Raw genomic sequence first — 144,179 nt, 5'->3', positions numbered from 1 at the left:
ATTTTCTTCTAAGGTAAAGGTGACACTACCTTGTTATCAGAGATGAATAGTCTTGGGTAGAGGAAAGGTGAAGCATTCATATAAAACGTTGTATACATGGAAAATAGAGAGAGGTTTCTAATTCTATAGTAATGACTAACCAGAAGGTACAGCATGAATATATTTATAGCGGCACTCCCATCTTAACAAGTTATCCCCAATCCATAGGATTACCTGCAGATCAATGAATGTCCAACTGCTCAGATCCCCACAAATCAGCAGAACGGGGAGTTTTGACCCCTTTTAATGGAGTAGTTGTTGGACACCAATCTATTCATTGCATTGGGAATTGTCTTCGGTAGCTGAAGTATATCATTCCCCTTTGATATGAAAGACCACCACTCCAAAAGACCAGCGATGGACCAGCACTGAGGGACAATACTGGCACTGGATCTGTCAGAGGATGGCTGACCTACGGCTGAAATGATCCTCAAACACCATTCCTGAGAATACAATTCTGAATTAAGGAGAACCTGTCACCAACAACTCCAACTTTTTGAGTCCCTCAGTAGGTGTCACTCCACTGATTTTGGTACAGTTGGAATTTTTATACAGCCTAAAGCAACCATTTCAGAATCAGTGGAACTACATTTAAGTGAAGGATCCAGAGTATAATAAGGGAAGGGAGGAAACATAATAAGCCCTGATATCCACCGTCCCGTATCTTCCTGGGGCTCCATCATAGTGTCTGGTGCTCTCTCAGGATCCTCTTTGTTCATCTTCTGGCCTCTTGGGTGATAACATAGAACCACTGAGGCCTGTGAAAAGTACATGGTGGTTATGTGGGGTGTCAACATCCTAACGCCTTAATACAAATGTCATGACAATGACGTGCCACACGTGACTGCTGAAATGTAATCATAGGCCTAAATGGTCACATGGAGCCACTAACCTTACTCAGTAGGCTGTGTTTTGGTTTCATCAAAGAACTAGTGGTTTTATCAAATTGCTGCAGGAGGTACAGATGTGTTATTCTTTGCCTGTCCTCATGACTGGATATGACAACATATTTGTTTCAGAAGTTAATGCCCTTTTACATGGCTTGACATAGCTGGCACTAGCACACACCTTCCCTACCTTCTCTTGGTCCTCCTTGTGTCCTCTTTGGTTATCTTCTGGTCCATTACAGCTTTGTGGGTGAAGTCATCGGCCATGGACTACCATTGAGGCCTATGATTGAGTCTCGGAAGTCACTTGGAGTGTTGTTGACGTCATCACGCTTGAGTTAAAGTGTTTTAATGCTGGCACACCACAACAAACACCTGAAGCCCAAAAATAGCCTCAGCAGTCCACCGACATCTATTACATCACCGAGGAGGCCAGGAGAGGCCAGAAGATAACTGAAGAGGACCCTAAGGGAGTGTCTCATGCTTATTACATTTTTGCACTTCCCTTGGGTCTGAGGAAATGCCAGATTATGATTTCAGAGAAAACTAATAGGTAGATGAACCTCGGCAATACTTGCAAAACAAATCTATCCAGGTTTGACCATCTCTAGTGGGGACACATCTGAGTTTTCAAAAAGTTAGAAGATGAAGACGCCTCTAAGAACTGCTTGAAACAAGGGCCATTTGCATGTGTTAAAAACAGTGTGTGTGTCTTGTGCTTTCTGCCAGCCCAGCAAGCCAGTACAACTGCCAAGTGACAGCTCAGCAACAATATGGTAGCGCCAAGCAACAGAGAGAGGAATGGAGACTTGTGTGATGAGGTTGGCCAGTGTCCAGAAGATTAAGTAATACATAGTAATAGACAGATAAAGGGTGAGCCAGGCTTATCTTCTAAGGGAAAGGTAACGTGATAACTACCAGGTCATAACAGCCTTGAGTAGAGGAAAGGTGAAGCATTCTTACCTTGTTTACATAGAAAGAAAATAGCGGTTTCCATTTGTCATAGTAATGACCAGAAAGAGGAAGCGTTGAGTTGCGCGAAACTGCCATTGCTCATATTCTACAGGTGTCTCCATTGCTGCTGTTTTATACCCTCTTTGGACTAAAGGTGACCACTCTTCTTTATGTTTAGATGGACGGATGGATAGTTTATAAAAGAACATTCCACTCTGCCAAGACAGAACTGTCTCTACCAAGTGCCGGGCCTGAGGGGCAGCAACCCGATCTTTCCTAGGAGAATTTAAAAAAAGACCAAACTGCACACCCTCAGACCTTGGACTAAACATAGCTTGATATATAAGTGTATCCCATGCCCACTTTGTGGTAAAAACTGCTGTGTGGACATGCTGCTATTTCCGAAACCTGCGCAGTATTGGAAATTGCAATATGTCAATTTTATCTACGGCAACCCCGGCGGTTTCCCCATACAGTAGATATAATTGTAACAGAAATTCTGCGGTGGAAAACTCTGCAAACTTTCTGTCTAAAACACTGCGGGAAGAGCCACGATGTGTTGCTGCCACGTTTTTTCCTGAAGCGCTTTTTGGCTACGGGACATCCCGTGGAGCGTTAACCTCAAGCCTTGTTCACATCTGCGTCGGTAATCCATTCGGTGGAGTCCCCCCCCCCCCCCCCCGAACGGACTACCAAACGCATTTGCAAGCGATGTGCAGTGAAAGCACACGGACCCCATAGACTATAATCCATGTGATTGCCGTGAGATCTCCGCAGGGAACATGCTGACAGGAATCTTCACAATCTACTTTCCTGTCCGTTCCATGCGGAGATCTGGCGGCAAGCACATGGACTCCATTATAGTCTATGGGGATCGGTGTGCTTTCACTGCACACCGCTTGCTGTTGCGTTCCGTAGTCCGTTCGGGGGGTCCCCATGCCGACTCCCCGAATGGATTACCAAACGCAGATGTGAACCAAGGGTAAGGCTGAAGCCTCACATTGTGAAAACATTGCGCTTTTGCTGCTGTGGCAAAAAACACTGTGGTTTACAGTACCTGCAAAGTGAATGAGATTTTGGTTATTCTCATCTACACGTTGCAGAAAAAAAAAAAAAAAAATATCAGCATTGGAAAAGCTGCATTTTCACAAACGCCTGTGTTTTTGAAAATTGCAGCATGTCATTATACCTGCGGAAATGCTATAATAAGTAACGATGAGTGAACACTATTTGAAACGGCCATTTTGAATAGCACGCACCCATAGGAATGAAGAAAAGTGGTCGGCCGCTTAACCCCCTGTTTGCCAGGCTGCGTCCATTCATTCCTATGGGTGCGTGCTATTCGAAACGGCCGTTTCGAATAGTGTTCACTCATCTCTAATAATAAAGTATAAGCTCAAAAAGTCTGCATAGGCATACTCTGTGAAAGCGCAATAAATAAGAAAAAAAAAATTCTATTTTTTCTGCAGCATTTTCTTTACCATATACGGCTATAGCCTAAAAATAAATAACTAGTTATAATGTAAAAAAGAAAAGTAGAAGAAAAAAGAAAAAAAAAAAGTCCATTATTTTCAATTTACATTAATTAATTAATTAATTAAAGGGATCATGGGAGGAATATGCAAATGTCTCCCAAGATGTAAATAGGTAAACAAAAAACAGAGGCAGCACCGAGCTGCACATAGTGAGGTACCGTTAGGTATACGGAAATGTGCGTGATAGGAGAGCTTCTCACCTTGAGCGGTTGTATATAACAACCAATTAATAGGCTTGTAAACCACTTAGGGAGGGGGGGGGGGGGGTTATTCCCCAGGTGATGAGACGGCGGGGTCTGTATCACTCTTGGTGTCAGCAAAATTGGATGGGGACCGAAAATCAATAAGGACCACCGCGCTCGACCAATTATTCAAACAGTGCTTTAATTCCGAAAGTAGAACACAACGCGTTTCGGGCCTATGCCCTTTTTCAAGTGCAACAACTGTACAAAAATACTTTTACGTAATGTAAAAACTTTGTGCACTGGTTTCGTATTTCTTCAGCCTCATTGTGAATGTTATTTACCTGTCCAAAGTCAAATGAAATGGGCTGTGTTAAGCCTTCAAGTGCATCTATTTTTTTGCCTGAGCAATCGAAACAAGAGGTTGGTTGATTCTATAAGGGCAGTTTCAGTCACCCACTTAAAGCCAAAAATCTCTACTGTGTCAGTCTCATAGTCAGTCGGCGATGGATCAAGCTTCAACAAGAGCCTTTTTAAGCTCCCAGTTGTTAAGCCCGAATCAAAAGAAAATATTTTCCCGCCATCTTTGCAGCTGTCCTGGGCACAGGTAAAGCGCTTTACCTGTGCCCAGGACAGCTGCAAAGATGGCGGGAAAATATTTTCTTTTGATTCGGGCTTAACAACTGGGAGCTTAAAAAGGCTCTTGTTGAAGCTTGATCCATCGCCGACTGACTATGAGACTGACACAGTAGAGATTTTTGGCTTTAAGTGGGTGACTGAAACTGCCCTTATAGAATCAACCAACCTCTTGTTTCGATTGCTCAGGCAAAAAAATAGATGCACTTGAAGGCTTAACACAGCCCATTTCATTTGACTTTGGACAGGTAAATAACATTCACAATGAGGCTGAAGAAATACGAAACCAGTGCACAAAGTTTTTACATTACGTAAAAGTATTTTTGTACAGTTGTTGCACTTGAAAAAGGGCATAGGCCCGAAACGCGTTGTGTTCTACTTTCGGAATTAAAGCACTGTTTGAATAATTGGTCGAGTGCGGTGGTCCTTATTGATTTTCGGTCCCCATCCAAAGATGTAAATAGGGAGACAGTGCCTCTGTTATGCTGCTCTCTATAGGAAGCACCCTGAACATCATGCCCGACTTTCCCAGAAGCCTTTACTGCATAATGTGGGATTTTTACTAAGTCAATTTCTCAGCTACGCACGGCCGTTTCAGTCTGGTTGGACCTCATCAGCGCGGCATAGAGAGAACTGACTTGGTAAAAATCCCACATTATGCAGTAAAGGCTTCTGAGAAAGTTGGGCATGATGTTCAGGGTGCTTCCTATAGAGGGCAGCATAACAGAGGCACTTCCTCAATTAATTAATTAATTAATTAAATTAATTAACTCCATCTTTATTAAAAAATACAGCTATATGACAAACATTTAAAAAAAAAAAAAAAAGATAAAAAACAATTCTTCACACATGTACATGAAACATGAATGGAAAAAAATTCAACAGAAAAGTCGAGCCCATGAAGGGTTAATCACTAGAGTAAAACATTACTGCAGGTCACTGACACATTTCCTCTCTTGTCTCCTGGACTTTGTTGTGGGGTGGAGTAACTTCTCCAGGAGTAAGGTTTCAGGGCCTGTTGTGATCACATGGGTTTACACATTCTTGAAATTACTTAAAAGCCGGAACATTGAGGACAGCAGGAGAGAAGACCAGAGGCTGGCAAGGTGGACGCTAACTGCAGAAGACTTCCAGCTGCAACAAGTAAGACCTAAAGGAAAAAATGTATCGAGCTAAAATTCTGGTATCAAAAAGTCACTTAGTACAAATTTAGCAAATTTATTTTACGTTTTTACAAAATTTGGGGTTGTGGTTAGCCTCTTATACACATGTACTGATCTTCTCATTGACATCTCGGAGTTGGAACGATTTAGACTATAAAGATATATCCACATGACGGTGAGTAACAGACACGTTTTGTAGTAGACGCCACAAGGCAGCATTAGCTTCAATACAAGTGAATGAAGGGAAACTATTTGTGCAACCGATATTTTAACGGATCGTTGTCAAAATATGGATCATGCTTTATTTTTGTCTGTTTTTATGGACCCCTCTATGCGCTCAAATGCATGGGGGATCCATGAAAATAGGTGCTCCTCGGTGCAAGATGGAGGCGAAAAAAATACTGTTACTTACCTCTTCTGTACTACGGCCTATTTGGTGACGTCCCAGACATCACGTGCTTCAGGCCAGTGTCATTATGCATCGTGATGACGGCCTGGGTCAGGTGGCATCTGGTCCAACATTGAAGAGATCTGTGGAGAGTGTGCCGGAGTCCGGGAGAGGTAATGTTTGTATCCTCCCCTGGGACTCTGATACTTATACTCTGGGGTCTAAAAAGATCTCAGAGTATAATAATACTCAAATAATAATAATAATAATAATAATAATAATAATAATAATAATAATAATAATAATACTGTGTCCAGGGGCCACTAAGGGGCATAATACTGTGTGCAGGGGTCACTATGAGGTATAATACTGTGTGCAGGGGCCACTATGGGGGATAATACTGTGTGCAGGGGCCACTATGGGGCATAATACTGTGTGCAGGGGGCACTATGGGGGATAATACTGTGTGCAGGGGCCACTATGGGGGATAATACTGTGTGCAGGGGCCACTATGGGACATAATACTGTGTGCAGGGGACACTATGGGGGATAATACTGTGTGCAGGGGCCACTATGGGGCATAATACTGTGTGCAGGGGCCACTATGGGACATAATACTGTGTGCAGGGGACACTATGGGGTATACTACTGTGTGCAGGGGCCACTATGGGGCATAATACTGTGTGCATGGGCCACTAGGAGGCATAATAGTGTATGAAGGGGCCACTATGGACATAATACTGTGTGCAGGGGTCACTATGGGGCATAATACTCTGTGCAGAGGCCACTATGGGGCATAATACTGTGTGCAGGGACCACTATGGGGTATTATACTGTGTGCAGGGGCCACTAGGAGGCATAATAGTGTGCACAGGGGCCACTATGGGGTATAATACTGTGTGCAGGAGCCACTATGGGACATAATACTGTGTGCAGGGGCCATTATGGGACATAATACTGTGTGCAGGGGCCATTATGGGACATAATACTGTGTGCAGGGGTCACTACGGGACATAATACTGTGTGCAGGGGCCATTATGGGGCATAATACTGTGTGCAGGGGTCACTATGGGACATAATACTGTGTGCAGGGGCCACTATGGGACATAATACTGTGTGCAGGGGCCACTAAGGGGCATAATACTGCGTGCAGGGGCCACTATGGGGCATAATACTGTGTGCAGGGGCCACTATGGGGCATAATACTGTGTGCAGGGGTCACTATGGGGCATAATACTGTGTGCAGGGGCCACTATGGGGGATAATACTGTGTGCAGGGGCCACTATGGGGCATAATACTGTGTGCAGGGGTCAGCATGGGGCATAATACAGGGGCCACTATTGTGTATAATAGTGTGTGTGTGTAGGGGTCACTATAGGGCATAATACTGTGTGCAGGGGCCACCATTGTGTATAATAGTGTGTGTTTGTAGGGGCATAATAGTGTGCAGGAATGTGGCTTGTGTGGTGGGAGGGATCCGGGGGCTGGGGGGACCATGTCAAATGTTCGTCTTGGGGCCCTGCCATTCCTAGTTACACCACTGCCCTTAAAGATTTATTATATACCGCCGTTCATCATCCCGCAATTGCACATTTTTCATGCTAACTAGAAATAAGAGATAAGAGAACCGGTTTGTAATAAACTGAATTTTTTTTTACATTTTTTGGAGTAAGGCAAATTTAGCAAGGAGTTGACATCTGACATCTGCTATGTGATTTTTGTACATGACTCTAACAAACAGACCGCTGACCACAACTTCTCTTAAAACTGCCCCCCGTCAATTTACTGTTCCCTGTGTACAAACAAAGAATTATAAAAATAACTTCTGCAATTTTTTTTTAAGTCATAGAAACTAGAAGAATAAACCTGAATGATTTACTGTCTTTTAGTCCCAATGTAACTACATATAAAGCAAAGCTTAACTTGATATTTTGCTGTGCTGCATCTCTGCCTAATGCTCATTGGTTGCAGAAGGTGTCCGGGGAATGGTGAGGGCGCCCCAAATGGAAACCCAAATACTGATGTGAATGGGGCCTTAGTCACATCCTCCCTGTGTGCTGCTGCTTGCGTTGTTTGGGTGGCTAGCACATGCAAACTCCATTAAGATGAAAGGAACTGAATTTTAGTCAAAGCGATGTCTTCAACAAAATGTACGTCATGCCCTAAAAACTAGAGATGAGCGAACACTAAAATGTTCGAGGTTCGAAATTCGATTCGAACAGCCGCTCACTGTTCGAGTGTTCGATTGGGTTTCGAACCCCATTATAGTCTATGGGGAACATAAACTCGTTAAGGGGGAAACCCAAATTCGTGTCTGGAGGGTCACCAAGTCCACTATCACACCCCAGGAAATGATACCAACACCCTGGAATGACACTGGGACAGCAGGGGAAGCATGTCTGGGGGCATAAAAGTCACTTTATTTCATGGAAATCCCTGTCAGTTTGCGATTTTCGCAAGCTAACTTTTCCCCATAGAAATGCATTGGCCAGTGCTGATTGGCCAGAGTACGGAACTCGACCAATCAGCGCTGGCTCTGCTGGAGGAGGTGGAGTCTAAGATCGCTCCACACCAGTCTCCATTCAGGTCCGACCTTAGACTCCGCCTCCTCCGGCAGAGCCAGCGCTGATTGGCCGAAGGCTGGCCAATGCATTCCTATGCGAATGCAGAGACTTAGCAGTGCTGAGTCAGTTTTGCTCAACTACACATCTGATGCACACTCGGCACTGCTACATCAGATGTAGCAATCTGATGTAGCAGAGCCGAGGGTGCACTAGAACCCCTGTGCAAGCTCAGTTCACGCTAATAGAATGCATTGGCCAGCGCTGATTGGCCAGAGTACGGAATTCGGCCAATCAGCGCTGGCTCTGCTGGAGGAGGCGGAGTCTAAGGTCGGACCTGAATGGAGACTGGTGTGGAGCGATCTTAGACTCCGCCTCCTCCAGCAGAGCCAGCGCTGATTGGCCGAATTCCGTACTCTGGCCAATCAGCGCTGGCCAATGCATTCTATTAGCTTGATGAAGCAGAGTGTGCACAAGGGTTCAAGCGTACCCTCGGCTCTGATGTAGCAGAGCCGAGGGTGCACAAGGGTTCAAGTGCACCCTCGGCTCTCCTACATCAGAGCCGAGGGTGCGCTTGAACCCTTGTGCAGCCTCGGCTCTCCTACATCAGAGCCGAGGGTGCGCTTGAACCCTTGTGCACACTCTGCTTCATCAAGCTAATAGAATGCATTGGCCAGCACTGATTGGCCAGAGTACGGAATTCGGCCAATCAGCGCTGGCCAATGCATCCCTATGGGAAAAAGTTTATCTCACAAAAATCACAATTACACACCCGATAGAGCCCCAAAAAGTTATTTTTAATAACATTCCCCCCTAAATAAAGGTTATCCCTAGCTATCCCTGCCTGTACAGCTATCCTTGTCTCATAGTCACAAAGTTCACATTCTCATATGACCCGGATTTGAAATCCACTATTCGTCTAAAATGGAGGTCACCTGATTTCGGCAGCCAATGACTTTTTCCAATTTTTTTCAATGCCCCCGGTGTCGTAGTTCCTGTCCCACCTCCCCTGCGCTGTTATTGGTGCAAAAAAGGCGCCAGGGAAGGTGGGAGGGGAATCGAATTTTGGCGCACTTTACCACGCGGTGTTCGATTCGATTCGAACATGGCGAACACCCTGATATCCGATCGAACATGTGTTCGATAGAACACTGTTCGCTCATCTCTACTAAAAACCTCTACAAAAGTATAGTTCTCCTTGCCAAACCTGCGCACCGAAATCTCTTCTATCCTCTTTCCCTTTTCTTTTGCAGACCACACATTCACCATGGATCTGGTCACACTTCTCCTTTCGGTCATTGTCATCTTATTTTTGGCCAATGCTATTAAGAATCAAGGGAATTCCAAAAATTTTCCTCCTGGACCGAAGCCTTTACCGATCATTGGAAACGTTCTCATGATGGACATGTCAAAACCTTATAAAACATTTATGGAGGTAATATACTTTATGCAGACTTTATTGGTCCAAGGGCCGCAATGCCAAATTGAATCCCTTCCAAGGGCCAATTATAACTAAGGGCTCGTTCACATCTGCGTCCGGTCTCCGTTCCCGCCTCAGGTTCCAATCCAAAAAATGGGTAGCAGTCACGCACTCTGCTACGGATTAGGCCCAAATGAATGGTCCTAGTCGGGAGGGAGTGTCTTCAGGAGGGAGGCATCTTTTTGGTCAGGATTTTGAGGTGGATACGGCCTCAAAATCCTGACCAAAAAACCCAGTGTGAACTTACCCTAAGGGTCAGTGCACAAAGAGTTTTTTGGCGAGAATTTTGATGCTGAATCCACCTCAAAATCAGCCTCCAAAAAAAAGCTTTACAATTGAACTCTATTGGGAGACATTTTTTTGGAGGCTGGTTTTGAGGTGGATTAAGGGTGAGTTCACATGGGGTTCTTTGGATTGGAACCTGAGGTGGAGGCCGCCTCAAGTTATGATCCAAAAACTGGGTAGCCGCGACTGAAAGTCGGTGCACTGCTCCGGCATCCAGCCGCGTTCTCCACAGCCGCTTTTTTCCATGCAGTTTTTGACAAATCTGCGTCCAAATCCGCGACTTGGATTTTCTGCCTCCCATTGACTGCGTTGGTTTTTGCAACCGGAATCCACCTGAAGGAATCTTTTTTTTTTCCGCTAGCAGCCAAATTCCACGAGTGGAAAAATAAAGCGAGTGGAACACATAGAACTCTATGGGGAGGCGTTTTTTCCATGTGGATTCTGACACAGATTCAGCGTCAAAATCAGCGCCAAAAACTCAGTGTGAATGGACCTAAGTGTCAAGTTAGTGTTTGCCACATCTGTATGACGAACTGAATAATAAGGCAGTAGCGGTAATTTCCTATGCTCTTTCTATAGGGGGCCACAGTGAGCCAGAATTCCACTTTCATATATCTCGCTCTTAGGGAGTCTTCACACGGAATAAACGTTCCGCTCATTCTGAACGTAAACTCGTTCAGAATGAGCGCGTTAACACAGATCCCATTGATTTCTATGGGTGCCGACATACGCGCGCTACCCATTGAAATCAATGGGAGGCTTTTTTACCTATTGCTTGCAAAGTGATACGCGCTTATAATAGAAATCAATGGCATCTGTTTTAACGCCGCTCATTCTGAACGAGTTTACATTCAGAATGAGCGGAGCGTTTACTCCGTGTGAAGGCTCCCTTACACTGGTCGATGAGTGTTTAAGGGAAAGTCCACTTTGACATGAAGTTATTCACAATGTATCTTGTGTTCCCAGCTTTCCAAGACATACGGCCCAGTCTTCAGTGTCCATATGGGCACGATAAAGACAGTTGTCCTATGTGGGTATGATACGGTTAAGGATGCCCTCATCAACCATGCCGATGTATTCTCTGACAGACCCCATGCACCCGTGATTGCAAAATATTCAGGGAACAATGGTAAGTAATGTCATTATTTATTTCTGTAACGCTTGTTTGCCTTGGTGTCTGCTGTTTCTATTATATATACATTGGACTGAAGAACCTTACCACATAGCACCATAATATGAACCTGGGGTACAGCGCCATTGATCCTGTACACTTCAGGTAATAAGCCAGAACGTTTCCTTTCTTAACATTCCTCTTGACCTGAGATATAATAAGATGAGGGGCTCAATCACCAGGTCTAAAAAAAAACTAAATCTGCTTCATTCACAATATTCTGCAGAGGGAGGGAATTCTTGTACCACATCTTGTGATATCTCGAACCAGGATGGCAGAGCAGTGGGCTATGGGAGTAACTACCTAGTGGGTGACATAGCATCTGCTTTAGGGTCCGACAGGGAGGGGGGGGGGGGCATATCTACTGAGACCTAGTGATAACTACAGAGACTATTTGTACATACAACTTAACACACCCCTAGACTAGCAGGCTCACAAATTAAATAAAATAAAATAAACCATGGACACATAAGGTTGTGCTTAAAGCTGGGTTGGCCACAGCGATTTTATTAACAAAAACATATAAACAACCAACGGTTAATTATTATTTGAATATACAACCGTAAACCAACACGACATCTCCATGCCCCGCCCCTTGAACTACAAACTTCGACCCGGATGATAACCGCTGCGGGGCGGCGGACATGTAGGCAACTCTTCGATTTTCCTGAGGGGCATGGAACATCCGCCACGCTGTGACAACTGCAAAAGAAGAAAAAACTGCCAGCACGAAACGTCTACCGTAGACAAAACAAAACACCGCAAGGGTAGGGTGGGCGGGGGTTCCTCTCACCATAAGCACTTACAGCAGAAGGTGAGTCCCACGCCAACGTACCCCTGTTATATAATATTAGACTCCCCCTTTACTTTGCCAGACTCTGCCTCCACTTCCCCCCAGCCGAAAATTCTAGAGCAAAGGTGAAGTGGAGGTGAGGTAAATATTTTTACCAACCACCAAGCCAAACAAGAGACTGGGAGTGAGTCTGCAGAATGGCTTAGAAATTTCCGGATGCAACTGCCAAATAGTCCAAGCCCTCATCGCTAGGCGCTTCGAGGGCTACCAGGATGGCATGTGCCACATTTACTTTATTGGGATGTCATAATATCTATATGTGACATCATTATAATGACTTTATTCATATGCTCTATTATAACAGTATAAACAGTGATCTTTGTGTGTGTTCATTATCCCTGTGCTATGATGTCAGTGAGCATTATACCTATACTGTGATATCACTGTGTGTATTATCCCTGTACTGTGACATCACTGTGTGTATTATCTCTGTACTGTCACATCACTGTGTGTATTATCTCTGTACTGTGACATCACTGTGTGTATTATCCCTGTACTGTGACATCACTGTGTGTATTATCTCTGTACTGTGACATCACTGTGTGTATTATCCTGTACTGTGACATCACTGTGTGTATTATCCCTGTACTGTGACATCACTGTGTGTATTATCCCTGTACTGTGACATCACTGTGTGTATTATCCCTGTACTGTGACATCACTGTGTGTATTATCCCTGTACTGTGACATCACTGTGTGTATTATCCCTGTACTGTGACATCACTGTGTGTATTATCCTGTACTGTGACATCACTGTGTGTATTATCTCTGTACTGTGACATCACTGTGTGTATTATCTCTGTACTGTGACATCACTGTGTGTATTATCTCTGTACTGTGACATCACTGTGTGTATTATCCCTGTACTGTGACATCACTGTGTGTATTATCCTGTACTGTGACATCACTGTGTGTATTATCCCTGTACTGTGACATCACTGTGTGTATTATCCCTGTACTGTGACATCACTGTGTGTATTATCCTGTACTGTGACATCACTGTGTGTATTATCCCTGTACTGTGACATCACTGTGTGTATTATCCTGTACTGTGACATCACTGTGTGTATTATCTCTGTACTGTGACATCACTGTGTGTATTATCCCTGTACTGTGACATCACTGTGTGTATTATCCCTGTACTGTGACATCACTGTGTGTATTATCTCTTTACTGTGACATCACTGTGTGTATTATCTCTGTACTGTGACATCATTGTATTATCTCTGTACTTTGACATCACTGTGTGTATTATCCCTGTACTGTGACATCACTGTGTGTATTATCCCTGTACTGTGACATCACTGTGTGTATTATCTCTTTACTGTGACATCACTGTGTGTATTATCCTGTACTGTGACATCACTGTGTGTATTATCCCTGTACTGTGACATCACTGTGTGTATTATCCTGTACTGTGACATCACTGTGTGTATTATCCCTGTACTGTAACATCACTGTGTGTATTATCCCTGTACTGTCACATCACTGTGTGTATTATCTCTGTACTGTGACATCACTGTGTGTATTATCCTGTACTGTGACATCACTGTGTGTATTATCCCTGTACTGTGACATCACTGTGTGTATTATCCCTGTACTGTGACATCACTGTGTGTATTATCCCTGTACTGTGACATCACTGTGTGTATTATCCCTGTACTGTGACATCACTGTGTGTATTATCTCTGTACTGTGACATCACTGTGTGTATTATCTCTGTACTGTGACATCACTGTGTGTATTATCTCTGTACTGTGACATCACTGTGTGTATTATCCTGTACTGTGACATCACTGTGTGTATTATCTCTGTACTGTGACATCACTGTGTGTATTATCCCTGTACTGTGACATCACTGTGTGTATTATCCCTGTACTGTGACATCACTGTGTGTATTATCTCTGTACTGTGACATCACTGTGTATTATCTCTGTACTTTGACATCACTGTGTGTATTATCTCTGTACTGTGACATCACTGTGTGTATTATCCTGTACTGTGACATCACTGTGTGTATTATCTCTGTACTGTGACATCACTGTGTGTATTATCCTGTACTGTGACATCACAGTGTGTATTATCTCTGTACTGTGACATCACTGTGTGTATTATCCCTGTACTGTGACATCACTGTGTGTATTATCCTGTACTGTGACATCACTGTGTGTATTATCTCTGTACTGTGACATCACTGTGTGTATTATCCCTGTACTGTGACATCACTGTGTGTATTATCCCTGTACTGTGACATCACTGTGTGTATTATCTCTGTACTGTGACATCACTGTGTATTATCTCTGTACTGTGATATCACTGTGTGTATTATCTCTGTACTGTGACATCACTGTGTGTATTATCCTGTACTGTGACATCACTGTGTGTATTATCTCTGTACTGTGACATCACTGTGTGTATTATCCCTGTACTGTGACATCACTGTGTGTATTATCCTGTACTGTGACATCACTGTGTGTATTATCTCTGTACTGTGACATCACTGTGTGTATTATCCTGTACTGTGACATCACTGTGTGTATTATCTCTGTACTGTGACATCACTGTGTGTATTATCCCTGTACTGTGACATCACTGTGTGTATTATCCTGTACTGTGACATCACTGTGTGTATTATCTCTGTACTGTGACATCACTGTGTGTATTATCCCTGTACTGTGACATCACTGTGTGTATTATCCCTGTACTGTGACATCACTGTGTGTATTATCCCTGTACTGTGACATCACTGTGTGTATTATCCCTGTACTGTGACATCACTGTGTGTATTATCCCTGTACTGTGACATCACTGTGTGTATTATCTCTGTACTGTGACATCACTGTGTGTATTATCCCTGTACTGTGACATCACTGTGTGTATTATCTCTGTACTGTGACATCACTGTGTGTATTATCCCTGTACTGTGACATCACTGTGTGTATTATCTCTGTACTGTGACATCACTGTGTGTATTATCCCTGTACTGTGACATCACTGTGTGTATTATCCTGTACTGTGACATCACTGTGTGTATTATCTCTGTACTGTGACATCACTGTGTGTATTATCCCTGTACTGTGACATCACTGTGTGTATTATCCCTGTACTGTGACATCACTGTGTGTATTATCTCTGTACTGTGACATCACTGTGTATTATCTCTGTACTGTGATATCACTGTGTGTATTATCTCTGTACTGTGACATCACTGTGTGTATTATCCTGTACTGTGACATCACTGTGTGTATTATCTCTGTACTGTGACATCACTGTGTGTATTATCCCTGTACTGTGACATCACTGTGTGTATTATCCCTGTACTGTGACATCACTGTGTGTATTATCTCTGTACTGTGACATCACTGTGTGTATTATCTCTGTACTGTGACATCACTGTGTGTATTATCCTGTACTGTGACATCACTGTGTGTATTATCTCTGTACTGTGACATCACTGTGTGTATTATCCTGTACTGTGACATCACTGTGTGTATTATCTCTGTACTGTGACATCACTGTGTGTATTATCTCTGTACTGTGACATCACTGTGTGTATTATCCCTGTACTGTGACATCACTGTGTGTATTATCCCTGTACTGTGACATCACTGTGTGTATTATCCTGTACTGTGACATCACTGTGTGTATTATCTCTGTACTGTGACATCACTGTGTGTATTATCTCTGTACTGTGACATCACTGTGTGTATTATCCTGTACTGTGACATCACTGTGTGTATTATCTCTGTACTGTGACATCACTGTGTGTATTATCTCTGTACTGTGACATCACTGTGTGTATTATCCTGTACTGTGACATCACTGTGTGTATTATCTCTGTACTGTGACATCACTGTGTGTAGTATCCTGTACTGTGACATCACTGTGTGTATTATCTCTGTACTGTGACATCACTGTGTGTATTATCTCTGTACTGTGACATCACTGTGTGTATTATCCCTGTACTGTGACATCACTGTGTGTATTATCCCTGTACTGTGACATCACTGTGTGTATTATCCCTGTACTGTGACATCACTGTGTGTATTATCCCTGTACTGTGACATCACTGTGTGTATTATCTCTGTACTGTGACATCACTGTGTATTATCTCTGTACTGTGACATCACTGTGTGTATTATCTCTGTACTGTGACATCACTGTGTGTATTATCCTGTACTGTGACATCACTCTGTGTGTTTTATTTCTGTACTGTGACATCACTGTGTGTATTATCTCTGTACTGTGACATCACTGTGTGTATTATCACTGTACTGTGACATCACTGTGTGTATTATCCCTGTACTGTGACATCACTGTGTGTATTATCTCTGTACTGTGACATCACTGTGTGTATGATCCCTGTACTGTGACATCACTGTGTGTATTATCTCTGTACTGTGACATCACTGTGTGTATTATCTCTGTACTGTGACATCACTGTGTGTATTATCCTTTACTGTGACATCACTGTGTGTATTATCCCTGTACTGTGACATCACTGTGTGTATTATCTCTGTACTGTGACATCACTGTGTGTATTATCACTGTTCTGTGACATCACTGTGTGTATTATCTCTGTACTGTGACATCACTGTGTATTATCTCTGTACTGTGACATCACTGTGTGTATTATCTCTGTACTGTGACATCACTGTGTGTATTATCCTGTACTGTGACATCACTGTGTGTATTATCACTGTACTGTGACATCACTGTGTGTATTATCCCTGTACTGTGACATCACTGTGTGTATTATCTCTGTACTGTGACATCACTGTGTGTATTATCCCTGTACTGTGACATCACTGTGTGTATTATCTCTGTACTGTGACATCACTGTGTGTATTATCTCTGTACTGTGACATCACTGTGTGTATTATCCTGTACTGTGACATCACTGTGTGTATTATCCCTGTACTGTGACATCACTGTGTGTATTATCACTGTACTGTGACATCACTGTGTGTATTATCCCTGTACTGTGACATCACTGTGTGTATTATCCTGTACTGTGACATCACTGTGTGTATTATCCCTGTACTGTGACATCACTGTGTGTATTATCCCTGTTCTGTATATATTTTATTCAGGTGTCATCTTTTCCAATGGGGATAACTGGAAAGTAATGAGAAGATTTACACTCTCTACACTACGGGATTATGGAATGGGCAAAAGAACAATCGAAGACAAGATTACTGAGGAGGCCAAGTGTTTAGTAAAGAAGCTGAAATCATATGAAGGTGATTGATACTTACATATTGATCTAATATATATATATATATATATATATATATATATATATATATATATAATCTGCTTCTAGCGTCAGGGCCCCAGTTACAGAAACCCACAACTACAACATGCTAGAGTAAATTATCTTATATAGGATGGAGTCTATGCCTAAATTCTACTTCAACTCCTGTATCTTAGGCAATGTGTTAACACACCTGAATACTCCAGACCAGCAAACTACCAAAATTTACAATTAGATTAATTAAGGGCATTTGATTAGAATTACCCGCTTGCTACTCAACCTCTGAATTCCTTAATTTTTCACACACTATATTTGCATTTAAATAAGGAAACATATTGTTTTTTCATTATAAAGTTTTTCTTATTTTGTTTTTTTGTCTTTTTTTCATTTTTCAGGAAAGCCCTTTGATAATTTAACCAGCATTAACGCAGCCGTAGCCAATATCATTGTGGCCATACTGCTCAGTCATAGATTTGACTATGAGGATCCGACCATACTGAAACTTCTGGCCATAGTCAATTCCAATGTGAGACTCCTGGGAAGCCCCTGGATCCGGGTAAGAATTGTGTTTAGTATATTATTTTATTTTTTAATTCAAAAACAAACATGAATAATGGGGATTGAATACCTATGCAAGTAATTTTAAGGGAGTCCCCCCAAAAGCCACTTGTTCTCTGTCCACAGAATAATACATGATGACAGTGCTATTAATAACACTATACAATATACACAAAGTTAGGCCTAGTTCATATCTGCATCAGTAATCCATTTGGGGAAGTCCGCATGCGACCCCTTCCTCCCTGAATGGACTACCGAACGCATTGGCAACTAGTATGCAGTGAAAGCACACAGACCCCATACACTATAATGGGGTCCGTGTGCTTTCTGCACGGTCTCCGCACAAGTCATGCGGACTGGAAAGTAGATTGTGAATTACTTCTCTGTCTACGTGTTCCATGCGGAAAGCACACGGACCCCATTATAGTCTGCGAGGTCCGTGTGCTTTCACTGTACACCGCTTGCCAACACGTTTGTTAGTCCATTCGGGGCGGTCGCCATGCGGACTCCCTCAAATGGATTACCATCACAGATGTGAACCCGGCCTAACGGTAAGTTCACAGGGAGTTTTTTGGTCAGGGTTTTGAGGCCATATCCCTGATTTCAATGGGAGCTGCTCAGGTCTTTTTTCCAGGAGCCGTTTTTTCCGGCTCTCGAAAAAAAGAAGCGACATGCTCATTCTTCAGGCCGAGTCGCCTCACGATTCAGCGTGAAGACACTCCCTTCTCCGGACTAGGCCCATTCATTTGGGCCTAATCCTGAGCAGAGTGCACGGCTAGATGCCGATGTAGTGCATCGGCTTTCAATCACGGCTACCCGGTTTTTGGATCGGAACCTGAGGTGGCCTGTGCCTCAGGTTCCGATCCAAGAAACCCTGTGTGAACTTACTCTGAGACTCATGGCCATAAAGAAGACTCCACCACTATAACGCATACACACCCTGCTATACTATCTACACAGACGGTACCTGAAAGACATATGTATTTATAATTATGTGGATTAATATTAGAGATTGAATCAGATTCGACCAAAATTTTACAAAAGTTTTGTGTTTATCCAAACACAAAACTTTGGAAGTTTGTCACCCACAAACCAGAAGTGAAATTATTATACTCAGACACCAGAGCATAATAGGTGTAGACCCTGGAAAGTTGCAAAAAAAATACTCTGAATCCCATGTGACCGCTGATGTCCAATCATAGGCCTCAGCGGTGACCCTGAGCGCATGAGGCCGAGACCCAGGAGGCCGGAACGGGCCAGAAGACTGAGAGAGTGAGGAAGCCCAGAAAAAGTGAGGGAAAGTGAGTATAACTGTTTGTTATTTTTGGGCCTTCACCTATTATACTCTGGAATCTGAAGAGATCCCAGTTTATAATAATTTCACTTTAATTTCTATCTCAACAAGTTCCAAAACAAACCAAAGGGTTGACTCTTCCAAACTCGTAACGAAACAAATCTTCAGAGGTTTGCATATTTCTGATTATCTTTATCTCTTTAGTTGTATAACAGTTTTCCACTATTGATGGACTGGCTCCCTGGACCTCACAGAACTATGTTTGGGAACATCAGAGAGTTTAAAAAATTTGTGATAGCGACATTCACAAAACAGAAGAAAGAATTGGATGTAAATGACCAGAGGAATCTTATTGACGCCTTCTTAGCCAAGCAACAAGAGGTATAAATACACATTCTAACAATCAGTATTTGGGCCTCTTTTGGCCACTTCTGTGACCCTTTGAGGACTATGATTGGGCCTCAGTGATCATATAGGGGACACCGACATCATAACGTCACATCAGGGTAGACTAATAGCAATCAAATAAGTTTGGTCTGGAAGAAATCTGATGAGCAAACCTTGCAATATTAATGAAATAAATGTTGCCTATCTCCAGTCATTGGTTGTTCTACCAGATGGATTGACATGATCAGTCTCTGTCTACATGTTGGTGCATGGAAGCCCTGTTAGTTTTGATACAAATAAGGGTTATACTAGCAAAGTGGGTGGTAACACTACATGACATACAGGATACAGAGACCCCACCCCCAGAAAAATCGCAGCCTTACCGCCCACTTAGGTGTTAATTACAAGACCTACAAGACCCTATATCTTTGGAATGGCACCAAAAACACCAAAATGCTCATGGGCAGAGCGCACAAAAAACTTTTCTTTGTTTCTTCTTTGTTTTGTTTAGGGTAAGCCTGAATCCACTGAGTATTACCACAATGAAAACCTAACCGTACTGGTAGGAAACCTGTTCTCTGCGGGAATGGAGACCACATCAACCTCACTGAGATGGGGACTTCTGCTGATGATAAAATATCCAGAAATTCAACGTAAGAATTAATTGTATGGAAATTTTGGGCGACAAAAAAATGGATTGATGTGTGGAGAACATGGATGGCTCACAGATGCCTTCTACATGTCATCCAATCCATTGTTCATGGATCCCTACATGACATGCCATTGTGTTGTTGTGGCTTTAGGCCTAATGTACACGTCCATATTGACTCGTTGAAGTGCATTTTCAGTAATCATGTCATGTAATCTGGGTATGCTTCATTGCGTTCTGTATTATAGCGGTACGGTATTCTTCACTAGGATACAACCACCATACCTAGTGATCTGTAGCATGTACAACATTGTCCATGATAGAGATGCAAATAATAAGAAGGATTCCAACTGGAATATGGATTGTAGCATCAGAGAGCATTGCCCATGCCTCTGTCTGTAGCACCTGCCTCAACTTGGACTTAACCTATCCCCTAATACCCTGGTGGAACATGCAAACAATTGCAGACCAGAATGGACATCACAAAATGAACTCACCAGATCTTTGTAACATGGGAAGAATATGCAAATCTGAATTCCATCATGTAATTAGGAAGCCAGTTCCACAAGAATGCACGCCAATAGAGGGCGCTCACTGAGAATGTGCAAGTCTATTTTCCATGATGTAATTAGGAAGACAGAGTCTCAGTCAAGCAAACCAATAGAGGAGGCTCCCTTTAACATCATGCCGACCTTCTCAGAGGCCTTTGTTTGCAATGATGTTGGGATTTTACCAGGTACAGTCTCTCGGCCAAGGATAGCTGTTTCGATGTTCTTGCATCTCATCAGCTTGGTGCAGATCTTTGTATTCCACCATAGAAGTTCTGTGCACCTAACATTGTCATGTGGGGTTCATATTATGTGTAACTGGTACTTCTATATGACACCATATTAGGTATATATTCTCTCCCAGCAATTCTTAAAAAGAATACCTTCAAAAGACGACATTCAATAGAACATGTTATGATGACTGCTTGCATAAACCCATGTTTTTCTACATATTGTTTAACTACCTTTTTTTTACCAATTTTGCCCCAGTAAGTGACATCTTATCTGTTCTCTGGCAGAGAAAGTACATGACGAAATTGACAGAGTGATAGGATCGGCTCAACCTCAGATGGAGCATAGGAAGCAAATGCCATATACAGATGCCGTCATTCACGAAATTCAGCGCTTTGGGGATATCGCGCCAAATAGTGTTCCACATGCTACATCCGAAGATGTCACGTTCAGGGGATACTTTATTCCAAAGGTAAGAAACAAAGCCCAGCATCCTAGAATACCTCTAAGCATGGGAGTAACAAAAGGGTAAGTGGATCATTTGCTTTTGGTAGAGATGCGATACTTTGTGGTCTGAAAAAACCCCAGAGAATAATATTATCACTTCCAGATTGTGACAAATAGGGTTGAGCCAATCTTGAAATTTCAGGATCGTTTTTAAAATCCGATTTCTGATCATTTTCCATTCGAACCTGATCCCAATTCAGATCCCAATGCAAGTCAATGGGATTTTTTAAATAATCTGAGATGGGATTTAAAAAACGATCTTATTCACTACATAGCATGTAGTCCAAAAATTGATTCAATTTTTGGACCCCACTCTGTGTAGTGATTAACTCCCTCCCCCCCGGTGTTCGCTTACGTGCAGCTCCCAGTTCTTCTTCGTCCGGTCTGGTCCTCGGTCCTTTATGTCTTCAGAGCGCCCTGCCGCCACCCTAGACTAGTATTGTAGAGATGCAGGGAGTAGGCGGGGCTTGGTGCGGCTGGAGAGTGTGGGCAGGGAGATGTGAGTGCATCACTCATGTCTCCCCTCCCAGTACCCTCCCACACTCTCATAAGCCCCGCCTTCTCTATAATACTAGTCTATGGAGGCTGGGCGCAGGGCGCTCTGAATCCACATGAAGGACAGAGGACCGGACCAGCAGAGGGCAACGGCAGCACTTCTGAGCAGGTAAGTTGAGCTAAGTTCACGAGTAGATAGATATTACTGTACATTGACTTGTCTAGTAGATAAGTATATAGTATAGTAGACTTATAGTAGACAAGTCAATGTACAGTAGTATCTATCTACTCGTGAACTTGCCTCATTGTCCTCACAGCAGCGCAGCACAGTGATTTACCGCAGCCTGCCACTCCTCTGCTTCGTCCCTTTTTTACCGTATATTCAGATGAGTATAACAGGGACAATGCAGAAGAGTGTCAGGCTGTGGTAAATCCATAGGAATGAATGGACTCAGCTGACACGGAGGGGGTTAAGCGTCCGGCCGCTTCCATTCATTCCTATGGGTGCTAAGCTTTTCCCACAATGATTGGCCAGTAGCCAAGCATTGTGGGAAATAAGCCCTGATCTCCATCCCGTCCGAAAAGATCGTGAAATTTTCTCGATCGCCGATCGGAATCCGATCTTTTCCGATCCCGATCGCTCAACCCTAGTGACAAACTTATTCAACCAAAACAATTTTTTTTTTGCCAAACCCAAAACAAAACGAATCTACAGAGCGCCTAGTTCTCCAAGAAGTTTGGAACAACCTTTCTGCCGAGTTCCTTCAAAAACTGTCCGCAAGAGAAATTGGTAGAAGGCAAAGGGCAAAGGTCACACCAAATATTGATGGGATTTTGATTATTTATTTATTTTTTTATTCATTCACTTCATTCTGGTAATTGACAAAAAGAAAAAAAAAAATATTAACACTCTTACTTTTCTAAGCATCCTTATTTTGTAGACTTTTTCCATCCCCACCTAAAGCTTTTGCACGGTGGTGTACATGTTTTTATTAAGTAGATACATCATAACTGATTGTTTTTCCCTCCAGGGCACTATTTTGATCCCATTGCTGCACTCCATACTTAGAGATAAAGCTTACTTTGAGAAACCAGATGAATTTTATCCAGAACACTTCCTCGACTCTAAGGGAAATTTCCAAAAGAACGAAGCCTTTGTACCCTTCTCAATAGGTAATACATATAGAATTCTGCCATTTTATACCATGAAATTTCAGATGACAACATCCCATTAGCCTTATCCTCTGCATGTGCCTCCATCTGGCCAAGGTTCTTAAGTGGCAACCAGTGGTGATCTCTGTCTCACAGAAATATCTTCTGCAAATTTTGGGGGCCCAATGGTCTGTATGCTTGACCTAAGAATGAGACTGGTGTATTGATAACTTCCTACCTTCTAGAAGGTGATGATGAGGGCATACCACTCCATCTTTATGGGCTTTAATTCAGCCCAAAATGGTACAGCCCATAGTTAAAGGAACAGTGCAATATTGTAGTTTACTGTAAATCAGAATAAAACACATTGAATAAAAACCAGTCTTATGCACACCGCACATGTTGGAATAAAAAAATACTCACCTTCCATTTCTGCAATGCTTGGCATGCCCATGTCACCGCTGTGGCCCAATCCCAGACTTCAGCGGTGATCGCCTTGAGGAGTCCCGAAAGATGTAATGGTAGTTGAGTATAAATGTTTTTGTTTTTTTTTTTGCCACCTCCTCTGGGATTCCACCTATTATACCCTTGGCTCTGAAGAAGCTCTAAAGTATAATAATTTACCAGAATGCATGTCGTAGTGATCATTTTAGTTTAAAAATGCAAAAAACCTTAGTCATAAAATAGCTCACCTGTATAAATTTTCAGGAAGGTGCACGATCCGCTGCCTTTGGGACTCCAAGGCCAAGATAATGCAAATACCAATTCAAATGAAAGATGGATCTGCAACACTTCTCTTCATTAATAAAACTTCATCTTTAATTCCATTTTCAAGGACAATACAAAAACTCCATACAAAAGGTAGAAAAAACAGAAAATATAGAAAGACGCAATAAAAACCGCTGTCAGTATAACATCGCTGATGTTATACTGACAGCGGTTTTTATTGCGTCTTTCTATATTTTCTGTTTTTTCTACCTTTTGTATGGAGTTTTTGTATTGTCCTTGAAAATGGAATTAAAGATGAAGTTTTATTAATCATTTTAGTTTGTCTGAGTCCAATCCCAAATTGTTCAGTTTAATTGAAAATCAAACAATCTGGAATATTTGGCTCAAATCCAGTTTGTTGCAAACCGATTTGCCATCTACTCATCGCCCCTTATACCTACACCCCTGTTGTACCTGCAGGTATAACAATTATTTAGAAGTTCCTGGGTTCTAGACTAGGACATGACTGTACAGTAGTCTTCGGATGCCACTGGTCAGAGGACAGATTGGTGGGAATCATCTAAGTGACACTTCAAGGTTTTTTGGCCACACTAGAGGCACTATGTATTACTTCTATCTCACATTATCCATCATCTTCTATCATTGTTTTCGCTTCTTCCTTGTAGGCAAGAGAAGTTGTGCTGGGGAAACCTTGGCTAAAATGGAGTTGTTCCTGTTCTTTACAACATTATTACAAAATTTCACTTTCCACCCAGTACCTGGAGCCAAACTGGACCTTACTCCTGCATTGGGCTCGACAAACTCTCCCCAACCCTTTGAGATCTGCGCCATACCTCGCACTTAGACTACTTTGTTCAAACCCCTCCTGAAAATTGTCAAGTGGAATTGAAAGCAGGCCTTCTTAAGGGTCCCTTCACATGACGATGTATAATCTACATCAGTCCAAGCGAACATCACTCTGCACAGAAAACTAAATGATCCTGAAGTCTTCCTTCTTCCTTCTTCTCCTCCTTAGCTGCTATGGACTCCTAGTATATCTTCTCTTCTCAGCATATGTGTGTCTACTTCTGTAATATATTACTGTGTATTATCCTGTATCTGTATTACTATGCTGCTGTAACATGCTGACATTTCCCCACTGTGGGACTATTAAAGGATTATCTTATCTTATATTATCTTATCTTAAAAGACTCATAGTCCGCATTGGATTGAATTAGCTCCAAGCTGCAGCCAGAGAAGGGGCAAAAAAAAAATGCTCATATCCATTTCCGATGGGAGTCTTCATCACATTAAAATAAATAAATATGCGAATCTTGTTTGGCATGAACAACTAGGGTTATATAAATGAACTGTAAGTCTTGTATATTTTTATAATAAAAGTTTTTCAAAAACTACCAGCTCAATCCTCAATAGTAATAGTGGACCCGACAGATTTTATTGTTTCTGTGATCCTTTATCCATTTGAAAGTTTAATAACGCAAAGACAGAAAAAAATTAACGTACAGTAATCTAGACTAAAGATGAGCGAACGTCAGAAGATTGGTTTTGTCTGGTTTTCAAACGAAATCTCCAATTTGGATTGGTGTGAACTTGTTTGGATAGAACCTAAAAGGAAATGAGTAAAATAGATGGAGGCCCAGGGAAAGTGACAAAACCCCCCAAAAACTTTATATACCTCTTTTGGGCCTCCACGTGGCATTCATCAAGCTTCTGTGAAGGTCTGAGCAGCAAGAGCAGTGCTCCAAAGATCTGAAAGCCCACCCCCAGTGCACCCACTGCCTAATTTGTATCACATTTCAAAGTTGTCTTTCTCCAAATATTCTAGTGACATGAGATAGTGTTATTTATCATTGTAAAGTGCCCAATGGGCAAGCTAAATATGTTTTTTAAGAGTTGGTAGACTCCCTTTAAGAACCCACGACAGATATGCAAATGTAGCCAAGTTTAATATGTCTATAATAAATTATATAAACAGTTACAGCCACCTTCAACTTGACTGTGTGTAATAGGCCATTATCTAAGCTTGGACTAATACAAGCAAATTTTTCCATGAAAGTTTTAAAATACAAAAATGTAAAATAAATAAATAAAATAATAATAATAATAATAACAATAATAATAATAATAATAATAATAATAATAATAATAATAATAATAATAATAATAATAATAATAACAATAATAATAATGGTCTGGAACTGCTGATTGTTTTTTTGCATTTCCTCCCCTAAAAATAGTACAACGCCAACGAATAAAGTATATATACGAAAAAACGGCACTGTATATATACGAAAAATGCAACTTGTCCTACAAGCCGTATATGATTTCATGTGTGGTCTGCTCAATCACAAAATCACTCCAGCCGCCAAGTGACAGCTCAGCAATACTTGGGTTTTTCTCGTAAAAGAGAAGTGTATGGAGCCTGATGTGAAGGGTTTGGCAGGTTTACAGCAGATTGAGTAATCTAACTAGACAGGTAAAACGTGAGCCAGAGTTATCTGGTAAGGGAATGGCGACATGAGATTTATATGATCATGGAAAGCAAATAGAGTTTTCCACTTGTCATAGTAAATACAAAATGTAACATTCTTGTTTTTAACTCCTTAATTTAATTACATTTTTTTTTCATGTTTTTGTTTCCATCGATGTAACACTATAAGGGCTTGCTTTTCCCCATTTGGTGCACATTCACTGCTTAGCTGACTCAAGTGGGATAGTTGTCCAACAGGTCTCCAAGGCCAGTTGCAGATGACCATGTGCTTCCAGCTGGCCATAAATGATAGGCTTTTAGAGGTTACTTTTGGGTAGTGTACCTTTTGGTGAGAGATAGTTAAATGCTGGACATGCCTGGAAGACATTTTGCCCAGTTGACAGTCAACTAAACTGGGTGCATCAGTGGAGTAATAGAAGCAGAATGGTTCTTTCAATAAATTACCCTTCTGACCTGGCTTTTAGAAGCTGTTGAGAGCAATGGTTATAGGTTGTTTCATATGGTTACGTGGGCAGCCCAGACAAAGCATCGATAGAGAGGATTGTTTGTTCCACTAACAAGCAAGCATGAGAAGCATGAGCATCCAGGATCTTTTTGGGATCCAAAGTACTAGAGCCTCCACTGTTGCGCTAGACATGTCCAAACCTAATAAAACATTCATAGAGGTAATACAAAAATTATGTAGTAATATAATGCATGGGTGCAACTACTTTTCTGGTCCAAGGGTCCATTCACACAGAGGAAAATGGTGAGGAATTTGGTGTGGAATTTCAGCACTGAATTGTAACAACCTCACTTTTTGTCATATACAGAGTGGGCAAGAAAACACACTTTTAAGTCTCAGCAGGAACACCTATACTCTGGAACAGAAATTAATAGTATAGATCCAACAATAGGATACTTGTTAGCTCAACTTGTGCAAAGTTCATTGATTAGAACTGGGCTCTGCGCCCATTGATTTGCCAAAGTCCATCAGCAGAGAACTTGGGACTGGTGCACCGATTACCAGGCAGCTGGGAGCTAGCACTAACTGAGGTAAGTAGGGGTTTAATTCAATATGATGTAGTGCAGGAGTCAGCAACCTTGGGCACGCCAGCTGCTGTGCAATTACAACTCCAAATAGGCTGCATTCACTTCCATGGGAGTTCCAAGAACAGCAGAGCAAGTATGCATGCTGGGAGTTGGAGTGTCAAAGCTTACCTACCCCTGATGTGAAATACTGATTGGAAAAACAATACACTTGTTAGAATTGATCTTAAACTTGGCGCTGGCTTTCTGATTCATAGAGTAGCCATGCCCAATGTTAGAGCATGCCTTCCACCACAGAACATGTTCAGTTGGAACATCATCCTCCACAAATACAATGTTCATCCCCCAAAACATTCAAGGGATCTTCTCTGTCTACACAGCCCCAATTTAACAAACTATCAATAGATTTGGCTATGTAACTATATACTGCTTCTTCCTCACTCCTGCAATACTACAGTATAGAAAACCAGTGACTGTCTCTGTGATGTCTCTTATATCATGTGTCCACTTTATCTGAAACGGATTCTCTCTAAGACTGAACTACTACTGTTTCCACCATCTAATAGATCTGTCTCTGATATATCCATTGCAGTCTCAGGCCTTACTATAACTCCTAGGCAGCATGCCCACTGCCTCGAGGTCATGTTTGACGCAGACCTTTCCTTCATCCCCCATATTGAATCACTTGCACGCTCATGTCACCTCCACCTCAAAAACATCTCCAGAATACGCCCTTTCCTTACCAGAGATACACTAAAGACACTTATTGTCTCTCTGATTCATTCTCGCCTTGACTACTGTAACTCCTTACTAATCGGTCTTCCCCTCACTAAACTCTCCCCTCTACAATCTATTCTGAATGCAGCGTCCAGGCTCATCTATCAGGCTAGACGCTACAGCGATGCCTCTGGTCTGTGCCAGTCGCTACATTGGCTGCCTATTCATTATAGAATAAAATATAAAGTTATCCCCCTCATCCACAAGGCTCTCCATAATGCCGCACCTCCCTACATCTCCTCCCTCATCTCTGTCTACTGCCCAACCCGTGCTCTCCGCTCACTCAATGACCTAACACTTACCTCCTCTATTATCAGAACCTCCCACGCTCGTATACAAGACTTCTCCCGAGCTGCACCACTTCTCTGGAATGCTCTACCCCGGACAATCAGATTAACTCCCAATTTCTACAGCTTCAAACGCAAACTAAAGACACATCTTATCAGACAGGCCTATCACAATTTCTAACGTAAACCCTTCTGCTTTTAGAATCCCTAAAATAAACCCTCCTCTGTCCCCGCTCCCACATTACCCCACATGATATGATGTCATCTCAGGATAACTTTATAGGTCCAAGCTCCATCCACATGTTACAGGACACCACTAGTGATGGCTCATAAAGTTTTATGTTTGTGTAATGACAGTCACCTCTATTACAGAATTATCTGACCTCTGTATAAGCAATGCCGCTCCTGCTACCTCTCGTGTCACCCCCTCTACCTCATAGATCGTAAGCTCTTGTGAGCAGGGCCCTCAGTCCCATTGTGTGAAATGACTATTTCTTTGTAATGTATCTTTTTTGTCCTGTACAGCACTGCGGAATATGTTGGCGCTATGTAAATACAATGTATTCTTATTCTCCTTATGTAAGGACACCTCTGTGCGCCACTTCCCCATTGACGATAGATGTGCGAGCAGATGTTAAGTAGTAAAAATTTCCAATTTTATGTAATTTCTAAACAATCTGTTTTTGATTTAAGAAACGCATTTCATTTTCCTTTTACATTTTTCTTCGATATAATTTCATTTTTCTCAATAACAAATATTAACTGACAATGAAAGTAGCAAGACAAGAACGTAAGAAGATTCTGAGCTCGTGAACAGTTAATGTCCATACCTCCTTAGTGTTACCGAGCTGTACGTCATGGGTTCATGTATTTCCTGGAGATAATTGTAGAGTGGAGCAGATTGGTCTCCAGTTTCAGCTTGTGTTGTGGTTACGTGAGACCTCTCCTAGCATAAAAGCTGAGAATTCACAGCGAGAGGACAGAAGAGCAGAGACTGCAGCGCTGGATTGTATCCTCTGAGCGCTCTGCACTGCAACCAGTAAGACACAAAGTTACTGAATTTTTTACTTTAACTCAAACTTGACTTGTATTTCATTCCTGGTGTACGGACAACCATAGATACAGCCGGGGCCTGTAAGGAAGGGACTGCTGCTAACATGAAAGCAGTGCAAGCTTTGTGCTATCAGATTGTATGTACAAGACTGAGGAATGAGCTGGAAGGGGCAATATAATGTTTCCAGTGTTATACATATTTGTCTCAATCATGAAGTGTCTGCAGTTGTGGATACAATCCCTTTATTAGACTCCATGGCTTTGTATCATCTTCTTAGTATAATGCCCCATAGTGACTTCTGCACACAGTGTAATATCACATAGTGGCTGCTCCACACAATATAATATCTCATTGTGGCCGCTCCACACATAATATTGTCACATAGCAGCCGCTCCACACAGTATAATGTCCCATAGTGGCCCCTCCACACAGTATAATCTCCCATAGTGGCCGCTCCACACAGTATAATGTCCCATAGTGGCCCCTCTACACAGTATAAGGTCCCGTAGTGGCCCCTCCACACAGTATAATGCCCCATAGTGACCCCTCCACACAAAATATTGTCCCATAGTGGTCTCTCCATACAGTATCATGTCACATTAAACAGTTGCGGAATGTGATGGTGCTATACAAATAAGCAAAATAAATTGTAGTAGCACCTCCACACAGTATAATGTCCCTACATGGCCCCTGCATACAGTATAATGTCTCATAGCAGTCCCTCCACACAGTATAATGTGACATAGTGGTCCCTGTACACAGTATTATGCCCCATAACAGCCCCTGCACACAGTATTATGTCCCACAGTGGCCTGTCCACACAGTATTATGTTCCATCAAGTCCCCAACAGTGTTCATTACAAAAATTGCTAAAATTTCAGGTTCAGCAGAATCTGAAATTTTTGGGGTACACCCATACCTCCCAACCGTCCCGATTTCGCCGGGACAGTCCCGATTTGGGTGACATGTCCCGCGGTCCCGGTTGGAGGGAGGTATGTCCCGATTTCAACTCAGATCTGCGTCCAGAGGACGCAGATCTGAGTTGAACACATATGCGGCTGAAGGAAGGAGCTGACACAGGTCAGCTCCTCGCTTTGCCGCTGCCCGCCTCTCTCCCTGACACATGCGGCTGAAGCGAGGAGCTGACCTGTGTCAGCTCCTCGCTTCACTGCTGCCGCCGGCTCCTGGCTTGTAGACGCGATGTACAAGCCAGGAGCCGGCGGCAGCGGCGAAGCGAGGAGCTGACACAGGTCAGCTCCTCGCTTCAGCCGCATGTGTCAGGGAGAGAGGCGGGCAGTGGCGAAGCGAGGAGCTGACCTGTGTCAGCTCCTTCCTTCAGCCGCATGTGTCAGCGAGAGAGGCGGGCAGAGAGCGGCGAGGGAGCGGAGGAGAAGGTAAGTTTAATGTGGAGGTGGAACGTGAATCTGGGGGCAGATGAAGGAGAGGACAGCATGACACTGGGGGCAGAGATGGAGAGGACGGCATGACACTGGGGGCAGAGATGGAGAGGACATGAATCTGGGGGCAAAGATGGAGGGACATGAATCTGGGGGCAGAGATGGAGTGGACATGAAACTGGGGGCAGAGATGTGGGGACATGAATCTGGGGGCAGAGATGGAGGGACATGAATCTGGGGGCAGAGATGGAGTGGACATGAAACTGGGGGCAGAGATGGGGGACATGAATCTTGGGGCAGAGATGGAGAGGACATGAATTTGGGAGCAGAGATGGAGGGACATGAATCTGGGGCAGAGATGTGGGGCATGAATCTGGGGGCAGAGATGTGGGGACATGAATCTGGGGGCAGAGATGGAGAGGACATGAAACTGGGGGCAGAGATGGAGGGACATGAGTCTGGGGGCAGAGATGGAGGACATGAATCTGGGGGCAGAGATGTGGGGACATGAATCTGGGGGCAGAGATGTGGGGACATGAATCTGGGGGCAGAGATGGAGAGGACATGAATCTGGGGGCAGAGATGGGGGACATGAATCTGGGGGCAGAGATGGGGGACATGAATCTTGGGGCAGAGATGGAGAGGACATGAATTTGGGAGCAGAGATGGAGGGACATGAATCTGGGGCAGAGATGTGGGGCATGAATCTGGGGGCAGAGATGTGGGGACATGAATCTGGGGGCAGAGATGGAGAGGACATGAATCTGGGGGCAGAGATGGGGGACATGAATCTGGGGGCAGAGATGTGGGGACATGAATCTGGGGGCAGAGATGTGGGGACATGAATCTGGGGGCAGAGATGTGGGGACATGAATCTGGGGGCAGAGATGGAGAGGACATGAATCTGAGGGCAGAGATGGGGGACATGAATCTGGGGGCAGAGATGGGGGACTTGAATCTGGGGGCAGAGATGTGGGACATGAATCTGGGGGCAGAGATTGAGGGACATGAATCTGGGGGCAGAGATGGAGAGGACATGAAACTGGGGGCAGATGAAGGGTGTATATGAAACTGGGGGAGAGATAGAGGGGGGACATATAATTTACGGGTGACTGTAGGAGGATTATACTGTGTGCGGGCACATGAAAAATTAACGAGTGGGTGGAGTCAACACAAAAGTGGGCGGGGCTAAGTTTGCCGCGGCGCGCTACGCGCGCCGAACATTTTGTCCCTCTTTCGGTTCTTCAAAAGTTGGGAGGTATGTACACCACCCACAAACTATTATTGTGAGCAGAGGCCCAAGGGAGGTGAGAAAACATAAAAAAAACAGTGGTAATCACCTCTCATGCACTCAGGCAGGACTCCCCTGCTGTTTTCAAACCCTTTTCAATGATGTCACTACCAGGGCCCGAAGAAAGGGTAGTCGCAACAGTTCTCAGGAGAGGTGAGTAACACTGTTTTTTATGTTTGCTCATCTCCTTTGGGCCTCTGATCATTATACTCTGGGGTCTGAAGAGACCCCATAGTATAATAATAGCAGGATTTTTTTGGGTTCACCCAACAAATACTCCTGCCGTGGGCCCGCGCCCTTACTTCATGATCCTGGCTCCTGCTCATGGCTGCTTCTGCTTTCTTTTCTGACTCCACCCCACTTATCCATTTTTTAATCGATGTAAAATAGACTTCAGTTCATAATGGATCCTTAAAAACAGACAAAGACAGAGCATGTCAGTTTTTTGACAGCCTTTAAAAATCGCCCATCCAAAAAAGAAAACCAGACAAGTAAATAGACACATTGGGGGTTACTTATCATCTGCCTCTTTTTGGCCATATTTTAAGTTAGTTTTTTTTTAGGTCAGCTTTACCGTGGTGCCTATATATGATGGAGGTGCACATGTTAGACGCGCCTTTATGAGCTATGTGCACTTCGCCCCTTTTTAATGCTTTCTGACCTAATGGACTTCTTTACACTGCACAACTCATAAATACATTGTGATAAGGACTAGAGATGAGCGAGTAGTATTCGATCGAGTAGGTATTCGAACAAATACTACGGTATTTGAAATATTCGTACTCATTTGAATACTATCGCTATTTGCAGTAAAGATTCGATTCAGAACCAGCATTGATCAACACTGGTTCTGCAGCAGGCTCGTACTTGCTAGTTGGGAGAGCTGGCAGCTTGCTGTTACGAGGGAGCTTACTTTTTCTCATAGGAATGCATTGATCAGCGTTGATTGGCCAGTGTACAGCATTCGGCCAATCAATGCTGGTTCTGCCGGAGGCTCGTCTATGAGAAGGCGGAGTCTAAGATCGGACAATAGCAGTCTTCATTGTGGTCCGATCTTAGACTCCGCCTCCTCACAGCCTTTGGCAGAACCAGCGTTGATTGGCCGAATGCTGTACACTGGCCAATCAGCGCTGGTCAATGTATTCCTATGAGAAAAAGTAAGCTCCCTCATAATAGCAAGCTGCCAGATCTCCCGACTAGCAAGGACGAGCCTGCTGCAGAACTAGCGTTGATTTGCCGAATGCTATACAGTGTATAGCATTCGGCCAATCAATCCTGGTTCTGCAGGACGAGTAAGGGCCGGTTCACATTAGTGCTTGTCTCCCGTCCAGAAGGAGTCCGTAGGAGGACCCCCCGAACGGAATATCAGCACAACTGCAAGCGCTGTGCAGTTAAAGCGTACGGACCCCATAGACTATAATGGTGTCCATGCGCTTTAACTGCACAGTGCTCCTCCTAAATACTTTTCTCCTGCTACTTGTGGACATGATGACTCTCCTTTAGTCAAATAGTGGCTTCCCCTGAAACGAGCATTTTTTCCCATAGACTATAATGGGATTTGATATTCGATCGAGTAGTCGAATATTGAGGCTCTATTCGAAATGAATATCAAATCTCGAATATTTCACTACTCACTCATCTCTAATAAGGATCTCCATTTAGACCACAACTCCTTTTCCCACAAAAAAGTGGCGAGTGCAATATAACATTTGGAAAAAATGTCACAAATTCTTGTATAGTTGTATACTAGTAGGGGTAGCTATATAGCTTCTGCAGGACCTCTTTTGAAGACTAAGGCTAGGTTCACATCTGTGCACAAAGCCGGACTAGTAAAACAGTGGTTACCAGCAGAGACCCCCGGACTATAATGGGGTCCACTGGGTGTCCGTCGGCTCCTGCTTTGCAGGACCTTTCTCTCTGCCAAATCTCAGTGGCGGAGACTTACGTATAGCATACCTCCCAACTTTTGAAGAACTGAAAGAGGGACAAAATGTGCAAATTTAGCCCCACCCACTTTTGTGTTGACTCCGCCCACTCGTTAATTTTTCATGTGCCCGTACACAGTATAATCCACCTACAGTCACCCGTAAATTATTATATGTTCCCCCTCTATCTCTCCCCCAGTTTCATATACACCCTTCATCTGCCCCCAGTTTCATGTCCCCCTTCCATCTCTGCCCCCATATTCATGTCCCCCCTCCATCTCTGCCCCCAGATTCATGTCCCCCCATCTCTGCCCTCAGTTTCATGTCCCCTCCATCTCTGCCCCCAGATTCATGTCCCTCCATCTTTGCCCCCAGATTCATGTCCCCCCATCTCTGCCCCCAGATTCATGTCCCCACATCTCTGCCCCCAGTGTCATGCCGTCCTCTCCATCTCTGCCCCCAGTGTCATGCTGTCCTCTCCCCCAGATTCACGCTCCACCTCCACATTAAACTTACCTTCTCCTCCGCTCCCTCGCCGCTCTCTGCGCGCCTCTCTCACTGACACATATGCGGCTGAAGCGAGGAGTTTCTACAAGCCAGGAGCCGGCGGCAGCGGCGAAGCAAGGACCTAACACAGTTCAGCTCCTCGCTTCAGCCGCATATGTGTCAGCGAGAGAGGCGCACAGCCACATCGCGTCTACAAGCCAGGAGCCAGCGGCAGCGGCGAAGCGAGGTGCTGACACAGGTCAGCTCCTCACTTCATCTGCATATGTGTCAGCGAGAGAGGCGCGCAGCGGCGAAGCGAGCAGCTGACCTGTGTCAGCTCCTTGCTTCAGCCACATATGTGTTCAACTCAGATCTGCGTCCTCGCAGATCTGAGTTGAAATCAGGACATACCTCCCTCCAACCGGGACCGCGGGACATGTCACCCAAATCGTGAATGTCCCGCGGAAATCGGGACGGTTGGGAGGTATGGTATAGATGTGAACCTAGCCTAAGGCTGCACTGACAGCACCAAATCACCTGGGAAAACCATTCCATGCGGGACATATTTCAAGACTGTACAAGGCAGTGTGGCTTCTGACCACCCATTCCTGGCCCCCAGCAAAAATAGAGGTTAATACAATGGTGTAACATGACTGCAGGATAAGGCTTGTAGCCTGCAACAATAGAGACATGTGGGTCTGTAAAGGAGCTGCAGAGACATTCGAGAAAACTGTCTAAGGAATACTCTACAAAATTGACAAATGTTTTGTTGCATTGTACAGTGATTACAAAAATATACAAAAAATGTGGAAAATGAAAGGATTTCCTCAGTTCTTTGCATTTAAATGGTCAGTAAGTCAGTTTAGTCTATTGTATAGTGCATGTGATTCGGAATCAAAATATAATGTAACATGTAAGAATGTAGCAGGGCCACACGGTGGCTCAGTGGTTAGCATTGCAGCACTGCAGTCCTTTTGTTCAAATCCCGCCAAGGGCATAAAACCATCTGCAAGGAGTTTGTATGTTCTCCCCATTTTTGCATGGATTTCTATCCCATATTCCAAAAGACATATTGATAGGGAAAAATGTACATTGTTTCTTTTTGGAAAACCTCTGTAACGTTCCGGCCACTAGGTGTCATCCTTGTAGATAATCTACAGTTCACTCTCTGTTGCTAGCCCCAAGATTCTTCCATAGAGCAAGAAAGTCATCACAATGAGTGGAGGAGGGGACTCTTTGCTCTTTTCACTCAGTATTTAGGTGGGAGGGATTGATTCTCCTCACAGCCCCTACACACATGTGCAGTCTGTTGCTCTTTACAAAAGACTGAAACATTCTGTACATCTCATATCTTACAATGTAAGAAAAAAGTCTTGTATGTACTAGTATCTACTGTGACTACAGATGAGATATTAGTCACAGACAGCAAGTAGCTTTCCAGACTATGCTCATAGATTGCTATTTTCCTGTGTCAGGGATGTTTTAGCTGCATAATTCTTGCATATATTTGCCCTGTGTTTACAGTCCAGTGTTCCTTGATCTCCTATATTTTTTTATTACTTAGGCTTTTCTCAGCTATTTGTTTGCTATTGTACAGTTACTCCTGGCAGAATGCCAGAACAGTATGAGTAATGAATAGGGGATGGGTTACACTACTCTTCATTGTACACACCCACAGCTTCAGAGACAAATGTAAAATGTGCTGTAGCCATAATGTGATTATTGTCAGCAGAAAACTAACAGGACAGCATATATGAAGGTTTATACTGTCTAGAACACACTGCCCGGCAAGACCCTCCACATATTTCAGCTTTTCATGAAAACGCAGGTACCTTAAAGTCTCAACAAATGGACAACTCTCTTTCAAATATTTCTACTAAAGAATCACTCAATGTCTTGTCTTCCTTTTCTAGATTTTGCACAACTCACGTTCACCATGGATCTGGTCACACTTCTCCTTTTGGTCACCATCATCTTATTTTTGGCCAATGTTTTAAAGAACCAGACACAAGGAAAATACAAAAATTTCCCACCTGGACCAAAGCCTTTACCGATTATTGGGAATGTTCTTGAGCTAGACATGTCAAAACCTCATAAAACTTTCATGGAGGTAATACAACAATTCTGTAATGATACAATGCTATATATTTCCAAGGCCACATAGCATCGGTTTGGAGACCCAATGGCTCAGCCCAGAAAAATGTTGCACCCGATGGATCCCATTACTGTCAATAATCAAAGTGTTTCTGTTCTTTTTGATATTCTGTTCCTATAATGGAACATAAAATGGGAATATATAGTACAGATGAGAGCGTAGCCTATGCCACATCCCAGAAGTATAACCTCTTAGCTCTTGGGAAAATGGGGGTCAGCTGCTCCCTTTCCTGGTACAGTATGGGCATGACTATTTAAAGGTATGAGGGGGGCCTCTATGTATAAAGTAAAAGAGCTCACATTCAGTAGATGTTCGGAACGTCATGTGGAAATTAATGCAGTTGCCCATTAAAGAGGACATTTCATCAGATTGGGCACAGGCAGTACATATACTGCTGGAAAGCCGACAGTGCACTGAATTCAGCCCACTATCGACTTTCCCGATCTGTGCCCAGGGTAAAGAGATATCGGTCCCGGTACCATAGCTCTTTACAGTCAGAAGGGCGTTCCTGGCAGTCAGTCAGGAACGTCCTTCTCCGCAGCAGCGCCTACCGTGCTGTACAGTGTGAGCGGGGAGGAACGCCCCCTCCTTCTGCTCACAGTGCTCATCCATAGACGAGTATTATCAGAAGGGGAGGGGGCGTTCCTCCCCGCTCACACTGTACAGCACGATAGGCGCTGCCGTGGAGAAGGACGTTCCTGACTGACTGTCAGGAACGCCCTTCTGACTGTAAAGAGCTACGGTACCGGGACCGATAGCGCTTTTCCAGGGGAACAGATCGGGAAAGCCGACAGTGCGCTGAATTCAGATCATTGTCAGCGTTCCAGCAGTATATAGAACTGCCTACGCCCAATCTGATGAAAGGTCCTCTTTAAGGCTGAGTTCACACAGGGTATTTTGGTCAAGATTTTGAGGCTGTATCCGCCTCAAAATCCTGAATAAAAAGACAGCTCCCATTGAAATCAAAGGAAGCCAGTCAGTTCTTTTTTTTCGGTAGCAGTTTGTTCTGGCTCTTCAGGCCGAGTTGCCTCGCAATTCTGCCTGAAGACACTCCCTCCTCCTAACTAGGCCCATTCATTTGGGCGAAATCCAGAGTGGAGTGTGCAACTGGATGCTGGTGCAATGCACAGCTAGCCGTATTTTGGACCAGAACCTGAGGCAGCCTCCGTCTCAGGTTCCAGACCAAAAAACCCAGTATGAACCTGGCCTAATGGATGGATGTTTTGTGTGGTATTACAGCTTAGCCCGTTCTCTTCTATGGTGCCGAGCTGCATTACCAGATACGGACCATGGACAAGTGTGGCACTGTTTCTAGATGAAAACATTTGTTTGTTCTTATTAATCGTCACCAAATCTTGTACCAATAAATTAATAAAATGCTAAACTAGGAATACAAGAAAGGACATTCACTTAAGAAATCTTCCTGATTTGGAAAGCAGTGTGAACAAAGTGCAGAATACAAAGCAAATACAGGACTCCATCAATAACCAGTGATCGTCCTTGATATATCTTCCGGTCAGTTCCATAGAAACCAACAAAGATGTCATACAAGTATACAATCAATGAGGGTCGCAGTGGTTGGATCCCCACTGATCAGACAGTTATCCCCTATATAGCGGGGTATGAACCTAAAATTTCCAGAATACCACTTTAAATAGGAAACACACGGACCTCCTAATAGTCTATTGCAGGGGTAGGGAACGTACGGCTCTCCAGCTGTTGCAAAACTACAACTGCCAGCATGCATACTTGCTTTGCTGTTCTTAGAACTCCCATGGAAGTGAATGGAGCATGCTGGGAGTTGTAGTTTCACAGCAGCTGGAGAGCCGAAGGTTCCCTACCCTTGGTCTATTGGGTCTGTGTGGTTTCTTTGCTAACCACTTTTTAATCCATATAGGTTTCCGTTCGGACTCTGCGAACGGAATACCGAAAGCAGATGTGAACCGTGCCTAAAATTGTTCTTGTATTGGAAATGTATCTACTCACTGAATACACATGTCAGAAGTGGTAACCCATTTATAAGCTGAACGTCATGACATGTCTTGTGTTTGCAGCTTTCCAAGACATACGGCCCAGTCCTGAGCGTCCAGCTAGGCATGAGAAAGATGGTTGTGCTATGTGGTTATGAAACTATTAAGGATGCGCTCATCAACCACAGCGAAGGATTTACTGACAGACCCGTTGAACCTGTGACAGCAAAATTATTAAAGAACAATGGTAACCATTTTCTTAATGTTGGTTTAGCCCCCACTTCTATCTTTACTCCTGCCAAAAAAAGTGGTAAATAAATGAAGCAATTATGTTTCCTTTTATGTGGAATCTTCTTCCTCGAGGATCTTCCCCATAGAAAGAATTGAAAGTAAAATTTCAAGACTTGAGATCAAGCTCTTAAGCAAATCCAATCTAAGTTAAATGGGTATTCTGAGATTCCGAGACATTATCTGATGACTTATCCGTAAGAGAGGTCATCAATGGGGTTGAGCCGATCTTGACTTTTCAGGATCGATTTTGAAATCCGATTTCCGATCATTTTTCATTCGAACCCGATCTCGATCACAATTCCGATCCCAATGCAAGTCAAAGGGATTTTTTTACTAATCGGAGATCGGATTTAAGAAACAATCCTATTCACTATACAGCATGGAATCTAACAATTGGATGCTTTAATTGTTAGAATCCACGCTGTGTAGTGATTTTTTTTAAATCACTAAGTAGCCAGAGGATTTTTTTTTTTTTATCCTCTGGCTACTTAATCCCCCTGGTGTCCACTTACCTGCAGAGATGGCAGGTCCGCTGCCCGGTGTTCTCATTCTTCTTCGCCTCGCTGCGCCCTGCCTCCCAGGTTAGGAGAGTGTGGGCGGGTTAGGAGAGTGTGGGCGGGTACTGGGAGGGGAGACGTCACGTCTCCCCTCCCAGTACCTGCCCATATTCTCCTAAGCCACAAGCTCTGCCTTCTTCCTAGCTCTTTAACTCTAACCTGGGAGGCGGGGGCAACGAGGCGAAGAAGAACGAGAACACCGGGCACTGGACCAGCCATCTTTGCAGGTAAGTAGCTACTAGAGATGATAGTCTCCCATTAGAATGAATGGACGCAGCCGGCACACAGGGGTTTAAGGCTGTGTGCCGGCTGCTTCCATTCATTCCTATGGAACCGCAGAGGAGCCTTCACACGGAGTATACACTCCGCTCAGAATGAGTGGAGCATATACTCAGTGTGAAGACTAACATTGGCCAGTAGCAAAGCATTGTGGGAAATAATCACCGATCTCGATCCCACCTAAAAAGATTGTGTTCGGAATACCGAACATGATCGCTCAACCCTAGTCATGAATTAAAGATTGGCAGGTGTCCAAGGAGGAATTGCAGCCTCTTCAGTACCAACCAAGTACAGTGATACTCAAGCTCAGCCCATTTGAATAAGGCCATGTGACATGACATCACAAGGCCTGAAACGCATAGGCAGTCACTCTCGCTTCCAACAGCTGATTTATAGGGGTCCTGGATGTCAGAAAACCCCCCCCCCCCCGCCCCCGCCCCCGCCCCAATTGATCTTCAATTGATGACCTGATCCTGAGCTGATCTACTGCAAAATCTGAGATGGTGCCCCTACCTAGCTTGTGATATTTGGAATGATGTATTTTATGTAGCAGCAACTTTGGGGGCTTCCAGGGCCTGGTAGTGACTTCTACAACTGCAACCCCTGTAACTTCACCGCTGATCCAAAGGATCTACTGAAAAGTACATCTGTAGTATGGAGCCATACATATGGAACATATGGAAATAGAGGAAGTGCCTGCTGTTCCGTAGTGAGATTTATTTTCTAATCTGCTGTAGAAATATAGTCCCTGGAAACCATGACCCTCAGAAATTCAACTGATGGGTTCTCTCTCATGTAAAAAATCCTTGGCTTTCTTCTCCAAGAAGCCCACAGTCTGGCACTGCGTACAAATGAAATCGGAGAGCTGAACTGAGGACCCTTTTCACCAGGCTTAGGGACAGTGGAGTTCTTCAGCTTCTCCAACATTTACTTTGGTCCATCTAGACTTCTACTTGATGGCAGTGGTGTAAAGTATTTCAGTTTTGTACCTGCAATACATTGTGTAGACAAGGTAAGAGTTGAACCACTTAATTGAGTATTGTGGCCCCTCCAAACAGCTGGTCATTGGTACTGGGTGCTAGACCCCATTAATCTGATATTGATGGAGTTCTGTTCCTAAGAAAGTTGTTTGAGGGACTTGTTCTTTGCTAGGAGACCTCTTTGTCAGTGATGAATAATAATAATAATAATAATAATAATAATACATTTTATTTATATAGCGCCAACATATTCCGCAGCGCTGTACAATTTATAGGGTTCAGATACAGACATACATAACAAAGAACGTCATTTCACACAATGGGACTGAGGGCCCTGCTCAAAAGAGCTTACAATCTATGAGGTAGAGGGGGTGACACAAGAGGTAGCAGGGGCGGCATTGCTTATACAGTGTTCAGACAATTTTGTGCATTAGGAATTGTGATAGGCTTGTCTGAAAAGATGCGTCTTTAGTTTGTGTTTGAAACTGTAGAAATTGGGAGTTAATCTTATTGTCCGGGGTAGAGCATTCCAGAGAAGTGGTGCAGCTCGGGAAAAGTCTTGTATACGAGCGTGGGAGGTTCTGATAATAGAGGATGTAAGTGTTAGGTCATTGAGTGAGCGGAGAGCACGGGTTGGGCGGTAGACAGAGATGAGGGAGGAAATGTATGGGGGTGCGGCATTATGGAGAGCCTTGTGGATGAGAGTAATAACTTTATATTTTATTCTATAATGAATAGGCAGCCAATGTAGTGACTGGCACAGACCGGAGGCATCGCTGTAGCGTCTAGCCTGATAGATGAGCCTGGCCACTGCATTCAGAATGGATTGTAGAGGAGAGAGTTTAGTGAGGGGAAGACCGATTAGTAAGGAATTACAGTAGTCAAGGCGAGAATGAATCAGAGAGACAATAAGTGTCTTTAGTGTATCTCTGGTAAGGAAAGGGCGTATTCTGGAGATGTTTTTGAGGTGGAGGTGACATGAACGTGCGAGTGATTCAATATGAGGGGTGAAGGAAAGGTCTGCGTCAAATATGACCCCAAGGCAGCGGGCATGCTGCCTAGGAGTTATAGTAAGGCCTGAGACTGCAATGGATATATCAGGGACAGATCTGTTAGATGGTGGAAACAGTAGTAGTTCAGTCTTAGAGAGATTTAGTTTCAGATAGAGCGAGGACATGATATTAGTGACAGCAGAGAGACAGTCACTGGTGTTCTGTATGAGTGCAGGGGTGATGTCACGGGAAGATGTGTATAATTGGGTGTCATCAGCATAAAGATGGTACCTGAAGCCAAATCTGGCGATTGTTTGTCCAATGGGGGCTGTGTAGAGAGAAAAGAGCAGGGGGCCGAGGACCAAGCCCTGAGGAACCCCAACAGCAAGGGAAAGAGGGGAGGAAACAGAGCCCGCAAATGATACACTGAAAGTGCGGTCTGAGAGATAAGAGGAGAACCAGGAGAGCGCAGTGTCATTGAGGCCGACTGAGCGGAGCATAGTGAGGAGAAGTTGATGGTCAACAGTGTCAAAAGCTGCAGAGAGGTCCAGAAGAATAAGAAGAGAGAAGTCACCATTGGATTTAGCCTTTAGCCATGAATATGACATGTAGTATTTTTTTTTAGGTATCGCCTCTTCCAATGGAGAGAACTGGAAAGTGATGAGAAGATTTTCACTCTCAACACTACGAGATTATGGGATGGGAAGGAAAACCATAGAAAACAAGATCATCGAGGAGGCCGAGTGTTTAGTACAGAAGATAAAGACTTTTGAGGGTGAGTAGTAGAGAGGTCTGATAGAGGGGCGAACCTCAAAATAATTGTTTCTTCTTGTGTTCAGTTGGAGCAAACCTCCGGTTCAGTGTGGTCTGAATTTGTTTGGATAGAACTGAAAGGCCCAAGGGAGAGTACACATTCCCTTAGCACCTAGTACTCTCCAAAAGTCCCTCAGACGAAGGTCCATGGAGGACCAAAACGATCAGGCATTACTGTTGAAGAGCTATATGTGATCTACCATGCTGTGTGAATACGTATTTTATATATAGGTTGGAATAAAGTTTTTTGCAACTTAACCTTTGGAGTGCTGAAGTCCTACTTCATATAAATAGGGTATGCTCCAGACCACTGTGTCTATGACCCATGGTCCATCTCCAGGAAACAGGAAGTAAAAAACTATTTTAGGCTTAGTGGTCGCAGTTGGAACTGCAGGTCTTTTAGATATTTTTTAAAATATATATATAACTAGCAGGAGGACCCGGCTTTGCACGGGTATATTACATTTTATGTTTGTGTAGTGGCCCCATAAGAATTGTCCAGTTTTGCACTGGTGTATTTTGTATGTGGTTTGTGTGTATGTCCATAAGTGTCATGTGATTATGTGTATCTCATTTTGGATATCAGTGAAAAACCTGTGATCAGTTGTTATGGATACCTGGAGTAAAGCTGTATCTATTCCTTCCCCGTGTAGTACTGTGTTTAGACACAAGTATCTAATCCTTGTTGGTGTGGTACTGTGTGCAGATGCGCGTATCTAATCCACCCCATGTTGAACTATGTGCAGATGTGCATATCTAATCCTCCCCTGTGTGTTATTGTGTGAAGAGGTGCGTATCTAATCCTCCCCCGTGTGTTACTTTGTGCAGACACTTGTATCTAATCCTTCAGCGTGTAGAACTGTGTGAATATGTGCATATCTAACCCTCAGTCGTGTGGTACTGTGTGCAGACACACCTATCTAATCCTCCTTCGTGTGGTATTGTGTGAAGAGGCGCGTATCTAATCCTACGGCATGTGGAACTGTGTGTAGACGCGTGTATCTAATCCTCTAGCATGTGGTACTGTGTGCAGACGCGCATATCTAATCCTCTAGCATGTGGTACTGTCTGTAGATGCGCGTATCTAATCCTCCAAAGTGTGGTACTGTGTGCTGAAATGTGTATCTAATTCTCTGGCTTGTGGTACTGTGTGCATAGACAGGTATCTAATCCTCCAAAGTGTGGTACTGTGTGCAGACACACGTATCTAATCCTCTCCTGTATGGTATTGTGTGAAGAGGCACATATCTTATCCTATGGCATGTGCAACTGTGTGCAGATGTGTGTATCTAATCCTATGGCGTGTACAACTGTGTGCAGACGCACGTATTTAATCCTCTGGTGTGTGGAACTGTGTGTAGACACACGTATCTAATCCTACGGCATGTGGTACTGTGTGCAGACGTGCTTATCTTATGCTCTGGTGTGTGGAACTGTGTGCAGACGCGTGTATCTAATCCTTCGGCATGTGGAACTGTGTGCAGAAGCACGTATTTAATCCTCTGGTGTGTGGGACTGTGTGCAGACACATGTATCTAATCCTATGGCATGTGATACTGTGTGCTGATCTGTGTATGTAATCCTCTGATGCGTGTATCTCAGCTTGGATATCAGTGTTGTATTGTGCATGTGGAGTGACTGTGTGTATTGCAGTTGGAATATGAGTGAAAGACTTGCAGGTTTGTATTGGCTAAGGGGGGGGGGGCATTATGTTGGGAATGCTGTATCTCAGCAACGGTACGTCCGAGCGAGTTGGAATCTCATCTTAAACCTTCCCAGATACCTGAAATATCTCTGTACCAAATTTGGTGAAGATCGGTAGTCGTTTGGTTTGCAATAGAGAACAGACAGAAATAAATTTTTATAATATAGAGAAATAACATGGAAAAAAAAAATTATTAAATGGTTATTTTCTTATGACACATTCCCTTTTCACGTAAATACATGTTAAAGGGGCACAGAAATTTCAATATAGTCTATATTTAGTCCTTATAAAATATAACATAGCTGATCATTTGGTATAGGTCTAAAAGTAAAATTAAATAAATAATTAATTCAATTAAATAAATATGATGATAAAAAAATAAATATAATGAAAAAAACATAAAAATGAACCAAGGCACAATGAAGAATTATATCAAAAAGTATTGAAAATTTTACTATTTATGATTTTATCTAAAAATGTTATATTTCCAAATTTTTCAGGAAAACCCTTTGGTAATTTCACGAGTATTAACGCAGCCGTAGCCAATATCATTGTGGCCATACTGCTCAGTAAAAGGTTTGATTATGACGATCCGACCATACTGAAACTTATGGCCATAGTCAATTCCAATGTGAGACTCCTGGGAAGCCCCTGGATCCGGGTAGGTCAGAATTGTATTATTTTATGTTATTATATTATATTTTAATAGTGATGACTAATGAGAACTAAATAAAATTGTCATTGATTGTAATGACAGCTCTATTGCATAAGGGTATAGCAAGACACTAGAGATGAGCGAACTCTAAAATGTCCGAGGTTCGAAATCTGATTCGAACAGCCGCACACACGAACCCCATTATAGTCTATGGGGGGAAATGCTCGTTTCAAGGGTATGCAACATTCAATAAAATTATACTTACTAAGTCCACGAGTGATGGTCGGGCTGGATTCCCCTTGAAGTCGGGGAATTCTCCCGGCGCAGCATCCCCGCAGCATCTTCCGGCTGGAATTCACTCTGCCTAGGCATTGGGGCCTAGGCAGAACCAACTGCGCATGTGCGGTCGGCTCTGCCCGGCCCGACGCCTGAGCAGTGCCGACTGCGCATGCGAGGGCATGCCCGCGCATGCGCAGTCGGCTCTATCTAGGCCGGATGCCTAGGCAGAGTGAATTCCAGCTGGAAGACGCCGCAGGGAGAAGACTTCTAAAGGTAAGAGAAGAACCAGCGTTGATTGGCAATGTATAGCATTCTGCCAATCAATGCTGGTTCTGCATCGAACCTTAAACTTTGAACAGCTAGTAGTGTTCAATCGAGTACGAGTATCTCGAATACCGTAGTATTCGATCGAACACCTACTCGATCGAACACTACTCGCTCATCTCTACAAGACACAAATATACACTGTATACAGCTACTGACTCATTTCCTGGAAGAAGGGCTGCACTATATCACTTCCTGTAGACTATAAATCTATTGACTTGTTTGTCTCCAATTCCTATTTATTGCAACTACCATAAAGCACATACCCCCTACTGTACATACAACTGTCTATATAGAGTATACAGGAAAGAGATGTGTATTTCCAATATTCATCCCTATGGATTCCATATCTTGTTGCTGACAACAGAATAAAATAGTCAGTTGGTGGTGAGCCCCAAAAACTGTGGGTTGGGCAGAATGTTTGAAATATTTGCAACAAACATTGTAGGGGCCACTGTAGGACATTATACTGTATACAGGGCACTATGGGACATTATACTGGGGGCAGAAAATAAAGAGAAATCCAACCCAGATGTTCGACTCAAATTCCTCTTTACTTTCCAATGTCTGAGGGGATATCATCACTCCATAAGGAGAGAACCACCATTTAGATATGTGGAGTCTTATTAAGCCATGAGCGCTCCACTGTGCACTCCACTATATCTGGTATAATCCCAACATCATTGCAAACAAAGGCCTCTGGGAAGGTCGGGCATGATGTTAAAGGGAGCGCCCTCTGTTGGTTTGCTTGACTGAGACTCTGTCTTCCTAATTACATCATGGAAGATAGACTTGCACATTCTCAGTGAGCGCCCTCTATTGGTGTGCATGACTGAGGCACTGGCATCCTAATTACATCATGGAAGTCAGATTTGCATATTATTCCCATGTTCCTTTGCACAGTGGAGCGCTCATGGCTTAATAAGACACCACACATCTAATTGGTGGTCTCTCCCTATAGAGTGACGATATCCCCTCAACCCTGTCTAAGCCTCTCCCCTCTGCCAGGTCAGTCCTCTCTGCGCCAAGCTGATGAGATGCAACACATCGAAACAGCTGTCCTTGGCTGAGAGACTGTACCTGGTAAAATCCCAACATCATTGCAAACAAAGACCTCTGAGAAGTCCGGCATAATGTTAAAGGGAGCACCCTCTATTGGTTTGCTTGACTGAGACTTTTTCTTCCTAATTACATTATGGAAGATAGACTTGCACATTCTCAGTCAGCGCCCTCTATTGGTGTGCATTCTTGAGGCACTGGCTTCCTAATTACATCATGGAAGTCAGATTTGCATATTCTTTCGAACGTCTGGACAGGTACTTGTATGGAATGGACTGTATTACATAGCAGTAGGTCTGCCTCAGCAAAAGGCACTCAATTTTGGATGTTTGTTGCTGCGGCCTGCATGAGTTGCTCTACAAGGGGTTCAATGAGGCTCTGTCACTTAAGGACCCACCCGAACCTGGAGCCAGTCCTGTGTGCACTTTAAGCCACCAAAACACTATAAAGTCCGAGTACTAGGATTCTCAGTCTCTGTCTCCCCCTCGGTAAGTTGCTACACTGCTCGCTGTCATTCAGTACAAATCATTCACCTGGATGTACAATTTTTAAAAAAATAATCCTTTTTCAGAGCATATCCATAGAAAAATGACAGGACAGGATTTAGCTGCTGTATACAAGACATGAATGTTACTAGTACCTGATAAGGTCAAAGCCGTGTTTATGACTAATTGACCAATAATCCTGGGTAACTGTCGTCGTCCTAATTAATTATGCTGAGTGCCAGGCGGTAAAGAAGTCACACCACTCTATATGTTGGTATTAGTTCCTCTCTCAGCTAAGGAATGTGTGCTGACGCACCTTTATTGAAGACCACGGGGGTTAAATAGTAGCAGAGAAAGTAAGAAAGATAACAACAACATAAGTTTTCATATTCATTCCTGATTGGTATGATACATCTCAATCACACAGAAAAAGTTTAAGCAGTGCCATATATAGCCAGCTACTCCCGGTCCTGCGTGGTAACCTTGGGGAGCTGTCTTCAGGCAGCAAGCCAAGCATTTGTTTTTCTTGCACCCACCCTGGATGCAGGCACCATCTTATCATATAACATTATACCAGTTTCAAGTATAAGCAACTACTGTATATCTAGCATTCCGTTTTTAAGGATAACAATGTTTTTCATACATTCCATGATTATAACCTTCACACACCTCCTATAGCACTTTATAGTAATGTTGACTATTACTTTTGTATCTCTTTAGCTATATAACAGTTTTCCACTATTGATGGACTGGCTCCCTGGACCTCACCGAACTATTTTTGGGAATATCAGAGAATTTCTAGAATTCATAAAATTGACATTTACAAAACAGAAGAAAGAATTGGATGTAAATGACCAGAGGAACTTTATGGACGCCTTCCTAGCCAAGCAACAAGAGGTCTGATACATATTATAATAATTAAAATACATTTAGGTGTAATCCTATCGATTATCCAATAATCAAAAAAAATTAGATAATTTGGTATTTGTATCTATAATGTATATAGAAATGAGTGATCCCTACAACGAAGATAAAAATGGGCTCCACCCATATACGTCTCTGCCAAGGATTCTAATAGCGATGCTGAAGGGACAGAGCATTGGTGGGTTCGGTTTCTCCACATTCCTTATAATTCATGATGAATATTCTCGAGATGAATCTTGCAAGGTTCACCCATCACTATTCAGCACACTCAGAGGTTTCAAGTAATACAGTAATTATAATTGACTTTAACTCTTTGTAGACAGGTTCTGGCTGTAGGTACCACATTGTATCTCTTTAGGTGGACTCTGTACACCTAGCTCCATGTAACTACTTTGGTTTAGAGCTGGTCTCAGGGTTGGTCTTTACCTTGGCACTCCTTCTGGCTGTTTTCATCTGTGATTCTCACAGGCTTCCCATGGCAGTCCTGTTGTTGTCCTGACACCTCCAACTCTCTATCCTCACCTGGGCTCTAGGCTGTTCTAGTTTTTAGTCTACAGTGTTCAGAACTGTGGCACGACATCCAAACTGCTCAACCAAACAAGCCTGCTAGGTTTCTGCACAGAGTTGGTCCAAGCTTTACTTGGAATTGGCACCTTGGAATTTAATGCCATGTACTCTTGCAAGGTGTGAACTGTTCCACCTCCATGGGTGCTGCGGCTCCTGTGTCTTGATGAGTATGACCAATGGCCAATCAGTCTTGGATGGATCTACTCCACCTTGTCCTAAAATTCTCTGTTTATTTCATAGCCCTGGAGCTGGATTCTGAAAATTGGGTGGTTTTGATGCTGCTCATCTTCAGGTGTCTTCTTCAGGTTCTTGCAGTTTTCAGCCTTTGTGTTGCAAATGTTGAAAAACCTCTCAATCCTGGGTTTTAGTCACAGACTATAGTTGAGATTTGTTTCATTTCACTCACAGTAGGTTAGCCATCAGGGTCACTATGTTTGTCCCCAGCCAAACTCTACAATTGCTTCCACCATCCCAAAGTGGGGAACCATTTTGATACGACCGTAGTCATCTAAAAATAAAGGAAGATTCCAACTTCATATGTTGTGTCCTCTTTACAAGTGGGTCATGTCAGAACACCCCTTTAACATGATTTTCTAATTATTATGTTCTATTTAGGGTAACCCTGAATCCACTAAGTTTTTCCATAACGAAAACTTAATTGTATTGGTCGGAAATCTATTTGCTGCCGGAATGGAGACCACAGCAACCACACTGAAATGGGGATTACTGCTCATGATAAAATACCCAGAAATTCAACGTAAGCAAGACCTGTATAGGATCCAATAAATATTTCACAAAATCAAAGAATTAAATTGATATTATGGGAAAATATATTACAGATTCTAATGAAGTCTGGTCTGTAGAATTTGTTTTAATTTTATTTTTCTCTATTAATTTAATTAACTTTACAGTAACTTATTTTGTATGATACTTTATGGGGATAGGTCATCATTAGGAACAAACAATTTAGTGCCAGAAAATCCCCTTTAAGCAGTCTATTCTGCACCTTATGTTCACAGGAATACAAATCTAAAAATAAATTTTGGAAAAAAAAATGGAAAGAAATTTGAGATTTTTTTTTTTTTTGTAAATGTCTAACCTTGTATTCCTGTTCTATAAACTCTTGTCTTAGTTGGCTTTGACATCTATATAGTGACCCTCTTCATAGACCTCAATAAGAGACATTTTTTTCCTTCCTTGGCAGAGAAAGTACAAGATGAAATTGAAAGAGTGATAGGATCGGCTCAACCTCAGATGGAGCATAGGAAGCAAATGCCCTATACAGATGCCGTCATTCACGAAATTCAGCGATTTGGGGATATTGTACCGAGTAATCTTCCACGTGCAACATCTGAAGATGTCACCTTCAGAGGGTATTTGATTCCAAAGGTAAGAAACCATTCTTAGTTATAGACTGGATACCTTCAAGCAGGGAAATAACCAAGGTGATGGCTAGGGTTGAGCCGATCTTGAGATTTAAGGATCGTTTTTAAAATCCGATTTCCAATCGTTTTCCATCTGAACCCGATTGCAATCCCAATTCCGATCCTAATGCAAGTCAATAAGATTTTTTAATAATCAAAGATTGTATTTTAAAAAAAGATCCTATTCACTACACAGTGTGCAGTCCAAAAATTGAACGCTTCAATTTTTGGACTCCACGCTGTGTAGTGATTAAAAGAAAATCTGACAGCTACTTAGTCCCCCCTGATGTCCACTTACCTGCACAGATCTGCTGACACTCGCTGTTCTTCTTGCTCCTCTTCTCTCTCATTCACATGCCTTCAGAGCGCCGTGTGCACCCCCACCTCCATAGGGTAGTGTTAGAGATGCTGGGAGTAGGCGGGGCTTGATGTAGCTTAGGAGAGTGTTGGCGGGTACAATACTACCTCTTGACAGATCCCCTATATACTACACCACACAGGAGAAAGGATAGATCCTCTATATACTACACCACACAGGAGAGGGGACAGATCCTCTATATACTACACCACACAGGACAGATCCTCTATATACTACACCACACAGGAGAGAGGACAGATCCTCTATATACTACACCACACAGGAGAGAGGACAGGTCCTCTATATACTATACCACACAGGAGAGATCCTCTACATACTACACCACACAGGAGAGCTGACAGATCCTCTATATACTACACCACACAGGAGAGAGGACAGGAGGTGTCTGTGATGGGGGCCGTAGGAAGGCAACAACCCAGCAGCAGGACCGCTACCGCCGCCTTTGTGCAAGGAGGAACAGGAGGAGCACTGCCAGAGCCCTGCAAAATGACCTCCAGCAGGTCACAAATGTGCATGTGTCTGCACAAACGGTTAGTAACTGACTCCATGAGGATGGTATGAGGGCCTGATGTCCAAAGATGGGGGTTGTGCTCACAGCCCAACACCGTGCAGGACGCTTGACATTTGCCACAGAACACCAGGATTGGCAACTTCGCCACTGGCATCCTGTGCTCTTCATAGATGAAAGCAGGTTCACACTGAGCACATGTGACAGACGTGATAGAGTCTGGAGACGCCATAGAGAGTGATCTTCTGCCCGCAACATCCTTCAGCATGACTGGTTTGGCAGTGTTCAGTAATGGTGTGAGGTGGCATTTCTTTGGAGGGCTGCACAGCCCTCCAAGTGCTCGCCAGAGGTAACCTGACTGCCATTAGGTATCGAGATGAGATCCTCAGACCCCTTGTGAGACCATACATATGCTGGTGCGGTTGGCTCTGGGTTCCTTCTAATGCAGGACAATGCCAGACCTCATGTGGCTGGAGTGTGTCAGTAGTGTCTGCAAGATAAAGGCATTGAAGCTATGGGCTGGCCCGCCTGTTCCCCAGACCTGAATCCGATTGAGCACATCTGGGACATCATGTCTCACTCCATCCACCAACGTCACTTTGCCCCACAGACTGTCCAGGAGTTGGCAGATGCTTTAGTCCAGGTCTGGGAGGAGATCCCTCAAGAGACCATCCACAACCTCATCAGGCATTGTAGGGAGGTCATACAGGCACGCAGGGCCGCCATCAGGAATTTTGGGGCCCCATACAGCCTAAGTGTCTGCCCCCCCCCCCCCCGCCATTTTAAAACAACCTTATTTTGCGTCATACCAATTATGTATTACATTTCCCTTTATTTAGCAGCATTACGAGGCTTAATTAGATTCTACTTGCAGGTAAAATCTGCTACGTGTGAAGGCGCCTATAGAGAGCCAACACCATCTATAAGAGCCCTCCTAATAAATCCTCAGGGCTTATTCACATTGCGTTTTTGGCCTCCCTTGCCGGGATACGTTGGTAACCAGTCAAAATCAGCTGTCAACTTATCCCTGCACGAAGAACTGGCCATTAAAAAAAGGGGGGCCTGCAGTTCTCCATTCAGGGATAAGTGGGGAGCTGATTGTGACTGGTTACCAACGTATCCCGGCAAGGAGGCCAAAAACGCTACGTGAATACTCCTTTAAAGTGAAAGTCCCACCCCCAAACAGGCTGCGATGCTAGTAACATAGTAGCAGCCTACATCATTATTATTCTCCAGCTAAAAACTTATATATTATATATTATTGCCCCAGTTCCCTCTCCGCAGTGCCGCACACCCGATGTCCCAACAATCCCCCCCGTCCACCCTCTAACATCTTTCCATTGCCCCCTGTACCCATACCTCCCAACTTTGCGCGCCGCGGGAAATTTAGCCCCACCCACTATTATGTTGACTCCGCCCACTCATTAATTTTTCATGTGCACGTACACTGTATAATCCTCCTACAGTCACCCGTAAATTATATGTCCCCCCTCCGTCTCTCCCCCAGTTTCATATACACCCTTCATCTGCCCCCAGATTCATGTCCCCTCCATCTCTGCCCCCAGATTCATGTCCCCTCCATCTCTGCCCCCAGATTCATGTCCCCTCCATTTCTGCCCACAGATTCATGTCCCCACATCTCTGCCCCTAGATTCATGTCCCCTCCATCTTTGCCCCCAGATTCATGTCCCTCCATCTCTGCCCCCAGATTCATGTCCTCTCCATCTCTGCCCTCAGACTCATGTCCCTCCATCTCTGCCCCCAGATTCATGTCCTGCCATCTCTGCCCCCAGATTCATGTCCCCTCCATCTCTGCCCTCAGATTCATGTCCCTCCATCTCTGCCCCCAGTGTCATGCCATCCTCTCCATCTCTGCCCCCAGATTCATGTCCCTCCATCTCTGCCCCCAGTGTCATGCCGTCCTCTCCTTCATCTGCCCCCAGTTTCACGTTCCACATAATCCACATTACACTTACCCTTTCCTCGTTCCCCCGCTGCTCTCTGCGCGCCTCTCTTTCTTACTGGCGCACAGTTGTAGACGCAATGTGACATCATCACATCGCGTCTACACTGCCGGGTATCCGGCGGCAGCGGCGAAGCGAGGAGCTGACACAGGTCAGCTCCTCGCTTCAGCGGCTGAACCGAGCTGACCTGTGTCAGCTCCTCGCCGCTGCGGCCTCTCTCGCTGATACATATGCGGCTGAGCCAGCCGCATATGTGTCAGCGAGAGAGGCCGCAGCGGCGAAGCGAGGAGCTGACACAGGTCAGGTCCTCGCTTCAGCCGCATATGTGTCAGCGAGAGAGGCGCGCAGCGGCGAAGCGAGGAGCTGACCTGTGTCAGCTCCTTGCTTCAGCCACGTATGTGTTCAACTCAGATCTGCGTCCTCTGGACGCAGATCTGAGTTGAAACAAACAGGACATACAATGACTGCTGCCGGCGCCAGGGGGCCCGGCCCCCCCTATTTTTAAATTTGGCCGGGCCCCTGATGCCAGTAGCAGTAGTACTGGCCTATCGGCGGCCCTGCAGGCACGTGGAGACCACACACACTACTGAGCCTCATACTGACATGTTTTAAGGACATTACATCACAGTTGGATCAGCCTGTAGTGTTTTTTCCACTTTAATTTGGGGGGTGACTCCAAATCCAGGCCTCCATTGGTTAATAAATTTGATTTCCATTGATGATTTTTGTGAATTTGTTGTTGTCACATTCAACTTTGTACAGAGCAAAGTATTCAGTGAGAATATTTAATTCTTTCAGATCTAAGAGGTGTTATTGGAGGGTTCCCTTTATTTTTTGACGAGTGTATATTTTTATTCCATAGAATATTCTGTACTTTATAACAATTTTTTTTTCTCCAGGGCACTATTGTATTCCCTTTGCTGCACTCCGCACTCAGAGATAAAGCTTACTTTAAGAAACCGTACGAGTTTTATCCAGAACATTTTCTTGACTCTAAAGGAAATTTCAAAAAGAGTGAGGCCTTCATACCCTTCTCTATAGGTAAGATTTAGAAGTTTTGGCTTTTTCATAGGAGGAGGTCACATCCTTAATGGCCATATGATCACCTCTCATTAGCACTGTGCCTGTGTGTAGCGCAACTCACCAACGTGAAAATAACAAACGACAACTATGTTATGGATTATTGTGTTCATACATAGTCATTAGAGATGAGCGAACCAGTTTCGATCAAAAATTTTACATTCAGACAAACCCTAAATTTTAGGAGTTTGCCATCCACAAGTCATTACTATACTCTGGGACTGTTCAGACCCCAATCTCAAATAGATGGGCATTATATCATGTTGATTTCACTAAGGGGGCATTACATACAATGTATAATGTGGCATTATACAGTGTGGGAGACATAAGGGGGCATTATATTGTGTAGGGGAACTATGGGAGCATTATACAGCGTGGGGAACACTTTGGGAGAATTATACAGTGATGGCCCTTGTGGGTGAACTATGAAAGCATTAGGGCCCCTTCACACGGCATAAGCGCTCGGCTCATTCCGAGCCGTACACGCGAGCGCTTCTAAACACTTCCCATTCACTTCAATGGGAGCGCTCGTAAAGCCGGCTTTACGCGCGCTCCCATTGAAGTGAATGGGAAGTATTTAGAAGCGCTCGCGTGTACAGCTCAGAATGAGCCGAGCGCTTACGCCATGTGAAGGGGCCCTTAGACTTGTTGGAGCCATGATACTGTGACTACAGGCACTAATATAGCAAATCACAGTGTGGAGGCACTATGGCAGCATTTTATCATGTGTGGGCACTAAAGGGGCATTATTCTGCGTGGGGACAGTAATTTGGTAATATTCTGTGGGGGGAACACTAGTGGGGCATTATACAGTCTACTGTGTAGGTGATCACTGCCGAGTCCACGAGAGTTTAGGGACTGTTTATTACATTATTATTTTCTAGGACCTGAAGACACCCCAGAGTATAATGATGATTCAATAAATTTTGGGTTTAGCCAAAATTTTTGGAAAATCTTTACCAAATCCAATTTGTGCTTATCTCGAATCGCAATACAGCTAAGCCCCAATGCTTTATATTATATAATAAAAAATCTTCTAGAGTAGTAATTTGCCATTATCGGTCAGCTTCTATCAATATTTTCTGCTCTTCCTTGTAGGTAAAAGAAGTTGTGCTGGGGAAACCTTGGCTAAAATGGAGCTGTTTGTGTTTTTTACAACATTATTACAAAATTTCACTTTCCAGCCAGTACCTGGAGCCAAACTGGACCTTACTCCTTCACTGGGCTTGACAAACTCTCCCCAACCCTTTGAGATCTGCGCCATACCTCGCTCATAGACTGTTTCCTGGCATGAGACAATGTGTGTCATCTTAGTTGTCATCATGGGTCATGAAGTTATCTGGAATTTATTGCTCTCTGTTATCAGGCAGTTCAGGCTGGAGAGAGCCTATGTATTGTGTTCTTCAATACTGACACCAAGGTTTCCCGTACCTTAATGTGGAGTTAAAGGGATTTTCTTGGACTCTTTGATGACCTAGCTTGAGGTCCAACATCAGGGAGCCTCATATATTAACTGTTTGCAAGACGAACTAAATTATGATGACGGATCTGACCTGACAAAGGCCACTTATTGACCAAGCATCGTACTATGTATTATTGATCTGTATGCTCATTATGGCACTGAATCAACTTATTCACTATGATTTGTTGTGTATATTGCAATATTGTGATATACTCCAATAAATCCAGTTCAATTCAAGCATCTACAAAGGTGTGTGCCAGGGTTTCCCTAGCCGTTCACATGAATGGGCTGACCTGCGTTCCCAAGCACACAGCCATTGCACAAATGTATGATACTTAGTAAGTATTGAAGAGGCTGCAGCTTTTGAAACAACTGATCGACCAGGGGTCTGGGTATTGGGCCCCTGCCAGGGTCAGAGCTCCCACTATAGTAGCAGCTGCTATGGGACCCGCGACAGGGGCACAGTGGGTCCTCTGCTGCTTTTTATTCTTTAATAGGTCCCTATTTGTTTAGCTATCCCTGCTCCTGCCCACAGCCGCCTCTATTCCCCTTTCAGCCCTCCAAAGGTCCTATATTATGTTGCTGACACTATTCAGTATGGCGCATGGGACCTCCTGGCGGCTAAGGCCGGGTTCACACGATGTATTATGGCACGTAATGTGGTACATAGACGCCGCGGGAGGTTTTGCGGGCCGTATACGCTCCCATTGTTTTCAATGACAGCCGGTACCGTATACGCGGCGCTATTTTGCGGCCTTGATTTTGCGGCGGCCGCAAAATAGCACCGCGTATACGGTACCGGCTGTCATTGAAAACAATGGGAGCATATACGGCCCATAAAAGCTCCCACGGCGTCTACGTACCACATTACGTGCCATAATACATTGTGTGAACCTGGCCTAAAGGGGAAACACAGATGGCTGTGGGCAGGAGCGGGGAATGGTAAATAGGACACACCTCTCCTGGGATCCGAAGTAGGTCTTGGGGCCTCTTCAATGATGTCACAGAACTGCTGAGGCCACATGGGTTATGCAGGTGTTATTTTGTGTCATGACATCAGCATGTGTCAGAATCCCGTATTTTGCTAGTTTCACTAGTGGCCTCTATTCCTCCTAGTTTGAAATATTGTTGCACTTCCACTCCTCACCACTGGAGGCTGCAGTGTTCATCTTAGGGACTATCTGTACCAGTATGAAGTCATCTCGTTTTCTGTTTGGCACTATTTATCCCCATGAGGCACTACCGCCTCTGCTCGAATATTGTGACTTGTTTCCAGTCTCCTGCTCCTCAGAACTGTCTTCTGCAGACTGTCTCTACTCTATTGCTTTATTACCCTTGTGATCTACACTTCAAGCCGCACCTTGGACTACTCTTCAGTACCTATCTGCTCCTGGCTTATTTCATCTGGCCATTGGATTCCAGCCGTGTATACCAATAACGTAACCTCTGGCATTTGGACATTCTGGTGGTGCTAGAATTCCTCAGACCATTCCTATCATTATGACAACAAAGAGACCATCTTTGGTCCTGTCTGTTGATTCTGCTTTTCTCTATCACCTTCCAACATTCCTCCTTGGAGGACATTCTATTTGGACCTCCATCTTATTTTACACCATACCGATATTCAAAAGCATTTTTCTTTCTCCAGGACCTGGTGTTTCTTTTATTTCTATTTACGACCTAGAAAGTGGCAGCTCACCAGTAATGTCTGCAGCCGAGAGGAGGTGGAGACCATGTGAGGAGTTTGGCAGATTGAGTAATAGGTGACCTGACATTACCTTCTAGAGATAGGGTGACATGAGATAAGGACAGCTTTGGGTAGAGGAAAGGTGAAACATTTATTCTTGTTTACATGGAGAGCAAAATGACAGACACTCCTTTAGTGAGAGGCGCACGCTCTATGGATGATGTTATGTCTAGGGCAGGGGTAGGGAACCTTCGGCTCTCCAGCTGTTGCAAAACTACAACTCCCAGCATGCATACTTGCTCTGCTGTTCTTGGAACTCCCATGGAAGTGAATGGAGCATGCTGGGAGTTGTCGTTTCACTGCAGCTGGAGAGCCGAAGGTTCCCTACCCCCGATCTAGGGGGTGAAGGGGGTTGAAAGGGTGAAGCTTGACTGCTATTTTTAACTTTTTTGAATCTCTATCATGCTTTTTTTTAAGTCTAAAGTTTTTTTTTTATTAGGTTTTTATATTTTCAGATTCATACAAGTGCAATAAATGGAGAATGAGTACAATACTGTACATAAGATAAGAAGAGTCAAAAACAATAGGACGCCATGTTGTGCTTAAAGTGCACAGCTCAATCGATTCTCTATAAATGAGTATTATATACAGCAAAACAATGGGGAGGGTGAAATAGGAATAAACTGAAGAGGGGAGGAAAGAAGGGGAAAGGAGAGAGGGGGGAAGGAAAGGGAAAAAGAAAAATGTGCAGATATCATAAATCAGAATTCCAGGGTGACCAAATAATAATATGCAGGGTCCAGTGAATGGAAGCAGGCTTAAGTCGCAGCAGTCATACTTTTTGTGGAGGACTCGAGTAAAGAGTAAACGCAATGTCACAGGAGGTCAAACAGAAGAGGAGGACTGAGTAGCCTGACTCTTCGAATGAGTTATCCATGGCGACCAGATCTTTAGGTAACGAACGTGAGTTCTGGTTGTCCGATTGGGCTGTCTCCTGAACTTTTCTGTATCCAAAATCTAGGTATTAACAGTTTGGCTGCTGTAATGAGATGGGGTGGCCTCACGATCTTTAGAAGGTTTGTAAGTATCAGTGGAAGAAGCCAAAAATATCACCAATGCGAAAGTGAAATGTGATAGTCAAAATTTGTCTCTTGGAATCCTGTACTTCAGATTAAAAAGGTTGAATGACCAGGCAGGTCCACCAAAGGTGTAAATACGTCCCAGAGTGTGCTGCACATCACCAGTAAGTATCAGTGGAGGACAATCATCTATGATAACGTAGGTAGAGGTAGAGAACGTAGGGGGAGTGAGGAGAGGAAAAGAATCTCAAGTCATGGAACATCTTGGGGAGGCCAATAGTTATACAATGTATCAGTAAACAACATGTAGCATCTACGAGAGTAAGCAGTGAGCAATATAGTACGAACTACAGCTATAAAGGAGCTTTCAGAATGAACAGGATCGCGGAAGGAGAATACAAGAGGAGGAGGTTAGTAAGAGTACAAGTATATGGAGTTGAGCCACTAGCTAACACTTAAGTGTTATGACACAATATAACAGCAGCACCGAAAGACACTGGAAGCAAAGCAGAAACTGTGATATAAACTATGAACAGGAGCAAAACACTACACAGGTATAGGATTGCACAAGGAATATAGAAACGCAGTCCTTGCAATAGAGTAGTGTAAGGCACAGTTCGGTATCCAAGGTGCTGAAATCGGAGAGGTAAGCGGCGAAGGCTGTCTCATATTCATCTTAACAACCAACAGGTCAGAGGAGGGAGGGGGAAGGAGGCAATCCGAAACCAGGGAGGAGGGGAATTGTAAGGCAGAATCACACAACTAGAAGGCTGTGCAATATACAACAGTGGGGGGAGAATGGGGTGGGGGGATACGTTCCGCTTCTTCTCCCACAATGGTGGGAAAAAACACAAGGAGAAATAGGCCACCATCTTGGAATATAAGCTCGATAGAAATCAATGCAGTACACTTAATATTAACATCGAGGCACAATAAAGAAGTAAATAATAATAGAAAAAAGTCTCACATCTAAGAAAGGCTAAGAGAATAAGCAATATACAGGGAAAGGAGGGGTCAGTAACAGAGAACCCTTGAGAAGTGAGAGTAAAACAAATGAGAATGGACATAAATTGTAACAAAGATGGAACCACAACCAATGTGAGCTTTATGCAAGTAGAACAATCCGCTAAACCTGATCATTACTTATACCCAGTCTGTAAGAGTCAAAGTGATGACTGGGCTGTATCAGGCACCACTTAGCTAAGGTAGTACTAACATAACTTATAGGATAACATAACATATATTGCCAGAAGCTGGGACCCCCGTGGTGGTAAAAGAGAAAATGAAAAAGTCAGAGGCTCAGAAGGAACTTGTACAGGGGCGATGTTCAAGGCTTCCCAAGGTATATCCAAGTCAATGTATATGTTGATTCTGCAGTCATTTTTGAGTATTGAAATTCCAAATGGGAAAAGCCAAGCGTAGGTGAGGCCATTGGTCTTAAGTTTATCCAAAAGGGGTCTCATCAACCATCTTTTCAGTAATGTTGATGGGGCTAAATCCTGAAAACTTATATTGGGCATCCTTCATAGGAAATGTCTACACAATGTTTGGCAGCCCTCAGGAGTTTGGTGGTATGCGCTGAGGGCAGCAGAGCACACACAACATCTTTGGGAGGCTTCACCGAAGAAGGTTTAGGGTGAACTGCCCTATGGACTCGCTGAATAGATATACCAGAAGCCTTCCCCGCTCCGACTAGAGAGGTGACAATAGTGTTCAATGGTGATATTGTGTAAAGTATTAGGCGCATATCATTCCAGAAGGCCCCTGTTAGGGCTGCAGCATTTGCAGCCATGATATTAGCATCACAGCCTGTTCCGCTGTAACATTTCAGTCCGGCTTAGCAGGGGTTAAGCCCTTTTGCAGCCGAAGGGCGTGGTCAGGCCAGGGGCGAACCTGCGCCTTTTGCCGCCCGAGGCGAACTACAGAAAGCCCCCCCCCTGCCGGGAGGAGGGGTGGAGCGGAGGGGGCGTGGCGGAGCAGAGGGGGTGTGGCGAAGTGCAGGGTGGGGCTTAGCGCCGTTCGCTGGCAGAGAGCAGGCACGGAGACGACCTGCTCTCTGCCTGAGCGTGAGAGGAGGCTGCTGGAGCAGCGCTGCTCCAGTGGCCTCCCCAAACCACCGCTCGGTGCTAAGCCAGTCCAGGACAGCTTGTCTTGGACTGGCTTAGGTAACCAAAAATGCCGCCCTCCCTGAGGCACTGGCATAGTGCCACCTGAAGCGGTCGCTTCAGGTCGCCTCATGGGAGGTGCGGCGCTGGGTCAGGCTATAACTGACACTTGTGTCAACCAATGACCTCTGCCTTGGGCAGCTGGCCAGACTAAATTGGACCGCCCTTCCCTTTTTTAAGGAGGATGGTTTCTCAGCCCATTGCCCTAGTATCATTTCTCAATTGCACTGCGTGTGCTCAGGTTTAAGTTAGCTTAGTTAGAATTTGGTTAGGCAGAATTCTTAGATTGAGTTAGGAATTTATTATTGAAACTTCAGTTGATCGCTACCTGTGGTGTGGCTCAGTTGGTCACTGAGTGCACACTATGTTTTTATTTGCAGTCTAGCACAGGAGTGCTGTCTAAATTGGTTTCCTTTGAGTGGCTGCTTTGAGCTAAACAGGCCTCTGTGGTTTAACAGAGCACACCCAGTTGGTGTAGTGGGCTGGCAGTGACGCTATCTGTCAGACCTTGTTCACACCAGGGTGTTCCTGCGGTTCAGAGCCCAGTGGGCTCCGCAAGGTTTTTGCTTATTAGTTTTTTTTAATAAACCCTGCTGACCGTAACAGCCCCTCATGCAAACATTGTGGCTTTTATTGCAATTCTCTAAGTCTTCCAGTAGGAGAAGTGACTTGTTAAGGTGCTCAGTGTGGGATTCCAGTTTGCCTGACATAGCAATGGAGAGCTTCAGCACTGCTGCCTGTCCGCTCTCTACAACATCTACCCGGCGAACAGTGTTTGTAATGTCAGCTCTGAGATCCGGGAGCTCCGCAAGCACTGGTGCAACATCCTTGACTTGGCTAGGGTTGATCGATCGGCATCGGGAAAGATCGGATCCCGACTGGTGATCGAGCAAATTTCACGATTGGGATTGGCTGGAAAATGATCGGAAATCGGGTTTTAAAATCGATCCTGAAATCTCAAGAACGGCTCAACCCATTGGAGTCAGCAGCCACTTCCCCCTTACTGCTACTTTCATCTAGTGCCAGTTTTTATTATGTTCATATACGGCTTGGTAATCAGCAAAAAATAGAAAATACAAAAAGAATAGAACTGCTATTTTTTTTCACAAATAAAAAGTTAATAAATAAATTACATATATCTAAGAATGGTGTCATTTAAAAATACAACTCACCCCACCAAAAACAAGCCCTTAGACAGATACACTGACATTTGGCTATTTTAATGTGTGGATTGAAAAAATAATATTACTTGTTATCAAGTGACAAAAAGACCAAGCTAGTCAGATCCTTAAAGAGGGCAAACTGCGTATGATTTCATTGAGTAAGGTTGCCAAGCTACAGCTTAGCAATAACATTGTGGCGCCTGCAGTTGGGAGGTGGGTGGTGGCGACCCATGTCATGGGTTGGCAGGTATACAGCAGATTTAATAATACAAGTAGAAAGGTAAGATTATCAAGGGTTATCCTTAAGAAAGGTGACATGAGATATCTTTGAGGACATGACATTTTGGGTAGAAGAAAGGTGAAGCGTTCCACCAGGACTTCATGTCATAGTAGAGACCATAAAAAATGTCACTCTCTTATTTAACCCCCTTATTTCACTGCTAGTTTTATGTATTTAGTTACTTTTTGTGTTTTTAATTCCCATTTTTTCATCAAGCTGCATTGCTCTTTTCTTTTTGTGTGGGGCAAACATTTAGGCTAAGACCCCACATTGCAGAAACACAGCTTTTTCCGATGCAGATTTTGTTGCAGTTTTTTGAGCCAAAGCCAGGAATGGCTACAAAAGGAATAGGAAATCTACAAGAAGTTCTTATACTTCTCCCTTCTGCTCAATCCACTTCTAGCTTTGGCTGAAAAAAATTCAAAGGGAGCCTTTTTGTTGCAGATTTGTTGTGTAATACATTGAAAGCAATAGGGAAAAAAGTGAACCTCTCCACTAGCCACAGGTAGCCGTATTTTACTTATCAATAGCCATTACTGCTGCAATTCTGTCCTGCATCAGGGTAATGTGTTCAATTACATTCCTGCAACGAGTTTGCTCTTGTTCCCAGGTTTTCTTAACTATGTCGAGGAGACCATGTGGGTTTATACCATACATCAACTCAAATGGGGAAAAACCTGTGGAGGACTGTGGTACCTCCCGGATAGCAAACATTAAATAGAGCAGTAGGCAATCAGTTAGGGAATAGCCAGATGATAATTCCCCAGAAGCTGCTGGTGAACCCTGGAGGGAGGGGCACAAGGGACAGTGAGCCCTAAGCTGAAGCCCCCCGCTTTCCCTTCCTATTGCCAGACCCTATTCTAGGTAATAGGCGACAACCACAAAGACAATCCCTCCCTGAATACGTGAAACACAAAACGCAGACAAGACGAACAACAACAAAGGGAGGTCAGGTAGCCAGGGTTCGGTAACAAGAGAGCAATGCAGTGCCAAATCGGAGTCAAGAGAATAGTCAGTAGGAAAGCCAGAGGTCAAGGATTAGCATAGAAGTAAATAACAGCAAGCGATACCAGAAAGCAAGAGGCAATAACCGGCACCAGTGTGACTGTGAGCCAAGACTAAATAGGGAAGGAAGAACCCGCCCAGAACCTGACAGGAAGAAAAGCTGTCAATCACAGGCAACACAGATTAACCACTTAATGAACAGAGGCAACCTTGGCAGAAGACGGGTGTGGTGCAAATCCAATTAAGGACTAGAGCCATGTTCACACAGTGCAACTAAAAACCTTAAGCAAATTGTCAAACTGCACACGCCTCCAGCGCCGCAGCATGCGAGCAGAGGGTGGCGCAGAGGCCCGAACAGGCAGAGATGTTACACAATCCCAATCTTTGCTGTCCTTGCTAACCACCCTCTTCGGCATGCCCTTAAGGGACATCTGTCTAAGATGATATACAGAGGTGTTTAATTTTCAGGAGCTTACACATCTCTTTCAGTACCTTTGACATAAAAAGAGTCCTTTGGTCAGTTAGGATGTCCTTGGGTTCACCTGTCCGAGAGCTCCTTGGCAATTAACTTAGCCAAAGTATGTCTCAAGGGTACGGCCTCAGGGTACCATATAGAATAATCTAACACCACTAGTATATACTGATGCCCCCTAGCAGACTTTACCACAGGACCTACCAGCTCAATCGCCACTCTTTCAAAGGGTACATCTATGATGGTTAGGGGTGCCAATGGTCTCCTGTAGTGTGACACAGAAACGGTTAGTTGACACTGGGCAGCAGTTACAATACACTTGGATATGTTTATCAATTCCTGGCCAATAGAAACGGTGTAGAATGCGCTCTTTGGTCTTTTCGTACCCCAGGTGTCCTCTAATGAATGCTTTGATGGTGTCAGGGCACCACCAATTGCTCAACAATTTCTCCCCGTATTTGGTTAATTCTATACAGTAAGTCCTGGTTCATGGACATATAGGGGAACTGCTTATCAGCCGCTGCATACTAGGGGTCACCGTTTATTACCTTTAGGTTTCCTTTGGCATGAACCAGATTAGGATCCTAATCCAGGGCCCACTTAATGGCTAAGCACTCCCTCTCCACAATACTGTAATTTCTTTCAAGTGGTGTAAGCTTCCTACTCAGGTAGGTGACTGGGTGTTCTTCACCACCCACCATTTGGGACAGCACTGCAACTAACTCTACATCAGAGGCGTCAGTTTGTCAATTTCACCTGTTGACATTTGCATACCTCCCAATTGTGAGGGGAAAATATCTGTGTAAAGAGAGAGACTAGTATTCCGCCATCTTGTCTGGCAGTATATTGCATATTGCTGTTCTAATGTCTTGTCTATGTCATGCAGCTACTATGAGAGACTTACAATTGTGCATTCTTATCATATTTAGGAAAAAAGTTGGAATGTTTCTGAGTTTCTCATAATATCACTTAGTTTCTCATGTCCCGTAACGAGACACAGAATGTCCATTAGATATGAGAATAGTCTAAGCTAGGATCAAGGACAGACCGTCCATCTTGGAGCACTGTGCTACCATGATTAGAACTAAAATGGATGACACGGACAACCATGTGTTAACTCATGTATTGCTTATGCATGTATTGATAGTTTGTAAATGCCCATTTTGTACTCTGACCAATGATAAGTCATATTTCTATGTGATGTAGTTTGTTATGCTTAAATTAGCATATAGCCATTATTCCTCTATAAGAGCTAAGTAACATGTAATACAATTTAGAGCACTTAGATATACATCTGGCTATGTGTCGCTTTGTGTTCTCCCCGTATGCTCAACCATTTTGTTTTTAATTTGGAACCGACAGCACATGCTCCCTTGGGTGTTCCCCCAACACAACCGTCCCGGATTCTGCAGGACATTCCCAGATTCCAGTTTGTCTTGCCACCCCAGTCGGCGGGAGGAATGTCCTGGTTTAAACTCATCCGAAGGACGCAGGTGAGTTGAATATGCTGGTGAATGAAGCAGGAGCTGTCGGCAGGCAGCTCCTGCTTCACTGTAGTCCTCTGGCCACTGGAGCTGTAGGTGTGATATGATGACGTCACTCACATTGCACCTATAGGTCCGTGACTAAGATTGCACACAGAGGAGAAGTGGATTGAGGGAAGGTGAATATCAGTGAGGTTTTTTGTGTTAATTTTTTTATGTTAATTATTGAGGGGGAACTTGATGAATGGAACACATTACACTAAGGGCAGATGAAGTGGGGAGGCAGATTGAGGAGGACTTTAAACGGGTGGAGGAGATGGAGAGGGAACATAAAACTGGGGACAGATAAAGGGGGGCATGAAACTAGGGGCAGATTAAGGGGGAGCATGAAACTGGGGACAGATGAAGGGGGGTACATGAAACTGGGAGCAGAGATGGAGGGGAGAGATAAAACTGGGGCATAGATGGAGGGGGGCATGAAACGGGGTAGATGAAGGGGGCACTTAAACTGTGGGGGATATTAAGGGGGACATTAAACTGGGGACAACTGGAGGAGAACATTGAAAAATGGGGTCACTGGAGGATGACATTAAACTCTGGGAGTAGCTGGAGGGCGTCTTCTCTGCCTCTAGTTGCCCACAGTTTATTGTCACCCTCCAGTTACCCCTACGGTTTAATGTCCCCTTCCAGCTGCCCTAGTTTAATGCCCCCTCTAGTTTTCCTCAGTTTAATGTCCTGCTCCAGCTGCCATTAATTTATTACCCCCCTCCAAATACCCCTACTGTTAATGTCACCCATCAGCTGCCCTAGTTTCATGTCCAACTCTAATTTCTCCCAGTTTAAACCAGGAGAGGGACTTACTGTGGGCCTTTTTGTAAGGGAACATTATAATGTGGGGGCATATAATGTATAGGTGACTGTAGGAGTATCATACTGTCTGGGGGTACATGAAAAATGTATGAGAATGGGTGAAGTCAAGGTAAAATTGGGTGGAGCTAAACTTGCCACGGCACACATAGAAATCTGCACATTTTATTCCTCTTTCTGTTCTTTGAAAGTTGGCAGTTATGCATTTGCCTTACAGTATCTGTACAACAGATGTTGCCAAGATATTAAAGAATGATTAACTTTGTTAGTATGAAAGAGGGTCAAGGGCTGAGCTCACAGATTCAGCACGTACACAATACCACACAAACACACACAGTGCTTTAATTCCCAAGACAATGTTTAGTGAATAAAGCAATGAAGAGAGATCTGGGAAAATAGGCAACACTGTATAAACATTATTATTGCAGCAAACCAACATCATAACTCCAGTTCCCACAGTTACCTAAAGGGATTTTCCCATCTCAAGAATCCTATCTATACTGGTAGCTTATGTAAATTGAAGACTTTTCCTAAATATATTGCTTTAGAAATGCTGCTTTGTTTGCCTGCTATGCGAACTTATTCCTCCCATTGTTTACACAGCATTACCACAGCAAATGGACCTTTGAACAAGTGACATCATTTGTCTGCCGGTAGAACAATTAGCCCTAGCGAATTGTAGTTTCCTGATAAAGCTGAGTCTGTTATATCTCAATGTAAACACACAGATAACACTGAGTCCATTCTCTACAAGCATCTGCATATTATCTGATCTGCATAAGTATTGTGAAACTTCTCAGGCCTGTTCAACAGGAGGGGTGGGAAGGAGAGAAATAAATGGAAGTGAGAAGAAGAGACTGCATCAGACTGCTGAAACACTGAGATGAGAAAACCCCTTTAAACAAGTGACAGATGCAAGTCCTTTAAGAACGTGGTTTTCCTGGATCGGTTCCTTGTTGAAGTGCACCCTAAGTATTGCAATACTATTTGTAATCCTATGGTTGATTTGTAATCCACAGAAAAATGTTGTCTTCCCTTAAAAGTACAATTATAGGCCTTGCTCCAGCTCTCCACTTAACAGATAGGCCAATTTCTCTGATGATAAGGTGTCAGTGTTAGAGTCCCTTATATAACCTTATATATCACCACATGTCTATGTAGAAGTGGCCAAGCCGTACTTTCAAATTCTTGAGGCCTTTCTCTCATGTTGTATCTTTTACCTTCTGAGTGTTAGGACTGTGCAGCAGGTGCAGCCATGGTATCGGGGTCGCAGCCTCTTCCACTGTAACCGTTCAGTCCATCGTGCATGGGGTTAATGCCCTTGCAGATGATAGGCGTGGTCAGTCTGCTGACTGACACTGGTGTCAGCCTATTGGCATCTGGCTTTAGCACCTGGGCTGGCTGATCAGTCCCGCCTTCCCTCCATTTAAGAAGGCTGGTTTGGACGCCCGAGGCTCTAGCCTCAAACCTCATATGCCGTATGTGCATGTCCGTGCAAGTCATTAGTTGGCAGCAAGCTGCCTAGTCAGGCAGGTAGGGAGAATCTCCCCCTTTATGGGTTAAAATTGTGGGTACCCCTTTCCCAAGTCAGATTTGTGGAATCTCTTATCTCGCTAGTCTGGTACCTGTGGTACTCCACAGCGGGTGGCTCTGGTGTGGGTGCAGCCCAGTGAACTACTGGGAGCACACAGTCTTTTTTTGTTTTTTGTTAGTCTTGCAGTGCAGTAAATGCAAGACTTTTATAATTCATTTAAGCGGCTGCTTTGTACAGCAGTGGTAGCTGCCCTGCGAGGTAACAGGGAGCACTCAGTTGGTGGTGTAGCCCAGCAGGGAAGTTAACTGTCGGGCCTTGTTCACACCAGTGTGCCCTGCGGTTCAGAGCTCAGTGGGCTCCACACGCTTTGTTTATTTTAATTTTTTTAAAAATAAAGCCTGCAAAATCATCACACTGAGCTTCACGGATGTCCTGATGCCACCTTTTTCCAGTTAATTTCTCTGATTTTGGTGAAGGGCCTCTTAAGACAATCAGGACCTTTGATGCTGGTTGTAATCTTACGCAATTTGGCACATTTTGGAGAAAAAAGACATGGGCCATACATCTCAATATTATACATCGATCTTGTGCTTCTCAGCCAAATCTACAAAAATGAACATGAGATTCTTAGTATGCATATCAATAAAGGTATGTTAGCGCACTAGTCACTATATAGTAGGTTCCTCTACTGGGTGTGGTGTCACATGGCAAACACTATCACAGGAGAGAGCGACCCAGCATCCCAGAAATACCCCTGTTGCAAGGTTATGCCCCCTGGCTCTGAGCTACCCCTCAAGAACACCACTGCGGTGCCAGACGTGTGGGGTGAAGAAACAAGTCATGCATTAAATACAGCAATGAAGCACAATTAACTAAATAATTAAATAAATAAATAAGTAAATAAATACAAAAACAGTAAATACAATAGATAACTCCAAGGGCCATTTTGGGGTATAATAGTTGGTATAATAACTACCTAGGTTATTTTTATATATAGTAGACATTTTGGGCAGTTGAAGCTTAGACCAATCAGTTTTCGTCCCTGGGTCCCATCTTCTCATGAAAATGCGGGGTCCCCTTTACCAATCATCCAGTGCCTGAGGTCTGCTGCCATGTGGGCATAGGTCCCCCATGTCACAGCATCAAGAGGGCCCTTCTTCAAGACAAGAGCCAGACAACAGGCTATTAACAGGACCCCAGGGCAGAAACAATCAGAGGCAGAAATCTACTGCTGAAAAAAAAATATGCCGACCTTTTAAGAATTGTCAAGTAATATATACAGGTACAGTAGACCCCCATAATGAATTTTATTAGTGGTCCATAGGCAACCCAGTCTGACATTGTGGTGAGAGAAAACCAAAAATGATTGCTGAGCTTATAAAGGGTTAATCTACATATTGAAAGCCTGAAACTGTACAGGAGGTCATTCATAAAATTCCTTGTCTGTTTCCAGTAGTTTACTGTAGGGTGAAGCGAGGTTAATTTGCATTGTAGTCACATAGGTTAATCACTCTTCAAGAGCATAAAAGATGAGACTTCACATGCGAGAGCAGAAGACCAGAGACTGCTCCGGAGGATCATATATTTTGAGATCTCCAGACTCCAAAAGGTAAGGAATAGACTTTCTAAACTTTATATAAAAGGGTACCTGAGTTTCCATAAACTTGTTTTGGAAGAGTAAGGCTATATTGGCATGGCTATGTCCATATCTCAGCCTCAATAAATGAAAAAGTTGGTCCATTTTGCATCCTTTCCTTGTCCGATTTTCCATTTTTTTATGGCCAAGTGCCACCCATTGTGCATCTATTTTTAATGAACCCTAGATAAGAAAATGGATGAATATTATTGGCCAATTTTTTTTTTACCCAACCCACTGTTGTTAATGGATATCAGTCTGTTGTTATGTCCTATTGGTCCCTTTTGCATCAGTTTTTCTGTTAAAGCGGACAAATACAGATCGTATCCAATTTTTCTAACGTCCCGTTTTTATGGATGGACAAGAATACCTTCAATCACTGACATAATTCTTAAAATGGCTGTCAAACATCCAAAAACAGTGAACACTGGCCCATTGTCATGTGAACGAGGCCTTAAGGGAAGCTTAGTGTCATTGATTAGCTAATATGAATATTTTGGCAGCTGAGGTGTGTACTATGTTTTGTAGAATCAGTGGTATGTGTTATGAAATTCTTAAATGTACCATGTCAGCCTCTGCTTATTACAGTTTAGACAGAGGAAATGGGGAAAAAAACGGAATTTATACTCAGCCAAATAGCAGCATCAAATCAGTCTCCAGCACATAGTTGTTTCCACCAGATTCAGAAGCTCAGCTCCGAATGCACTCCCTCGGCTCGGAGCTTGATAATGAAAATCCAAAATAAAAGTTGATTCCAGCCAAGTTTCGTGGAAAATTGAAAAATTCTTCTTTATTGATTAAAATAGCATACGTCACAATACTTCCATCATCGTGTCAGGTAGTGTTTGTTATCGTTATTTGTCTCATACTTCGGTTTTGTTATGTAGGTCGAGCCTTTAATTAGGCATTTCTTGTTCATAATCTATGTATAATGGATTGTTGTTTTTATTGTATGTGTATCATGATCATTTTTGTGTTGTTTGTTTTTTGGTTTTAACTATGTATGTGCTCGGTGTCTCCTCTGTATTAACATATGTTGGTTGTTACATTGAGTTAAATCACCTGTGTTAGGGTGTGTTTAGACACTATATCAGGGGAGACATGGAGCGGAAGTGATCAGACTTCGACAAAGGTACTAATCCGAAACGCGTCAGTCTGACGCCCATGCTCCTGTGAGATGTTTGCTGTCATCTTTATTATGCTATTTTAATCAATAAAGAAGAATTTTTCAATTTTCCACGAAACTTGGCTGGAATCAACTTTTATTTTGGATTTTTATTACAGTTTAGGGATAAAAAAAAATTCCAGATTATAATAATGATTTGTGGATGGTGACACTTTTTGAAAGATTTTAATGAGCGGATTTTCCGATTTTACTCACATCAAGAAACTTTCATTCCCTTCCAACAACTCTTCGATTTGGAATGTTTTTGAATCAATAGTTATATTTGTACAGGAGAATCACTCATTTCTTGTCTTCCTTTGCTAGATTTTACAGAACTCTCCTTCATCATGGACCTGGTTACAATTCTCCTTTCAGTCATTGTCATCTTATTTTTGGTCAAAACTTTAAAGAGCCAGGAACAAGAAAGTTACAAAAAACTCCCACCTGGACCAAAGCCTTTGCCGATTATTGGAAATATTCTTTCGCTGGACATGTCAAACCTTCATAAAACATTCATGGAGGTAATCCAAAAATTGTGTAGTGATACAATGTAGGGGAACAACAATTTTTCGGGTTTAAGGAAACTTTAACCGGTAGTCCAGTGATATTAATGAAATCGTAGCTCCATTCCACTCTTCATTTTCTACTGGACTGTCAAAGAGACATAATCGATGTACTCGCCTATCTCTGCTAGTGCCTTCAAAGTAGATGGGGTAGTCATTAGAGATGAGCGAGTAGTATTCGATTGAGTAGATATTCGATTGAATATTATGGTATTCGAAATACTCATACTCGGCCGAATACCATGCGGTAAATGTAGTAAAATTTCAATTCCCCTCCCACCTTCCCTGGCACTTGTTTTGCACCAGTAACTAAGCGACAGGCAGTAGGACAACGTAGGAATTGAAAAAAAAATAAAAAAAATGTATACAGTCATTGGCTGGCTAAATCAGTAGCAGCAGCAGTAATAATAATAATAATAATAATAATAATAATAATAATAATAATAATAATAATAATATAATTATACTGTGACTTGGGTGTGTTAGATGCCACCAGGCATGTTTCCCCTGCTGTCAGTTACGGTTCTGTCTATATATATATATATATATATATATATATATATATATATATATATATATATAATGAAAATAATATTTTAACAATGACAGAACCGCTGGACTGCAGATACTGCAGTGAGGTCCACCAGCACCAGGAGGAGGGGCAGCCGTGTGCCTGAAAGGCTAACCACCAGTTAACTGCGCTGGCAGTGGTGTTTGTGCGGTTCTGGTGTGAATTAACTGCAAACACACTCTCACCAGTTAACCTCACTGGGAGAATGCACCTGTGCAAATCCGCGGGGTGAAGCTGAAAGAAGCCTTGCACAAGACCTCTGCTAAAACACAGCAGAGGGATAGGCACTAGTACTAGCTTCAGCCTGCTACACAGGAAAGGCTGCCAGGGGTTAATCGTCACCCCTGGTCAGTAATACAAAGGGCTCCTAAACAGCTTGGAGCAACAATATGATTGGACAGTTCCAATAGGTTTAGGGGGATTCCTACTGGCAGAGCCAAGGAGACCTAGTTTAGATCTCTGACCTGACAATCTGACATTCACAGGAACCTGACCCTAACCTCCTGTTTCAATTTTAGTCAAAGTGTGAGCACAAGGCGGGCGTCAGCTCACACTATTTAAAGGCTTGTCCCCGCCCAACAGGAGCATGGCATGACATCACCGATCATGCTCAGTATGGCTAAAATGGGACTTAGCCTCTGAGCAGCTCCAAAATGTCTCAGCATGCTCAGTGGGCCGAAAGCTGGACTTAGACCCCAGACACCTCACTGCGCAACGCCGAGGGTGAGGTTTGGATTGGCCCGCAGGTGGCGCTATGCGCTGGACGGGAAGCCTGCGGGACCCAATCCTAACACTGTCCCAGTTGCATTCCTGAGGTGTTGGCATCATTTCCTGAGGTATCATTGTAGGCTAGGTGACTCCGATTGGTCGAATTTTGGTTTCCCTTCAAACGAGCATGTTTTCCCCATAGACTATAACTACTCGATTATCTCTAGTAATGACATATCTTATATCCACAGCTTTCCGAGAAGTACGGACCAGTCTTTAGTATCCAGATAGGCCTGACAAAAACGGTCGTCCTGTGTGGGTACGAAACTGTTAAGGATGCGCTTTTCAACCACGCTGATGCATTCTCTGACAGGCCTGTTTCACCTGTGACTTCAAAATTAATAAAAGACCATGGTATTTATTTTTCATGCTTTGTCCCTCTTACCACACTTACCTCCCCCCACCCAAAAAAAAAAAAAATTATTTTAGGCTGAACATTCCTCTTGGAGGATCTTTAACTAAGTGGTTCACTCTAAATACAAGAATTAAGACTAGTGTCTAGATATGTATATGCCCAAATTTGTGTGTCATTGGATGAGCAGCTTTGTTAAACAGCATAATTTTGTGATATTATGTCACAAGATGTATATCCTATATGTGTCTATCTGTGGCCACTCGGTGGCTTTCTTGAGAATTGCAGCCTGTCCAGGTTTTTATTGGCATGTTGGAATATTGTATTGAATTAGTTTAATAAGGCCTTAACCAAATTTAAGCGCCATTAAGAATAAGGTTCCTTGAAGGAGTTCTCTCACATTTTTTCAGAGCCCTCGATTTGCCCCACTCTAGTTCTACATAAATATTTTAGAGAGGGAAGACCTACGTTCTAGGTACCCCTAGGTGGGAGGGTAAAACAGACCATCAATGCCCAATCAGTTCTTCCAACCAATGTAAACAGCATACTGCAGCCCCTTCAAGCAGCTGCTCCACATTGGTGCCCAACCAACCCAGTAAACCAACCTAATATTGACACAGTGTCTTAAGGATATTCTGGAAAACTACTTTTCTGCCAGTGGACCTGTTTCAGAACCCATATGTTATAGATGCGTATAACACGTTTTAATTTCTTTAGGTATTGTCTTTGCCAATGGAGAGAACTGGAAAGTGATGAGAAGATTTGCACTCACCACGCTACGAGATTATGGAATGGGCAAGAAAACCATCGAAAACAAGATCATTGAGGAGGCCGAGTGTTTAGTACAGAAGATCAAATCGTATAAAGGTGAGCAACTATATCGGATTTAGGTTCTTTATCACCTCTAGATAAAATGATTCAGAAGACCCACCCTCCAACAACCACAAAGAAAATAGACCATAGTGGCATTCAGATTTGGTTGTCTTCTGCTGGACCATTATTTTGTTAGAGTCCAGGTCCTCTGGAGGATCCTGTGGTACTCTGGTGGGCCAGTAAGACACTGTTGAGCTTTGAATTTCTAGAATTACGTATAGAGAAGTAGGATATACTGTATATTTGTGTGTGAGGCAAGCAGAGGAGTAACTTGAAGTTCCAGGTCCCCAAAACTGTTATAGTGACCCTCAACTATCATAAGTAGCCCCTGACATCCTTTATATAAAGCAGGAGGATCTTTTGGACACTCTCAGTCTCCAAAGCCTGATGTTGACTGCAAACCCTGCTCTTGGCACAAAACTAGTCTTGGAGTTAAATTCGACCAAGGGCACATACTTTACTTTACTTTTGGTAGAGTTGGAAGGGACCTCAAGGGCCATCGGGTCCAACCCCCTGCAAGTGCAGGTTTTCCTAAATCATCCCAGCTATATGTTTATCCAGATTCCGCTTGAAGATTTCCATTGATGGAGCGCCCACCACCTCCCGTGGCAGCCTATTCCACTCTCTCACTACCCTCACTGTCAGAAAGTTTTTCCTAATGTCTAATCTGTATCTCTTTCCCTTTAGTTTCATCCCATTGCTTCTTGTACTTCCTTGTGCTAATGAGAATAGGGTAGATCCCTCTGCACTGTGACTACCTTTCAGATATTTGTAGACTGCTATTAAATCTCCCCTCAGCCTTCTCTTCTGCAAACTAAACAATCCCAGTTCTTTTAGCCGCTCCTCATAGGACATGGTTTGCAGACCTTCCACCATTCTACATGGAGTTTGTGTTTGCTTGGCTTTCCTCTGGGTAATCCAATTTCCTCCCACATTCAAAAAATATACTAATAGGTAAAATTGTCTCCCCATAAAAACATCTGACCCTTGTGGGTGTTTAGCATGAACGTCTGTATAACCAGTAAACCACTAGCTCCCTTACTCCACAACATAACAACACTAATATTTAAAACATTTTTCAGGAAAGCCATTCGATAATTTGATCACTATTAACGCAGCAGTAACCAATATAATCGTGGCCATACTGCTCAGCAAGAGATATGACTATAAGGATCCCACCATAATGAAACTTATGGATATAGTTAGTGAAAATGCGATACTCCTGGGATGCCCATGGGTCCGGGTAAGTCACAATTGTATTATTGCTTTTATTATATTTATTATATCATTCTATTGTTATACTATATATGATGTTTATTCTATTGTTTTAATAAAAATAATGGTCCCAAAAATAATTTCAAACAATAGGAACTGAATATAATTGTCACCAATACCATGGCCACGCCTGCTGCACAGTCCTAACAGTGGTGTTGACTATTACACTTGATGGTGGTGTTGACTATTACTCTTCATGGTGGTGTTGACTATTACACTTCATGGTGGTGTTGACTATTACTCTTCATGGTGGTGTTGACTATTACTCTTCATGGTGATGTTGACTATCACTCTTCATGGTGGCGTTGACTATTACTCTTCATGGTAGTGCTAACTATTACCCTTCATGGTGGTGTTGACTATTACTCTTTATGGTGGTGTTGACTATTACATTTGATGGTGGTGTTGACTATTACTTTTCATGGTGGTGTTGACTATTACTCTTCATGGAGGTGTTGACTATTACCCTTCATGGTGGTGTTGACTATTACTCTTCATGGTGGTGTTGACTATTACCCTTCATGCTGGTGCTGACTATTACCCTTCATGGTGGTGTTGACTATTACCCTTCATGGTGGTGTTGACTATTACTCTTTATGGTGGTGTTGACTATTACATTTGATGGTGGTGTTGACTATTACTTTTCATGGTGGTGTTGACTATTACTCTTCATGGAGGTGTTGACTATTACCCTTCATGGTGGTGTTGACTATTACCCTTCATGGTGGTGTTGACTATTACACTTCATGGTGGTGTTGACTATTAATCTTCACGGTGGTGTTGACTATTACCCTTCACGGTGGTGTTGACTATTACTTTTCACGGTGGTGTTGACTATTACTCTTCATGGTGGTGTTGACTATTACTCTTCATGGTGGTGTTGACTATTACTTTTCATGGTGGTGTTGACTATTACACTTCATGGTGGTGTTGACTATTACTTTTCATGGTGGTGTTGACTATTACCCTTCATGGTGGTGTTGACTATTACTCTTCATGGTGGTGTTGACTATTACACTTCATGGTGGTGTTGACTATTACACTTCATGGTGGTGTTGACTATTACTCTTCATGGTGGTGTTGACTATTACTCTTCATGGTGATGTTGACTATCACTCTTCATGGTGGCGTTGACTATTACACTTAATGGTAGTGTTGACTATTACTTATGTATTTCTTTAGCTATATAACAGTTTTCCACTATTGATGGGCTGGCTCCCTGGAGCTCACAGAAAATTTTTTAGAAACATCAGAGAGCTTCAGAAATTCATAAGAGCAACATTTACAAAACAGAAGAAAGAATTGGACATAAATGACCCGAGGAATTTTATTGATGCCTTCCTAGCCAAGCAACAAGAGGTATGATACATATGATTACTGCGGATGAACAAACCGGTTCTTAATGGAGTCAGATTTATTATACATTTTCCAAATATTTTGGGTTTGGCCGAATGTTACGGTCAGCAGGGTTTATTAAAAAAAACTAAATAAATGAAAACCCTGTGGAGCCATCTGGGCTTCTGAACTGCAACACCTGGTGTGAACACTGTCTGACAGTTGGTGTCACTGCCAGCTAAATTAAACTACCAGGTGCGCTCTGTTACTATTCACAGAGACCAGTGCAGTTAGAGCAGCCGCTACAAATAAACAAACTGGCTAGCCAGAACTCCAGGACAAGCCAGAGACCAACTAAACCTAGTGTGTTGCTGTTCCACCCAACCACCCAGGCAACTACTACCGAGCCCACTTCCAGTAAACCCTGACTGAGAAGGGACACACAACATACATGGCAGCATGCTGCCTGACTAATAGTGACATTGCTGACTCAGGGTAATTACTAGCTAGGGCAACTAAGGTCTACAGGCTGGAACCCATATACACACACACTCACACATGTCAGGTTTGAGAATGGATCTTAGAGCGCCAGGCGATCAGGCCAGCCCCCATATATAGGCAAGGGGCGGTCACCAGCAAATAGCCCAGCTGCCCAATCCGAGCGACCATTGTTCGACACACCAGTAGATCAAAGAGTCGGCCATGCCCGGCTGTTGCAAGGCAGGTTAACCCCTGCAACCCTGGACCGTGCAGAAAAACAGGCAGCGACGCCCATCTCATGGCCGCAGCTTCTGCACAATCCTAACACCAAACCACCAATGAAGTCTCTGAAGTCTGTTGATAATCTGGCACTTGCATCTATGGCGTATACAATCAGGGATAGGCCTCCCTGTCCCCCATAGTAAATACCATAAGTATTCTGCCTTTACATTGCTCAGGCTTCTGGATTGTACTGGTTCTTATTCTGCAGTGTCTGAAACAGAGGCACACCAACTCCTGAACAAGATGTGTCCATCTGCATTGGACTGTTCTTCCTTATGCTCATGGACCTGGACAAGACACCAATTGGTACTTAACATGATTTCCTTCCTTTGTACTGTTTAGGGTAAGCCGGAATCCACTAAGTATTTCCATAATGAAAATTTAACCGTTCTGGTAGCAAACCTGTTCTCTGCTGGAATGGAGACTTCATCAACTTCGCTGAGATGGGGACTTCTGCTCATGATAAAATATCCAGAAATTCAACGTAAGAAATATATCTATAGGACTCAAGAACATGTTTTACAAAATCAAAATCATTAAAGGCACATTATGGACAAAAAATATTCCATCACACAGGTGAAGCCTGTTGTAGTACATGGAATTTTTTCTTTTTTTTTTATTGTTCATGATACTTTGTTTCTTTTTTTCTGGAGATATTCTTCAATGGTCCTGTCCCTGTTTTTTTTCATAGCAGGAAAGGAATTTTTTTTGCAGTAAGCCAGAACGTACATTACCTTGTTGGTTTAGATCTAGAAAGTCAGGACTAAGTACAATCAAACCAATTTTGATTGAACTTGAATTATCCAAAAGTTTTGGACTCGACCCAAACCCAAATATCTGGGGTTTGTCAAAAACTAAACACTATAGTTTCTCATCAGACCCCAGCATATAATAAGTGGAGAAGTGAGTAATCATACACTCACCTCTCTTAGGAAATCCTCTACCTATTAGCATATGACGGTCTGGGCTCTGGATGGATAATGACGCACATTCCAGAGTTACCACTGAGACCTGTGATTGGGCATCAGCAGTCACATGGGGCATGCCTTTTATGCCTTAGATCCTACGGCACATCTCAACAGACCTTCACTGTTCAGACACTGATTGGCCATCGCAAGCCAAAAGCCAGGAATACTAGGGACCCAAACAGAGACTCTGGTTTGGATTCCTGGCTGAAAGGAGAGGTGAGTATACCGTGTTTGTTATTTTAAGCCTCTCTAAGGGTACAAAAAGGTGTTCTGTAAATATGTATCGGCATAGGTTTAAGGACTAGAATCTCTACACCCCATAAAACAGCCCATACTGCACTTTTTTTTTACAATTTTTTTACACCTATTGTGTTTCCCTTGAACGTTCTATAATCCTTTGGTGACCATCTGTGTAGAGCTGAATAATAAGAGACATCTTATCCTTTCCTTTGCAGGGAAAGTACATGACGAAATTGACCGAGTGATCGGATCAACTCAACCTCAGATGGAGCATAGGAAGCAAATGCCATATACAGATGCCGTCATTCATGAAATTCAGCGCTTTGGGGACATTCTCCCAAATAGTGTTCCACATGCAATAGCTGAAGATGTCACATTCAGAGGGTATTTGATTCCAAAGGTAAGAAACAATTTTAAATTGGATGCCACCAATTAGAGAGTAACACAAGTGGATCATGTAACCAGATCCTCTATATACCACTCAGGAGAGATAAAAGATCCACTAGATACCACAACACACAGGAGAGCTGACAGATCCTCCTAAAGACATATCTTGACCTCTAATACAGTTGTAGGTTTTGTTCAGAAGACCAGTGGGAGTCTTTAATATATTTTTATGGGTTTTTTTAAAAAAAATTTATTTATCATATAATGTATCTTCTAACTGGTATTTTTCCCTCGAGGGCACTACTGTTATCCCTGTCCTACACTCCGCACTCAGAGATAAAGCTTACTTTGAGAAGCCAGATGAGTTTTATCCAGAACACTTTCTTGATTCTAAAGGAAATTTCAGAAAGAACGAGGCCTTCATCCCCTTCTCGATAGGTAAGATTTATAGACTGTAGCTTATTCATGGGAGAAGATCACATTCTGAAAGTCCAGATGACCATATTTCATTAGTAGGGTTGAGCGACTGGGATTGGAAAAGATTGGATCACGATTGGTGATCGAGCAAATTTCACGATCGCGATCAGGATCGGCTGGAAAATCATCGTAAATTGGATTTTGAAATCTCAAGATCGGCTCAACCCTAAAAGTGACCTTTCCCACAGAGAAGCATTGACTAGGGTTGAGCGATCGGGATAGGAAAAGATCAGATACCGATCGGCGATCGAGCAAATTTCACGATCGCGATTGGCTGGAAAATGGATCGGATTTTAAAATTGATCCTGAAATCTTAAGATCGGCTCAACCCTAGTCATTAGACTTCCACTCTGTAAAAGGCTTGTGATCTCACCATATGGTTTCAACATTGTAGCAACTTGTCACTGTTTCCCTATAAACACATTTTCCAGTTTAAGTGAGTGTTGTACGTCAGATCTATATCCATTGTTTTTTTTCTAATGCTTGGTTCACATCTGCATTGGTATTCCATCCTCGTGAGTCTGCATGAGGACCCCCGCCGAACGGAATACCAAATGCAATTGCAAGCGCTGTGCAGTGAAAGCATATGGACCCCCTAGACTATAATGGGGTGTGTGCTTGCCACGCGCTTCCCGCACGAATCATGCGGACAGGAAAGTATATTTTGAACTACTTTCCTGTCCGCATTATCCCTGCGGAGATCTGGCGGCAAGCACATGGACCCCATTATAGTCTATGGGTCCATGTACTTTCACTGGCATACCACTTGCAGTTCCGTTCGGTATTCCGTTTGGGGGTCCTCATGCGGACTCCTCCAGAAGGAATACCAACGCAAATGTGAACAAGGCTTAATATATACACCTGAAAGATGGTCTCAAGTGGCTCCAAAGAAATACTGATAGGGAATATAGATTGTAAATCCTACATGGGACAGTGACTGACCATGTCTGGAAAGTGCTGCGGAATATGATGGTGTTATATAAGTAAGCAAAATAAATAAATAATAAAAATAAAAAGTAGGTTCAATAGGACCAGATTAAAATTTTATAAGGCGTTCCTTTCTATCGTGCAACTGGATCAATCCAAAATTGACCAAAAATGCCAAATACATACATAAAAACCTTCAGTATTTCCCTGAAGATACAATCTCACATTTTCAATCATCTAATATTAATATTTTTCACTCTTCCTTTTAGGTAAAAGAAGTTGTGCTGGAGAAATATTGGGTAAAATGGAGCTGTTCCTATTCTTTACAACTCTATTACAAAATTTCACTTTCCAGCCAGTACCTGGAGCCAAACTGGACCTTACGGCTGAAGTGGGGTTTACAAGCTGCCCTCGACCCTATGAGATCTGCGCCATACCTCGTACATAGACAAAGCTTACATTTAATGCCGGCATGTACATGTTGGAGGGTGAGGGGGGTGGGTAGTTTACTGGTGTAGATGGGTGTTAACATGGAACATCTTTGTCGCACGACCCTTTCTTGAGGCAAAGATTGACCACATCCCATATTCTTCCCCTCACTTGCCACTTTCTGCAATTGTACGGTCACATGATTCTAGCTTCTCGCGGTATTCTATTGTTCTCGCGCATGCGCGTATCGATGATTCTGACGGTCCTACGCCATTACTATATGACATATGGGTGTGTATTACATTTTATACGCTTAACATGCATAGTTGTGGATCATTAGGAACACGTGGTTGTGTTCTATATAGAGCTTCACATTTTCATCATAGCCTCACCCCCTGACGAGGCCATTATTGGTGAAACAGTCTCTATGTATCTACTCCACCATTTTACTACCACGTTGTAACTTTATTTGTCTTTATATACTTGTGTTTCCTGGTGATGTTATAATTGTGTGATTATATGTTTCAATAAATAATATTTTTGTATTTTCTTAAACATGTGCGGAATTTCTTTTTCTTAGCTATTGGTTGCGTTCCACCAATATTTGATAGGATGTGTCATAGTATAATTGGCCCAATTGTTTTGTTTGTGGGACGAGCAGGCCAGAGGTCATCGCCAGAAAATTGGCGTTAGTTATATAGGAAAAATCTACGCCAGAAAATGATGATGTGTGGTGCTATAAAGTAGAGAGGGCCCTCTCTAACCTACTTACGCCTGGATGTTCATAATGAACAGAACTATCCCCTAAAAAGAGCAGTTAGTTCAATAGGTGGTTAGACACGGCCATTCACAAGTGCACATACAGCCCCGAAATAGGGTGGAGGACTATGATAACCAGCCTAAGCTCAAGGGAGGAGGGGTCACAATATTTGTGAATGAGAGATGGTGTAATCCAGGACATGTTGTAGTTAAGAAACAAATGTGTGGAAAGGATATTGAACTGCTAGCCGTGAGCATGAGACCTTATTACCTGCCAAGGGAACTATCACATGTTATCGTACTAGCTGCCTATGTCCCCCCCTCTGCTAAAGCTGAAGCTGCCTGTGAGGTCCTACATGCGGTTGTGAGCGATCTGCAATCATCTCACCCCCATGCCCTGCTCCTAGTGTCTGGAGACTTCAACCACGTCTCCCCAGCATCCACTCTACCAGGCTTCACCCAGTATGTAACCTGCCATACAAGAGACAGCAAAACACTGGACTTGCTCTTTGCCAATGTAAGGGATGCATATAACTCACCTGCCATACCACCCCTAGGCAGATCAGATCACAACCTGGTACCTCTGCAACCCACATACACTCCAATGGTGCGCAGAGAACCAGCGGTTACCCGTACAGTGAAGATTTGGTCATTTCTATGGGAGCGTGCTGTTCGGAACGGCTAATCCGAACAGTGTTCGCTCATCTCTAAGACCGCTGTGTTTCTGTTAGAACATACTAAACTACCTATCTCATCAGAGGTATGAGCGAAAAACAAGCTAGCTTTCTGAAATTAAGTAGTAAACACATACAAAAGATAGCATAGCCTCCCCCTCTCCCTCTGGCTGTGATGTGTGGCTGCAAAGGATTGACTGTGGGGGCTCAATATACATAGTACAAACCCTGCCCCGTACGGCAGCATTGATTGCACCCAATCAGTGTGCATCCACCCCTTGCTGACATCATTAAGTGGCTCCACCAAAGTAAGGGACAGGACCACCTCCCAAGTTGACACATAGCAGCGTCCTTAGTAGCTCAATATCATACGTCATGGTGAGATCTGAATAGGATGATATAACTAGGAAGTATGACAGCGTATTGGCATAACGCGAAAGGGGATTGCGTATCACAGACTAGTTCTAGTCCATTTAACATCCATACTTAGTTTATTTTTGCTGGTCACCCCTCACATAACTTATATAGATGACTCTCAGCTTGATGTAATGATGACTGGTAGTACTACAATAGTGTCCTCACTGGTATTTGGATACTAAACAGTTACAAGTAGGCTTATTGTGTGAGCAGGAGGTCCGGTGACATTGGACTATCTGTTGTAGCCCTAATTGCCACTAACTAAACTAACTAAAAGCGCTCTTCTTCCATCTATTACCCTTGACTAAGGCTAACTCCAGACTGAGCCGAGAGGAAGGGACAGGACGTTCCCGAAACGCGTCACTATTTAGACTGGTTAACCTCTAACAGTTACTATGTAACTAATTTAAATGATAGAATAAAAGTAAAATTTTAATCTACCGCAAGAATTTGTCTACTATCATCCTGGATGCAGCTGGTTACCATGTTTTATTTGAAGCTTCCAGGCTCTCTAGGAGAGGTTTACTTCTATGGATATGGTGAGCTGAATACAATTTGATATCAAAGGGTTAATACTTCCTGTTAATATAATAAACACAGGAACATAAACTTTGGCCATTGCTGGTCTACAATGGTGGCGCTTTACTGCACATGCACTTAAGGTCTGGTACATGCGCACTGAAGCCGAGGTGTACTGCTCTGGTGTCACTGATGAACTGCATGGGGAGTACAGTAGAGATGAGCGAACAGTGTTCTATCGAACTCATGTTCGATCGGATATTAGGCTGTTCGGCATGTTCGAATCGAATCGAACACCGCGTGGTAAAGTGCACCATTACTCGATTCCCCTCCCACCTTCCCTGGCGCCTTTTTTGCTCCAATAACAGCGCAGGGTAGGTGGGACAGGAACTACGACACCGGTGACGTTGAAAAAAGTAGGCAAAACCCATTGGCTGCCGAAAACATGTGACCTCTAATTTAAAAGAACAGCGACGCCCAGCTTCGCGTCATTCTGAGCTTGCAATTCACCGGGGACGGAGGTTTCCGTCCAGTTAGCTAGGGGTTAGATTCTGGGTAGGCAGGGACAGGCTAGGATAGGAAGGAGAAGACAACCAACAGCTCTTATAAGAGCTAAATTCCAGGGAGAAGCTTGTCAGTGTAACGTGGCACTGACGGGCTCAATCGCCGCAACCCAGCTTTCCCAGGATCCTGAAAGGAATACACTGACAGTGTATTCCCGTATACCCGATATATACGCCCGATACCCGTTCCAACGGTGTGCCCCCCCACCTTCACCCCAGAAATACACTGCAAGTCCCCTAGCAATAGAATTGGGGCTATATACACCCACTATTTTTGCTACTGCCATATAGTGCCATTGTCTCACTGGGAATTCAAAGAATATATTGGGGTTATAAATACCCTCATTTCTTGCTACTGGTATATAGTGCCATTGTCTGACTGGGAATTCAAAGAATATATTGGGGTTACGTGCACCCACAATTTTTGCTACTGGTATATAGTGCCATTGTCTGACTGGGAATTCAAAGAATATATTGGGGTTACAAATACCCTCATTTCTTGCTACTGCCATATAGTGCCAGTTTCTGACTGGTAATTCAAAGAATATATTGGGGTTACGTGCACCCACAATTTTTGCTACTGGTATATAGTGCCATTGTCTGACTGGGAATTCAAAGAATATATTGGGGTTATAAATACCCTCATTTCTTGCTACTGGTATATAGTGCCATTGTCTGACTGGGAATTCAAAGAATATATTGGGGTTATAAATACCCTCATTTCTTGCTACTGGTATATAGTGCCATTGTCTGACTGGGAATTCAAAGAATATATTGGGGTTATAAATACCCTCATTTCTTGCTACTGGTATACAGTGCCATTGTCTCACTGGGAATTCAAAGAATATATTGGGGTTACAAATACCCTCATTTCTTGCTACTGGTATATAGTGCCATTGTCTGACTGGGAATTCAAAGAATATATTGGGGTTACGTGCACCCACAATTTTTGCTACTGGTATATAGTGCCATTGTCTGACTGGGAATTCAAAGAATATATTGGGGTTACAAATACCCTCATTTCTTGCTACTGGTATATAGTGCCATTGTCTGACTGGGAATTCAAAGAATATATTGGGGTTACAAATACCCTCATTTCTTGCTACTGGTATATAGTGCCATTGTCTGATTGGGAATTCAAAGAATATATTGGGGTTATAAATACCCTCATTTCTTGCTACTGCCATATAGTGCCAGTTTCTGACTGGTAATTCAAAGAATATATTGGGGTTACGTGCACCCACAATTTTTGCTACTGGTATATAGTGCCATTGTCTGACTGGGAATTCAAAGAATATATTGGGGTTACAAATACCCTCATTTCTTGCTACTGGTATATAGTGCCATTGTCTGACTGGGAATTCAAAGAATATATTGGGGTTATAAATACCCTCATTTCTTGCTACTGGTATATAGTGCCATTGTCTGACTGGGAATTCAAAGAATATATTGGGGTTATAAATACCCTCATTTCTTGCTACTGCCATATAGTGCCAGTTTCTGACTGGTAATTCAAAGAATATATTGGGGTTATAAATACCCTCATTTCTTGCTACTGGTATATAGTGCCATTGTCTGACTGGGAATTCAAAGAATATATTGGGGTTATAAATACCCTCATTTCTTGCTACTGCCATATAGTGCCAGTTTCTGACTGGTAATTCAAAGAATATATTGGGGTTACGTGCACCCACAATTTTTGCTACTGGTATATAGTGCCATTGTCTGACTGGGAATTCAAAGAATATATTGGGGTTACAAATACCCTCATTTCTTGCTACTGCCATATAGTGCCAGTTTCTGACTGGGAATTCAAAGAATATATTGGGGTTATAAATACCCTCATTTCTTGCTACTGGTATATAGTGCCATTGTCTGACTGGGAATTCAAAGAAGATATTGGGGTTATAAATACCCTCATTTCTTGCTACTGGTATATAGTGCCATTGTCTGACTGGGAATTCAAAGAATATATTGGGGTTACAAATACCCTCATTTCTTGCTACTGGTATATAGTGCCATTGTCTGACTGGGAATTCAAAGAATATATTGGAGTTACAAATACCCTCATTTCTTGCTACTGGTATATAGTGCCATTGTCTGACTGGGAATTCAAAGAATATATTGGGGTTATAAATACCCTCATTTCTTGCTACTGCCATATAGTGCCAGTTTCTGACTGGTAATTCAAAGAATATATTGGGGTTATAAATACCCTCATTTCTTGCTACTGGTATATAGTGCCATTGTCTGACTGGGAATTCAAAGAATATATTGGGGTTATAAATACCCTCATTTCTTGCTACTGGTATATAGTGCCATTGTCTGACTGGGAATTCAAAGAATATATTGGGGTTATAAATACCCTCATTTCTTGCTACTGCCATATAGTGCCAGTTTCTGACTGGTAATTCAAAGAATATATTGGGGTTATAAATACCCTCATTTCTTGCTACTGGTATATAGTGCCATTGTCTGACTGGGAATTCAAAGAATATATTGGGGTTATAAATACCCTCATTTCTTGCTACTGGTATATAGTGCCATTGTCTGACTGGGAATTCAAAGAATATGTTGGGGTTACGTGCACCCACAATTTTTGCTACTGGTATATAGTGCCAATTTCTAACTGGGAATTCAAAATGCGCAAGGCTCCCGGAAAGGGACGTGGACGAGGCCGTGGGCGAGGTCGGGTGAATGGTTCTGGGGAGCAAGGTAGCAGTGAAGCCACAGGGCGTCCCGTGACTACTCCTGTGGGGCAGCAAGCATTGCGCCACTCCACAGTGCCAGGGTTGCTTGCCACATTAACTAAACTGCAGGGTACAAACCTTAGTAGGCTCGAGAACCAGGAACAGGTCTTGCAATGGCTGTCAGAGAACGCTTACAGCACATTGTCCAGCAGCCAGTCAGACTCTGCCTCCTCTCCTCCTATTACCCAACAGTCTTGTCCTCCTTCCTCCCAAAATTCCCAAGCTTCACAGAACAATAACCCCAACTGTCCCTGCTCCCCAGAGCTGTTCTCCGCTCCTTTCATTGTCCCTCAACCTGCCTCTCCACGTCACGATTCCACGAACCTAACAGAGGAGCATCTGTGTCCAGATGCTCAAACACTAGAGTCTCCTCCATCTCCGTTCGATTTGGTGGTGGATGACCAGCAACCCACCCTCATCGACGATGATGTGACGCAGTTGCCGTCAGGGCATCCAGTTGACCGGCGCATTGTGCGGGAGGAGGAGATGAGACAGGAGTTGGAAGAGGAAGTGGTGGATGATGAGGACACTGACCCGACCTGGACAGGGGGGATGTCAAGCGGGGAAAGTAGTGTGGATGTTGAGGCAGGTGCAGCACCAAAAAGGGTAGCTAGAGGCAGAGGCAGAGGTCAGCAGCTTAGGCGAAGCCAGGCCACACCCGGAATCTCCCAAGATGTTCCAGTTCGTACCCAGCCCCGAAAAACTCCCACCTCGAGGGCACGTTTCTCGAAGGTGTGGAGTTTTTTCAAGGAATGCGCCGAGGACAGATATAGTGTTGTCTGCACAATTTGCCTCTCGAAATTGATTAGGGGCTCTGAGAAGAGCAACCTGTCCACCACTTCAATGCGCCGTCATTTGGAATCCAAGCACTGGAATCAGTGGCAGGCAGCAACGGCAGGACAAAGGCCGCCTGCCGTTCACGCCACTGCCACTGCCTCTGCCACTGCCTCTGCCTCTGCCACTGCCACTGCTGACTGTGCTGGCGATACACTCCAGAGGACGAGCCAGGACACCACTTCATCTGCCTCCGCCACTTTGTTGACTTCTCCCTCATCCTCCCCACAACTCTGCTGGTTAGAGGCTCCCTCCACCCTGATTTCCACCAACTCTGCTGGTTAGAGGCTCCCTCCACCATGAATTGGTCCAAACTGGGCTGTTTAGAGGCTCCCTCCACCATGAATTGGTCCAAACTGGGGTTTTTAGAGGCTCCCTCCACCATGAATTGGTCCAAACTGGGCTGTTTAGAGGCTCCCTCCACCATGAATTGGTCCAAACTGGGGTTTTTAGAGGCTCCCTCCACCATGAATTGGTCCAAACTGGGCTGGTTAGAGGCTCCCTCCACCATGAATTTGCCCAAACTGGGATGTTTAGAGGCTCCCTCCACCATGAATTTGCCCAAACTGGGCTGTTTAGAGGCTCCCTCCACAATGAATTGGTCCAAACTGGGATTTTTAGAGGCTCCCTCCACCATGAATTGGTCCAAACTGGGCTGTTTAGAGGCTCCCTCCACCATGAATTGGTCCAAACTGGGGTTTTTAGAGGCTCCCTCCACCATGAATTGGTCCAAACTGGGGTTTCTAGAGGCTCCCTCCACCATGAATTTGCCCAAACTGGGCTGTTTAGAGGCTCCCTCCACCATGAATTTGCCCAAACTGGGCTGTTTAGAGGCTCCCTCCACCATGAATTGGTCCAAACTGGGGTTTTTAGAGGCTCCCTCCACCATGAATTGGTCCAAACTGGGCTGTTTAGAGGCTCCCTCCACCATGAATTGGTCCAAACTGGGGTTTTTAGAGGCTCCCTCCACCATGAATTGGTCCAAACTGGGGTTTCTAGAGGCTCCCTCCACCATGAATTTGCCCAAACTGGGCTGTTTAGAGGCTCCCTCCACCATGAATTTGCCCAAACTGAGCTGTTTAGAGGCTCCCTCCACCATGAATTGGTCCAAACTGGGGTTTTTAGAGGCTCCCTCCACCATGAATTGGTCCAAACTGGGGGTTTTTAGAGGCTCCCTCCACCATGAATTTGCCCAAACTGGGCTGTTTAGAGGCTCCCTCCATCATGAATTGGTCCAAACTGGGGTTTTTAGAGGCTCCCTCCACCATGAATTGGTCCAAACTGGGGTTTTTAGAGGCTCCCTCCACCATGAATTGGTCCAAACTGGGGTTTTTAGAGACTCCCTCCACCATGAATTGGTCCAAACTGGGGTTTTTAGAGGCTCCCTCCACCATGAATTGGTCCAAACTGGGGGTTTTTAGAGGCTCCCTCCACCATGAATTTGCCCAAACTGGGCTGTTTAGAGGCTCCCTCCATCATGAATTGGTCCAAACTGGGGTTTTTAGAGGCTCCTTCCACCATGAATTGGTCCAAACTGGGCTGGTTAGAGGCTCCCTCCACCATGAATTTGCCCAAACTGGGATGTTTAGAGGCTCCCTCCACCATGAATTTGCCCAAACTGGGCTGTTTAGAGGCTCCCTCCACCATGAATTGGTCCAAACTGGGATTTTAAGAGGCTCCCTCCACCATGAATTGGTCCAAACTGGGCTGTTTAGAGGCTCCCTCCACAATGAATTGGTCCAAACTGGGGTTTTTAGAGGCTCCCTCCACCATGAATTGGTCCAAACTGGGGTTTCTAGAGGCTCCCTCCACCATGAATTTGCCCAAACTGGGCTGTTTAGAGGCTCCCTCCACCATGAATTTGCCCAAACTGGGCTGTTTAGAGGCTCCCTCCACCATGAATTGGTCCAAACTGGGGTTTTTAGAGGCTCCCTCCACCATGAATTGGTCCAAACTGGGGTTTCTAGAGGCTCCCTCCACCATGAATTTGCCCAAACTGGGCTGTTTAGAGGCTCCCTCCACCATGAATTTGCCCAAACTGAGCTGTTTAGAGGCTCCCTCCACCATGAATTGGTCCAAACTGGGGTTTTTAGAGGCTCCCTCCACCATGAATTGGTCCAAACTGGGGGGTTTTAGAGGCTCCCTCCACCATGAATTTGCCCAAACTGGGCTGTTTAGAGGCTCCCTCCATCATGAATTGGTCCAAACTGGGGTTTTTAGAGGCTCCCTCCACCATGAATTGGTCCAAACTGGGGTTTTTAGAGGCTCCCTCCACCATGAATTGGTCCAAACTGGGGTTTTTAGAGACTCCCTCCACCATGAATTGGTCCAAACTGGGGTTTTTAGAGGCTCCCTCCACCATGAATTGGTCCAAACTGGGGGTTTTTAGAGGCTCCCTCCACCATGAATTTGCCCAAACTGGGCTGTTTAGAGGCTCCCTCCATCATGAATTGGTCCAAACTGGGGTTTTTAGAGGCTCCCTCCACCATGAATTGGTCCAAACTGGGGTTTTTAGAGGCTCCCTCCACCATGAATTGGTCCAAACTGGGGTTTTTAGAGGCTCCCTCCACCACGAATTTGCCCAAACTCTGCTGGTTAGAGGCTCAATCCACCCTGATTTTCAAAACAAATGTTGGTGCCAACCTCAACTTACTACAAGGGCCAAATTCACTGCTGGTGACAAGCTCTCCCCACTGCAAGTGCCAAATACACATGTTTCAAGGTGTTTTCCTACTGTCAGAGAGGTGGTATTGAGTGTGTAAAGTGTGTAGTTGTTAGGCTGTGATGTTGGGGTAATAGAGGGTCTTTGGTGTGTTAGATGCCCCCAGACATGCTTCCCCTGCTGTCCCAGTGTCATTCCAGAGGTGTTGGCATCATTTCCTGGGGTGTCATAGTGGACTTGGTGACCCTCCAGACACGGATTTGGGTTTCCGCCTTAACGGGTATCTGTTCCCCATAGACTATAATGGGGTTCGAAACCCGTTCGAACACACGAACATTGAGTGGCTGTTCGAATCGAATTTCGAACCTCGAACATTTTAGTGTTCGCTCATCTCTAGAGTACAGCCATAAGTATAAAAATTTTTTTATTTTTAATGCGAATGCGGGTTGCGTTATAACAGGGTGATTTGTGAAATGAACCCCCCAATTTGTAAGGGCCCATGGGTGACTTAGTGTTCAAAATCACCCTGACAGATTCCCCTTAAAGCTCGGTTCACATCTGTGTTCTGTGACCAAGCAGAACTTTTCTCTCCGCATTTTTCAGACGGAAATCCGGTGAACCCCATTATAGGCTAGGGGTTCGCGGTTTTCCATGAGTATTCACTTGGTTGACGTTTATCGAGTCCCCAAGCAGACCCAAGGAACAGAAAACCAAATGCAGATGTGAACCTGTAGTAAGTGACATATAACTTTGGTTAGCCAGGCCATTAAAGGGTTTGGAAGAAGAGCTGGGAGTCCCCCATACAAGGATAGTTGGTGTATCCTGCCAAATCTTCAGGTTTGGCTAACTTTACTCCTAAACAGTGGCGTAACTACATAGCAGCAGAGGCGGCTGCCACAGGGCCTGATACGTCAGGAGGCCCCTAGAGGCTCCCTCCACCATGAATTGGTCCAAACTGGGCTGGTTAGAGGCTCCCTCCACCATGAATTTGCCCAAACTGGGATGTTTAGAGGCTCCCTCCACCATGAATTTGCCCAAACTGGGCTGTTTAGAGGCTCCCTCCACCATGAATTGGTCCAAACTGGGATTTTTAGAGGCTCCCTCCACCATGAATTGGTCCAAACTGGGCTGTTTAGAGGCTCCCTCCACCATGAATTGGTCCAAACTGGGGTTTTTAGAGGCTCCCTCCACCATGAATTGGTCCAAACTGGGGTTTCTAGAGGCTCCCTCCACCATGAATTTGCCCAAACTGGGCTGTTTAGAGGCTCCCTCCACCATGAATTTGCCCAAACTGGGCTGTTTAGAGGCTCCCTCCACCATGAATTGGTCCAAACTGGGGTTTTTAGAGGCTCCCTCCACCATGAATTGGTCCAAACTGGGCTGTTTAGAGGCTCCCTCCACCATGAATTGGTCCAAACTGGGGTTAGAGGCTCCCTCCACCATGAATTGGTCCAAACTGGGCTGTTTAGAGGCTCCCTCCACAATGAATTGGTCCAAACTGGGGTTTTTAGAGGCTCCCTCCACCATGAATTGGTCCAAACTGGGGTTTCTAGAGGCTCCCTCCACCATGAATTTGCCCAAACTGGGCTGTTTAGAGGCTCCCTCCACCATGAATTTGCCCAAACTGGGCTGTTTAGAGGCTCCCTCCACCATGAATTGGTCCAAACTGGGGTTTTTAGAGGCTCCCTCCACCATGAATTGGTCCAAACTGGGCTGTTTAGAGGCTCCCTCCACCATGAATTGGTCCAAACTGGGGTTTTTAGAGGCTCCCTCCACCATGAATTGGTCCAAACTGGGGTTTCTAGAGGCTCCCTCCACCATGAATTTGCCCAAACTGGGCTGTTTAGAGGCTCCCTCCACCATGAATTTGCCCAAACTGAGCTGTTTAGAGGCTCCCTCCACCATGAATTGGTCCAAACTGGGGTTTTTAGAGGCTCCCTCCACCATGAATTGGTCCAAACTGGGGGTTTTTAGAGGCTCCCTCCACCATGAATTTGCCCAAACTGGGCTGTTTAGAGGCTCCCTCCATCATGAATTGGTCCAAACTGGGGTTTTTAGAGGCTCCCTCCACCATGAATTGATCCAAACTGGGGTTTTTAGAGGCTCCCTCCACCATGAATTGGTCCAAACTGGGGTTTTTAGAGACTCCCTCCACCATGAATTGGTCCAAACTGGGGTTTTTAGAGGCTCCCTCCACCATGAATTGGTCCAAACTGGGGGTTTTTAGAGGCTCCCTCCACCATGAATTTGCCCAAACTGGGCTGTTTAGAGGCTCCCTCCATCATGAATTGGTCCAAACTGGGGTTTTTAGAGGCTCCCTCCACCATGAATTGGTCCAAACTGGGGTTTTTAGAGGCTCCCTCCACCATGAATTGGTCCAAACTGGGGTTTTTAGAGGCTCCCTCCACCACGAATTTGCCCAAACTCTGCTGGTTAGAGGCTCAATCCACCCTGATTTTCAAAACAAATGTTGGTGCCAACCTCAACTTACTACAAGGGCCAAATTCACTGCTGGTGACAAGCTCTCCCCACTGCAAGTGCCAAATACACATGTTTCAAGGTGTTTTCCTACTGTCAGAGAGGTGGTATTGAGTGTGTAAAGTGTGTAGTTGTTAGGCTGTGATGTTGGGGTAATAGAGGGTCTTTGGTGTGTTAGATGCCCCCAGACATGCTTCCCCTGCTGTCCCAGTGTCATTCCAGAGGTGTTGGCATCATTTCCTGGGGTGTCATAGTGGACTTGGTGACCCTCCAGACACGGATTTGGGTTTCCCCCTTAACGGGTATCTGTTCCCCATAGACTATAATGGGGTTCGAAACCCGTTCGAACACACGAACATTGAGTGGCTGTTCGAATCGAATTTCGAACCTCGAACATTTTAGTGTTCGCTCATCTCTAGAGTACAGCCATAAGTATAAAAATTTTTTTATTTTTAATGCGAATGCGGGTTGCGTTATAACAGGGTGATTTGTGAAATGAACCCCCCAATTTGTAAGGGCCCATGGGTGACTTAGTGTTCAAAATCACCCTGACAGATTCCCCTTAAAGCTCGGTTCACATCTGTGTTCTGTGACCAAGCAGAACTTTTCTCTCCGCATTTTTCAGACGGAAATCCGGTGAACCCCATTATAGGCTAGGGGTTCGCGGTTTTCCATGAGTATTCACTTGGTTGACGTTTATCGAGTCCCCAAGCAGACCCAAGGAACAGAAAACCAAATGCAGATGTGAACCTGTAGTAAGTGACATATAACTTTGGTTAGCCAGGCCATTAAAGGGTTTGGAAGAAGAGCTGGGAGTCCCCCATACAAGGATAGTTGGTGTATCCTGCCAAATCTTCAGGTTTGGCTAACTTTACTCCTAAACAGTGGCGTAACTACATAGCAGCAGAGGCGGCTGCCACAGGGCCTGATACGTCAGGAGGCCCCTGACGTGTCAATTTTAATTTTTTTTTTCTTTTACCTCTAGAAGCTCGCCCCCCCCCCCTCTCTGGTGGGTGGAGGGGGGGGGTCCAGTCTTACCGGCGGTAAGTGACCTGTTTTGTTAGCATTTATGGGGTGTTCGCTAACACCCCGCGCAGGCCTGACAGGACCTTCCGCAGTGTCTCCTCCCTCAGCGTGCGTCCTGATGCTGGGGGGCGGAGACTTACTTCTCAAGAAGAAGCAGGACCCGGGCGAGTCCATGTTTAGTGGCACCGCGCAGAGCACAGCAAGCACACACAGCCAGGTAAGCGCTGGCAGGCACTCGGTCCCCAAACTCTCTCCTCAGTGCTGGTAGTTCTAGACATTCTTGACAGGTTATACAGGGGCAGGACAGAGATCCTGATCAGAGGGTCTGCTCTGCTACATGATGTAAGGGAGCATTCACACATAACACATTTGGCTTTGCTACATCATGCAGCAGAGCCGAATGTGTCATGTGATTGTTCTTTATGGGCACTGAGTGGTGTGTGGACTCCTTGTAATATTATCTGGTAGGGCTTGTGATGGAACAAAGTGTTGAGTTGGGACCCTCTAATCAGGACCCCTGCCCTTCCCCTATATAATCTGCGGATCCCTGCCCTTATATAACCTGTGGTCCACATAGATAGATAGGCAGGGCACGAGCACTGAGCACTTGTAAGGGCAGGAGCGCTCAGCGCTGGTGAAGATAGCGGGGGGGGGGGGGGGTTATGACGGGGAGGGCGCGGCCCCATGTCAAAAGTTCACCACGGGGTCCCGCCATTCCTAGTTAAGCCACTGCTCCTAAATATATGGGGTTTTTTGAAGCCATACATGATATTGTGTGTAACCTGTGTGATACAGTAAGTATCTCCTGCAGAGCATTACAGCTGCCCAGGGACAGCTCAGTAATAATATGGTATTATACAGCAGTGAGGAAGGCGGAGACCTGTGTGATGGAATATATAGGACTAACACAGACAGTAATACAAATAGACAGATACAAAGGTGAGCGGAGTTTATCCTCTGGAGAAAAGGTGACATGAGGTATCGACCAGTACATAATAGCTGCGTGTAGATGAAAGGTGAGTAATTCCTCCATAAGGAACAATATCCACAATATTCTCATTGGTTGTTTGGTCGTAAACTTACTTATTTTGGCCACATTTAATCTGCTGTTTCATTTGAGCCGTTCTTTATGGATTTATACTGTGTGGGTGGCACCAAGGAGTACTATAATGTGGGAATTAGTACCCTCCTCATAATGTAGTGCTCCATTAGTTGTCTCCACATGATATAATGAAATATTGGTGCCCCCAGTAAAGAATAGTTCACCATTATTGACCCCCACACAGTATAAGGCTTTTGAGCGCCCCACAAATATTTGGCATTAATAGTAGTCTAGAGGAACACTCATCTACTAATCTCTGTGCCCTAACCCCTGATCATTGGGAATCAGCTATCACCCCAACTGCCCTCACAAGGGCTGTGCAGGATGAAAGGGCAATAACCAATATCTGCTAACATATTAGGTCTTAAAGAGGTTGTCCAGGCAATTTTTTTTTATGCCGGGGGAGAGGAAAAAAAAAAAAATCCTACTCACCAGTGCAGTCTGGTCCTTCTGTTTCGGTGTCTTCTCATGGGTCTCTTCGTGAGTTCCTCTGAAGCCACTGATTCATCTCGGAGGTCGATCAGCGGCTTCAGCAGGTCTCAGGAAGAGACCCGTGATGTCACAGGTAGTGCAACACCTACCCTTCGGTGGTCACGTGTGGCTGGCACTTCCACCACACGTCAACACTGGCCTGAGAAGACTGAACCATTCTGGGAGGCACTGACACGTCAGGGAAAGGTGAGTATGACTTTCCTTTATTATTTTTTCTTATTTTTGTCAACCCATTTAATAATAAATTTAATATCCATTTTTGCCTGGACACGGGACACAGAAGTCCACCAATATGGTATCCCTACCATTGACTATAATGGAGTCCAGTGGGTATCTCTTGTCTAAAAAGTCCTGCTTGCAAAGACTAGACAGATTCTTCGCCAGATGAACACAAGCATCAATATGGCTTATTTTCAGTGATCTACAGGACAGTACAATCATTTTTATGATCTCAGTACGATCTCAAAAGAACAAAACACATTTTGCTTTAATTTAAATTTTTTTCTTTTCAATTCTGCAATTTTTTTTTTCCAATTAAAAAAAAATATATATTGCTATAAAAAGACCCAGCGAGACAAAACCAAAAACGGTGATGAGCTTTTATAGGGTTAACCTAGATAATAAAATAAACACTGTTGTTGCGCTGTGTGTTGGAGCAGGTTCTGCAGGTGTAAAGTATAAATTTATTCTGTAGTCACATGGGTTAAACACCCTCCAAGAGCATAAAAGTCAAGAATTTACAGTGCGAGAACAGAAGATCAGAGACGGCCTGAGTGGATTGTATTTTCTGAGCTCTCCGGGCTACAACAAGTAAGATACAAGGTTTCTAAAAAACTTTTTTGAAATCAAAATGTACTCTTATTGGCTTCATGATACAACGACAAAACATAGATAGAGCTGCAGAAGGGCCACTACTATTGTGAAAATAAGTGCAAGCTGCCTACTGACTCCAACTCAATTTTTTATTTAGTCAATAGTTTTCAAGGTTTTTCCAAAAAGTGGCACCTAAAAGGTAAATTCAGAATTCCAAGAACTTTTTCATCGGATGATTTTGCCTACATTTTCCAGACGTGGAGAGACTTCTTTGGATTCTGAATTTACCCTTTATGTGGCAATTCTAGAAAGGACCTCAAACGTTAATGGCTGAAGCCATTAAAACGTTTAAGGCTGAAGCCCTATGGTGCGGAAACGCAGCTTTTTTAGTTGCAGATGTTGTTGTGGTTTTTTGAGACAAAGCCAAGAGTGGCTACAAATAGAATCGGAAATATATAGAACGCTCATATACTTCTAACTTCTGCTCAATCTAGTCCTGGCTTTGGCTCAAGAAACCGTAACAAAATCTGCAAAAAAAGAAGCTGCGTTTCCGCAACGTTGGGCCTCAGCCTAAGAGTAGCTTGTACGTTAATGTTCGGTGACTTTTTTCGTATTTTCCTTCCCCACATTCCAAAATTCATAGTTTTTTTTTTTCCATTGACACAGCTAAGTGGGGGCTTATTCTTTGCATGACAAGTTATAAATTCATTTGGCACAATTGTGGGGTACATTAAAGGGGTATTCCCACGTCGCATACTCACCAGTCTTCACTGCTGTAAAATCTTCTTTCTTCCTGGTTTCTTACATCATTTGGTGGGCGTGGTTTCGCATGCAACCTGCCATTTAGCACCACCCCCAAATTAGCGTGTAGCTCCATCCACCACATATTGTGATCCTATGGAGCGGCTGAAGGGCCTGTGATGTCATCAAAGGTCCTTAAACACTATATGCACAATATTGGACTATGAAGTACAGGCAGGAGCAACTCCATTCTGTGTTACATACAGAGACTGCCTGTCCCTGCCATAATGAACACAATTGAATTAGCTAGCCTGATAACTGGGAGAACAGAAGACGAGTTCAGAAATGAAAGCAGCTCCTCTCCTCTATCTGAGAGCAGGGAGCTAGTTCAAGTGGTGCAGACACAGGAATAGCTAGATACACAGGCTCGCTCCCTGCACTTAGCCCCTCCTCCCTCCCCCCTGAGAGCCGCAGATACATCACTTGACTTTTGAGCAGGTAAGTCAAGGGCAGTGTCAACAATGACTTGAATAAAGTAAGATAATGGACAAACAAAGCAGTTTTGCTGAAGCAATGTATTTAGGAAAAGTCTTACATCCACATTAACAAGCAGTATAGATAGGATCCTTGTGATGGGACAACCCCTTTAACATTTATTAACATGTTTTGGGGGTCTGTGTGAAAAAAACACACAATTTTATCCGATTTTTTTTTTTTTTTTTTGCATTTTGTTTGTGTTTAAAAATGCCATGACCGCTTTGTCCGGCGGGTAATTATGATTACAGCGATACCGTAATGTTATATTATGTTTTACTGCTTTTGCAAATAAAACGTCACTGAATAGATTCTGCTGAAGTGGAAGTCCATCCGAATTTCAGGAAATCTTCGATTCATCAAGAATCTGGATTTCTTCATACTTTGATGCATCGGATCTCATTTTGCTTAACTTGAAGGTTTACCATGAAATTTTCAAGGAAGCAAAACATTTGTAAAAATTTGTTGTCCAGTGTCGTCTATGTCAACCAATAACTTTTGTAAATTTTAGATTTAAGATTTATTTTAGATTTATTTTCTGGTATGAGTTATAGTAAATTAGACAGATTGTGCCGCCACTGCTCTGACCTATCTTGATATTTGCCCACTGTTCCCACTTTTCACAAAAGTGATGCTGGAGTCAGAAAAATTGCAAAGTTTTGCATCTTTGGTGCAAATAAAAGCCATGCACCAAAGACAGTTAAGCCCTCGTTCACATCAGCGTTTGGGTTCTGTCCAGGGGAGTCTGCATGGGGATCCCCCGAATGGAATACCAACGCAATTACAAGTACTGTGCTGTAAAAGCACACGGAACCCATAGACTATAATGGGGTCCGTGTGCTTGTCGCACGCTGCCCGCACAAATCATGCAGACAGGAAAGTAGATGGTGAACTACTTTCCTGTCTGCAAGATCCCTGTGGAGATCTGGCAGTAAACACACGGACCCCATTATAGTCTATAGTCTATTGCACCAGCACTTGCACTTGCATTTGTATTCCATTTGGAGAGGTCCTCATGCGGAATCCCCCGGATGGAAGTGAACAAGGGGTAACATCTATCTTTTCTCTGCCAGTTTTCTGATATCGAGGTAATAGCAATCTCTCTCCAGTGTGGATATTTTAGCAACAATTGTTCAAATGCAACTAAAACAATTTAAATATGGCCATATGTTTGATCTGTGGACAGAAGGTGAAACGTGGCCAGGTTGCTAATGTTGGTACCACAGCCGTGCGTCAACATATGCAGCAGCACCATAAAGTGGCCTGGGATAGTCATAGCTCCAACGTTGTGGTCCAGCCTGCTGGCAGGAACCATTCCATCACCCTGTGGCATGCGCCCCATTTCAGGCAATCAAGGTTCCACCACCTCAGTTGAAGGAAGCTGTGTGTTCTTCCCATCATCTGCTGATCATAATGCTCCACCTCCTCCTGTGCCAACAGCACATTTTGCACAACAGATGTGAGGAGCTCAGGATTTGTCTTTATCACCAATCTTGCATCCAAAAAAGCTCACAGGCTTTCATGATGAGAGATGTGATAGTGCATCTTTGAGGCTTAAGAGGCTTTGAGGCTCACCACAAATGTAACAGAAGGTATTGTGTCTGTTCTGACACTGACAAGACATTTTAGCTACAGTCCTATGAAAAAGTTTGTGCCCCCTATTAATCTTAATGATTTTTAGTTCTAAATATTTTCGTGTTTGCAGCAGCCATTTCATTTTGATCTATCTTTAACTGATGGACACAGTAATATTTCAGGAGTGAAATGAGGTTTATTTTACTAACAGAAAATGTGCAATATGCATTAAACCAAAATTTGACCGGTGTAAAAGTATGGGCACCTCAACAGAAAAGTGACATTAATATTTAGTAGCTCCTCCTTTTGCAAAGATAACAGTCTCTAGTCACTTCCTGCAGCTTTTAATCAGTTCCTGGATCCTGGATGAAGGGATTTTGGACCATTCCTCTTTACAAAACAATTCAAGTTCAGATAAGTTTGATGGTCATAGTTCTGTTCCTCTCCTCTTTCTTACTACCCCTCTCCATAGAGTTCATTGTAATCTTATCTGCTTGAGTAGGGTCCAAAATAACTCAGATAAGAAGTAAAGACAGGCGTTAACAGGCCTAAACATAGACACTTTTTTTTTTTTTACTGAAAAGTTTGTTCACTTCCCTTGCACTATAGGTGTAAAAATAAAATAAAAGTTTACTTATACTTTACGTATTTATACAGAAACATCACTCTTGTCCTCTCTTCCTTTTCTAGATTTTCTCCATGGATCTGGTCATAGTTCTCTTATCGGTTGTCGTCGTCTTATTTCTGGCCAATGCTTTTATGAAACAACGACAAGGAAATTACAAAAATTTCCCACCTGGACCAAAGCCTTTACCGATTATTGGAAATTTCCTGGATATCGACATGTCAAAACCTCATAAAACCTTCAAGGAGGTAATAAAAAAATATTCAAATTCTGATTAATTGTTCATATAACATGAGTTAGGAGCAGCATGATGTACTAGTTTGTCTGGATTCCTTGATGGATGTCCCTATTATAGTTAAAGGTGCTTGTTGGGTTATGTCCCTGCCCATCATGTGACATACGTGGCACCTCCATAAATTAATAGCCGTTACCTGCTCTCATATTTGCTCCACCATGGGAATACTCCATTAAAGTAGCAAAATATATGCATTATGTTCTACCTAGCGCAAGATTGTGCCTGTTAACTTCCGTATGGGTCACTCTACAATGGTTAGGAAACCAGAATGACCGGAGTACCCCCTTTAGCCCCTTCCCGACTATCTAATCAGCCAGTATCTAATGTTAGACATAGCAGACGTCTGGCAGAAGTTCAATGATCGGAAACAACTCCAATCGCGGACATTAACCAGAACATCTCAGGGGTAATTTTGAGGGATGGGGCTTTCTCCAACCATGACTAGATTGCAGGAGTAATTTGGTTTCCATAACCTTCTTCTGATGGATTCCAGGTTAGCCCTAGCTTCTACTGAGTCCTGTGTCAAGTAGGGCTGAATAAGAGCAAAGAGATATCCCACAGACTGTGGAGCTACAGCAGTACAGTCTATGGTAGAAGCGATCTAATGACTGTAAATTCAATTCCCACAGAGGGGTAAAAATTAGCTAAAAAATACAAAGTTTTAAAGTCTATATATTGTCTATCATAATCCTGTATTTTGCTATTCTACCACTAGTGGCCGCTATTCCTCTTACTTTGAAATGTTGTTGTACTTCCACTCCTCACCACTGGAAGCTGCAGTGTTCATCCTATGACCTATCTGTACCAGTGTGAAGCCTTCTTGTTTTCTGTTTGGACCTATCTATACCCAAACAGCCTCTGTTTGGTTATTGTGACTTGTTTGCAGTCTCCCGTTTCCAGAACTGTCTTCCCCAGACTGTCTCTACCCTATTGCCCTTGTGTTCTACGCTTCAAGCTGCACCTCGGACTACTACTCTTCAGTACCAATCTGCTCCTGGCTTATTTCATCTGGCCACCAATTCCAGCCACATATACCGCTAATGTAACAGAATACCATTGCTATGGAATCCACCGGAGAAGTGAGCTTGGAGGCTAATGCTGAACTACTTACTTACAAACATCTTCGCTGAAATGGAAAATTTGCAAACAAAGTATTTGGCATCTACAAACCAAACCTCCCATACTATGCAAGTATTCGGACAAGAAACTCAGGATTTACAAAGTAGGATGGCTGAACATGTGGAACAAATACAGGAACTTCAAAACCGGGCTTGTGTTCCAGCTCCTGCACCCAACTTGCCTCTTCCACCCTTCAGGTTTGGTGAGGACTGTGATAAATACCATGGATTTATTAATCAATGCAAGTTATATTTTGGGGCTCACCCCTCTCAAACCTCACAGACAGATCTAAGGTGCTGTGTATGATCAGACTTTTGGCACATAAGGCCATAGCCTGGGCTAATCCTCTTATTGAGGAAAACAGTTCTGGGAGCGCGAGACTGGGAACAAGTCACAATACTCGGGCAGAGATGGTTGAGCCTCATGGGTATAAATAGGCCCAAACAGGAAACAAGATGGCTTCACACTGGTACAGATAGGTTGTAAGATAAATAGGGTTGAGCCGATCTTGAATTTTCAGGATCGATTTTGTAATCCGATTTCCGATCATTTTTCATTCGAACCTGATCTCGATCCCAATTCCAATCCGAATGCAAGTCAATGGGATTTTTTTTACTAATTGGAGGTCGGATTTTAAAAACAATCCTATTCACTATACAGCATGGAATCTAACAATTGAACGCTTTAATTGATAGACTCCACGCTGTGTAGTGATTTTTTTTAATCCTCTGGCTACTTAGTCCCCCCTGGTGTCCACTTACTTGCAGAGATGGCTGGTCTGATGCCCGGTGTTCTTGTTCTTCTTCGCCTCGCTGCCCCCGCCTCCCAGGTTAGGAGAGTGTGGGAGGGGAGACGTCACATCTCCCCATCCTGTACCCGCCCACACTCTCCTAAGCCACAAGCCCCGCCTTCTTCCTAGCTCTTTAACACTAACCTGGGAGGCGGGGGCAGCAAGGCGAAGAAGAACGAGAACACCGGGCACTGGACCAGCCATCTCTGCAGGTAAGTAGCTACTAGAGATGTTAGCTAGTCTCCATTAGAATGAATGGACGCAGCCGGCGCACAGGAGGTTAAGGCTGTGTGCCAGCTGCTTCCATTCATTCCTATGGAACCGCAGCAGAGCCTTCACACTGAGTATACACTCCGCTCAGAATGAGTGGAGCATATACTCAGTGAGAAGGCTAACATTGTTAGCTTTTCCCACAATGCTTGGCCAGTAGAAAAGCATTGTGGGAAATAATCACCGATCTCGATCCCGCCTAAAAAGATCGTGTTCGGAATTTCGATCGCGATCGTGACATTTTCTCGATCGCTGATCGAATCCGATCTTTTCCAAACACGATCACACAACCCTAAAGATGAACACAGCAGCCTCCAGTGGTGAGGAGTGGAAGTGCAAAAATATTTCAAAGTAAGAGGAATAGCAGCCACTAGTGGTAGACTAGCAAAATACAGGATTCTGACTCTCTTGACAGATAGACAAACAGATAGATAGATAGATAGATAGATAGATAGATAGATAGATAGATAGATAGATAGATAGATAGATAGATAGATAGATAGATCTCTCGAAAACCTCTCAGGATTTGTTTCATTTTAGGTTCGGTTGACCCCGGTTTTATTGGGGATACATCTACCTCCCAAATTAAGATCTCAGGAGTAGTAAGAAATCCTCTTTGTGAGACTAAGTCCTAGATACAGATAACATCACAACATATCTTGTTTTCACAGCTTTCCAAGACGTACGGCCCAGTCTTGGGTGTCCAGCTGGGCATGACAAAGACTATTGTGCTATGTGGTTATGAAGTGATTAAGGATGCGCTCATCAACCAAGCCGATGTATTCTCCGACCGGCCTGTGGTACCTGTACTTGAAAAAATGTTTAAGAATTACGGTAACCATTATTTCTACTTAATCCCCCCCCCCCTTTATACTGAATATTCTTAGTATGTCACAATATTGTTTTGAAGAGTATTGAAGTCTTGAAACCTTAAAATCCCTTAAAAAATTTGAGCTAAGTTATAAGTGGTCACATTTCTACTCTTCAATAGAAGTATTGCTTCTAAGGGAAACCACATATGTAATATGGTACCGTACATCAACTAAATAGGGCGTGCCTGGGACTCTGTAATCGGATTCATTTTCTGACTTGCAATAGTACCCAGGACCTTCGGAAATCCAAGTGAAGAAGACCTTTTATATCCTCAGAGATATGCAATATTACATACTGTTAGAAAACCTAAGGTGCATTAAATTCAGTGTATTGTTGGCTTTCCCGTTATGCACCCCAGTGGTGGAGTGCATTAGGTTTGGTACTAATATCCCTCAACTGTCATCACGGGGCTATAAGCGATGACGGGCCTTTCTGCCTAATGATGACGCCCAAAATAAGGGCACCAATATCAGCAACACCAGGGTACATCCCGGGAAAGCCGCATATATCTCATATGCTAAGAATCTTTTGAGTTCCCTCTCGAAGGAATCACCAATTTTTCACGGCATATGAATGTAATAGAGGGGAGACCTGCACTGGGGCCAATCTCTATTAGGTGGAGTGGAAGGGCCCCCTATTGAATGCTGCCTTGAACCAACTTTGCTGGTGCTTTCAAAGGGAGTCTATCATCAGGACCCAGCATGTCAACCCAGCCCTTAAAATAGATAGGTAAGGAAAATGCCCCTTAAAGGGATTCTACCATTAAAACCTCTTTTTTTTGTGGATAAGACGTCAGAATAGCCTTTAGAAAGGTTATTCATCTCTTACCTTTAGATGTGATCTCCGCTGCGACGTTCCTTAGAAATACCGTTTTTTACCGGTATGCAAATTAGTTCTCTGGCAGCGATGGGGGCGGGCCACAGCGCTGAAAATGCAATGGGGCGTCCCCACTGCTGCTCGAGAACACAATCCTGCGACGCCTCTATCTTCGGCTGGATCCCCTCCTTCTCTGTCGTCTTCCTCCTGCGTCACCTCCGACGCCTGCGCAGTTGGCTCTGCCAGTGAGACACTAGTAGACCCGAGTGCGCATGCTGGCCGGCGGCCATTTTTGGGAGACCGCTCTTGCTCTTGTAGTTCAATGCAGGAGCGGCCTCTCAAAAATGGCTGCTGGCCGGCATTTGCACTCAGCTCTGCTGGTGCCTCACTGCCAGAGCCAACTGCGCAGGCGTCGGAGGTGACGCAGGAGGAAGGCGACAAAGAAGGGGAGGATCCAGCCGAAGATAGAGGTGTCGCAGGATTGTGTTCTTGAGCTGCAGTGGGGACGCCCCCATCGCATTTTCAGCGCTGGGTCCCGCCCCCATCTCTGTGAGAGAACTCATTTGCATACCAGTAAAAACCAGTATTTCTAAGGAACGGCGCGGCGGAGATCACATCTAAAGGTAAGAGACTAATAGACTTTCTAAAGGCTATTCCGACATCTTATCCACCAAAAAAAGAGGTTTTAATGGTAGAATCCCTTTAAGGGACGTGTTATCTCCTAATGGACCTTCTTCCTTCCCATATGATATAGATGGGTATCACATGTATTGATATTATTCAGGTGTCGTCTTTTCAACTGGAGAGAACTGGAAAGTGATGAGAAAATTTACAGTCGCCGCATTACGAGACTATGGAATGGGCAAGAAAACCATCGAAAACAAGATCATCGAGGAGGCCGAGTGTTTAGTGCAGAAGATCAAATCCTACAAAGGTGAGTGGTGAAGGGGTAGAGTTACCTGAAACTCTGGGGTCTTACTTTAATTGCCACTCCTAAATCCTCTAATGTTAACCCTTTGTTTTTATGTATCCTCTAATAAAACATAACAACGTGTTGTCTGCAGCAGATCCTATTGACCTATATGGAAGAATTTTCTAGGCATGCTCAGTGACCTGTGCAGAAGTCATAGTGCAGAAATGAGAATAGATGTGAAATCTTCCATTGTGATTGGAGGATTCTGTGTGATGCAGTCGACGGTGTGCTAGTAAGTGAGGTAACTGCTGCAAAGAAATCTCCTACAGAAAGTCTCAGCCTATTATTTGGTTTAGCATCTAGAGTCAGAACTGCGAGATTTTTAGGATTTATGTCAAACAGGTTAAGCTGTAATTTTTTTTTTTTTTTTTTTCCGGAATATTTGTACATTTTTCTATGGCTTTTACTAAGAAACTAATATCACATTTTTTTCAGGAAAACATTTTAATAATTTGAGTAACATTAATGCGGCTGTGGCCAATATCATTGTGGCCTTCCTGCTCAGCCATAGATTTGATTATGAAGATCCTACAATACTGAAACTTATGGGTATGATTAATGAAAATATGAGACTCATAGGAAGCCCCTGGATCCGGGTAGGTCAGAATTTTATTATCATATATATTATATTATGTTACAGGGCTAGGCAACCTTAGGCACTCCAACTGTTATAAAACTACAACCCCAGCATGCAAATATGCCGGTTTTGGAAATCGCGGCGTGTCTGCACCGCGGCTTTTACCGCAAAGTGAGCATGGGATTTGCTAGAATCCCATCCACTTTTTCTGTACTGTAAAATGCTGCAATTTTTTCCCGTTGCGCTTCCAACCTGTGGGGACCCGGTCTTAGAGTGAATTTGCTGGGACAATTGTCAACTGTCCTTAATGTTTGCCACTTGTGCATAATCTCTCTCTCCTAAAAAACTTGGGCTTTCAATTGTTTGGAAATAGCTTCATAATCCTTTCCAGATGGATGGGTAGCAAAAATTGCTTCTCTAAGATCATTGCTGATGTCTTTACTACCTCGTATTGTGTTAACATGCATCTGAATGACCCAGACCAGCAAACTGCCAAAACTTCTGTTACTATACTGGTGGTCACACTTGTTGATTATCAATGACCTTCTTAATTCCTATAGCAACAGTAAGGGTAAGTTCACACAGAGTTTTTTGGATCGGAACCTGAGACAGAGGCTGCCTCAGGTTCCGATCCAGAAACCAGGTAGCCGTAACTGGCTGTCATGCCCACTGATCAGATATACGGCCTATGACCATAAAATCCAAAAGCTTTGACAGCCCCTTCAACTGAAATATAAGACATGAATGTTATTAACACACACTATTACACTTTATGTCACTATTGACTATTGTTTTTGCACTTTTTATTTAGTTGTATAACAGTTTCCCGAGACTGCTGGAATTTCTCCCTGGCAATCACAAAAAAATTTTTGGGAACACCAAAGAGATGCAAAATTTCATAAGAGCGACATTTACAAAACAGAAGAAAGACCTGGATGTAAATGACCAGAGGAATATTATTGACGCCTTCTTAGCCAAGCAACAAGAGGTCTGATACATATTATATCAAGCATTAATTATGCATAAAATATTGTATATAGAGTATAAAATATTTTATATAGAGGGTACCCCATAGTAAAGTTCATTGTAAAAATCTGGAAATATAATACCCCTATTATGGTTCCAGATTTTTACAATGATTATGTTTACAGATTTACAACCCTGAACAAAAAGGTTTGATGTTTGTTCTCCACTTTGCTTGGGTCAATACTTTTATCCTCAACATTGGCTACAATGGACTTCCTTTGAAGCAATGTCGTCGCAGTGGTGAAGGGGCCTTTTTTCATGGTCCTTATTAGAGATGAGCGAACACTAAAGTGTCCGAGGTTCGAAATCCGATTCGAACACTGTTCGACTGTTCGAACGGATTTCGAACCCCATTATAGACTATGGGGGGAAATGCTCGTTTCAGGTTTACGCAAAATTCGATAAAATTATACTTACCAAGTCCACGAGTGACGGTCGGGCTGGATTCTGCTTGAAGTCTTCTCCCGGCGGAGGGTCCCTGCGTCCTCTTCCGGGTGGAATTCACTCTGCCTAGGCATCCGGCCTAGGCAGAGCCGACTGTGCATGTGCGTGCGGCTCTGCCCAGGCCCGACGCCAGAGAAGAGCCGACTGCGCATGCGCGTGTATGCGCGTGCATGCCCACGCATGCGCAGTCGGCTCTGCCTAGGCCGGATGCCTAGGCAAAGTGAATTCCACCCGGAAGAAGATGCGGGGACGCAGCGCGGAGAAGACGTCGGAAAGGTAAGAGAAGAACCAGCATTGATTGGCAGAATGTATAGCATTCTGCCAGTTAACACTGGTTCTGCATCGAACCTTAAACTTCGAAAAGCTAGTAGTGTTCGATCGAGTATGAGTATTTCGAATACCGTAGTATTCGATCGCTCATCTCTAGTCCTTATAGCTAACTTATGTTCTGCATTAGTGATACAGAGACTCCTTGTAAGGTGGTGGAAGCCAATACATTCCACAAAATGTATTCATAAGGTGGATGACTTACCTTAGCTTGAAATTGGTGAGAAGAGAAGACAAGAATGCTACATGTGTACATTCTCCTAGAACCAGAAGATTGAGCAGGGAATCATCTGTTCTAACGACTGACCCAAATGAGCCCAGCTACACTGGTCTGGTCCTCCTCATGACACTTCCCATGAGGAACCACTCTAAAGTCGGGTTTAGACAAGGTTTTTTGGTCGGAATCCGCGTCAAAATCCAGTTCAAAAAGCGACCTCCCATTGAATTCAATGGGAGTGACATTCCCTTTCTTCAGGCGAATTCCACCTCCTGACTAGGCCCACTTCTGGGCCTAATCTGAAGCAGAATGCTGCGATTGGATGCTGTAGCATTGTATGCACTGCACCGGCATCCAGTTCCGGATAGCCGTTTTTTGGACCGAATTCTTAGGCGGCTTCCACCTCAAAATCCTGTCTAAAAAACTCCTGTGTAAATTTACCCTAACACCAAAGGGCCACGGTAAACTATATATAAAAGGCCACTTCAACTTCATCATAAATTGTGCTTATTATAAGAAGCCATCTTTTTCTATTGCTCTATACTCCTTATTGAAGACGACCATAATTTTTGAAAAACCCAATTCAGTAATTCCCACAATTTATTTGTGCTTTTTTTAGGGTAAACCTGAATCCACTGAGTATTTCCATAATGAAAACTTAACCGTACTGGTAGGAAACTTGTTCTCTGCGGGAATGGAGACCACAACGACCACACTGAGATGGGGACTGCTGCTCATGATGAAATACCCAGAAATTCAACGTAAGAAATATTCTAGAGATTGGGGTTTATTGGAAATCTTTATAAAAACCATAAAAATGTTTTATAAAATTAAAGAACTGAATGGACATCATGCACCAAAAAATATTACATATCTAAATATGACAATTCCAGGCATTCCTTTATGGCTTTTTTATTTATTAATTTTATATTAATGTATGTTTTATGATTTTTTTTTTTTTTTTTTTTACTTGTTAGAGGCATTGCTTAATGGTACTGGCCCTCCCTGTTTTCAAAGCAGAAAGGGAATGATCTACTGTAAAACCTTATGTACGTGGCCATATTAACTGGTTCAGGTCCAGAAGTCTTTCAGTCTTTAGGACTAAACACTGTATAGACTACATTCATATCTGTGTCAGAGGTTCCAGTCTGAGACAAATAGTTGACAAAAGGGAAACACGGTGGCTCAGTGGTTCGCACTGCAGTCTTGCAGCGCTGGAGTCCTGGGTTCAGATTCCGCCAGGAGCGACATCTTCAAGGAGTTTGTATGTTCTCCCCGTGTCTGTGTGGATTTCCTCCCATTCTACAAAAACATACTGATAGGAAAAAAATAAGTACATTCTGATTCATATATGGGGCTCACGATCTATATAAAAAAAAAACAAAAAACAACCTGCAGGCAAAGAAGTACTTTAAGCACAACTTTTTGATGAAATCAAAGAAAAATCAATAGATACCATGCCTTAGACACACACTACCTTAGTCATTGGGGTTACTTAATGGGATTCTATCATTAGAATCCCTTTTTCAGGTGTATCATGTCGGAATAGAAAGGCTATTCATCCCCTACCTTTATATTTCTGCTTCACACCGCCGTTCTGTTGAAATACTGTTTTTCCTGACATGCAAATGAGTCTCCAGACAGCCCAGGGCTGCTTGAAGACTTTCCAGCGACAAGTTCATCTTCTACAGCCGCGTCTCTCCACCATGTCCTTCATGTAGTCTTCTTCCGATGAGCTTATGTTTGAAATCTAAATTCTGCGCATGCGCAGTCGGCTCTAACATCGGGCTTTGGGCAGAGCCAACTCTGCATGTCTGTTCAGCCATTTTACTGTGGCAAAGCATACTGTTCCTGAAACCGGCCTAAATCTACTTACTTATCTCTAAGCATGAGAAAGGAACTGGAAATTCATCAAACACTGTTTTGTGTAAAATGATCAATGATTTGACTTTTTTTCATTCTCTTTTGTGTTTTTTCATTGCAAGCAAAATAAGTGAAGATATTACCAAAGAGTTTGTGCTTGTAATCATTTTCTGGAAGAACATGAATATTATCTGACAGAACTGCAGGGGGGCCAATACTTTTGGCCAACACTGTACATATATTATTCGCTCTTGGCATTCCTTCTCTAGCAATATAATTCTTTAGCTAGCCTGAGTAACCAACAGCAATGAAATCAATGAAAACAAACAATATAGGTTGGGTGAGTAAATCTTAACCAGAAAGACATATTCTAATGTTCATTCTTTATTAATGCCACTAAAAGAATAATGACTATAATATAAAAAAAACATACAAGAGTGACAGAATGTGCCTATGCCATTTTATGTTCCTTCAGCTAGCGAATTACTCTATGCTGTGGGCTCAGAGCCAATATTCAGTGAGGAAGACCTACTACAAGACAGTCCGTAGCTAGTGTCTAGCCAAGATCTGGAGGAGACATTCTCCGCTTCCTCCAGGAGCAAGGAGGAGAGTGGCGTGGTAGATGGTTTAGAGACCGTTGACAAGAACATCAGTGACCTGCAAACATTTTTGGATGACGACGTAGCCGATCCCAATTGGGATGACTACTGGCTCTCCACAATGTTAGACCTTAGGTACCAGGGAAAAATGGGGGTCTTTGTTACATCCACTGAGAGGAAGGACAAACTCCATCCTCTCGCATCTCCTACTGGGGGAGCTCTTAGCACTCAACTTGCACTGATATGGCAGCTGTGGGAGGGAGTCAGGGTGCTAGGAGCAGTATGGGCTCTATCAACAGCAGCCTGAGTCTAGAGTTGCTAATGAGCAGCTTTATGCACCCACAAAGTGAAGAAGTTGCTCAACAGCAGCTAGACACAGCAGGTGGTGGCATAGTTAAACTGCACCCTGGAACCCGTCATGGAAGATCCGCTGGACTTTTGAGCAGCCAAGACTAAATTTGTGGCCGCAATTGTCCGAGTTTGCCATGGAACAGCTGTCCTGCCCGGCCAGTAGTGTGACATCACAGAGGGTGTTTAGTGTGGTGGGGGCCATAGTTACCCCAAGGAGAAATCACCTGTCCACCCAAAGTTTGGAGCGACTTTCCCTTTGTGAAGATGAACCATGCATTGATCATCTAGGATTTCCACCCACTAAAACTTGATGCAGCAGATTAAATGACCCATTCTGCTTCACCTCAAACTGCCACTGGGTCACTGTATGACCTCCTAAGTCTGTTTCTGCCTCCCCACTATATCACCTTGCCACTCGGTGGCCTACTCATGCTATTGTCACCTGCTCACTCTGCCACTGGGTCATTGTAGCGCCTCCAAAGGCTGCTACAACTTCCACACTCTACCACTGGGTCACTGTATGGCCTCTTCACACTCCTGATGCCTCCCCACTTTGCCACTGGGTGACTATATGGCCTCCTAAGGCTGATGCCACCTCTACACTCTGCCACTGGGTCACTGTTTGGCCTCCTCACACTGATGCCGCCTCCACATTATATCATCTTGCCACTCTATGGCCTCCTTATTTCACCATGTTACTATGACGCCCTCTCCACTCCTTGAGGGGAGCTCTACTTGTATAAACATTTAATAGAACAGGTTCTGTAGACATCTGTGTGGAATTGAGTGCGCTTTCACTCTACAGTAGGATCTTGAGCCTCTGCACGGTTGTTTATATCTGGCACTAACATCTACATGTAAGACTGAGTTCACACTTGAGTTATTTGGTCAGTAACTGGCCAAATAAGTGAGGTGTGCAGCGGTTCACACCTGCTTTGGGTTTCCGTTAGTAAGGTCCCTTTGGGGACCTCACAAATGGAAATCTAATCCAGTTAAAAAATGAGGTTACCCATGGACCCCATAGACTTTAATAGGGACCGCCAGATTTCTGCCCAAAAAATGCGTAGAGAAAAGCCCATCTTGAATTATTTTTACTCCACTTTTTATCGCAAAATGGGGAATGGACGCACAAGTGGAGATCAGGGAACATAGCCTGAATGAAGTTAGTCTACCTAATCTTATTAACTTTTGGTCTTATCTCTTCTCTGGCAGAGAAAGTACAAGATGAAATTGAACGAGTGATAGGATCGGCTCAACCTCAGATGGAGCATAGGAAGCAAATGCCATATACAGATGCCGTCATTCATGAAATTCAGCGCTTTGGGGATATTACACCGAATAATGCTCCACATGCAACATCTGAAGATGTCACCTTCAGAGGGTACTTTATTCCAAAGGTAAGAAGCTATGCTCAGTTTTATATTGGATACTTTCAAGCAGGGAAGTAACCACTGGTGGGTCATATTCACCGGATGTGAGTGTTAGTAGAGCTTAGAGATGACTGAACCCGTTTGTGACAAGCCAAGCTCATTACCAGTTTTCCAACAATATTAGTATTACACCCACATGGAATGGTCCCTTGTTCCACTTTCTGGCCTTGTTGATTTGTACTTTTTATAGCATATATCTCATAAATATTATTTTTTCTCCAGGGCACTATTGTATTCCCATTACTGCACTCCGCACTGAGAGATGAAACTTACTTTAAGAAACCGTACGAGTTTTATCCAGAACATTTTCTTGACTCCCAAGGAAATTTCAAAAAGAATGAGGCCTTCATACCCTTCTCAATAGGTAAGATTTATTAGCTGTAGACTATTCAATGGATGGAGTCACATCATGAAAGTCCAGATGACTGTAGCTGATTTGACTTATCCTTTATGCACACAAGCTGGAGGGAAACTGATTTCAGAACGGACCCCTTGGTTTTCTATGAGTTCCTTTCTGGAACATCACTTCAATAGTAGTGCGGGATGGCACCGGACCTCTGCAGGAGCCAGATCAGAAAATGTTACCTGCAGTATTTTTATGCCTGGTGCATAACATATTAACTGCATTAGTCACCAGAAGTCTCGATGTCCATTTTCCAGTAGCGTCTGACCTATACTATACTGCTCCAAAGTGGCTGGAGAGAGCTGGGTGGGCCAAACACCAGTTCTGCTCTCTGATTAGGACAATTAAGATAGAATTGACACTAAAGCGTACCATATTGTGCCTCTGCCACAGTCAATTTGGAGAACCTAATCTTGTCAGAGAATCTGAAGGATGGGTCAAAGAAACCTAAAAATCTAGTCCTGCATTTGTCCAGAGTAAAAACTTGCACCTCTGCAACAAGGTCTCATTCACATGGACGAAACAGGCGACTCCTGAAACCTGCCTGCACATATGCATCCTGATTAGAGATGAGCGAGCAGTATTCGATCGAGTAGGTATTCGATCGAATACTACGGTATTCGAAATACTCGTACTCAATCGAGTACCACTCGCTGTTTGAATGTAAAAGTTTGATGCAGAACCAGCATTGATTGGCCGAATGCTATACAGTCGGCCAATCAATGCTGGTTCTTCTTCTACCTTTAGAAGTTTTCTCCGTGCAGCTTCCCCACGGCGTCTTCCGGCTCTGAATTCACTCTGCCAGGCATCGGGCCTGGGCAGAGCCGACGGCGCATGTCTGCTTGTAGTGCGGGCATGCGCAGTCGGCTCTGCCCAGGCCCGATGCCTGGCAGAGTGAATTCAGAGCCGGAAGATGCCACAGGGACGCTGCAAGGAGAAGACTTCTCGGAGGATCCAGCCCGACCCTCACTCGTGGACTTGGTAAGTATAATTTGATCGAACGTTGCCTACCCCTGAAATTAGCATTTTCCCCCCATAGACTATAATAGGGTTCGATATTCAATTTGAGTAGTCGAATATTGAGGGGCTACTCGAAACGAATATTGAACCTCGGACATTTTACTGTTCGCTCATCTCTAATCCTGATACTGAGTTGTCATCATGACCCACCTTTCATCTTACTAAATGGTAGAGGAATAACCTGAAGCTCCTGGGCCCCAAATTGTGGCAGCTACATCTGCACCACTATAGTTATGCCCATGCCAAACATGCGGGTATAATAGTAGGTCGCTTCTAATGCGGGTTCCTGAGTGAATCATGACAACGGCGGCCCAGATACAGGTAGTTTTCAAGAACCATCTGCTCAAAATTGAAGAATGGGATGGACAACTCTGTTATAGGCAAAAACTAGTGGTGTCCCAACACCCACTGGAATAACTTTGTATTGGTCAAAGCCCTGATTTACGAAACAAGTATTTCTATCAAAAATTATTGGTCATCCAATATTGATGTTTTCTTCTCTACCTTGTAGGTAAAAGAAGCTGTGCAGGAGAAACCTTGGCTAAAATGGAGCTGTTCCTGTTCTTTACAGCTCTATTACAAAATTTCACTTTCCAGCCCGTACCTGGAGCCAAACTGGACCTTACTCCTGCACTGGGGACTACAAATTCCCCCCAACCCTATGAGATGTGCGCCATAGCTCGCACATAGACCACACTTGCAGTCATCACTGTTATTTCAAGAGATACTCCCGAAATCCAACTAGTCCTCTAGAGGACATTTAGAAGCTTACTACATAGTGTGGGAATTTACTAAGACTGGGGTATGGCCTGATAATAATTTAGGTGCACTCCCTTGCACCAGAACAAAACTCTACACCAGTCAAGAACTCACATTAGCTTCCTGGCATGAGTTATAGTAAATGTGTAGGGTTTAGGGGTCCGTAACCTTGCCAGCCTTGCAATCTGCCCTATTTACTTTTATAAAAAGTTGCAAGTGGGCCACAGAAGAAATAATGTTTTTTTTCCGGTGCCATAATAAGCCACATGTAATTTACGTGTGAACTAAGCCTTAAACTGTTCTAACTGAATACATCTTGTATATTATTTCATAATAAAATATTACAATATCTATGAACGCAGACCTTATGTGTCTTACTACACAATCTATGGGCAATGGTTGGGATCCAAGAAGGTGCTCATCCTATTATACTAAATGCTGTGATCATGTTATGTTATAGGGTATATGGGCATACAATTTCAGTGTATCCCACTTAGCTTAATCCCCACCACAGAAAGCTGGGTTACGTAGATACAGCCTGGCTTAATTGCTGTGAATCCCACTTTAGCGTTTGTGGGTAGACACTGTGCCAAGCTTGTTTCAGCTTCTCCCTTTAGTGTAGCTCTTATAAGAGCTGTTGTGGTTCTTCTTCTTTGCTATTCCTGCCAAGCAGAATCTAAAACCTAACTAGTCCTCAGCAGATGTCCGTCTCTAACTAAGTGCAAGCACGGAATGAATCGGAGCTGATGCCGCCTGTTCGTTTGAATCAGAGGTCACATGTCCTCGGCAGCCAATGGCTTTTTCCTAGTTATTTCCAATGCCTCCATTGTCATAGTTCCTGTCCCACCTCCCCAGCGCTGCTATAGGCACAGAAAAAGCGCCAGGGGAATCGAACTTTAAGTGCATTTGCAACGCGGTGTTCGTATCGAATCGAACATTGCGTGATGTCCGATCGAACATGTACTCGATCGAACGCTGTTCGTTCATCTCTAATTATAATATTATTATATTATAAAATATAATAATGTAACATACAGTAACAGTGCCCTGTATGTCAAACATACGGTTGAGCGATCGGTGATCGAGCAAATTTCACGATCGGGATCGGCTGGAAAAATGATCGAAAATCAGATTTTACAAACGATCCTGAAATCTCAAGATCGGCTCAACCCTTGTCAAACATGCAAATTCTGAAGCAATATATTAATCGTATGCCAATAAGAGAGCAGTTGCTTCCATTCCACCTCCCTGATTTCATGGGTGTAAAGTGAAGTGCTGTCATGCGGTTTCACAGCTAACATGTGCGGTGTCCTGCAGCAACATCCCACTAGATGGCTCCCCATCAACTACAGCCGAGAAGTGTATTCTGCATAAATGGCAATTACGTTTCTGAAGCTGAGTCAGGCATGGATCCACATGGATTTTCACACCCCATGAGCTGATGCCAATGAACAGTATTGTGTTCCACTTACCGCACTGCTAATGCTGCCTAATCTCCTAAACATCTACTGTGACCTGTTGTTTTTTTTTTTTCTTAAATTTGTTCTCTTTTCAACTGGCAGGTATACTGACACTATAGATGTTTGCGGTACAGATACTGTATGTCTTTTCTTACCTATCTTCTTATATGTGACCCAAGATGATGGAGCTTTTTAGACAACTTAGTTGTATGATATTATGTTACAGAGTGATATGTTATATGTGTAAATGGGCTGCCACCTAGTGGTCTTGTTATTCATTGATATCCTTCAGGGGATTTGTTATTAGATTGTGTTATTATATTGACTCCTTAACTAAATTCTACACTAGACATATACAGCACGCGAGCAGAGGATGGCGCAGAGACGCGAACAAGCAGAGACTTCACACTAAGGCTGAATATCTCCATACAGTAAGACAATCCCATCTATAGACACTGATTGGGTCCAATCTGCCAATCCAAAACCTGCCTACAACTATGTTCAGCAACTCTTGCCCCAATTTACGACCTTATGTACCAACTAAACCCACAGATTCAGATGCTCAGAAAAACACTCTATCACTGGATATGGGATGTCCCTCACTCCATCCTAGAACTACAGTAGATATTGACCAACTAAGAAGAAGATGAGACTCCACGGACTGTTATACCCCAAATCAACCCCACCCCACCCCTACCCACCATTCCCCCCCCCCCCCCCCCACACACACACACACTTTACTAGCTTTGGCAATGCCAAATATCTATTACATAAATATCTATTCGGACGTGCCAATAAAGCCTCTTTGATTTGATTTGATATTGACTTTGGAATAAATGCACAAAACACTTTATTTTAGATGTCAAAATGTCCACAGCTTTATTATACTCACAAAAAAGTAAAATAATCACAGATGGAGTCAAATGAAGCGCTAGACCATTGGGATTCACGAATATTGTGAGATCCCCAGCTGTCTGACATACAACACCCGGCCAGACAGCAATAAATGGGCGGCACGCTCTGGCTTGTGGCTCTATCACAGGCCTCAGTGGTCCCTGAATTCATTCAAAAGACCAGAAAAAAACCCCATAGAGGATGCACCAGCCTAGGGATGGTAACACTGGTTGTTATATTTTCTCACCTCCACTGGGTCTCCACTTATTATATTCTGGAGAACCCAAAATATCATATAACTTTGTGGGTGGTGAACCCAAAATTGTGCCAAACCTGGAATTTTTGGAAAATTTGGAATGAGAACCTGTTCAGTCAACGTTATGCATTTGCTATTATGGCACATTATACTGTGGAAGCGCCACTAGTGGGCATTATTCTTTGTGTAGGCATTAAACTGTGCGGAGTGGCCACTATAAGACATGGTAGTGTGCAGAGGCGCCGCAGTGGACATTATACTGTATAGGACATTATACTGCATCTGCTATGGGAAATCTCTGTTTGGATGTTCTGGTGGTGTTAGAATTCCACATACAATTCCTATCAACATGACAACAAAGAAACCATCTTTGGTCCTGTCCGTTGTTTCTGTTTTTCTCTATCACCTCCCCCATTCCTCCTTGGACGACATTCTATTTGGACCTCCATCATAACCTACACCATTTCAATAATCTAAAAAATGTTTTTCTTTCTCCAGGACCTGGTATTTCTTTTATTTCTATTTACAACCTAGAAAGTGGCAGCTCAGCAGTAATGTCTGTAGCAGAGAGGAGGTGGAGACCATGTGAGGAGTTTGGTAGGTGTACAGCAGATTGAGTAATAGGTGACCTGGGATTATCTTCTGGAGGAAGGGTGACATGAGATAGCGGCAACTTTGGGTAGAGGAAAGGTGAAGCATGTATTCTTGTTTACGTATAGAGCAAAATAACACACACTCTATAGATGATGTTATGTCTAGTGCATGGCCCAAGGGGTGAAGCCTGACTACTATTTTTAACTTTTAAGAATTCCCCTGTTATGCTTTGCCTTCTCAGGTTTTGCATTAAGCATAACACAATGTATCCGTTTGGTCTGCAGGTTTTTTTTTAAATATTTTCTCCTTGGATTATTATTTACAAGACACATTGTATTAAAACTATACTAATACAATGGCAGAGCCCAGAAATGTTGAAAAAAAATTATATAAAATAATAAAAACAAGACAACAAGAAAGAGAGTCTGAATAGTCTGAGGCCCCATTCACATCTGTGTTCGGGTTTCCTTTCGGGGAGTCCACTTGGCGAGCCCTCAAATGGAAACCTATATACATTAAAACGAGTGATTATGAAGATAATCTTGTTTCCCTTAGTCCTAACAGCGGCACAATGTGGGGTATTTCTGCCCCTGTGTGCTGGTAGGACAGGCGGATATTTAATTAGCCAATCAAATGCGTGGCAGGCCCTATAAGAGGGCACAAGAACCTCCCCTCTGCGTGTAAATACAAAAGTACCTCCATTACATTTATATACAGTTTTATACATAAGATATGATTCCCAGGGTGGGAAATCTTGTGCCGCTGTTAGGACTAAGGGAAACAAGATTATCTTCATAATCACTCGTTCCCTGTCGTCCTCAACAGCGGCACAATGTGGGGATATAGCAAGCAGGTCCCCAAGATGGGTGGGACAAACCCATGACCGAACTTAAACTGGTCTGGGCAAAGGCAGTGGAATCTGCCACTTGGTCCTTCAGGCGGTAATGCCGAATGAAGGTGGATTCAGATGCCCAAGAGGCAGCTGCATATATTTGGTCCACAGACAAAGCACTTCTTTCTGCCCGTGAAGTGGACACTGCCCTGGTTGAATGGGCATGAAGGAAAGATGGAGCCGACAGCCCTTGGGCGGTATAGGCGACTCTAATAGTCTCGGTAACCCACCGGGATATTGTAGCTTTGGCGGCTTTGGCGCCCTTGTTTTTCCCCGTGTAGCTGACCAACAGGTTTTCAGTCCACCTAAAGGGGCGAGTGCGCTGCAAGTAGATCTGCAGGCATCTGACCACATCCAGCTTGTGCCATCTTTCTTCTTCAGCAGAAGAAGGGAACGGAAAAAATACTGGAAGGGAAATCAGTTGGTTCCTGTTTACAGCAGATGGCACCTTGGGACGAAACCCAGGGAGGAACCTAAGCTGTACATGGTCAGAGAAAAAGGTGGTATATGGCTCCTCAGCGGACAAAGCTTGTAGTTCACTAACGCGTTTGGCAGGTGTGACTGCCAATAGCAGCGCCATTTTGCCGGTTAGCGACTTGAGGGAGACCTCTTCCAGAGGTTCAAATGGCTGGCCACATAGGGCGTTCAGGACCGGAATAAGGTCCCATTGGTGGACAGGGGTGTTTACCACCGGTCTCAGCCTAGTTGCCCCTTTAATAAAGGTGCTCACTAAAGGATCCTGAGACAAACGCCTCCCCAGATAGGCGGACAGGGCCGCTACGTGTACCTTGAGTGTGGCCGCAGCAAGACCTCTGTCTAGTCCGTCTTGAAGGAAGTCCAGGATCGCCTCCGTAGGGGGATCGGTGGAGTCCACTTGATGCTGCAGACACCAGGCATTAAAGATGTTACCTATTCGACGGTAGTTCCTGTTAGTCGAATCTGCTCTGGCGCTGGATAGGGTCTTCAAGACGGCTTGTGACAGTCCTCTATTTCTCAATAGGGACTGGTCAACCTCCAGGCTGTCAGGTTGAGTCTCCTCAGATCCTGGCATCTCAGCTCTCCTTGGGTTACCAGGTCTGGGAGTGGGGGAAGCCTCCAATATATGCCCTGACTCATTTGTATGAGCTGAGCAAACCAAGCCCTTTTTGGCCAGAACGGGATTATGGCTATTCCCGAGGCTTGGTCCTGTCTTATTTTTATCAATACCTTCGGTATGATTGGAATTGGAGGGAATATGTAAAACAGCCTGAACCTCCATGGGATGGACAGGGCATCCACCGCCAAGGGATTGTCCTCCTGGTACAGAGAGCAGAAGGTCCCCACCTTGGCGTTGAGTCGGGTAGCCATAAGATCGACCTCCGGGAGACCCCATCTCTGGACGATCTGTTGAAATACGTCTGGATTGAGAGACCATTCTCCTGATACGGTAATACCCTGACTCAGCTGATCTGCTACTATGTTCAGGGAGCCCTTTATGTGAACAGCGGATAACTGGACCAGATTCTTCTCCGCCTAGGCAAATATGAGATTCGTCTCTCTCAGCAAGGTTGGTGACCTGGTGCCCCCTTGTTTGTTTATATAGACTACCACCGTCATATTGTCTGACCGGTTTTTGACAGACTTGCCTTTCAATTCTGGGGCAAAGTGTACTAGGGCCAGGTACACTGCTCTGAGTTCCTTGAGATTGGATGACCCCAGCTCCGGACATCTCCATCGTCCTTGTACAGTTTTGTCTTGACAATGGGCTCCCCATCCCCACTGGGATGCATCTGTTGTCAACAGGGTCCACACTGTCGGGACCGTGGACCTTCCGTCTTTCAGGTGTATCCACCATCTGAGGGAAAGACGGGTAGCGGGAGAAAGGCAGATCTTCTTGTGCAATCCCCGTGGAGACCTGTTCCAGGTTCTCAACACTTCCATCTGCAGGGGACGCAAATGCCTTAAAGCCCAAGGCACCGCCCTGGCCGAGGATGACATCAGGCCCAGGACTCTCATGGCGGTCCGGATGGTTACCTGCCGAGTGCGCAATAGGAATCGTGCACTGGCTTGGATTCTTTCCTTCCTTGGACTGGAGAGGAAGATCTGCATCGCTTCTGAATCCACTATAAATCCGAGGAATTTTCTTCAGGTGGATGGAACGATTTCGGACTTCTCCCAATTGATAATCCTAACTCCTGTAGGAAGTTGATGGCAAGGTTGAGCTGCTGGAGGAGGGCAGCAGGAGACTGAGCTTTCAGTAGCCAGTCGTCTAGATAAGGGACGATGAAAAGACCCTGAAGTCTGAGGGCCGCGGCGACCGGAGAAATCACCTTGGTGAATACCAGTGGGGCGGATGTGATGCCGAATGGCAGAGCTGTGAATTGATAGTGCTCCCTGTGGCCGGCCATAGCGACGGCAATCCTGAGGAACTTCCTGTGGAAATGAGCAATGGGGACATGTAGATAGGCGTCCTTCAAATCGAGGGTAACCATCACCTCTCCTGGCTGAAGAAACACAGCCACGGAATCCACGGTTTCCATTCGAAATGACCTCTTCCTGATAAACCAATTGAGGTACCTCAGATCTATTATCATCCTCCAGCCCCCGGTGAACTTGGGGACCAGAAAGACGGGGGAGTAGACTCCCAGACCGAGGTCTGAGGCTGGTACCTTCTCCAGGGCGCCCTTGGTAACATATTCGGCAACCAAGGCTTCTAGACTGGCCTGCTGAGAAGGTGGAAGAGTTTGGGTGGAAACGAACCGATCTGGAGGTGGAAGATGAAAGTCGATGTGATACCCGTGTTGTATGATCTTCAACACCCATGGGTCTTGGATATGGGTGAACCATGCTCTGGAAAAGGAGGAAAGACGTCCTCCCACAGGAAGGGGGGCCACAGGGAGCTGCCCCACGTCAAAACTCAGGCTTCCTCTTGGTGTCCTCCTTGGAAGCGCCACGACCAGCTCCCCTAGGGCGATATCTAAAACGCCGTTGTTGGGAAGGGCGTCTATAATTAGAGGAAGAACCTCTGCCTCTAGAGGGAGCACGTCTGCCCCTGGATGCTTGAGGTAGGGACCTTCCCCTACCTTCAGCTAATCCCTCCATAATGGCGTCTAAGCTTTGGCCAGACACCCTTCCCGGCTCAAAGGGGAGAGCACAGAGTGCTGCTTTAGACGCAAAATCTGCCCGCCAAGACTTTAGCCAAAGGGGTCTACGGGCCGCAGTAGACAACGCCATAGATTTGGTGGAGATTTTTAATTGATGGCAGGAGGATTCCGCCAAATAATCTGCAGCCCTATGAACTCTTTTCATAGAGGCCAGAATCTCATCTCTGTCTACGCCCAAGTCTATATCCCGCTCCAAGGCGGCTAAGCGGTTGCGCAAAAAGTCACCAACCATAGAGGAGGCTATGGCCACAGAGGCTTGCGCGGAGGAAGCTGAGTAGACCTTCTTCAGAACGGAGTCCGCCCTACGATCCAGAGGGTCCTGAAGATTTGAACCATCTTCCAAGGGCACCAGGGTTCTGCGGGACAGCTTTGCTACGGCCAAATCCACCTTCGGGGGAGGCCCCCAGGAATCCCACTGGGTAGTGTTAACAGGAAACAAACTCTTGAAGATCCTGGAAAGCGAATGTCCTTTCTCTGGCTGTTTCCACTGCTGCGCCATAAGGTCGGTCAGGGTGGTGTCCGCATGGAAGGCAATATGTCCCCCAGAGGCAGACGTGGAGGCTTCCCCATCAACATCTCGGCCCACTGTAGACCGGATGGACTTCAGCAGCCTGCCCGTTTGTTCATAATGGAACGCAGTTCTGTTGGAATAACTGAGTCGTCCTCGGAGGAATCATCCTCTGCCACCCGCAGGTGTTACAAGGGGGGGGGGAGAGACGAGGAACGGAGCTCAGAGCATGGTCTCCTGGTGAGCTGAGACAAGGTGCAATGGATCCCTTTGAGGGAATCATCCTGCAAAACAAAAAGGAGAGTACAAGCAAGGGAAAAACTATTTACCCAAGCGATGCCCAAACTCACCATCTCCTTGACCCATGCCATCATATCTCTGGGAGAGGGCTCCACAGGTGGAGGACCTCTGCACCCGCGACAACGGGCCCACTCATAGCCTGAAAATAGGCAAGTTATAGGACCAGTAGTACCCGGCAGGGCACAACCTTTCAAGCCGCTACCTACCATCAGGGAGCGGTGTGTCGCAATCGAAGCAGGAAAGATGTTTCCTCTTGGAAGAGGTTTTCCTCCTACCATCCCCAGGAGGGGTAGTAGAGGATGACATATCCTACAGAGAGAGATAATAGACCATGCAACACTGTCACCATGACATCATACCAGCTTTTAAAAAAAGGGTAAATCTTACCAGGTCCTGTAGACCGGACAGCGAGGTGACGGATCCCAATAAAGTTTGCAAACTGGAAAAGAGTTCAAGATTAGAGATGAGCGAACAGTGTTCTATCGAACTCATGTTCGATCGGATATTAGGCTGTTCGGCATGTTCGAATCGAATCGAACACCGCGTGGTAAAGTGCGCCATTACTCGATTCCCCTCCCACCTTCCCTGGCGCCTTTTTTGCTCCAATAACAGCGCAGGGTAGGTGGGACAGGAACTACGACACCGGTGACGTTGAAAAAAGTAGGCAAAACCCATTGGCTGCCGAAAACATGTGACCTCTAATTTAAAAGAACAGCGACGCCCAGGTTCGCGTCATTCTGAGCTTGCAATTCACCGAGGACGGAGGTTTCCGTCCAGCTAGCTAGGGCTTAGATTCTGGGTAGGCAGGGACAGGCTAGGATAGGAAGGAGAAGACAACCAACAGCTCTTGTAAGAGCTAAATTCCAGGGAGAAGCTTGTCAGTGTAACGTGGCACTGACGGGCTCAATCGCCGCAACCCAGCTTTCCCAGGATCCTGAATGGAATACACTGTCAGTGTATTCCCGTATACCCGATATATACCCCGATACCCGTTCCAACGGTGTGCCCCCCCACCTTCACCCCAGAAATACCCTGCAAGTCCCCTAGCAATAGAATTGGGGCTATATACACCCACAATTTTTACTACTGGTATACAGTGCCATTGTCTGACTGGGAATTCAAAGAATATATTGGGAATACAAATACCCTCATTTCTTGCTACTGCCATATAGTGCCAGTGTCTGACTGGGAATTCAAAGAATATATTGGGGTTACGTGCACCCACAATTTTTACTACTGGTATACAGTGCCATTGTCTGACTGGGAATTCAAAGAGTATATTGGGAATACAAATACCCTCATTTCTTGCTACTGCCATATAGTGCCAGTTTCTGACTGGGAATTCAAAGAATATATTGGGGTTACGTGCACCCACAATTTTTACTACTGGTATACAGTGCCATTGTCTGACTGGGAATTCAAAGAATATATTGGGGTTATAAATACCCTCATTTCTTGCTACTGCCATATAGTGCCAGTTTCTGACTGGTAATTCAAAGAATATATTGGGGTTACGTGCACCCACAATTTTTACTACTGGTATACAGTGCCATTGTCTGACTGGGAATTCAAAGAATATATTGGGGTTATAAATACCCTCATTTCTTGCTACTGCCATATAGTGCCAGTTTCTGACTGGTAATTCAAAGAATATATTGGGGTTACGTGCACCCACAATTTTTACTACTGGTATACAGTGCCATTGTCTGACTGGGAATTCAAAGAATATATTGGGGTTATAAATACCCTCATTTCTTGCTACTGCCATATAGTGCCAGTTTCTGACTGGTAATTCAAAGAATATATTGGGGTTACGTGCACCCACAATTTTTACTACTGGTATACAGTGCCATTGTCTGACTGGGAATTCAAAGAGTATATTGGGAATACAAATACCCTCATTTCTTGCTACTGCCATATAGTGCCAGTTTCTGACTGGGAATTCAAAGAATATATTGGGGTTACGTGCACCCACAATTTTTACTACTGGTATACAGTGCCATTGTCTGACTGGGAATTCAAAGAATATATTGGGGTTATAAATACCCTCATTTCTTGCTACTGCCATATAGTGCCAGTTTCTGACTGGTAATTCAAAGAATATATTGGGGTTACGTGCACCCACAATTTTTACTACTGGTATACAGTGCCATTGTCTGACTGGGAATTCAAAGAGTATATTGGGAATACAAATACCCTCATTTCTTGCTACTGCCATATAGTGCCAGTTTCTGACTGGTAATTCAAAGAATATATTGGGGTTACGTGCACCCACAATTTTTACTACTGGTATACAGTGCCATTGTCTGACTGGGAATTCAAAGAATATATTGGGGTTATAAATACCCTCATTTCTTGCTACTGCCATATAGTGCCAGTTTCTGACTGGTAATTCAAAGAATATATTGGGGTTACGTGCACCCACAATTTTTACTACTGGTATACAGTGCCATTGTCTGACTGGGAATTCAAAGAGTATATTGGGAATACAAATACCCTCATTTCTTGCTACTGCCATATAGTGCCAGTTTCTGACTGGTAATTCAAAGAATATATTGGGGTTACGTGCACCCACAATTTTTACTACTGGTATACAGTGCCATTGTCTGACTGGGAATTCAAAGAATATATTGGGGTTATAAATACCCTCATTTCTTGCTACTGCCATATAGTGCCAGTTTCTGACTGGTAATTCAAAGAATATATTGGGGTTACGTGCACCCACAATTTTTACTACTGGTATACAGTGCCAATTTCTAACTAGGAATTCAAAATGCGCAAGGCTCCCGGAAAGGGACGTGGACGAGGCCGTGGGCGAGGTCGGGGGAATGGTTCTGGGGAGCAAGGTAGCAGTGAAGCCACAGGGCGTCCCGTGCCTACTCCTGTGGGGCAGCAAGCATTGCGCCACTCCACAGTGCCAGGGTTGCTTGCCACATTAACTAAACTGCAGGGTACAAACCTTAGTAGGCCCGAGAACCAGGAACAGGTCTTGCAATGGCTGTCAGAGAACGCTTACAGCACATTGTCCAGCAGCCAGTCAGACTCTGCCTCCTCTCCTCCTATTACCCAACAGTCTTGTCTTCCTTCCTCCCAAAATTCCGAAGCTTTACAGAACAATAACCCAAACTGTCCCTGCTCCCCAGAGCTGTTCTCCGCTCCTTTCATTGTCCCTCAACCTGCCTCTCCACGTCACGATTCCACGAACCTAACAGAGGAGCATCTGTATCCAGATGCTCAAACACTAGAGTCTCCTCCATCTCCGTTCGATTTGGTGGTGGATGACCAGCAACCCACCCTCATCGACGATGATGTGACGCAGTTGCCGTCAGGGCATCCAGTTGACCGGCGCATTGTGCGGGAGGAGGAGATGAGACAGGAGTTGGAAGAGGAAGTGGTGGATGATGAGGACACTGACCCGACCTGGACAGGGGGGATGTCAAGCGGGGAAAGTAGTGTGGATGTTGAGGCAGGTGCAGCACCAAAAAGGGTAGCTAGAGGCAGAGGCAGAGGTCAGCAGCTTAGGCGAAGCCAGGCCACACCCGGAATCTCCCAAGATGTTCCAGTTCGTACCCAGCCCCGAAAAACTCCCACCTCGAGGGCACGTTTCTCGAAGGTGTGGAGTTTTTTCAAGGAATGCGCCGAGGACAGATATAGTGTTGTCTGCACAATTTGCCTCTCGAAATTGATTAGGGGCTCTGAGAAGAGCAACCTGTCCACCACTTCAATGCGCCGTCATTTGGAATCCAAGCACTGGAATCAGTGGCAGGCAGCAACGGCAGGACAAAGGCCGCCTGCCGTTCACGCCACTGCCACTGCCTCTGCCTCTGCCTCTGCCACTGCCACTGCTGACTGTGCTGGCTATGCACTCCAGAGGACGAGCCAGGACACCACTTCATCTGCCTCCGCCACTTTGTTGACTTCTACCTCATCCTCCCCTGGTCCTGTCTTATCTCCTTCTCCTGCACCATCAAAGGCACCATCAGGCGTTTCTTTACAACAACCCACCATCTCTCAGACATTGGAGCGGCGGCAGAAATACACTGCTAACCACCCACACGCGCAAGCCTTGAACGCCAACATCGCTAAACTGCTGGCCCAGGAGATGTTGGCGTTCCGGCTTGTTGAAACTCCCGCCTTCCTGGACCTGATGACAACTGCGGCACCTCGCTATGCCGTCCCTAGCCGTCACTACTTCTCCCGGTGTGCCGTCCCCGCCTTGCACCAGCACGTGTCACTCAACATCAGGCGGGCCCTTAGTTCCGCGCTTTGCACAAAGGTCCACTTGACCACCGACGCGTGGACAAGTGCATGCGGACAGGGACGCTACATTTCACTGACGGCACACTGGGTGAATGTAGTTGAGGCTGGGACTGCTTCCCAAACTGGCCCGGTGTACCTCGTCTCCCCGCCTAACATTCCTGGCAGGGACACGAGAAGAACACCCCCCTCCTCCTCCTCCTCTACCGCCTCCTCCTCCGCCACCGCCTCCTCCTCCGCCACCGCCTCCTCCTCCGCTGTTAGATTGACCCCAGCTACGAGTTGGAAACGTTGCAGCACTGGCGTTGGTAGACGTCAGCAGGCTGTGCTGAAGCTGATCAGCTTGGGGGACAGACAGCACACTGCCTCCGAGGTGAGGGATGCCCTCCTCGATGAGACGGCAATATGGTTTGAGCCGCTGCACCTGGGCCCAGGCATGGTCGTTTGTGATAACGGCCGGAACCTGGTAGCAGCTCTGGAGCTTGCCGGACTCCAACATGTTCCATGCCTGGCCCACGTCTTCAACCTAGTGGTGCAACGTTTCCTAAAGAGCTACCCCAATGTTCCAGAGCTACTGGTGAAAGTGCGGCGCATGTGCGCCCACTTTCGTAAGTCGACAGTAGCCGCTGCTAGCTTAAAATCTCTCCAGCAACGCCTGCATGTGCCACAACACCGGCTTTTGTGCGACGTCCCCACACGCTGGAACTCAACGTTTCAGATGTTGAATAGAGTGGTTGAGCAGCAGAGACCTTTGATGGAATACCAGCTACAAAACCCTAGGGTGCCACAAAGTCAGCTGCCTCAGTTTCACATCCATGAGTGGCCATGGATGAGAGACCTTTGTGACATCCTACGGGTCTTTGAGGAGTCCACAAGGAGGGTGAGCTCTGAGGATGCGATGGTGAGCCTTACAATCCCGCTCTTGTGTGTTCTGAGAGAATCCCTGATTGACATCAGGGAAAACTCAGATCACACAGAGGAGTTAGGGATAGCATCCGATCCGTCACAGCTGGAGAGTAGGTCCACACATCTGTCCGCTTCACTGCGTTTAATGGAGGAGGAGGAGGAGGAGGAGGAGGAAGAAGAGTTGTCCGATGATGTGATGGTGATACAGGAGGCTTCCGGGCAACTTCGAATCGTCCCATTGTTGCAGCGCGGATGGGTAGACATGGAGGATGAGGAGGAAATGGAGATTGAACTTTCCGGTGGGGCCAGAGGAGTCATGCCAACTAACACTGTGGCAGACATGGCTGAGTTCATGTTGGGGTGCTTTACAACCGACAAGCGTATTGTCAAAATCATGGAGGACAACCAGTACTGGATCTTTGCTATCCTTGACCCCCGGTATAAAAACAACATCTCGTCTTTTATTCCGGTAGAGGGGAGGGCCAATCGCATCAATGCTTGCCACAGGCAATTGGTGCAGAATATGATGGAGATGTTTCCAGCATGTGACGTTGGCGGCAGGGAGGGCAGTTCCTCCAGTAGGCAACCAAGTTCTCACCGGTCCACACAAACGAGGGGCACACTGTCTAAGGTCTGGGACACCTTGATGGCACCCCCTCGCCAAAGTGCCGCCACGGAGGGTCCTAGTGTCACCAGGCGTGAGAAGTATAGGCGCATGTTGCGGGAATACCTTTCCGACCACAGCCCTGTCCTCTCCGACCCCTCTGCGCCCTACACGTATTGGGTGTCGAAGTTGGACCTGTGGCTTGAACTTGCCCTATATGCCTTGGAGGTGCTGTCCTGTCCTGCCGCCAGCGTCCTATCTGAGAGGGTGTTCAGTGCAGCCGGTGGCATCATCACTGACAAGCGCACCCGTCTGTCAGCTGAGAGTGCCGACCGGCTCACTTTGATAAAAATGAACCACCACTGGGTAGAGCCGTCATTTTTGTGCCCACCTGTGTAAAGCACCCCAACATGAAACTCCATGTCTGTACTCAACCTCTCCAATTCCTCCGCATCCTCATACTCATCCACCATAAGCGTTGCACAATTCTGCTAATACTAGGCTCGCTCCACCCTGATTTCCCCCAACTCTGCTGGTTAGAGGCTCCCTCCACCCTGATTTCCACCAACTCTGCTGGTTAGAGGCTCCCTCCACCATGAATTTGCCCAAACTGGGCTGTTTAGAGGCTCCCTCCACCATGAATTGGTCCAAACTGGGCTGGTTAGAGGCTCCCTCCACCATGAATTGGTCCAAACTGGGCTGGTTAGAGGCTCCCTCCACCATGAATTTGCCCAAACTGGGCTGGTTAGAGGCTCCCTCCACCATGAATTGGTCCAAACTGGGCTGGTTAGAGGCTCCCTCCACCATTAATTGGTCCAAACTGGGCTGGTTAGAGGCTCCCTCCACCATTAATTGGTCCAAACTGGGCTGGTTAGAGGCTCCCTCCACCATGAATTTCCCAAAACTTGGCTGTTTAGAGGCTCCCTCCACCATTAATTGGTCCAAACTGGGCTGGTTAGAGGCTCCCTCCACCATGAATTTGCCCAAACTGGGCTGGTTAGAGGCTCCCTCCACCATGAATTTCCCAAAACTTGGCTGTTTAGAGGCTCCCTCCACCATTAATTGGTCCAAACTGGGCTGGTTAGAGGCTCCCTCCACCATGAATTTGCCCAAACTGGGCTGGTTAGAGGCTCCCTCCACCATGAATTTCCCAAAACTTGGCTGTTTAGAGGCTCCCTCCACCATTAATTGGTCCAAACTGGGCTGGTTAGAGGCTCCCTCCACCATGAATTTGCCCAAACTGGGGTGGTTAGAGGCTCCCTCCACCATTAATTGGTCCAAACTGGGCTGGTTAGAGGCTCCCTCCACAATTAATTGGTCCAAACTGGGCTAATTAGAGGCTCCCTCCACCATGAATTGGTCCAAACTGGGTTTTTTAGAGGCTCCCTCCACCATGAATTTGCCCAAACTGGGCTGTTTAGAGGCTCCCTCCACCATGAATTGGTCCAAACTGGGCTGGTTAGAGGCTCCCTCCACCATGAATTTCCCAAAACTTGGCTGTTTAGAGGCTCCCTCCACCATTAATTGGTCCAAACTGGGCTGGTTAGAGGCTCCCTCCACCATTAATTGGTCCAAACTGGGCTGGTTAGAGGCTCCCTCCACCATGAATTTGCCCAAACTGGGCTGGTTAGAGGCTCCCTCCACCATGAATTTCCCAAAACTTGGCTGTTTAGAGGCTCCCTCCACCATTAATTGGTCCAAACTGGGCTGGTTAGAGGCTCCCTCCACCATGAATTTGCCCAAACTGGGGTGGTTAGAGGCTCCCTCCACCATTAATTGGTCCAAACTGGGCTGGTTAGAGGCTCCCTCCACAATTAATTGGTCCAAACTGGGCTAATTAGAGGCTCCCTCCACCATGAATTGGTCCAAACTGGGTTTTTTAGAGGCTCCCTCCACCATGAATTTGCCCAAACTGGGCTGTTTAGAGGCTCCCTCCACCATGAATTGGTCCAAACTGGGCTGGTTAGAGGCTCCCTCCACCATGAATTTCCCAAAACTTGGCTGTTTAGAGGCTCCCTCCACCATTAATTGGTCCAAACTGGGCTGGTTAGAGGCTCCCTCCACCATTAATTGGTCCAAACTGGGCTGGTTAGAGGCTCCCTCCACCATTAATTGGTCCAAACTGGGCTGGTTAGAGGCTCCCTCCACCATGAATTTCCCAAAACTTGGCTGTTTAGAGGCTCCCTCCACCATTAATTGGTCCAAACTGGGCTGGTTAGAGGCTCCCTCCACCATGAATTTGCCCAAACTGGGCTGTTTAGAGGCTCCCTCCACCATGAATTTGCCCAAACTGGGCTGTTTAGAGGCTCCCTCCACCATGAATTGGTCCAAACTGGGCTGGTTAGAGGCTCCCTCCACCATGAATTTCCCAAAACTTGGCTGTTTAGAGGCTCCCTCCACCATTAATTGGTCCAAACTGGGCTGGTTAGAGGCTCCCTCCACCATGAATTTGCCCAAACTGGGCTGGTTAGAGGCTCCCTCCACCATTAATTGGTCCAAACTGGGCTGGTTAGAGGCTCCCTCCACCATGAATTTGCCCAAACTGGGGTGGTTAGAGGCTCCCTCCACCATTAATTGGTCCAAACTGGGCTGGTTAGAGGCTCCCTCCACCTTTAATTGGTCCAAACTGGGCTAATTAGAGGCTCCCTCCACCATGAATTGGTCCAAACTGGGTTTTTTAGAGGCTCCCTCCACCATGAATTTGCCCAAACTGGGCTGTTTAGAGGCTCCCTCCACCATGAATTGGTCCAAACTGGGCTGGTTAGAGGCTCCCTCCACCATGAATTGGTCCAAACTGGGCTGGTTAGAGGCTCCCTCCACCATGAATTTCCCAAAACTTGGCTGTTTAGAGGCTCCCTCCACCATTAATTGGTCCAAACTGGGCTGGTTAGAGGCTCCCTCCACCATGAATTTGCCCAAACTGGGGTGGTTAGAGGCTCCCTCCACCATTAATTGGTCCAAACTGGGCTGGTTAGAGGCTCCCTCCACAATTAATTGGTCCAAACTGGGCTAATTAGAGGCTCCCTCCACCATGAATTGGTCCAAACTGGGTTTTTTAGAGGCTCCCTCCACCATGAATTTGCCCAAACTGGGCTGTTTAGAGGCTCCCTCCACCATGAATTGGTCCAAACTGGGCTGGTTAGAGGCTCCCTCCACCATGAATTTCCCAAAACTTGGCTGTTTAGAGGCTCCCTCCACCATTAATTGGTCCAAACTGGGCTGGTTAGAGGCTCCCTCCACCATTAATTGGTCCAAACTGGGCTGGTTAGAGGCTCCCTCCACCATTAATTGGTCCAAACTGGGCTGGTTAGAGGCTCCCTCCACCATGAATTTCCCAAAACTTGGCTGTTTAGAGGCTCCCTCCACCATTAATTGGTCCAAACTGGGCTGGTTAGAGGCTCCCTCCACCATGAATTTGCCCAAACTGGGCTGTTTAGAGGCTCCCTCCACCATGAATTTGCCCAAACTGGGCTGTTTAGAGGCTCCCTCCACCATGAATTGGTCCAAACTGGGCTGGTTAGAGGCTCCCTCCACCATGAATTTCCCAAAACTTGGCTGTTTAGAGGCTCCCTCCACCATTAATTGGTCCAAACTGGGCTGGTTAGAGGCTCCCTCCACCATGAATTTGCCCAAACTGGGGTGGTTAGAGGCTCCCTCCACCATTAATTGGTCCAAACTGGGCTGGTTAGAGGCTCCCTCCACAATTAATTGGTCCAAACTGGGCTAATTAGAGGCTCCCTCCACCATGAATTGGTCCAAACTGGGTTTTTTAGAGGCTCCCTCCACCATGAATTTCCCAAAACTTGGCTGTTTAGAGGCTCCCTCCACCATTAATTGGTCCAAACTGGGCTGGTTAGAGGCTCCCTCCACCATGAATTTGCCCAAACTGGGCTGTTTAGAGGCTCCCTCCACCATGAATTGGTCCAAACTGGGCTGGTTAGAGGCTCCCTCCACCATGAATTTCCCAAAACTTGGCTGTTTAGAGGCTCCCTCCACCATTAATTGGTCCAAACTGGGCTGGTTAGAGGCTCCCTCCACCATTAATTGGTCCAAACTGGGCTGGTTAGAGGCTCCCTCCACCATTAATTGGTCCAAACTGGGCTGGTTAGAGGCTCCCTCCACCATGAATTTCCCAAAACTTGGCTGTTTAGAGGCTCCCTCCACCATTAATTGGTCCAAACTGGGCTGGTTAGAGGCTCCCTCCACCATGAATTTGCCCAAACTGGGCTGTTTAGAGGCTCCCTCCACCATGAATTTGCCCAAACTGGGCTGTTTAGAGGCTCCCTCCACCATGAATTGGTCCAAACTGGGCTGGTTAGAGGCTCCCTCCACCATGAATTTCCCAAAACTTGGCTGTTTAGAGGCTCCCTCCACCATTAATTGGTCCAAACTGGGCTGGTTAGAGGCTCCCTCCACCATGAATTTGCCCAAACTGGGCTGGTTAGAGGCTCCCTCCACCATTAATTGGTCCAAACTGGGCTGGTTAGAGGCTCCCTCCACCATGAATTTGCCCAAACTGGGGTGGTTAGAGGCTCCCTCCACCATTAATTGGTCCAAACTGGGCTGGTTAGAGGCTCCCTCCACCTTTAATTGGTCCAAACTGGGCTAATTAGAGGCTCCCTCCACCATGAATTGGTCCAAACTGGGTTTTTTAGAGGCTCCCTCCACCATGAATTTGCCCAAACTGGGCTGTTTAGAGGCTCCCTCCACCATGAATTGGTCCAAACTGGGCTGGTTAGAGGCTCCCTCCACCATGAATTGGTCCAAACTGGGCTGGTTAGAGGCTCCCTCCACCATGAATTTCCCAAAACTTGGCTGTTTAGAGGCTCCCTCCACCATTAATTGGTCCAAACTGGGCTGGTTAGAGGCTCCCTCCACCATGAATTTGCCCAAACTGGGGTGGTTAGAGGCTCCCTCCACCATTAATTGGTCCAAACTGGGCTGGTTAGAGGCTCCCTCCACAATTAATTGGTCCAAACTGGGCTAATTAGAGGCTCCCTCCACCATGAATTGGTCCAAACTGGGTTTTTTAGAGGCTCCCTCCACCATGAATTTGCCCAAACTGGGCTGTTTAGAGGCTCCCTCCACCATGAATTGGTCCAAACTGGGCTGGTTAGAGGCTCCCTCCACCATGAATTTCCCAAAACTTGGCTGTTTAGAGGCTCCCTCCACCATTAATTGGTCCAAACTGGGCTGGTTAGAGGCTCCCTCCACCATTAATTGGTCCAAACTGGGCTGGTTAGAGGCTCCCTCCACCATTAATTGGTCCAAACTGGGCTGGTTAGAGGCTCCCTCCACCATGAATTTCCCAAAACTTGGCTGTTTAGAGGCTCCCTCCACCATTAATTGGTCCAAACTGGGCTGGTTAGAGGCTCCCTCCACCATGAATTTGCCCAAACTGGGCTGTTTAGAGGCTCCCTCCACCATGAATTTGCCCAAACTGGGCTGTTTAGAGGCTCCCTCCACCATGAATTGGTCCAAACTGGGCTGGTTAGAGGCTCCCTCCACCATGAATTTCCCAAAACTTGGCTGTTTAGAGGCTCCCTCCACCATTAATTGGTCCAAACTGGGCTGGTTAGAGGCTCCCTCCACCATGAATTTGCCCAAACTGGGGTGGTTAGAGGCTCCCTCCACCATTAATTGGTCCAAACTGGGCTGGTTAGAGGCTCCCTCCACAATTAATTGGTCCAAACTGGGCTAATTAGAGGCTCCCTCCACCATGAATTGGTCCAAACTGGGTTTTTTAGAGGCTCCCTCCACCATGAATTTCCCAAAACTTGGCTGTTTAGAGGCTCCCTCCACCATTAATTGGTCCAAACTGGGCTGGTTAGAGGCTCCCTCCACCATGAATTTGCCCAAACTGGGCTGTTTAGAGGCTCCCTCCACCATGAATTTGCCCAAACTGGGCTGTTTAGAGGCTCCCTCCACCATGAATTGGTCCAAACTGGGCTGGTTAGAGGCTCCCTCCACCATGAATTTCCCAAAACTTGGCTGTTTAGAGGCTCCCTCCACCATTAATTGGTCCAAACTGGGCTGGTTAGAGGCTCCCTCCACCATGAATTTGCCCAAACAGGGCTGTTTAGAGGCTCCCTCCACCATGAATTTGCCCAAACTGGGCTGGTTAGAGGCTCCCTCCACCATGAATTGGTCCAAACTGGGCTGGTTAGAGGCTCCCTCCACCATGAATTTCCCAAAACTTGGCTGTTTAGAGGCTCCCTCCACCATTAATTGGTCCAAACTGGGCTGGTTAGAGGCTCCCTCCACCATGAATTTGCCCAAACTGGGGTGGTTAGAGGCTCCCTCCACCATTAATTGGTCCAAACTGGGCTGGTTAGAGGCTCCCTCCACAATTAATTGGTCCAAACTGGGCTAATTAGAGGCTCCCTCCACCATGAATTGGTCCAAACTGGGTTTTTTAGAGGCTCCCTCCACCATGAATTTCCCAAAACTTGGCTGTTTAGAGGCTCCCTCCACCATTAATTGGTCCAAACTGGGCTGGTTAGAGGCTCCCTCCACCATGAATTTGCCCAAACTGGGCTGTTTAGAGGCTCCCTCCACCATGAATTTGCCCAAACTGGGCTGTTTAGAGGCTCCCTCCACCATGAATTGGTCCAAACTGGGCTGGTTAGAGGCTCCCTCCACCATGAATTTCCCAAAACTTGGCTGTTTAGAGGCTCCCTCCACCATTAATTGGTCCAAACTGGGCTGGTTAGAGGCTCCCTCCACCATGAATTTGCCCAAACAGGGCTGTTTAGAGGCTCCCTCCACCATGAATTTGCCCAAACTGGGCTGGTTAGAGGCTCCCTCCACCATGAATTGGTCCAAACTGGGCTGGTTAGAGGCTCCCTCCACCATGAATTTCCCAAAACTTGGCTGTTTAGAGGCTCCCTCCACCATTAATTGGTCCAAACTGGGCTGGTTAGAGGCTCCCTCCACCATGAATTTGCCCAAACTGGGGTGGTTAGAGGCTCCCTCCACCATTAATTGGTCCAAACTGGGCTGGTTAGAGGCTCCCTCCACCTTTAATTGGTCCAAACTGGGCTAATTAGAGGCTCCCTCCACCATGAATTGGTCCAAACTGGGTTTTTTAGAGGCTCCCTCCACCATGAATTTGCCCAAACTGGGCTGTTTAGAGGCTCCCTCCACCATGAATTGGTCCAAACTGGGCTGGTTAGAGGCTCCCTCCACCATGAATTGGTCCAAACTGGGCTGGTTAGAGGCTCCCTCCACCATGAATTTCCCAAAACTTGGCTGTTTAGAGGCTCCCTCCACCATTAATTGGTCCAAACTGGGCTGGTTAGAGGCTCCCTCCACCATGAATTGGTCCAAACTGGGGTTTTTAGAGGCTCCCTCCACCATGAATTGGTCCAAACTGGGGTTTTTAGAGGCTCCCTCCACCATGAATTTGCCCAAACTGGGGTGTTTAGAGGCTCCCTCCACCATGAATTTGCCCAAACTCTGCTGGTTAGAGGCTCAATCCACCCTGATTTTCAAAACAAATGTTGGTGCCAACCTCAACTTACTACAAGGGCCAAATTCACTGCTGGTGACAAGCTCTCCTCACTGCAAGTGCCAAATACACATGTTTCAAGGTGTTTTCCTACTGTCAGAGAGGTGGTATTGAGTGTGTAAAGTGTGTAGTTGTTAGGCTGTGATGTTGGGGTAATAGAGGGTCTTTGGTGTGTTAGATGCCCCCAGACATGCTTCCCCTGCTGTCCCAGTGTCATTCCAGAGGTGTTGGCATCATTTCCTGGGGTGTCATAGTGGACTTGGTGACCCTCCAGACACGGATTTGGGTTTCCCCCTTAACGAGTATCTGTTCCCCATAGACTATAATGGGGTTCGAAACCCGTTCGAACACACGAACATTGAGCGGCTGTTCGAATCGAATTTCGAACCTCGAACATTTTAGTGTTCGCTCATCTCTATTCAAGATCAATGAACACCACAATCGCACGCCTTCAGCAGATACTGCAGGAAGGTCTCTGACACCAGGCCAGCCAGCCTCTTAATTCTGGCCGGCTGGAAGTGGGCGGAGCCACAATCAAAGCAGGTGAGGCAACCTGCCCAGACAACTAACCCTGTAATCAGGGGTCTGCAAAGATATACATTCCCCCCCACCAAGAGGCCCTTAACACGGGCACTTACCCCCACATCTCCCCGTCTTTTCCGGCCTTTAATAAGGCCTGAATCTTCCCTGAGTGAGCGGCCGCCAGCGCCAGGCCGTTGCCATGGCGCTATGATACTTCCGGCGAAACCGGAAGTGCGCGCTTACAGCGGCCGGCGGGGAACAGGATACACAACAGTGTGGTTCCACCCGCCGGCAGTCCGCGCGGCCACCAGAGGCGGCATGCGGAGTCCCCGGACTCTCACCAAAATGTCAGGTAAGTCACAAGGAGCAGGGGAAGCGGAGGAGAGGGGGGGAGGGGGGATAGAGGGGGGTAGCCACACATGGCTAACAAGCACCTTCTCCCCGCAGGGCACAGAAGGTGACAAGAAGAAAACAACCGCTCAGGAGGTGAGTGATCCTGCTGAGCTTCTCTAAGAGGACACAAGTCCTCCCACCTGTCCTCTGTCCACACAGGACAGAAAAAAACACGCAGAGGGGAGGTTCTTGTGCCCTCTTATAGGGCCTGCCACGCATTTGATTGGCTAATTAAATATCCGCCTGTCCTACCAGCACACAGGGGCAGAAATACCCCACATTGTGCCGCTGTTGAGGACGACAGGGAAAACAGTTATCTGGGAAACCCATGGACCCCATAGACTATAATGTGGTATTAACAGAAGATCCCTGCTTTGCACGGGTATCTTTAATTTTTTGTTTGTGTAGTGGTCCCATAGGAATTGGCACTGGTCTATTTTGTATGTTGTTTGTGTGTAGTTTAAATACATTTCAATTTATAGGAATGCTGACATCCAATATGGCAGTCCAGTATAGGTACAGTCCATTTATTGCTGTGTTGTTATGAAAACCTGGTAAGTTAAATGTGAAGTTATATTGTCTGATACACATCATACGACTGAATATATAAGGACTTGCAAACTGCTATTGACTAATACAGTTAATAAATAGCTTGGTTGCTATGGAAACCTGGTGTAAAACTGTGTGTATGTCAAGACAGAACAACCTGTGAGTTTCTATTGGCTTTTCAGGTTTTTAAGGAGTGGAGACTGCAGAGTTAGTACAGTGGGCAAGTGACAGCTTAGCAGTATTATGGTAGTGTCCGCAGTAGAGAGGTGGGAAACAGGCGACCCGTGTTATGGGTTGGCAGATATTCACCAGATTAAGTAATACAAATAGACAGGTGCGGTGACCCAGGGTTATTCTCTGGAGGAAAGGTGGCACGAGATATATATGAGAACGTAACAGCCTGGGTAGAGGAAAGGTGAAGCATTCCGCCAGTACTTTATTATCATAGAGAGCAAATATCCACTTGTCAGAGTAATGACCATAAAGTTTATCATTCTCTTATTTAACCACTTCATTCCACTGCCAGATTTATTTATTTATTTATTTGTTCATATATAGAGATGAGCGAGTAGTATTTGATTGAGTAGGTATTCGATCAAATACTATGGTATTTGAAATATTCATACTCGATCGAATACTACTCGCTATTCACAGTAAATATTCGATTCAGAGCCAGTGTTGATTGGCCGAATGCTATACAGTGTATAGCATTTGGCAAATCAACACTGGTTCCGCAGCAGGCTCGTCCTTGCTAGTCAGGAGAGCTGGCAGCTTGCTGTTACGAGGGAGCTTACTCTTTCTCATAGGAATGAATTGACCAGCGTTGATTGGCCAGTGTACAGGATTCGGCCAATCAACGCTGGTTCTGCCGGAGGCTCGTCTGTGAGGAGGAGGAGTCTAAGATCGGACCACAACAATCTCCATTGCTCATGCTAGTCGGGAGAGCTGGAAGCTTGCGGTTACGAGGGAGCTTACTTTTAATCAGCGCAACTGCAAGCGCTGTGCAGTTAAAGCGCACGGACCCCATAGACTATAATGGGGTCCGTGCGCTTTAACTGCACAGCGCTCCTCCTAAACACTCTCCTCCTGCTACTCGTGGACTTGGTGACTCTCCTTTAGTCCAATAGTGGTTTCCCCTGAAACGAGTATTTTTTCCCATAGACTATAATGGGATTCAATAGTCGATTGAGTAGTCAAATATTGAGGCTCTACTCAAATCGAATATTGAATCTCAAATATTTCACTGTTCGCTCATCTCTATTCATATATTATTTTTTCTTAATTTTTTAATCACTTTTCCATCAACATAACCCAATTAGGATTCTTCTTTGTGGGGCAAGTTATATTATTAATGGCACCCTATAATATATTGAGGAACATTTACAAAGTTATTTATGGGGTAGAATCGAGAAGAAACCACCATTCTGCCATTTTTGGGTTTTGTTTTCATGGAGTTCACTGTGTGGTACAAATTACATACTGTATTAGATTTATTCGGAAGGTCAGTAGGATTACTACACTATCAAATAACATTTTTCTAATTTGCTTTGGGTCGCCATATTGTGACTGCCATAACTTTGGTGATAATAATTGTGTTTATTTTTTTGATTATAATGTTTTGAATATTTTTTTTTTCATATTTTTAGAATTAGGAAAATGTAGAGGCAATTGGAGGACAGATGGAACCCTGTCCTTCTGTATAGACTTTGAGATGCCATAGTTTTTATTAATTGTGGCATCTGTGGGGTTAACTGATCCCAGCTGTTTGTACCACAATGTGTCAAAAATGTGTCTAAATAGTGTTAAAAAATTGTTGCTCAAAGTAAGCCAGATAATTGGTGGTATGAGCATAGACTAGCTCGTCTAAAGATATACCAGATTCATCATCCAGTATTGGTTAAGGTGATTATAATATGTATCCAGTGTGTGGTTGTTTGGGGCTCAAGGTTGTAAGGTTGATGTCCCCGACTACCCACCCCCACGTGGTACCTGACAATGACAACAGACAACCAGGTCTTGGGGGTAGCCGTTGCTCTTTTACTAGCAGGACAAGGTAATACAAATGTGCATATGGAGTAATTCTTCACATACAATACAGCGATCTTTGTAGATAGTGTCCAGTCAAGCAGGTGATGGAGCTTGGAGCAGGAATGCTTTGGATAGTTTAATTAGTAATTGCTTGGGTAGTTAAACTTGTATATACTTGTAAAGGTGGCCTGTATCCAGGGGGTTAGTCCTCAACAAACTGGGTACACGTATGTAGGAGAGGAAATAGGGGTGTCGACAGGGTGTTGACCCTCAAATTCTGCCAGACTAGCTGTGGGCTTCTTAAATATAGATTTGTCTCAAAGACTTACTTGAATAGGGAGATACATGCAGAGGTCCCAGATGTATGGATAACCAGGTCCGTATCCTTTAGTAATTGTAGACTTGGAAATTCAGAGGAAAACGCTCTCTGAGGAGGATCTTGAGGACAGAGGAAAAGACATCTCTGTTTGAAGCCCCCTGATGCTTGGCTGCCATTTTTTTTTAGCTCCACATGTTTTGAACTCTTCACACAAAAAACCAAGACAAAGGGTTCCCAACCCCCTCTAAAGATGACTGTAACTCCTCCTCCTCCAGGCCAGTCAAGGGAGCTTGATTGGTCCTGAAGGTCACCTGATCATACTGGATACTCCTTTACATTGGCAACATAAATTACAATGGGAAGTATAGGCAGGCGTCACAAAACATCCACAAGATGGCGCATTAATAGACCCCCCTGTGTGCTGGCTCTGGTAAAATAGAAATACTGTTAATATAGAAGGAATGAAGGGGGAGGAACCTCTTTACCTTATATGCAAATGTCCATACCATCTCGGTCTGCAAGGACTATTAATGGGAATTGGACAAGTAGTACCGGGACATTACACATCCATTGATTCAGTTGAATACAGTTCCAAGGCATGGGCATCTACTGGAGGTGGGTATGTGTTGGGTGAACCTTGCTAGATTCGTTTTGCAAATATTTGCAAGGTTTATCCAGGTAGTTTCATTTGGGCTGAACACATCCAAACTGGAAAGACCATAATTATACTCTGGGGTCTGACGATAAATGGAAGCCCGGAGTAGGTGAATAAACATAAAAATTGTGTTACTCACTTCTCCTGGGCTCTGGTACATCCTCAGCCTCGGAAATCATGTAAAGGACAGCTCAGGGCTGTGACTGGGTCTCGCTGGTCATGTGGGTTATGCTGGTGTAATAATCTTGCATCTGTGTGTCATTACACTGGTGTGACTCACATGCCCACTCTGGATACCCCAAAGTATAATAGTAGTTAGTGGATTGTGAACCTCAAAAATTTTGTACCAAACCTGAAATTTTTGTAAAATTCATACATTTTGTATGTGCCGTTATAAGATAAGATAATCATTTAATAGTCCCACAATGGGGAAATTTCAGTGATACAGTTTCATGGATGGTACAGTAGTATATAGCAAGAAAGAAACACATACAAGCTCATGGCAGATAAACAGATACTAGACATAGCAACTAAAAAGAAAGAAACACAGACACACTGCAGGATCATTTAGTTCTCTGTGCGGAGTGATGTTAATAATACAGCCCGACCGTGGTTGGAGGACACAAGGAGGGGGGTCACAACATGTAGATATAACAGGCAGAAATGTTTTAACGATAACATATGGTCGTTCCTTTGGTAGATAGTGAGATCTCATGCTCACAGCTGATAGTTCGGTATCTTGCATCAGCACTATTATTCCTTCACCACAAAAAAGGCCCCAAATGTCCTTCATCACAAGCCCTCCTCCTTCCTTCTTACCACTGTGTTCTACTGCCCAAAGAAGTCTGAAGCCATCCAGGTAGACAGGGTGCTGCTCTCTTGCCAAGCTTCCATAAACTCATGGGGTAGGTGGGTGATGGTAGGTTCCCAGGCTGTAACAGAGTCCCACATGTCCACATGGCACATTATACTATATGGAGGGGCACTGTGGGACATCATACTATTTGGTTTGGCCACTATGGGGTATTAGGCAGTAAGTATGGGGGCCACTGCGGGACATTATACTGCGTGGAGAGCTGCTATAGGAAAACTCTGCTATTTATTCTGAGACCTCTGCAGGCCATTCCTATCAACATGGCAACAAAGAGACCATCTTTGGTCCTGTCTGTTGTTTCTGCTCTTCTCTATCACCTTCCAACCATTCTGCCCTGGAGGACATTCCATTGGGACCTGCGTCCTAATCTACACCATATCAATATTCCAAAGCATTTTTCTTTCTCCAGGACCTGGTATTCCTTTTATTTCTATTTACAACCTAGAAAGTGGCAGCTCAGCAGTAATGTCTGTAGCAGAGAGGAGGTGGAAGTTTGGTAGGTGTACAGCAGATTGAGTAATAGTCGACCTGGGATTATCTTCTGGAGGAAGGGTGACAAGAGATAACGGCAGCTTTGGGTAGAGGAAAGGTGAAGCATTTTTTTTCTTGTTTACATATAGAGCAAAATGACACACATTCCTATAGTGAGAGGCGCACAACTGGACACTAACACTACACTTGTATTTCTAAGTGTCTGAAATATTTTACTTATCTTTTGAAATGTAGACAAAAAATTACAAAAATATTGGAATGTCCAGAAAATTCCTTCAAAAAGAAATCATCTCTTGAACTTATGGAAGAGACAGCAAAGTTCTGTGCACCCCACATATACACTGTCTACAAAGAAGTATTTGGACACCTGTGGTCCGAGCGGCACAAGTGGCAATTACAGCCTCAACCCTCCGGGGCTTTCCGCAAGTCCTTGTATGACGGCTAGTGGTATTTTATTCTATTCGGCTTGGAGAAGACAGGTAAATTCTTTCACTGATTTTGGACGGCTGCTGCACCCCTTAGTTAGGCAATCCAACTCGTCCCAGAGGTGCTCGATAGGGTTCAAGTCTGGTCTCTGGGCAGGCCAGTCCAGTCGGTTAACCTGATTGTCACTGTTCCAAGCCATGGTAGACCTCACTACATGACAGCTGGCGTTGTCATCCTGGAAGTAACATTGGTCTGACCCATAGAACCCCCATTGTGTAGGAAGCGCTTTGTTATCTAAAATAGTGCAATAGGCGTTGGCGTTGAGTCAACCATGCACTGGGACCAAGGGTCTCAGCCCATACCAGTAGAAACATCCCCGACTGTAACTCCACCTCGGCCAAACTTTACTGGGTGTCCAAATACTTAATGGTATACAGTGTAGTGCTCACTTTTCCCCAATCCTAAACTCTCTCTGCTTTCATGTGATACCACAAATAACATTGTGATGCTGAGCTGTGTCATGAGTTTGTCTACAGCAGTGCCTATGAGTTGAGCAAAGTATGGGAACAGGGAATGGTGAGCAGCTCAATTGCAGTCATGTATGAGAACCATAGCAGGGACTTGGCTAGTAGGGAAGTGAGAAGCCAATAACTGTACACCTCCAACAAACACTAAGAGCTGAAAACTTCTCTCCAGGCAACAAGTGACTCGACTAGATGGCAGCATGGGCCAAAATATAGGGGTGAAGGCACAAAAACAGAAGGATTGGGAAAGTGGACCACAAAGATAATGGGAAGGATATATGGTATGTTCTTTATGTGACTCAAATGATGTAGGTTGGGGACATGCTCCAGATAAATGGGTGGTGCATATGGAATAAAAATAAGTGCTCATATCTTTGGAATCACTCAGATGCCTCTACACATCGTCTTCTGGCCTGGCTTTCAATCTTCTACTCATGCGACTCTGCCAGTGGGCCTTTTTTTTGTGGCTGCTTACTACAAGAGCTCGTGTAAGTGGCCACAAAAAGTGGCCGCAAGCAGGTGCAGTTGGCTCAGCCCACTGGCCTCGTTGGCAGAGTGGATTGCACATGTGTAGAAGATTGAAAGCCAGGCCGGAAGATGACTCATAGAGGCCGGTTCCTGAAGAAGATGGAAGAGAGTTAGAGTTCTCTTTGCAGCATTGGGGATGCCCCCAGTGCTTTTTGAGCGCTGGGGCCAGCCCCAAGTGCTGCAAGAGAACTCATTGTCATAAAGACGGAAAACGGAATATCTACCGAATGGCGGCGCGGAGATGACATCTAAAGGTAGGAGGAGAATAGCCTTTCTTAAGGCTATTCCTACGTGTTAGTTAGGAAAAAAGGGATTCTAATGATAGGATCTAGAGATGAGCGAACACTGTTCGGATCAGCCGATCCGAACAGCACGCTCCCATAGAAATGAATGGAAGCACCCGACACGCAGACTTAACCCCAGCTGCTTAACCCCCCGTGTGCCGGCCGCTTCCATTCATTTCTATGGGAGCGTGCTGTGAGCGTGCTGTTCAGAATGGCTGTTCCGAACAGTGTTCGCTCATCTCTAATAGGATCCCTTTGATGTTTTGATTGAAAAATTAAAATTAATTGGTTATCAAGTGACAAAAAGACATTGCTATTCCAATCTTTAAAGAGGGCAAACTGCGCCTGATTTGATTGAGTGTAGTTACCAATCTACAGCTTAGCAATAACATCATAGTGCTTGCGGACAGGGGACGGGAGGCCGGTGGCGGTGACCCATGTGATGTTTTGGCAGGCATTCAGCAGATTAAGTAATACAAATAGGAAGGTGACCCAGAGTTATCCTCTAGAGGAAAGGTAACACAAGATATCTATGAGGACATAACTTTTTGGGTAGAGGAAAGGTGAAGCGTTCCGCCAGTACTTCATGTCATAGTAGTGACCATAAAGCAGATCATTCTCTTACTTAACCATCTTATTTCACTGCTAGTTTTATGTATTTAGTTACTTTTTGTGTTTTTAATTCCCATTTTTTTTTTCATCAATCTGCATTGGACTTTTTTTTTGTGGGACAAGTTATGTTATTTATGGCACCCTATGATATATTGAGAAACACTTAGGCTAAGGCCCCACATTGCGGAAACACAGCTTTTTTGTTGTAGATTGTTTTGGGGTTTTTTGAGCCAAAGGGAAATCTATAAGAGGTTCTTATACTTCTCCCTTTTGCTCAATCCACTTCCGGGTTTGGCTCAAAAAATATAACAAAATCTGCAACAAGAAAGCAGCTTTTGATCAATGATCTGCCTGCTCCCATGTCTCGGCTCTGCTACATCACTGCATATGCACAGCATACCCAGCTGTATGTAAATCTCTGCATATGGAGGGCCTACTCAGCTGTGCTACAGTGCTCCCTAAGCTCTGCTACATCTGGCCATTTGGATTACAGGGATGTTTTTATGTCAGCGTCTGAGCAGCTGCTGTGTTAGAAACGGTTGAATGAATGTTGCTGAAATTTTCCAGTTTGATCTACCTGCTCCCGCATCTCAGCTCTGCTACATTGCGGCATATGCGCAGCAGGCCCAGCTGTATGTACATATTTGCATATGGAAAGCCTACTCAGCTGTGCTACAGTGCTGTCTAAGCTCTGCTACATCCCGCAATGTGGATTACAGGTGTTTTATTAAGTCAGTGTCTGAGCAGCTTCTGTGTTAGAAATGGCTGAAGGGATGTTGCTGAAACTTGCCACAGTTCTCCCCATCAGAGGCTGAATACCACATTCCCCCATCGTCCTCACACAAAGTCTACACCTGATATAGTCCTCTGACTTGTCCACACACAGCCTACATGTTCTCTACTCTCCTGACCTTCCATTACACTCCATGGCTGTTCCGAACAGTGTTCGCTCATCTCTAATAGGATCCCTTTGATGTTTTGATTGAAAAATTAAAATTAATTGGTTATCAAGTGACAAAAAGACATTGCTATTCCAATCTTTAAAGAGGGCAAACTGCGCCTGATTTGATTGAGTGTAGTTACCAATCTACAGCTTAGCAATAACATCATAGTGCTTGCGGACAGGGGACGGGAGGCCGGTGGCGGTGACCCATGTGATGTTTTGGCAGGCATTCAGCAGATTAAGTAATACAAATAGGAAGGTGACCCAGAGTTATCCTCTAGAGGAAAGGTAACACAAGATATCTATGAGGACATAACTTTTTGGGTAGAGGAAAGGTGAAGCGTTCCGCCAGTACTTCATGTCATAGTAGTGACCATAAAGCAGATCATTCTCTTACTTAACCATCTTATTTCACTGCTAGTTTTATGTATTTAGTTACTTTTTGTGTTTTTAATTCCCATTTTTTTTTTCATCAATCTGCATTGGACTTTTTTTTTGTGGGACAAGTTATGTTATTTATGGCACCCTATGATATATTGAGAAACACTTAGGCTAAGGCCCCACATTGCGGAAACACAGCTTTTTTGTTGTAGATTGTTTTGGGGTTTTTTGAGCCAAAGGGAAATCTATAAGAGGTTCTTATACTTCTCCCTTTTGCTCAATCCACTTCCGGGTTTGGCTCAAAAAATATAACAAAATCTGCAACAAGAAAGCAGCTTTTGATCAATGATCTGCCTGCTCCCATGTCTCGGCTCTGCTACATCACTGCATATGCACAGCATACCCAGCTGTATGTAAATCTCTGCATATGGAGGGCCTACTCAGCTGTGCTACAGTGCTCCCTAAGCTCTGCTACATCTGGCCATTTGGATTACAGGGATGTTTTTATGTCAGCGTCTGAGCAGCTGCTGTGTTAGAAACGGTTGAATGAATGTTGCTGAAATTTTCCAGTTTGATCTACCTGCTCCCGCATCTCAGCTCTGCTACATTGCGGC

General features: G+C 44.6%; 4 protein-coding genes and 2 pseudogenes across 4 annotated transcripts; 5 read left to right on the top strand and 1 right to left on the bottom strand.

Annotated features, from left to right (window-relative positions):
• Positions 1–9,595: 9,595 nt before the first annotated feature.
• On the top strand, positions 9,596–24,978 carry LOC142198323 (cytochrome P450 2K4-like). The gene is made up of 9 exons (XM_075269295.1): positions 9,596–9,781; positions 11,078–11,240; positions 17,229–17,378; positions 17,788–17,948; positions 19,449–19,625; positions 20,143–20,284; positions 21,347–21,531; positions 23,093–23,234; positions 24,608–24,978. Exons 1-9 carry the CDS (start codon positions 9,614–9,616, stop codon positions 24,784–24,786), a joined length of 1,467 nt encoding a protein of 488 aa, XP_075125396.1. The 5' UTR covers positions 9,596–9,613; the 3' UTR covers positions 24,787–24,978.
• An 11,592-nt stretch (positions 24,979–36,570) lies between these two features.
• Positions 36,571–55,351, top strand: LOC142198308 (cytochrome P450 2C5-like). The gene is made up of 9 exons (XM_075269280.1): positions 36,571–36,789; positions 38,889–39,051; positions 42,529–42,678; positions 44,922–45,082; positions 47,944–48,120; positions 49,330–49,471; positions 49,919–50,103; positions 53,889–54,030; positions 55,168–55,351. Exons 1-9 carry the CDS (start codon positions 36,571–36,573, stop codon positions 55,344–55,346), a joined length of 1,518 nt encoding a protein of 505 aa, XP_075125381.1. The 3' UTR covers positions 55,347–55,351.
• Positions 53,123–53,263, bottom strand: LOC142198710 (small nucleolar RNA SNORA17; annotated as a pseudogene).
• On the top strand, positions 53,197–53,307 carry LOC142198721 (small nucleolar RNA SNORA17; annotated as a pseudogene).
• A 15,025-nt stretch (positions 55,352–70,376) lies between the features above and the next one.
• LOC142198326 (cytochrome P450 2B11-like) lies at positions 70,377–80,014 on the top strand. The gene is made up of 9 exons (XM_075269297.1): positions 70,377–70,589; positions 72,162–72,324; positions 73,040–73,189; positions 74,278–74,438; positions 75,653–75,829; positions 76,910–77,051; positions 77,991–78,175; positions 78,459–78,600; positions 79,836–80,014. The coding sequence occupies exons 1-9, from the start codon at positions 70,416–70,418 to the stop codon at positions 80,012–80,014; spliced, it is 1,473 nt and encodes a 490-aa protein (XP_075125398.1). The 5' UTR covers positions 70,377–70,415.
• An 18,616-nt stretch (positions 80,015–98,630) lies between these two features.
• LOC142198325 (cytochrome P450 2C14-like) lies at positions 98,631–112,642 on the top strand. Its single transcript, XM_075269296.1, has 9 exons — positions 98,631–98,807; positions 101,705–101,867; positions 103,507–103,656; positions 104,131–104,291; positions 105,084–105,260; positions 106,906–107,047; positions 110,312–110,496; positions 110,752–110,893; positions 112,464–112,642. Exons 1-9 carry the CDS (start codon positions 98,634–98,636, stop codon positions 112,640–112,642), a joined length of 1,473 nt encoding a protein of 490 aa, XP_075125397.1. The 5' UTR covers positions 98,631–98,633.
• The last annotated feature ends 31,537 nt before the right edge of the window (positions 112,643–144,179 follow it).

This window comes from Leptodactylus fuscus, chromosome 3 (genome assembly GCF_031893055.1).
Source record: "Leptodactylus fuscus isolate aLepFus1 chromosome 3, aLepFus1.hap2, whole genome shotgun sequence".
Lineage (NCBI taxonomy): Eukaryota > Metazoa > Chordata > Amphibia > Anura > Leptodactylidae > Leptodactylus > Leptodactylus fuscus.
Note: the sequence above shows the minus strand (reverse complement) of the source record. Positions and strands in the feature narration are given on the sequence as shown.

Bases quoted from the DNA above. Each gene is read 5' to 3' on its own strand.
- LOC142198326 (XM_075269297.1), top strand. From the start codon at position 70,416: ATGGACCTGGTTACAATTCTCCTTTCAGTCATTGTCATCTTATTTTTG. The intron at 70,590-72,161 runs GTAATCCAAAAA...TTATATCCACAG, and splicing joins TTCATAAAACATTCATGGAG to CTTTCCGAGAAGTACGGACC. The intron at 75,830-76,909 runs GTATGATACATA...TGTACTGTTTAG, and splicing joins TCCTAGCCAAGCAACAAGAG to GGTAAGCCGGAATCCACTAA.
- LOC142198308 (XM_075269280.1), top strand. From the start codon at position 36,571: ATGTCTTGTCTTCCTTTTCTAGATTTTGCACAACTCACGTTCACCATG. The intron at 39,052-42,528 runs GTAACCATTTTC...ATTTTTTTTTAG, and splicing joins AAAATTATTAAAGAACAATG to GTATCGCCTCTTCCAATGGA. The intron at 48,121-49,329 runs GTCTGATACATA...TGTTCTATTTAG, and splicing joins TCCTAGCCAAGCAACAAGAG to GGTAACCCTGAATCCACTAA.
- LOC142198325 (XM_075269296.1), top strand. From the start codon at position 98,634: ATGGATCTGGTCATAGTTCTCTTATCGGTTGTCGTCGTCTTATTTCTG. The intron at 107,048-110,311 runs GTAAGAAATATT...CTTCTCTGGCAG, and splicing joins GAAATACCCAGAAATTCAAC to AGAAAGTACAAGATGAAATT. The intron at 110,497-110,751 runs GTAAGAAGCTAT...TTTTTTCTCCAG, and splicing joins GAGGGTACTTTATTCCAAAG to GGCACTATTGTATTCCCATT.
- LOC142198323 (XM_075269295.1), top strand. From the start codon at position 9,614: ATGGATCTGGTCACACTTCTCCTTTCGGTCATTGTCATCTTATTTTTG. The intron at 9,782-11,077 runs GTAATATACTTT...TTGTGTTCCCAG, and splicing joins CTTATAAAACATTTATGGAG to CTTTCCAAGACATACGGCCC. The intron at 19,626-20,142 runs GTATAAATACAC...TGTTTTGTTTAG, and splicing joins TCTTAGCCAAGCAACAAGAG to GGTAAGCCTGAATCCACTGA.